This window comes from Salvelinus fontinalis, chromosome 20 (genome assembly GCF_029448725.1).
Source record: "Salvelinus fontinalis isolate EN_2023a chromosome 20, ASM2944872v1, whole genome shotgun sequence".
In the NCBI taxonomy this organism is placed as follows: Eukaryota; Metazoa; Chordata; class Actinopteri; order Salmoniformes; family Salmonidae; genus Salvelinus; species Salvelinus fontinalis.
Genome location: NC_074684.1, coordinates 43,085,223 through 43,229,401, shown reverse-complemented (window position 1 = coordinate 43,229,401; position 144,179 = coordinate 43,085,223). Strand labels below are relative to the sequence as shown.

Here is a 144,179-nt window from a genome sequence, read left to right as displayed (position 1 = left end):
ACTCGCCCACTAGCCCTGGCTAGTAAATTAAGTTGGCCCGATGGCCCTGGCTAGTAAATTAAGCTGGCCCACTCGCCCGCAAGCCCTGGCTAGTAAATTAAGCTGGCCAACTAGCCCGCTAGCCCTGGCTAGTAAATTAAGTTGGCCCGCTGGCCCTGGCTAGTAAATTAAGCTGGGCCACTCGCCCGCTAGCCCTGGCTAGTAAATTAAGCTGGCCCGCTAGCCCTGGCTAGTAAATTAAGCTGGCCCACTAGCCCGCTAGCCCTGGCTAGTAAATTAAGCTGGCCCACTAGCCCTGGCTAGTAAATTAAGCTGGCCCACTAGCCCTGGCTAGTAAATTAAGTTGGCCCACTAGCCCTGGCTAGTAAATTAAGCTGGCCCACTAGCCCTGGCTAGTAAATTAAGTTGGCCCGTTGGCCCTGGCTAGGAAATTAAGCTGGCCCACTCGCCCGCTAGCCCTGGCTAGTAAATTAAGCTGGCCCACTCGCACGCTAGCCCTGGCTAGTAAATTAAATTGACCCGCTGGCCCTGGCTAGTACATTAAGCTGGCCCGCTAGCCCTGGCTAGTAAATTAAGCTGGCCCGCTAGCCCTGGCTAGTACATTAAGCTGGCCCACTAGCCCTGGCTAGTAAATTAAGCTGGCCCACTAGCCCTGGCTAGTAAATTAAGCTGGCCCACTAGCCCTGGCTAGTAAATTAAGCTGGCCCGCTAGCCCTGGCTAGTAAATTAAGCTGGCCCACTCGCCCACTAGCCCTGGCTAGTAAATTAAGTTGGCCCGCTGGCCCTGGCTAGGAAATTAAGCTGATCCACTCGCCCGCTAGCCCTGGCTAGTAAATTAAGTTGGCCCGCTGGCCCTGGCTAGTAAATTAAGCTGGCCCACTCGCCCGCTAGCCCTGGCTAGTAAATTTAGTTGGGCCCGCTGGCCCTGGCTATTAAATTAAGCTGGCCCACTAGCCCTGGCTAGTACATTAAGCTAGCCCACTAGCCCTGGCTAGTAAATTAAGTTGGCCCGCTGGCCCTGGCTAGTAAATTAAGTTGGCCCACTAGCCCTGGCTAGTAAATTAAGCTGGCCCACTAGCCCTGGCTAGTAAATTAAGCTGGCCCATTAGCCCTGGCTAGTAAATTAAGCTGGCCCACTAGCCCTGGCTAGTAAATTAAGTTGGCCCGCTGGCCCTGGCTAGGAAATTAAGCTGGCCCACTCGCCCGCTAGCCCTGGCTAGTAAATTAAGTTGGCCCGCTGGCCCTGGCTAGGAAATTAAGCTGGCCCACTCGCCCGCTAGCCCTGGCTAGTAAATTAAGTTGGCCCGCTGGCCCTGGCTAGTAAATTAAGCTGGGCCACTCGCCCGCTAGCCCTTGCTAGTAAATTAAGCTGGCCCACCAGCCCGCTAGCCCTGGCTAGTAAATTAAGCTGGCCCACTCGCCCGCTAGCCCTTGCTAGTAAATTAAGTTGGCCCGCTGGCCCTGGCTAGTAAATTAAGCTGGCCCACTAGCCCTGGCTAGTAAATTAAGCTGGCCCACTAGCAATGGCTAGTAAATTAAGCTGGCCCACTAGCCCTGGCTAGTAAATTAAGCTGGCCCGCTAGCCCTGGCTAGTAAATTAAGTTGGCCCGCTAGCCCTGGCTAGTACATTAAGCTGGCCCACTAGCCCTGGCTAGTAAATTAAGCTGGCCCACTAGCCCTGGCTAGTAAATTAAGCTGGCAAACTCGCCCGCTAGCCCTGGCTAGTAAATTAAGCTGGTCCACTAGCCCTGGCTAGTAAATTAAGTTGGCCCACTAGCCCTGGCTAGTAAATTAAGTTGGCCCACTAGCCCTGGCTAGTAAATTAAGTTGGCCCACTAGCCCTGGCTAGTAAATTAAGCTGGCCCACTAGCCCGCTAGCCCTGGCTAGTAAATTAAGCTGTCCCGCTGGCCCGCTAGCCCTGGCTAGTAAATTAAGCTGGCCTACTAGCCCTGGCTAGTAAATTAAGTTGGCCCGATGGCCCTGGCTAGGAAATTAAGCTGGCCCACTCGCCCGCTAGCCCTGGCTAGTAAATTAAGTTGGCCCGCTGGCCCGCTAGCCCTGGCTAGTAAATTTAGTTGGCCCGCTGGCCCTGGCTAGTAAATTAAGCTGGCCCACTAGCCCGCTAGCCCGCTAGCCCTGGCTAGTAAATTAAGCTGGCCCACTAGCCCGCTAGCCCGCTAGCCCTGGCTAGTAAATTTAGTTGGCCCGCTGGCCCTGGCTAGTACATTAAGCTGGCCCGCTGGCCCACTAGCCCTGGCTAGTACATTAAGCTGGCCCACTCGCCCGCTAGCCCTGGCTAGTAAATTTAGTTGGCCCGCTGGCCCTGGCTAGTAAATTAAGCTGGCCCACTCGCCCACTAGCCCTGGCTAGTAAATTAAGCTGGCCCACTAGCCCTGGCTAGTAAATTAAGCTGGCCCGCTAGCCCTGGCTAGTAAATTAAGTTGGCCCGCTAGCCCTGGCTAGTACATTAAGCTGGCCCACTAGCCCTGGCTAGTAAATTAAGCTGGCCCACTAGCCCTGGCTAGTAAATTATGCTGGCAAACTCGCGCTCTAGCCCTGGCTAGTAAATTAAGCTGGTCCACTAGCCCTGGCTAGTAAATTAAGTTGGCCCACTAGCCCTGGCTAGTAAATTAAGTTGGCCCACTAGCCCTGGCTAGTAAATTAAGTTGGCCCACTAGCCCTGGCTAGTAAATTAAGCTGGCCCACTAGCCCGCTAGCCCTGGCTAGTAAATTAAGCTGGCCCGCTGGCCCGCTAGCCCTGGCTAGTAAATTAAGCTGGCCCACTAGCCCTGGCTAGTAAATTAAGTTGGCCCGATGGCCCTGGCTAGGAAATTAAGCTGGCCCACTCGCCCGCTAGCCCTGACTAGTAAATTTAGTTGGCCCGCTGGCCCTGGCTAGTAAATTAAGCTGGCCCACTAGCCCGCTAGCCCGCTAGCCCTGGCTAGTAAATTAAGCTGGCCCACTAGCCCGCTAGCCCGCTAGCCCTGGCTAGTAAATTAAGTTGGCCCGCTAGCCCTGGCTAGTAAATTAAGCTGGCCCACTAGCCCTGGCTAGTAAATTAGGCTGGCCCACTAGCCGTGGCTAGTAAATTAAGCTGGCCCACTCGCCCACTAGCCCTGGCTAGTAAATTAAGTTGGCCCGATGGCCCTGGCTAGTAAATTAAGCTGGCCCACTCGCCCGCAAGCCCTGGCTAGTAAATTAAGCTGGCCAACTAGCCCGCTAGCCCTGGCTAGTAAATTAAGTTGGCCCGCTGGCCCTGGCTAGTAAATTAAGCTGGGCCACTCGCCCGCTAGCCCTGGCTAGTAAATGAAGCTGGCCCGCTAGCCCTGGCTAGTAAATTAAGCTGGCCCACTAGCCCGCTAGCCCTGGCTAGTAAATTAAGCTGGCCCACTAGCCCTGGCTAGTAAATTAAGCTGGCCCACTAGCCCTGGCTAGTAAATTAAGTTGGCCCACTAGCCCTGGCTAGTAAATTAAGCTGGCCCACTAGCCCTGGCTAGTAAATTAGGTTGGCCCGCTGGCCCTGGCTAGGAAATTAAGCTGGCCCACTCGCCCGCTAGCCCTGGCTAGTAAATTAAGCTGGCCCACTCGCACGCTAGCCCTGGCTAGTAATTTAAATTGGCCCGCTGGCCCTGGCTAGTACATTAAGCTGGCCCGCTAGCCCTGGCTAGTAAATTAAGCTGGCCCGCTAGCCCTGGCTAGTACATTAAGCTGGCCCACTAGCCCTGGCTAGTAAATTAAGCTGGCCCACTAGCCCTGGCTAGTAAATTAAGCTGGCCCACTAGCCCTGGCTAGTAAATTAAGCTGGCCCGCTAGCCCTGGCTAGTAAATTAAGCTGGCCCACTCGCCCACTAGCCCTGGCTAGTAAATTAAGTTGGCCCGCTGGCCCTGGCTAGGAAATTAAGCTGGTCCACTCGCCCGCTAGCCCTGGCTAGTAAATTAAGTTGGCCCGCTGGCCCTGGCTAGTAAATTAAGCTGGCCCACTCGCCCGCTAGCCCTGGCTAGTAAATTTAGTTGGGCCCGCTGGCCCTGGCTATTAAATTAAGCTGGCCCACTAGCCCTGGCTAGTACATTAAGCTGGCCCACTAGCCCTGGCTAGTAAATTAAGTTGGCCCGCTGGCCCTGGCTAGTAAATTAAGTTGGCCCACTAGCCCTGGCTAGTAAATTAAGCTGGCCCACTAGCCCTGGCTAGTAAATTAAGCTGGCCCACTCGCCCACTAGCCCTGGCTAGTAAATTAAGTTGGCCCGCTGGCCCTGGCTAGTAAATTAAGCTGGCCCACTCGCCCGCTAGCCCTGGCTAGTAAATTAAGCTGGCCAACTAGCCCGCTAGCCCTGGCTAGTAAATTAAGTTGGCCCGCTGGCCCTGGCTAGTAAATTAAGCTGGGACACTCGCCCGCTAGCCCTGGCTAGTAAATTAAGTTAGCTCGCTAAGCCTGGCTAGTAAATTAAGCTGGCCCACTAGCCCGCTAGCCCTGGCTAGTAAATTAAGCTGGCCCACTAGCCCTGGCTAGTAAATTAAGCTGGCCCACTAGCCCTGGCTAGTAAATTAAGTTGGCCCACTAGCCCTGGCTAGTAAATTAAGCTGGCCCACTAGCCCTGGCTAGTAAATTAAGTTGGCCCGCTGGCCCTGGCTAGGAAATTAAGCTGGCCCACTCGCCCGCTAGCCCTGGCTAGAAAATTAAGTTGGCCCGCTGGCCCTGGCTAGTAAATTAAGCTGGGCCACTCGCCCGCTAGCCCTGGCTAGTAAATTAAGCTGGCCCACCAGCCCGCTAGCCCTGGCTAGTAAATTAAGCTGGCCCACTCGCCCGCTAGCCCTGGCTAGTAAATTAAGTTGGCCCGCTGGCCCTGGCTAGTAAATTAAGCTGGTCTACTAGCCCTGGCTAGTAAATTAAGCTGGCCCACTAGCCCTGGCTAGTAAATTAAGCTGGCCCACTAGCCCTGGCTAGTAAATTAAGCTGGCCCGCTAGCCCTGGCTAGTAAATTAAGTTGGCCCGCTAGCCCTGGCTAGTACATTAAGCTGGCCCACTAGCCCTGGCTAGTAAATTAAGCTGGCCCACTAGCCCTGGCTAGTAAATTAAGCTGGCAAACTCGCCCGCTAGCCCTGGCTAGTAAATTAAGCTGGTCCACTAGCCCTGGCTAGTAAATTAAGTTGGCCCACTAGCCCTGGCTAGTAAATTAAGTTGGCCCACTAGCCCTGGCTAGTAAATTAAGTTGGCCCACTAGCCCTGGCTAGTAAATTAAGCTGGCCCGCTAGCCCGCTAGCCCTGGCTAGTAAATTAAGCTGGCCCGCTGGCCCGCTAGCCCTGGCTAGTAAATTAAGCTGGCCCACTAGCCCTGGCTAGTAAATTAAGTTGGCCCGATGGCCCTGGCTAGGAAATTAAGCTGGCCCACTCGCCCGCTAGCCCTGGCTAGTAAATTAGGTTGGCCCGCTGGCCCTGGCTAGTAAATTAAGCTGGCCCACTAGCCCGCTAGCCCGCTAGCCCTGGCTAGTAAATTTAGTTGGCCCGCTGGCCCTGGCTAGTACATTAAGCTGGCCCGCTGGCCCACTAGCCCTGGCTAGTACATTATTCTGGCCCACTCGCCCGCTAGCCCTGGCTAGTAAATTTAGTTGGCCCGCTGGCCCTGGCTAGTAAATTAAGCTGGCCCACTCGCCCACTAGCCCTGGCTAGTAAATTAAGCTGGCCCACTAGCCCTGGCTAGTAAATTAAGCTGGCCCGCTAGCCCTGGCTAGTAAATTAAGTTGGCCCGCTAGCCCTGGCTAGTACATTAAGCTGGCCCACTAGCCCTGGCTAGTAAATTAAGCTGGCCCACTAGCCCTGGCTAGTAAATTAAGCTGGCAAACTCGCCCGCTAGCCCTGGCTAGTAAATTAAGCTGGTCCACTAGCCCTGGCTAGTAAATTAAGTTGGCCCACTAGCCCTGGCTAGTAAATTAAGTTGGCCCACTAGCCCTGGCTAGTAAATTAAGTTGGCCCACTAGCCCTGGCTAGTAAATTAAGCTGGCCCACTAGCCCGCTAGCCCTGGCTAGTAAATTAAGCTGGCCCGCTGGCCCGCTAGCCCTGGCTAGTAAATTAAGCTGGCCCACTAGCCCTGGCTAGTAAATTAAGTTGGCCCGATGGCCCTGGCTAGGAAATTAAGCTGGCCCACTCGCCCGCTAGCCCTGGCTAGTAAATTAAGTTGGCCCGCTGGCCCTGGCTAGTAAATTAAGCTGGCCCACTCGCCCGCTAGCCCTGGCTAGTAAATTTAGTTGGCCCGCTGGCCCTGGCTAGTAAATTAAGCTGGCCCACTAGCCCGCTAGCCCGCTAGCCCTGGCTAGTAAATTAAGCTATCCCACTAGCCCGCTAGCCCGCTAGCCCTGGCTAGTAAATTTAGTTGGCCCGCTGGCCCTGGCTAGTACATTAAGCTGGCCCGCTGGCCCACTAGCCCCGGCTAGTACATTAAGCTGGCCCACTCGCCCGCTAGCCCTGGCTAGTAAATTTATTTGGCCCGCTGGCCCTGGCTAGTAAATTAAGCTGGCCCACTCGCCCGCTAGCCCTGACTAGTAAATTTAGTTGGCCCGCTGGCCCTGGCTAGTAAATTAAGCTGGCCCACTAGCCCGCTAGCCCGCTAGCCCTGGCTAGTAAATTAAGCTGGCCCACTAGCCCTCTAGCCCGCTAGCCCTGGCTAGTAAATTAAGTTGGCCCGCTGGCCCTGGCTAGTAAATTAAGTTGGCCCGCTAGCCCTGGCTAGTAAATTAAGCTGGCCCACTAGCCCTGGCTAGTAAATTAAGCTGGCCCACTAGCCGTGGCTAGTAAATTAAGCTGGCCCACTCGCCCACTAGCCCTGGCTAGTAAATTAAGTTGGCCCGATGGCCCTGGCTAGTAAATTAAGCTGGCCCACTCGCCCGCTAGCCCTGGCTAGTAAATTAATCTGGCCCGCTAGCCCTGGCTAGTAAATTAAGCTGGCCCACTAGCCCGGTAGCCCTGGCTAGTAAATTAAGGTGGCCCACTAGCCCTGGCTAGTAAATTAAGCTGGCCCACTAGCCCTGGCTAGTAAATTAAGTTGGCCCACTAGCCCTGGCTAGTAAATTAAGCTGGCCCACTAGCCCTGGCTAGTAAATTAAGTTGGCCCGCTGAACCTGGCTAGGAAATTAAGCTGGCCCACTCGCCCGCTAGCCCTGGCTAGTAAATTAAGTTGGCCCGCTGGCCCTGGCTAGTAAATTAAGCTGGGCCACTCGCCCGCTAGCCCTGGCTAGTAAATTAAGTTGGCCCGCTGGCCCTGGCTAGTAAACTAAGCTGGGCCACTCGCCCGCTAGCCCTAGCTAGTAAATTAAGCTGGCCCACTAGCCCGCTAGCCCTGGCTAGTAAATTAAGCTGGCCCACTCGCCCGCTAGCCCTGGCTAGTAAATTAAGCTGGGACACTCGCCCGCTAGCCCTGGCTAGTAAATTAAGCTGGCCCGCTAGGCCTGGCTAGTAAATTAAGCTGGCCCACTAGCCCGCTAGCCCTGGCTAGTACATTAAGCTGGCCCACTAGCCCTGGCTAGTAAATTAAGCTGGCCCACTAGCCCTGGCTAGTAAATTAAGCTGGCCCACTAGCCCTGGCTAGTAAATTAAGTTGGCCCGCTGGCCCTGGCTAGGAAATTAAGCTGGCCCACTCGCCCGCTAGCCCTGGCTAGTAAATTAAGTTGGCCCGCTGGCCCTGGCTAGTAAATTAAGCTGGGCCACTCGCCCGCTAGCCCTGGCTAGTAAATTAAGCTGGCCCACCAGCCCGCTAGCCCTGGCTAGTAAATTAAGCTGGCCCACTCGCCCGCTAGCCCTGGCTAGTAAATTAAGTTGGCCCGCTGGCCCTGGCTAGTAAATTAAGCTGGCCCACTAGCCCTGGCTAGTAAATTAAGCTGGCCCACTAGCCCTGGCTAGTAAATTAAGCTGGCCCACTAGCCCTGGCTAGTAAATTAAGCTGGCCCGCTAGCCCTGGCTAGTAAATTAAGTTGGCCCGCTGGCCCTGGCTAGTAAATTAAGCTGGGCCACTCGCCCGCTAGCCCTGGCTAGTAAATTAAGCTGGCCCACCAGCCCGCTAGCCCTCGCTAGTAAATTAAGCTGGCCCACTCGCCCGCTAGCCCTGGCTAGTAAATTAAGTTGGCCCGCTGGCCCTGGCTAGTAAATTAAGCTGGCCCACTAGCCCTGGCTAGTAAATTAAGCTGGCCCACTAGCCCTGGCTAGTAAATTAAGCTGGCCCACTAGCCCTGGCTAGTAAATTAAGCTGGCCCGCTAGCCCTGGCTAGTAAATTAAGTTGGCCCGCTAGCCCTGGCTAGTACATTAAGCTGGCCCACTAGCCCTGGCTAGTAAATTAAGCTGGCCCACTAGCCCTGGCTAGTAAATTAAGCTGGCAAACTCGCCCGCTAGCCCTGGCTAGTAAATTAAGCTGGCCAACTAGCCCTGGCTAGTAAATTAAGTTGGCCCACTAGCCCTGGCTAGTAAATTAAGTTGGCCCACTAGCCCTGGCTAGTAAATTAAGTTGGCCCACTAGCCCTGGCTAGTAAATTAAGCTGGCCCACTAGCCCGCTAGCCCCGGCTAGTAAATTAAGCTGGCCTGCTGGCCCGCTAGCCCTGGCTAGTAAATTAAGCTGGCCCACTAGCCCTGGCTAGTAAATTAAGTTGGCCCGATGGCCCTGGCTAGGAAATTAAGCTGGCCCACTCGCCCGCTAGCCCTGGCTAGTAAATTAAGTTGGCCCGCTGGCCCTGGCTAGTAAATTAAGCTGGCCCACTCGCCCGCTAGCCCTGGCTAGTAAATTTAGTTGGCCCGCTGGCCCTGGCTAGTAAATTAAGCTGGCCCACTAGCCCGCTAGCCCGCTAGCCCTGGCTAGTAAATTAAGCTGGCCCACTAGCCCGCTAGCCCGCTAGCCCTGGCTAGTAAATTTAGTTGGCCCGCTGGCCCTGGCTAGTACATTAAGCTGGCCCGCTGGCCCACTAGCCGTGGCTAGTACATTAAGCTGGCCCACTCGCCCGCTAGCCCTGGCTAGTAAATTTAGTTGAACCGCTGGCCCTGGCTAGTAAATTAAGCTGGCCCACTAGCCCGCTAGCCCGCTAGCCCTGGCTAGTAAATTAAGTTGGCCCACTGGCCCTGGCTAGTAAATTAAGTTGGCCCGCTAGCCCTGGCTAGTAAATTAAGCTGGCCCACTAGCCCTGGCTAGTAAATTAAGCTGGCCCACTAGCCCTGGCTAGTAAATTAAGCTGGCCCACTCGCCCACTAGCCCTGGCTAGTAAATTAAGTTGGCCCGATGGCCCTGGCTAGTAAATTAAGCTGGCCCACTCGCCCGCTAGCCCTGGCTAGTAAATTAAGCTGGCCAACTAGCCCGCTAGCCCTGGCTAGTAAATTAAGTTGGCCCGCTGGCCCTGGCTAGTAAATTAAGCTGGGCCACTCGCCCGCTAGCCCTGGCTAGTAAATTAAGCTGGCCCGCTAGCCCTGGCTAGTAAATTAAGCTGGCCCACTAGCCCGCTAGCCCTGGCTAGTAAATTAAGCTGGCCCACTAGCCCTGGCTAGTAAATTAAGCTGGCCCACTAGCCCTGGCTAGTAAATTAAGCTGGCCCACTAGCCCTGGCTAGTAAATTAAGTTGGCCCACTAGCCCTGGCTAGTAAATTAAGCTGGCCCACTAGCCCTGGCTAGTAAATTAAGTTGGCCCGCTGGCCCTGGCTAGGAAATTAAGCTGGCCCACTCGCCCGCTAGCCCTGGCTAGTAAATTAAGTTGGCCCGCTGGCCCTGGCTAGTAAATTAAGCTGGGCCACTCGCCCGCTAGCCCTGGCTAGTAAATTAAGCTGGCCCACTAGCCCGCTAGCCCTGGCTAGTAAATTAAGCTGGCCCACTCGCCCGCTAGCCCTGGCTAGTAAATTAAGCTGGGACACTCGCCCGCTAGCCCTGGCTAGTAAATTAAGCTGGCCCGCTAGGCCTGGCTAGTAAATTAAGCTGGCCCACTAGCCCGCTAGCCCTGGCTAGTAAATTAAGCTGGCCTACTAGCCCTGGCTAGTAATTTAAGCTGGCCCACTAGCCCTGGCTAGTAAATTAAGCTGGCCCACTAGCCCTGGCTAGTAAATTAAGTTGGCCCACTAGCCCTGGCTAGTAAATTAATCTGGCCCACTAGCCCTGGCTATTAAATTAAGTTGGCCCGCTGGCCCTGGCTAGGAAATTAAGCTGGCCCACTCGCCTGCTAGCCCTGGCTAGTAAATTAAGTTGGCCCGCTGGCCCTGACAAGTAAATTAAGCTTGGCCACTCGCCCGCTAGCCCTGGCTAGTAAATTAAGCTGGCCCACCAGCCCGCTAGCCCTGGCTAGTAAATTAAGTTGGCCCGCTGGCCCTGGCTAGGAAATTAAGCTGGCCCACTAGCCCTGGCTAGTAAATTAAGCTGGCCCACTAGCCCTGGCTAGTAAATTAAGCTGGCCCACTAGCCCTGGCTAGTAAATTAAGCTGGCCCGCTAGCCCTGGCTAGTAAATTAAGTTGGCCCGCTAGCCCTGGCTAGTACATTAAGCTGGCCCACTAGCCCTGGCTAGTAAATTAAGCTGGCCCACTAGCCCTGGCTAGTAAATTAAGCTGGCAAACTCGCCCGCTAGCCCTGGCTAGTAAATTAAGCTGGCCTACTAGCCCTGGCTAGTAAATTATGTTGGCCCACTAGCCCTGGCTAGTAAATTAAGTTGGCCCACTAGCCCTGGCTAGTAAATTAAGTTGACCCACTAGCCCTGGCTAGTAAATTAAGCTGGCCCACTAGCCCGCTAGCCCTGGCTAGTAAATTAAGCTGGCCCGCTGGCCCGCTAGCCCTGGCTAGTAAATTAAGCTGGCCCACTAGCCCTGGCTAGTAAATTAAGTTGGCCCGATGGCCCTGGCTAAGAAATTAAGCTGGCCCACTCGCCCGCTAGCCCTGGCTAGTAAATTAAGTTGGCCCGCTGGCCCTGGCTAGTAAATTAAGCTGGCCCACTCGCCCGCTATCCCTGGCTAGTAAATTTAGTTGGCCCGCTGGCCCTGGCTAGTAAATTAAGCTGGCCCACTAGCCCGCTAGCCCGCTAGCCCTGGATAGTAAATTAAGCTGGCCCACTAGCCCGCTAGCCCGCTAGCCCTGGCTAGTAAATTAAGATGGCCCGCTGCCCTGGCAAGTAAATTAAATTGGCCCGCTAGCCCTGGCTAGTAAATTAAGTTGGCCCGCTGGCCCTGGCTAGTACATTAAGCTGGCCCGCTGGCCCACTAGCCCTGGCTAGTACATTAAGCTGGCCCACTCGCCCGCTAGCCCTGGCTAGTAAATTTAGTTGGCCCGCTGGCCCTGGCTAGTAAATTAAGCTGGCCCACTAGCCCGCTAGCCCGCTAGCCCTGGCTAGTAAATTAAGCTGGCCCACTAGCCCGCTAGCCCGCTAGCCCTGGCTAGTAAATTAAGTTGGCCCGCTGGCCCTGGCTAGTAAATTAAGTTGGCCCGCTAGCCCTGGCTAGTAAATTAAGCTGGCCCACTAGCCCTGGCTAGTAAATTAAGCTGGCCCACTAGCCCTGGCTAGTAAATTAAGCTGGCCCACTCGCCTACTAGCCCTGGCTAGTAAATTAAGTTGGCCCGATGGCCCTGGCTAGTAAATTAAGCTGGCCCACTCGCCCGCTAGCCCTGGCTAGTAAATTAAGCTGGCCAACTAGCCCGCTAGCCCTGGCTAGTAAATTAAGTTGGCCCGCTGGCCCTGGCTAGTAAATTAAGCTGGGCCACTCGCCCGCTAGCCCTGGCTAGTAAATTAAGCTGGCCCGCTAGCCCTGGCTAGTAAATTAAGCTGGCCCACTAGCCCGCTAGCCCTGGCTAGTAAATTAAGCTGGCCCACTAGCCCTGGCTAGTAAATTAAGCTGGCCCACTAGCCCTGGCTAGTAAATTAAGCTGGCCCACTAGCCCTGGCTAGTAAATTAAGTTGGCCCACTAGCCCTGGCTAGTAAATTAAGCTGGCCCACTAGCCCTGGCTAGTAAATTAAGTTGGCCCGCTGGCCCTGGCTAGGAAATTAAGCTGGCCCACTCGCCCGCTAGCCCTGGCTAGTAAATTAAGTTGGCCCGCTGGCCCTGGCTAGTAAATTAAGCTGGGCCACTCGCCCGCTAGCCCTGGCTAGTAAATTAAGCTGGCCCACTAGCCCGCTAGCCTTGGCTAGTAAATTAAGCTGGCCCACTCGCCCGCTAGCCCTGGCTAGTAAATTAAGTTGGCCCGCTGGCCCTGGCTAGTAAATTAAGCTGGCCCACTAGCCCTGGCTAGTAAATTAAGCTGGCCCACTAGCCCTGGCTAGTAAATTAAGCTGGCCCACTAGCCCTGGCTAGTAAATTAAGTTGGCCCGCTAGCCCTGGCTAGTACATTAAGCTGGCCCACTAGCCCTGGCTAGTAAATTAAGCTGTCCCACTAGCCCTGGCTAGTAAATTAAGCTGGCCCACTCGCCCGCTAGCCCTGGCTAGAAAATTAAGCTGGCCCACTAGCCCTGGCTAGTAAATTAAGTTGGCCCACTAGCCCTGGCTAGTAAATTAAGTTGGCCCACTAGCCCTGGCTAGTAAATTAAGCTGGCCAACTAGCCCTGGCTAGTAAACTAAGCTGGCCCGCTAGCCCTGGCTAGTAAATTAAGCTGGCCCGCTAGCCCTGGCTAGTAAATTAAGCTGGCCCACTAGCCCTGGCTAGTAAATTAAGTTGGCCCACTAGCCCTGGCTAGTAAATTAAGCTGGCCCACTAGCCCGCTAGCCCTGGCTAGTAAATTAAGCTGGCCCGCTGGCCCGCTAGCCCTGGCTAGTAAATTAAGCTGGCCCACTAGCCCTGGCTAGTAAATTAAGTTGGCCCGATGGCCCTGGCTAGGAAATTAAGCTGGCCCACTCGCCCGCTAGCCCTGGCTAGTAAATTAAGTTGGCCCGCTGGCCCTGGCTAGTAAATTAAGCTGGCCCACTCGCCCGCTAGCCCTGGCTAGTAAATTTAGTTGGCCCGCTGGCCCTGGCTAGTAAATTAAGCTGGCCCACTAGCCCGCTAGCCCGCTAGCCCTGTCTAGTAAATTAAGCTGGCCCACTAGCCCGCTAGCCCGCTAGCCCTGGCTAGTAAATTAAGTTGTCCCGCTGGTCCTGGCTAGTAAATTAAGTTGGCCCGCTAGCCCTGGCTAGTAAATTAAGTTGGCCCGCTGGCCCTGGCTAGTACATTAAGCTGGCCCGCTGGCCCACTAGCCCTGGCTAGTACATTAAGCTGGCCCACTCGCCCGCTAGCCCTGGCTAGTAAATTTAGTTGGCCCGCTGGCCCTGGCTAGTAAATTAAGCTGGCCCACTAGCCCGCTAGCCCGCTAGCCCTGGCTAGTAAATTAAGCTGGCCCACTAGCCCGCTAGCCCGCTAGCCTTGGCTAGTAAATTAAGTTGGCCCGCTGGCCCTGGCTAGTAAATTAAGTTGGCCCGCTAGCCCTGGCTAGTAAATTAAGCTGGCCCACTAGCCCTGGCTAGTAAATTAAGCTGGCCCACTAGCCCTGGCTAGTAAATTAAGCTGGCCCACTCGCCTACTAGCCCTGGCTAGTAAATTAAGTTGGCCCGATGGCCCTGGCTAGTAAATTAAGCTGGCCCACTCGCCCGCTAGCCCTGGCTAGTAAATTAAGCTGGCCAACTAGCCCGCTAGCCCTGGCTAGTAAATTAAGTTGGCCCGCTCGCCCTGGCTAGTAAATTAAGCTGGGCCACTCGCCCGCTAGCCCTGGCTAGTAAATTAAGCTGGCCCGCTAGCCCTGGCTAGTAAATTAAGCTGGCCCACTAGCCCGCTAGCCCTGGCTAGTAAATTAAGCTGGCCCACTAGCCCTGGCTAGTAAATTAAGCTGGCCCACTAGCCCTGGCTAGTAAATTAAGCTGGCCCACTAGCCCTGGCTAGTAAATTAAGTTGGCCCACTAGCCCTGGCTAGTAAATTAAGCTGGCCCACTAGCCCTGGCTAGTAAATTAAGTTGGCCCACTGGCCCTGGCTAGGAAATTAAGCTGGCCCACTCGCCCGCTAGCCCTGGCTAGTAAATTAAGTTGGCCCGCTGGCCCTGGCTAGTAAATTAAGCTGGGCCACTCGCCCGCTAGCCCTGGCTAGTAAATTAAGCTGGCCCACTAGCCCGCTAGCCTTGGCTAGTAAATTAAGCTGGCCCACTCGCCCGCTAGCCCTGGCTAGTAAATTAAGTTGGCCCGCTGGCCCTGGCTAGTAAATTAAGCTGGCCCACTAGCCCTGGCTAGTAAATTAAGCTGGCCCACTAGCCCTGGCTAGTAAATTAAGTTGGCCCGCTAGCCCTGGCTAGTACATTAAGCTGGCCCACTAGCCCTGGCTAGTAAATTAAGCTGTCCCACTAGCCCTGGCTAGTAAATTAAGCTGGCCCACTCGCCCGCTAGCCCTGGCTAGTAAATTAAGCTAGCCCTGGCTAGTAAATTAAGTTGGCCCACTAGCCCTGGCTAGTAAATTAAGTTGGCCCACTAGCCCTGGCTAGTAAATTAAGCTGGCCCACTAGCCCGCTAGCCCTGGCTAGTAAATTAAGCTGGCCCGCTGGCCCGCTAGCCCTGGCTAGTAAATTAAGCTGGCCCACTAGCCCTGGCTAGTAAATTAAGTTGGCCCGCTGGCCCTGGCTAGGAAATTAAGCTGGCCCACTCGCCCGCTAGCCCTGGCTAGTAAATTAAGTTGGCCCGCTGGCCCTGGCTAGTAAATTAAGCTGGCCCACTCGCCCGCTAGCCCTGGCTAGTAAATTTAGTTGGCCCGCTGGCCCTGGCTAGTAAATTAAGCTGTCCCACTAGCCCGCTAGCCCGCTAGCCCTGGCTAGTAAATTTAGTTGGCCCGCTGGCCCTGGCTAGTACATTAAGCTGGCCCGCTAGCCCGCTAGCCCAAGCTAGTAAATTAAGATGGCCCACTCGCCCGCTGGCCCTGGCTAGTACATTAAGCTGGCCCGCTAGCCCGCTAGCCCTGGCTAGTAAATTAAGGTGGCCCGCTAGCCCGCTAGCCCTGGCTAGTAAATTAAGCTGGCCCACTAGCCCTGGCTAGTAAATTAAGTTGGCCCACTAGCCCTGGCTAGTAAATTAAGCTGGCCCACTAGCCCGCTAGCCCTGGCTAGTAAATTAAGCTGGCCCGCTGGCCCGCTAGCCCTGGCTAGTAAATTAAGCTGGCACACTAGCCCTATCTAGTAAATTAAGTTGGCCCGATGGCCCTGGCTAGGAAATTAAGCTGGCCCACTCGCCCGCTAGCCCTGGCCAGTAAATTAAGTTGGCCCGCTGGCCCTGGCTAGTAAATTAAGCTGGCCCACTCGCCCGCTAGCCCTGGCTAGTAAATTTAGTTGGCACGCTGGCCCTGGCTAGTAAATTAAGCTGGCCCACTAGCCCGCTAGCCCGCTAGCCCTGGCTAGTAAATTAAGCTGGCCCACTAGCCCGCTAGCCCTGGCTAGTAAATTAAGTTGGCCCGCTGGCCCTGGCTAGTAAATTAAGTTGGCCCGCTAGCCCTGGCTAGTAAATTAAGTTGGCCCGCTGGCCCTGGCTAGTACATTAAGCTGGCCCGCTGGCCCACTAGCCCTGGCTAGTACATTAAGCTGGCCCACTCGCCCGCTAGCCCTGGCTAGTAAATTTAGTTGGCCCGCTGGCCCTGGCTAGTAAATTAAGCTGGCCCACTAGCCCGCTAGCCCGCTAGCCCTGGCTAGTAAATTAAGCTGGCCCACTAGCCCGCTAGCCCGCTAGCCCTGGCTAGTAAATTAAGTTGGCCCGCTGGCCCTGGCTAGTAAATTAAGTTGGCCCGCTAGCCCTGGCTAGTAAATTAAGCTGGCCCACTAGCCCTGGCTAGTAAATTAAGCTGGCCCACTAGCCCTGGCTAGTAAATTAAGCTGGCCCACTCGCCTACTAGCCCTGGCTAGTAAATTAAGTTGGCCCGATGGCTCTGGCTAGTAAATTAAGCTGGCCCACTCGCCCGCTAGCCCTGGCTAGTAAATTAAGCTGGCCAACTAGCCCGCTAGCCCTGGCTAGTAAATTAAGTTGGCCCGCTGGCCCTGGCTAGTAAATTAAGCTGGGCCACTCGCCCGCTAGCCCTGGCTAGTAAATTAAGCTGGCCCGCTAGCCCTGGCTAGTAAATTAAGCTGGCCCACTAGCCCGCTAGCCCTGGCTAGTAAATTAAGCTGGCCCACTAGCCCTGGCTAGTAAATTAAGCTGGCCCGCTAGCCCTGGCTAGTAAATTAAGCTGGCCCACTAGCCCTGGCTAGTAAATTAAGCTGGCCCACTAGCCCTGGCTAGTAAATTAAGCTGGCCCACTAGCCCTGGCTAGTAAATTTAGTTGGCCCGCTGGCCCTGGCTAGTAAATTAAGCTGGCCCACTAGCCCGCTAGCCCGCTAGCCCTGGCTAGTAAATTAAGCTGGCCCACTAGCCCGCTAGCCCGCTAGCCCTGGCTAGTAAATTAAGTTGGCCCGCTGGCCCTGGCTAGTAAATTAAGTTGGCCCGCTAGCCCTGGCTAGTAAATTAAGCTGGCCCACTAGCCCTGGCTAGTAAATTAAGCTGGCCCACTAGCCCTGGCTAGTAAATTAAGCTGGCCCACTCGCCTACTAGCCCTGGCTAGTAAATTAAGTTGGCCCGATGGCTCTGGCTAGTAAATTAAGCTGGCCCACTCGCCCGCTAGCCCTGGCTAGTAAATTAAGCTGGCCAACTAGCCCGCTAGCCCTGGCTAGTAAATTAAGTTGGCCCGCTGGCCCTGGCTAGTAAATTAAGTTGGCCCGCTAGCCCTGGCTAGTAAATTAAGCTGGCCCACTAGCCCTGGCTAGTAAATTAAGCTGGCCCGCTAGCCCTGGCTAGTAAATTAAGCTGGCCCACTAGCCCGCTAGCCCTGGCTAGTAAATTAAGCTGGCCCACTAGCCCTGGCTAGTAAATTAAGCTGGCCCGCTAGCCCTGGCTAGTAAATTAAGCTGGCCCACTAGCCCTGGCTAGTAAATTAAGCTGGCCCACTAGCCCTGGCTAGTAAATTAAGCTGGCCCACTGGCCCACTAGCCCTGGCTAGTAAATTAAGCTGGCCCACTAGCCCTGGCTAGTACATTAAGCTGGCCCACTAGCCCTGGCTAGTAAATTAAGCTGGCCCACTAGCCCTGGCTAGTAAATTAAGCTGGCCCGCTAGCCCTGGCTAGTAAATTAAGCTGGCCCACTAGCCCTGGCTAGTAAATTAAGTTGGCCCACTAGCCCTGGCTAGTAAATTAAGCTGGCCCACTAGCCCTGGCTAGTAAATTAAGCTGGCCCACTAGCCCTGGCTAGTAAATTAAGCTGGCCCACTAGCCCTGGCTAGTAAATTAAGCTGGCCCACTAGCCCTGGCTAGTAAATTAAGTTGGCCCACTAGCCCTGGCTAGTAAATTAAGCTGGCCCACTATCCCTGGCTAGTAAATTAAGTTGGCCCGCTGGCCCTGGCTAGGAAATTGAGCTGGCCCACTCGCCCGCTAGCCCTGGCTAGTAAATTAAGTTGGCCCGCTGGCCCTGGCTAGTAAATTAAGCTGGGCCACTCGCCCGCTAGCCCTGGCTAGTAAATTAAGCTGGCCCACTAGCCCGCTAGCCTTGGCTAGTAAATTAAGCTGGCCCACTCGCCCGCTAGCCCTGGCTAGTAAATTAAGTTGGCCCGCTGGCCCTGGCTAGTAAATTAAGCTGGCCCACTAGCCCTGGCTAGTAAATTAAGCTGGCCCACTAGCCCTGGCTAGTAAATTTAGTTGGCCCGCTGGCCCTGGCTAGTAAATTAAGCTGGCCCACTAGCCCGCTAGCCCGCTAGCCCTGGCTAGTAAATTAAGCTGGCCCACTAGCCCGCTAGCCCGCTAGCCCTGGCTAGTAAATTAAGTTGGCCCGCTGGCCCTGGCTAGTAAATTAAGTTGGCCCGCTAGCCCTGGCTAGTAAATTAAGCTGGCCCACTAGCCCTGGCTAGTAAATTAAGCTGGCCCACTAGCCCTGGCTAGTAAATTAAGCTGGCCCACTCGCCTACTAGCCCTGGCTAGTAAATTAAGTTGGCCCGATGGCCCTGGCTAGTAAATTAAGCTGGCCCACTCGCCCGCTAGCCCTGGCTAGTAAATTAAGCTGGCCAACTAGCCCGCTAGCCCTGGCTAGTAAATTAAGTTGGCCCGCTGGCCCTGGCTAGTAAATTAAGCTGGGCCACTCGCCCGCTAGCCCTGGCTAGTAAATTAAGCTGGCCCGCTAGCCCTGGCTAGTAAATTAAGCTGGCCCACTAGCCCGCTAGCCCTGGCTAGTAAATTAAGCTGGCCCACTAGCCCTGGCTAGTAAATTAAGCTGGCCCACTAGCCCTGGCTAGTAAATTAAGCTGGCCCACTAGCCCTGGCTAGTAAATTAAGTTGGCCCACTAGCCCTGGCTAGTAAATTAAGCTGGCCCACTAGCCCTGGCTAGTAAATTAAGTTGGCCCGCTGGCCCTGGCTAGGAAATTAAGCTGGCCCACTCGCCCGCTAGCCCTGGCTAGTAAATTAAGTTGGCCCGCTGGCCCTGGCTAGTAAATTAAGCTGGCCCACTAACCCTGGCTAGTAAATTAAGCTGGCCCACTAGCCCTGGCTAGTAAATTAAGTTGGCCCGCTAGCCCTGGCTAGTACATTAAGCTGGCCCACTAGCCCTGGCTAGTAAATTAAGCTGTCCCACTAGCCCTGGCTAGTAAATTAAGCTGGCCCACTCGCCCGAAAGCCCTGGCTAGTAAATTAAGCTGGCCCACTAGCCCTGGCTAGTAAATTAAGTTGGCCCACTAGCCCTGGCTAGTAAATTAAGTTGGCCCACTAGCCCTGGCTAGTAAATTAAGCTGGCCCACTAGCCCGCTAGCCCTGGCTAGTAAATTAAGCTGGCCCGCTGGCCCGCTAGCCCTGGCTAGTAAATTAAGCTGGCCCACTAGCCCTGGCTAGTAAATTAAGTTGGCCCGCTGGCCCTGGCTAGGAAATTAAGCTGGCCCACTCGCCCGCTAGCCCTGGCTAGTAAATTAAGATGGCCCGCTGGCCCTGGCTAGTAAATTAAGCTGGCCCACTCGCCCGCTAGCCCTGGCTAGTAAATTTAGTTGGCCCGCTGGCCCTGGCTAGTAAATTAAGCTGTCCCACTAGCCCGCTAGCCCGCTAGCCCTGGCTAGTAAATTTAGTTGGCCCGCTGGCCCTGGCTAGTACATTAAGCTGGCCCGCTAGCACGCTAGCCCAAGCTAGTAAATTAAGATGGCCCACTAGCCCGCTGGCCCTGGCTAGTACATTAAGCTGGCCCGCTAGCCCGCTAGCCCTGGCTAGTAAATTAAGGTGGCCCGCTAGCCCGCTAGCCCTGGCTAGTAAATTAAGCTGGCCCGCTAGCCCTGGCTAGTAAATTAAGCTGGCCCACTAGCCCTGGCTAGTAAATTAAGTTGGCCCACTAGCCCTGGCTAGTAAATTAAGCTGGCCCACTAGCCCGCTAGCCCTGGCTAGTAAATTAAGCTGGCCCGCTAGCCCTGGCTAGTAAATTAAGCTGGCCCACTAGCCCTATCTAGTAAATTAAGTTGGCCCGATGGCCCTGGCTAGGAAATTAAGCTGGCCCACTCGCCCGCTAGCCCTGGCTAGTAAATTAAGTTGGCCCGCTGGCCCTGGCTAGTAAATTAAGTTGGCCCGCTAGCCCTGGCTAGTAAATTAAGTTGGCCCGCTGGCCCTGGCTAGTACATTAAGCTGGCCCGCTGGCCCACTAGCCCTGGCTAGTACATTAAGCTGGCCCACTCGCCCGCTAGCCCTGGCTAGTAAATTTAGTTGGCCCGCTGGCCCTGGCTAGTAAATTAAGCTGGCCCACTAGCCCGCTAGCCCGCTAGCCCTGGCTAGTAAATTAAGCTGGCCCACTAGCCCGCTAGCCCGCTAGCCCTGGCTAGTAAATTAAGTTGGCCCGCTGGCCCTGGCTAGTAAATTAAGTTGGCCCGCTAGCCCTGGCTAGTAAATTAAGCTGGCCCACTAGCCCTGGCTAGTAAATTAAGCTGGCCCACTAGCCCTGGCTAGTAAATTAAGCTGGCCCACTCGCCTACTAGCCCTGGCTAGTAAATTAAGTTGGCCCGATGGCCCTGGCTAGTAAATTAAGCTGGCCCACTCGCCCGCTAGCCCTGGCTAGTAAATTAAGCTGGCCAACTAGCCCGCTAGCCCTGGCTAGTAAATTAAGTTGGCCCGCTGGCCCTGGCTAGTAAATTAAGCTGGGCCACTCGCCCGCTAGCCCTGGCTAGTAAATTAAGCTGGCACGCTACCCCTGGCTAGTAAATTAAGCTGGCCCACTAGCCCGCTAGCCCTGGCTAGTAAATTAAGCTGGCCCACTAGCCCTGGCTAGTAAATTAAGCTGGCCCGCTAGCCCTGGCTAGTAAATTAAGCTGGCCCACTGGCCCACTAGCCCTGGCTAGTAAATTAAGCTGGCCCACTAGCCCTGGCTAGTACATTAAGCTGGCCCACTAGCCCTGGCTAGTAAATTAAGCTGGCCCACTAGCCCTGGCTAGTAAATTAAGCTGGCCCGCTAGCCCTGGCTAGTAAATTAAGCTGGCCCACTAGCCCTGGCTAGTAAATTAAGTTGGCCCACTAGCCCTGGCTAGTAAATTAAGCTGGCCCACTAGCCCTGGCTAGTAAATTAAGCTGGCCCACTAGCCCTGGCTAGTAAATTAAGCTGGCCCACTAGCCCTGGCTAGTAAATTAAGCTGGCCCACTAGCCCTGGCTAGTAAATTAAGTTGGCCCACTAGCCCTGGCTAGTAAATTAAGCTGGCCCACTAGCCCTGGCTAGTAAATTAAGTTGGCACGCTGGCCCTGGCTAGGAAATTAAGCTGGCCCACTCGCCCGCTAGCCCTGGCTAGTAAATTAAGTTGGCCCGCTGGCCCTGGCTAGTAAATTAAGCTGGGCCACTCGCCCGCTAGCCCTGGCTAGTAAATTAAGCTGGCCCACTAGCCCGCTAGCCTTGGCTAGTAAATTAAGCTGGCCCACTCGCCCGCTAGCCCTGGCTAGTAAATTAAGTTGGCCCGCTGGCCCTGGCTAGTAAATTAAGCTGGCCCACTAGCCCTGGCTAGTAAATTAAGCTGGCCCACTAGCCCTGGCTAGTAAATTAAGCTGGCCCACTAGCCCTGGCTAGTAAATTAAGTTGGCCCGCTAGCCCTGGCTAGTACATTAAGCTGGCCCACTAGCCCTGGCTAGTACATTAAGCTGTCCCACTAGCCCTGGCTAGTAAATTAAGCTGGCCCACTCGCCCGCTAGCCCTGGCTAGTAAATTAAGCTGGCCCACTAGCCCTGGCTAGTAAATTAAGTTGGCCCACTAGCCCTGGCTAGTAAATTAAGTTGGCCCACTAGCCCTGGCTAGTAAATTAAGCTGGCCCACTAGCACGCTAGCCCTGGCTAGTAAATTAAGCTGGCCCGCTGGCCCGCTAGCCCTGGCTAGTAAATTAAGCTGGCCCACTAGCCCTGGCTAGTAAATTAAGTTGGCCCGCTGGCCCTGGCTAGGAAATTAAGCTGGCCCACTCGCCCGCTAGCCCTGGCTAGTAAATTAAGTTGGCCCGCTGGCCCTGGCTAGTAAATTAAGCTGGCCCACTCGCCCGCTAGCCCTGGCTAGTAAATTTAGTTGGCCCGCTGGCCCTGGCTAGTAAATTAAGCTGGCCCACTAGCCCGCTAGCCCGCTAGCCCTGGCTAGTAAATTTAGTTGGCCCGCTGGCCCTGGCTAGTACATTAAGCTGGCCCGCTAGCCCGCTAGCCCAAGCTAGTAAATTAAGCTGGCCCACTCGCCCGCTGGCCCTGGCTAGTACATTAAGCTGGCCCGCTAGCCCTGGCTAGTAAATTAAGGTGGCCCGCTAGCCCGCTAGCCCTTGCTAGTAAATTAAGCTGGCCCGCTAGCCCTGGCTAGTAAATTAAGCTGGCCCACTAGCCCGCTAGCCCGCTAGCCCTGGCTAGTAAATTAAGCTGGCCCACTAGCCCTGGCTAGTACATTAAGCTGGCCCACTAGCCCTGGCTAGTACATTAAGCTGGCCCACTAGCCCTGGCTAGTAAATTAAGCTGGCCTTCTAGCCCTGGCTAGTAAATTAAGTTGGCCCACTAGCCCTGGCTAGTAAATTAAGCTGGCCAACTATCCCTGGCTAGTAAATTAAGCTGGCCCGCTAGCCCTGGCTAGTAAATTAAGCTGGCCCGCTAGCCCTGGCTAGTAAATTAAGCTGGCCCACTAGCCCTGGCTAGTAAATTAAGTTGGCCCACTAGCCCTGGCTAGTAAATTAAGCTGGCCCACTAGCCCGCTAGCCCTGGCTAGTAAATTAAGCTGGCCCGCTGGCCCGCTAGCCCTGGCTAGTAAATTAAGCTGGCCCACTAGCCCTGGCTAGTAAATTAAGTTGGCCCGATGGCCCTGGCTAGGAAATTAAGCTGGCCCACTCGCCCGCTAGCCCTGGCTAGTAAATTAAGTTGGCCCGCTGGCCCTGGCTAGTAAATTAAGCTGGCCCACTCGCCCGCTAGCCCTGGCTAGTAAATTTAGTTGGCCCGCTGGCCCTGGCTCGTAAATTAAGCTGGCCCACTAGCCCGCTAGCCCGCTATCCCTGGCTAGTAAATTAAGCTGGCCCACTAGCCCGCTAGCCCGCTAGCCCTGGCTAGTAAATTAAGTTGGCCCGCTGGCCCTGGCTAGTAAATTAAGCTGGGCCACTCGCCCGCTATCCCTGGCTAGTAAATTAAGCTGGCCCACTAGCCCGCTAGCCTTGGCTAGTAAATTAAGCTGGCCCACTCGCCCGCTAGCCCTGGCTAGTAAATTAAGTTGGCCCGCTGGCCCTGGCTAGTAAATTAACCTGGCCCACTAGCACTGGCTAGTAAATTAAGCTGGCCCACTAGCCCTGGCTAGTAAATTAAGCTGGCCCACTAGCCCTGGCTAGTAAATTAAGTTGGCCCGCTAGCCCTGGCTAGTACATTAAGCTGGCCCACTAGCCCTGGCTAGTAAATTAAGCTGGCCCACTAGCCCTGGCTAGTAAATTAAGCTGGCCCACTCGCCCGCTAGCCCTGGCTAGTAAATTAAGCTGGCCCACTAGCCCTGGCTAGTAAATTAAGTTGGCCCACTAGCCCTGGCTAGTAAATTAAGTTGGCCCACTAGCCCTGGCTAGTAAATTAAGCTGGCCCACTAGCCCGCTAGCCCTGGCTAGTAAATTAAGCTGGCCCGCTGGCCCGCTAGCCCTGGCTAGTAAATTAAGCTGGCCCACTAGCCCTGGCTAGTAAATTAAGTTGGCCCGCTGGCCCTGGCTAGGAAATTAAGCTGGCCCACTCGCCCGCTAGCCCTGGCTAGTAAATTAAGTTGGCCCGCTGGCCCTGGCTAGTAAATTAAGCTGGCCCACTCGCCCGCTAGCCCTGGCTAGTAAATTTAGTTGGCCCGCTGGCCCTGGCTAGTAAATTAAGCTGTCCCACTAGCCCGCTAGCCCGCTAGCCCTGGCTAGTAAATTTAGTTGGCCCGCTGGCCCTGGCTAGTACATTAAGCTGGCCCGCTAGCCCGCTAGCCCAAGCTAGTAAATTAAGCTGGCCCACTCGCCCGCTGGCCCTGGCTAGTACGTTAAGCTGGCCCGCTAGCCCGCTAGCCCTGGCTAGTAAATTAAGGTGGCCCGCTAGCCCGCTAGCCCTGGCTAGTAAATTAAGCTGGCCCACTAGCCCAGGCTAGTAAAGTAAGTTGGCCCACTAGCCCTGGCTAGTAAATTAAGCTGGCCCACTAGCCCGCTAGCCCGCTATCCCTGGCTAGTAAATTAAGCTGGCCCACTAGCCCGCTAGCCCGCTAGCCCTGGCTAGTAAATTAAGTTGGCCCGCTGGCCCTGGCTAGTAAATTAAGTTGGCCCGCTAGCCCTGGCTAGTAAATTAAGTTGGCCCGCTGGCCCTGGCTAGTACATTAAGCTGGCCCGCTGGCCCACTAGCCCTGGCTAGTACATTAAGCTGGCCCACTCGCCCGCTAGCCCTGGCTAGTAAATTTAGTTGGCCCGCTGGCCCTGGCTAGTAAATTAAGCTGGCCCACTAGCCCGCTAGCCCGCTAGCCCTGGCTAGTAAATTAAGCTGGCCCACTAGCCCGCTAGCCCGCTAGCCCTGGCTAGTAAATTAAGTTGGCCCGCTGGCCCTGGCTAGTAAATTAACTTGGCCCGCTAGCCCTGGCTAGTAAATTAAGCTGGCCCACTAGCCCTGGCTAGTAAATTAAGCTGGCCCACTAGCCCTGGCTAGTAAATTAAGCTGGCCCACTCGCCTACTAGCCCTGGCTAGTAAATTAAGTTGGCCCGATGGCCCTGGCTAGTAAATTAAGCTGGCCCACTCGCCCGCTAGCCCTGGCTAGTAAATTAAGCTGGCCAACTAGCCCGCTACCCTGGCTAGTAAATTAAGTTGGCCCGCTGGCCCTGGCTAGTAAATTAAGCTGGGCCACTCGCCCGCTAGCCCTGGCTAGTAAATTAAGCTGGCCCGCTAGCCCTGGCTAGTAAATTAAGCTGGCCCACTAGCCCGCTAGCCCTGGCTAGTAAATTAAGCTGGCCCACTAGCCCTGGCTAGTAAATTAAGCTGGCCCACTAGCCCTGGCTAGTAAATTAAGTTGGCCCACTAGCCCTGGCTAGTAAATTAAGCTGGCCCACTAGCCCTGGCTAGTAAATTAAGTTGGCCCGCTGGCCCTGGCTAGGAAATTAAGCTGGCCCACTCGCCCGCTAGCCCTGGCTAGTAAATTAAGTTGGCCCTCTGGCCCTGGCTAGTAAATTAAGCTGGGCCACTCGCCCGCTAGCCCTGGCTAGTAAATTAAGCTGGCCCACTAGCCCGCTAGCCTTGGCTAGTAAATTAAGCTGGCCCACTCGCCCGCTAGCCCTGGCTAGTAAATTAAGTTGGCCCGCTGGCCCTGGCTAGTAAATTAAGCTGGCCCACTAGCCCTGGCTAGTAAATTAAGCTGGCCCACTAGCCCTGGCTAGTAAATTAAGCTGGCCCACTAGCCCTGGCTAGGAAATTAAGTTGGCCCGCTAGCCCTGGCTAGTACATTAAGCTGGCCCACTAGCCCTGGCTAGTAAATTAAGCTGGCCCACTAGCCCTGGCTAGTAAATTAAGCTGGCCCACTCGCCCGCTAGCCCTGGCTAGTAAATTAAGCTGGCCCACTAGCCCTGGCTAGTAAATTAAGTTGGCCCACTAGCCCTGGCTAGTAAATTATGCTGGCCCGCTAGCCCTGGCTAGTAAATTAAGCTGGCCCACTAGCCCTGGCTAGTAAATTAAGTTGGCCCACTAGCCCTGGCTAGTAAATTAAGCTGGCCCACTAGCCCGCTAGCCCTGGCTAGTAAATTAAGCTGGCCCGCTGGCCCGCTAGCCCTGGCTAGTAAATTAAGCTGGCCCACTAGCCCTGGCTAGTAAATTAAGTTGGCCCGATGGCCCTGGCTAGGAAATTAAGCTGGCCCACTCGCCCGCTAGCCCTGGCTAGTAAATTAAGTTGGCCCACTGGCCCTGGCTAGTAAATTAAGCTGGCCCACTCGCCCGCTAGCCCTGGCTAGTAAATTTAGTTGGCCCGCTGGCCCTGGCTAGTACATTAAGCTGGCCCGCTGGCCCACTAGCCCTGGCTAGTACATTAAGCTGGCCCACTCGCCCGCTAGCCCTGGCTAGTAAATTTAGTTGGCCCGCTGGCCCTGGCTAGTAAATTAAGCTGGCCCACTAGCCCGCTAGCCCGCTAGCTCTGGCTAGTAAATTAAGCTGGCCCACTAGCCCGCTAGCCCGCTAGCCCTGGCTAGTAAATTAAGTTGGCCCGCTGGCCCTGGCTAGTAAATTAACTTGGCCCGCTAGCCCTGGCTAGTAAATTAAGCTGGCCCACTAGCCCTGGCTAGTAAATTAAGCTGGCCCACTAGCCCTGGCTAGTAAATTAAGCTGGCCCACTCGCCTACTAGCCCTGGCTAGTAAATTAAGTTGGCCCGATGGCCCTGGCTAGTAAATTAAGCTGGCCCACTCGCCCGCTAGCCCTGGCTAGTAAATTAAGCTGGCCAACTAGCCCGCTACCCTGGCTAGTAAATTAAGTTGGCCCGCTGGCCCTGGCTAGTAAATTAAGCTGGGCCACTCGCCCGCTAGCCCTGGCTAGTAAATTAAGCTGGCCCGCTAGCCCTGGCTAGTAAATTAAGCTGGCCCACTAGCCCGCTAGCCCTGGCTAGTAAATTAAGCTGGCCCACTAGCCCTGGCTAGTAAATTAAGCTGGCCCACTAGCCCTGGCTAGTAAATTAAGCTGGCCCACTAGCCCTGGCTAGTAAATTAAGTTGGCCCACTAGCCCTGGCTAGTAAATTAAGCTGGCCCACTAGCCCTGGCTAGTAAATTAAGTTGGCCCGCTGGCCCTGGCTAGGAAATTAAGCTGGCCCACTCGCCCGCTAGCCCTGGCTAGTAAATTAAGTTGGCCCGCTGGCCCTGGCTAGTAAATTAAGCTGGGCCACTCGCCCGCTAGCCCTGGCTAGTAAATTAAGCTGGCCCACTAGCCCGCTAGCCTTGGCTAGTAAATTAAGCTGGCCCACTCGCCCGCTAGCCCTGGCTAGTAAATTAAGTTGGCCCGCTGGCCCTGGCTAGTAAATTAAGCTGGCCCACTAGCCCTGGCTAGTAAATTAAGCTGGCCCACTAGCCCTGGCTAGTAAATTAAGCTGGCCCACTAGCCCTGGCTAGTAAATTAAGTTGGCCCGCTAGCCCTGGCTAGTACATTAAGCTGGCCCACTAGCCCTGGCTAGTAAATTAAGCTGGCCCACTAGCCCTGGCTAGTAAATTAAGCTGGCCCACTCGCCCGCTAGCCCTGGCTAGTAAATTAAGCTGGCCCACTAGCCCTGGCTAGTAAATTAAGTTGGCCCACTAGCCCTGGCTAGTAAATTAAGTTGGCCCACTAGCCCTGGCTAGTAAATTAAGCTGGCCCACTAGCCCGCTAGCCCTGGCTAGTAAATTAAGCTGGCCCACTAGCCCTGGCTAGTAAATTAAGCTGGCCAACTATCCCTGGCTAGTAAATTAAGCTGGCCCGCTAGCCCTGGCTAGTAAATTAAGCTGGCCCGCTAGCCCTGGCTAGTAAATTAAGCTGGCCCACTAGCCCTGGCTAGTAAATTAAGTTGGCCCACTAGCCCTGGCTAGTAAATTAAGCTGGCCCACTAGCCCGCTAGCCCTGGCTAGTAAATTAAGCTGGCCCGCTGGCCCGCTAGCCCTGGCTAGTAAATTAAGCTGGCCCACTAGCCCTGGCTAGTAAATTAAGTTGGCCCGATGGCCCTGGCTAGGAAATTAAGCTGGCCCACTCGCCCGCTAGCCCTGGCTAGTAAATTAAGTTGGCCCGCTGGCCCTGGCTAGTAAATTAAGCTGGCCCACTCGCCCGCTAGCCCTGGCTAGTAAATTTAGTTGGCCCGCTGGCCCTGGCTCGTAAATTAAGCTGGCCCACTAGCCCGCTAGCCCGCTATCCCTGGCTAGTAAATTAAGCTGGCCCACTAGCCCGCTAGCCCGCTAGCCCTGGCTAGTAAATTAAGTTGGCCCGCTGGCCCTGGCTAGTAAATTAAGCTGGGCCACTCGCCCGCTATCCCTGGCTAGTAAATTAAGCTGGCCCACTAGCCCGCTAGCCTTGGCTAGTAAATTAAGCTGGCCCACTCGCCCGCTAGCCCTGGCTAGTAAATTAAGTTGGCCCGCTGGCCCTGGCTAGTAAATTAAGCTGGCCCACTAGCACTGGCTAGTAAATTAAGCTGGCCCACTAGCCCTGGCTAGTAAATTAAGCTGGCCCACTAGCCCTGGCTAGTAAATTAAGTTGGCCCGCTAGCCCTGGCTAGTACATTAAGCTGGCCCACTAGCCCTGGCTAGTAAATTAAGCTGGCCCACTAGCCCTGGCTAGTAAATTAAGCTGGCCCACTCGCCCGCTAGCCCTGGCTAGTAAATTAAGCTGGCCCACTAGCCCTGGCTAGTAAATTAAGTTGGCCCACTAGCCCTGGCTAGTAAATTAAGTTGGCCCACTAGCCCTGGCTAGTAAATTAAGCTGGCCCACTAGCCCGCTAGCCCTGGCTAGTAAATTAAGCTGGCCCGCTGGCCCGCTAGCCCTGGCTAGTAAATTAAGCTGGCCCACTAGCCCTGGCTAGTAAATTAAGTTGGCCCGCTGGCCCTGGCTAGGAAATTAAGCTGGCCCACTCGCCCGCTAGCCCTGGCTAGTAAATTAAGTTGGCCCGCTGGCCCTGGCTAGTAAATTAAGCTGGCCCACTCGCCCGCTAGCCCTGGCTAGTAAATTTAGTTGGCCCGCTGGCCCTGGCTAGTAAATTAAGCTGTCCCACTAGCCCGCTAGCCCGCTAGCCCTGGCTAGTAAATTTAGTTGGCCCGCTGGCCCTGGCTAGTACATTAAGCTGGCCCGCTAGCCCGCTAGCCCAAGCTAGTAAATTAAGCTGGCCCACTCGCCCGCTGGCCCTGGCTAGTACGTTAAGCTGGCCCGCTAGCCCGCTAGCCCTGGCTAGTAAATTAAGGTGGCCCGCTAGCCCGCTAGCCCTGGCTAGTAAATTAAGCTGGCCCACTAGCCCAGGCTAGTAAAGTAAGTTGGCCCACTAGCCCTGGCTAGTAAATTAAGCTGGCCCACTAGCCCGCTAGCCCGCTATCCCTGGCTAGTAAATTAAGCTGGCCCACTAGCCCGCTAGCCCGCTAGCCCTGGCTAGTAAATTAAGTTGGCCCGCTGGCCCTGGCTAGTAAATTAAGTTGGCCCGCTAGCCCTGGCTAGTAAATTAAGTTGGCCCGCTGGCCCTGGCTAGTACATTAAGCTGGCCCGCTGGCCCACTAGCCCTGGCTAGTACATTAAGCTGGCCCACTCGCCCGCTAGCCCTGGCTAGTAAATTTAGTTGGCCCGCTGGCCCTGGCTAGTAAATTAAGCTGGCCCACTAGCCCGCTAGCCCGCTAGCCCTGGCTAGTAAATTAAGCTGGCCCACTAGCCCGCTAGCCCGCTAGCCCTGGCTAGTAAATTAAGTTGGCCCGCTGGCCCTGGCTAGTAAATTAACTTGGCCCGCTAGCCCTGGCTAGTAAATTAAGCTGGCCCACTAGCCCTGGCTAGTAAATTAAGCTGGCCCACTAGCCCTGGCTAGTAAATTAAGCTGGCCCACTCGCCTACTAGCCCTGGCTAGTAAATTAAGTTGGCCCGATGGCCCTGGCTAGTAAATTAAGCTGGCCCACTCGCCCGCTAGCCCTGGCTAGTAAATTAAGCTGGCCAACTAGCCCGCTACCCTGGCTAGTAAATTAAGTTGGCCCGCTGGCCCTGGCTAGTAAATTAAGCTGGGCCACTCGCCCGCTAGCCCTGGCTAGTAAATTAAGCTGGCCCGCTAGCCCTGGCTAGTAAATTAAGCTGGCCCACTAGCCCGCTAGCCCTGGCTAGTAAATTAAGCTGGCCCACTAGCCCTGGCTAGTAAATTAAGCTGGCCCACTAGCCCTGGCTAGTAAATTAAGTTGGCCCACTAGCCCTGGCTAGTAAATTAAGCTGGCCCACTAGCCCTGGCTAGTAAATTAAGTTGGCCCGCTGGCCCTGGCTAGGAAATTAAGCTGGCCCACTCGCCCGCTAGCCCTGGCTAGTAAATTAAGTTGGCCCTCTGGCCCTGGCTAGTAAATTAAGCTGGGCCACTCGCCCGCTAGCCCTGGCTAGTAAATTAAGCTGGCCCACTAGCCCGCTAGCCTTGGCTAGTAAATTAAGCTGGCCCACTCGCCCGCTAGCCCTGGCTAGTAAATTAAGTTGGCCCGCTGGCCCTGGCTAGTAAATTAAGCTGGCCCACTAGCCCTGGCTAGTAAATTAAGCTGGCCCACTAGCCCTGGCTAGTAAATTAAGCTGGCCCACTAGCCCTGGCTAGGAAATTAAGTTGGCCCGCTAGCCCTGGCTAGTACATTAAGCTGGCCCACTAGCCCTGGCTAGTAAATTAAGCTGGCCCACTAGCCCTGGCTAGTAAATTAAGCTGGCCCACTCGCCCGCTAGCCCTGGCTAGTAAATTAAGCTGGCCCACTAGCCCTGGCTAGTAAATTAAGTTGGCCCACTAGCCCTGGCTAGTAAATTATGCTGGCCCGCTAGCCCTGGCTAGTAAATTAAGCTGGCCCACTAGCCCTGGCTAGTAAATTAAGTTGGCCCACTAGCCCTGGCTAGTAAATTAAGCTGGCCCACTAGCCCGCTAGCCCTGGCTAGTAAATTAAGCTGGCCCGCTGGCCCGCTAGCCCTGGCTAGTAAATTAAGCTGGCCCACTAGCCCTGGCTAGTAAATTAAGTTGGCCCGATGGCCCTGGCTAGGAAATTAAGCTGGCCCACTCGCCCGCTAGCCCTGGCTAGTAAATTAAGTTGGCCCACTGGCCCTGGCTAGTAAATTAAGCTGGCCCACTCGCCCGCTAGCCCTGGCTAGTAAATTTAGTTGGCCCGCTGGCCCTGGCTAGTACATTAAGCTGGCCCGCTGGCCCACTAGCCCTGGCTAGTACATTAAGCTGGCCCACTCGCCCGCTAGCCCTGGCTAGTAAATTTAGTTGGCCCGCTGGCCCTGGCTAGTAAATTAAGCTGGCCCACTAGCCCGCTAGCCCGCTAGCCCTGGCTAGTAAATTAAGCTGGCCCACTAGCCCGCTAGCCCGCTAGCCCTGGCTAGTAAATTAAGTTGGCCCGCTGGCCCTGGCTAGTAAATTAACTTGGCCCGCTAGCCCTGGCTAGTAAATTAAGCTGGCCCACTAGCCCTGGCTAGTAAATTAAGCTGGCCCACTAGCCCTGGCTAGTAAATTAAGCTGGCCCACTCGCCTACTAGCCCTGGCTAGTAAATTAAGTTGGCCCGATGGCCCTGGCTAGTAAATTAAGCTGGCCCACTCGCCCGCTAGCCCTGGCTAGTAAATTAAGCTGGCCAACTAGCCCGCTACCCTGGCTAGTAAATTAAGTTGGCCCGCTGGCCCTGGCTAGTAAATTAAGCTGGGCCACTCGCCCGCTAGCCCTGGCTAGTAAATTAAGCTGGCCCGCTAGCCCTGGCTAGTAAATTAAGCTGGCCCACTAGCCCGCTAGCCCTGGCTAGTAAATTAAGCTGGCCCACTAGCCCTGGCTAGTAAATTAAGCTGGCCCACTAGCCCTGGCTAGTAAATTAAGCTGGCCCACTAGCCCTGGCTAGTAAATTAAGTTGGCCCACTAGCCCTGGCTAGTAAATTAAGCTGGCCCACTAGCCCTGGCTAGTAAATTAAGTTGGCCCGCTGGCCCTGGCTAGGAAATTAAGCTGGCCCACTCGCCCGCTAGCCCTGGCTAGTAAATTAAGTTGGCCCGCTGGCCCTGGCTAGTAAATTAAGCTGGGCCACTCGCCCGCTAGCCCTGGCTAGTAAATTAAGCTGGCCCACTAGCCCGCTAGCCTTGGCTAGTAAATTAAGCTGGCCCACTCGCCCGCTAGCCCTGGCTAGTAAATTAAGTTGGCCCGCTGGCCCTGGCTAGTAAATTAAGCTGGCCCACTAGCCCTGGCTAGTAAATTAAGCTGGCCCACTAGCCCTGGCTAGTAAATTAAGCTGGCCCACTAGCCCTGGCTAGTAAATTAAGTTGGCCCGCTAGCCCTGGCTAGTACATTAAGCTGGCCCACTAGCCCTGGCTAGTAAATTAAGCTGGCCCACTAGCCCTGGCTAGTAAATTAAGCTGGCCCACTCGCCCGCTAGCCCTGGCTAGTAAATTAAGCTGGCCCACTAGCCCTGGCTAGTAAATTAAGTTGGCCCACTAGCCCTGGCTAGTAAATTAAGTTGGCCCACTAGCCCTGGCTAGTAAATTAAGCTGGCCCACTAGCCCGCTAGCCCTGGCTAGTAAATTAAGCTGGCCCGCTGGCCCGCTAGCCCTGGCTAGTAAATTAAGCTGGCCCACTAGCCCTGGCTAGTAAATTAAGTTGGCCCGCTGGCCCTGGCTAGGAAATTAAGCTGGCCCACTCGCCCGCTAGCCCTGGCTAGTAAATTAAGTTGGCCCGCTGGCCCTGGCTATTAAATTAAGCTGGCCCACTCGCCCGCTAGCCCTGGCTAGTAAATTTAGTTGGCCCGCTGGCCCTGGCTAGTAAATTAAGCTGTCCCACTAGCCCGCTAGCCCGCTAGCCCTGGCTAGTAAATTTAGTTGGCCCGCTGGCCCTGGCTAGTACATTAAGCTGGCCAGCTAGCCCGCTAGCCCAAGCTAGTAAATTAAGCTGGCCCACTCGCCCGCTGGCCCTGGCTAGTACGTTAAGCTGGCCCGCTAGCCCGCTAGCCCTGGCTAGTAAATTAAGGTGGCCCGCTAGCCCGCTAGCCCTGGCTAGTAAATTAAGCTGGCCCACTAGCCCAGGCTAGTAAAGTAAGTTGGCCCACTAGCCCTGGCTAGTAAATTAAGCTTGCCCACTAGCCCTGGCTAGTACATTAAGCTGGCCCACTAGCCCTGGCTAGTAAATTAAGCTGGCCCACTAGCCCTGGCTAGTAAATTAAGCTGGCCCACTAGCCCGCTAGCCCGCTAGCCCTGGCTAGTAAATTAAGCTGGCCCACTAGCCCTGGCTAGTACATTAAGCTGGCCCACTAGCCCTGGATAGTACATTAAGCTGGCCCACTAGCCCTGGCTAGTAAATTAAGCTGGCCCTCTAGCCCTGGCTAGTAAATTAAGTTGGCCCACTAGCCCTGGCTAGTAAATTAAGCTGGCCCACTAGCCCTGGCTAGTACATTAAGCTGGCCCACTAGCCCTGGCTAGTAAATTAAGCTGGCCCACTAGCCCTGGCTAGTAAATTAAGCTGGCCCACTAGCCCGCTAGCCCGCTAGCCCTGGCTAGTAAATTAAGCTGGCCCACTAGCCCGCTAGCCCGCTAGCCCTGGCTAGTACATTAAGCTGGGCCACTCGCCCGCTGGCCCTGGCTAGTACATTAAGCTGGCCCGCTAGCCCGCTAGCCCTGGCTAGTAAATTAAGTTGGCCCGCTAGCCCGCTAGCCCTGGCTAGTAAATAAAGCTAGCCCACTAGCCCTGGCTAGTAAATTAAGCTAGCCCACTAGCCCTGGCTAGTAAATTAAGCTGGCCCGCTGGCCCGCTAGCCCTGGCTAGTAAATTAAGCTGGCCCACTAGCCCTGGCTAGTAAATTAAGTTGGCCCGCTGGCCCTGGCTAGGAAATTAAGCTGGCCCACTCGCCCGCTAGCCCTGGCTAGTAAATTAAGTTGGCCCGCTGGCCCTGGCTAGTAAATTAAGCTGGCCCACTCGCCCGCTAGCCCTGGCTAGTAAATTTAGTTGGCCCGCTGGCCCTGGCTAGTAAATGAAGCTGTCCCACTAGCCCGCTAGCCCGCTAGCCCTGGCTAGTAAATTTAGTTGGCCCGCTGGCCCTGGCTAGTACATTAAGCTGGCCCGCTAGCCCGCTAGCCCAAGCTAGTAAATTAAGCTGGCCCACTCGCCCGCTGGCCCTGGCTAGTACATTAAGCTGGCCCGCTAGCCCGCTAGCCCTGGCTAGTAAATTAAGGTGGCCCGCTAGCCCGCTAGCCCTGGCTAGTAAATTAAGCTGGCCCACTAGCCCAGGCTAGTAAAGTAAGTTGGCCCACTTGCCCTGGCTACTAAATTAAGCTTGCCCACTAGCCCTGGCTAGTACATTAAGCTGGCCCACTAGCCCTGGCTAGTAAATTAAGCTGGCCCACTAGCCCTGGCTAGTAAATTAAGCTGGCCCACTAGCCCGCTAGCCCGCTAGCCCTGGCTAGTAAATTAAGCTGGCCCACTAGCCCTGGCTAGTACATTAAGCTGGCCCACTAGCCCTGGATAGTACATTAAGCTGGCCCACTAGCCCTGGCTAGTAAATTAAGCTGGCCCTCTAGCCCTGGCTAGTAAATTAAGTTGGCCCACTAGCCCTGGCTAGTAAATTAAGCTGGCCCACTAGCCCTGGCTAGTACATTAAGCTGGCCCACTAGCCCTGGCTAGTAAATTAAGCTGGCCCACTAGCCCTGGCTACTAAATTAAGCTGGCCCACTAGCCCGCTAGCCCGCTAGCCCTGGCTAGTAAATTAAGCTGGCCCACTAGCCCGCTAGCCCGCTAGCCCTGGCTAGTACATTAAGCTGGGCCACTCGCCCGCTGGCCCTGGCTAGTACATTAAGCTGGCCCGCTAGCCCTGGCTAGTAATTTAAGTTGGCCCGCTAGCCCGCTAGCCCTGGCTAGTAAATTAAGCTAGCCCACTAGCCCTGGCTAGTAAATTAAGCTAGCCCACTAGCCCTGGCTAGTAAATTAAGCTGGCCCACTAGCCCTGGCTAGTAAATTAAGTTGGCCCACTAGCCCTGGCTAGTAAATTAAGCTGGCCCACTAGCCCTGGCTAGTAAATTAAGCTGGCCCACTAGCCCTGGCTAGTAAATTAAGATGGCCCACTAGCCCTGGCTAGTAAATTAAGCTGGCCCACTAGCCCTGGCTAGGAAATTAAGCTGACCCGCTAGCCCTGGCTAGTAAATTAAGCTGTCCCGCTAGCCCTGGCTAGTAAATTAAGCTGGCCCACTAGCCCTGGCTAGTAAATTAAGCTGGCTCACTAGCCCTGGCTAGTAAATTAAGCTGGCCCGCTAGCCCTGGCTAGTAAATTAAGCTGGCCAACTAGCCCTGGCTAGTAAATTAAGCTGGCCCACTAGCCCTGGCTAGTACATTAAGCTGGCCCACTAGCCCACTGGCCCGCTAGCCCTGGCTAGTAAATTAAGCTGGCCCGCTAGCCCTGGCTAGTAAATTAAGCTGGCCCACTAGCCCTGGCTAGTAAATTAAGCTGGCCCACTAGCCCTGGCTAGTAAATTAAGCTGGCCCACTAGCCCACTAGCCCTGGCTAGGAAATTAAGCTGGCCCACTAGCCCTGGCTAGTAAATTAAGTTGGCCCACTAGCCCTGGCTAGTAAATTAAGCTGGCCCACTAACCCTGGCTAGTAAATTAAGCTGGCCCACTAGCCCTGGCTAGTAAATTAAGCTGGCCCGCTAGCCCTGGCTAGTAAATTAAGCTGGCCCACTAGCCCTGGCTGGTAAATTAAGCTGGCCCACTAGCCCTGGCTAGTAAATTAAGCTGGCCCACTGGCCCACTAGCCCTGGCTAGTAAATTAAGCTGGCCCACTAGCCCTGGCTAGTACATTAAGCTGGCCCACTAGCCCTGGCTAGTAAATTAAGCTGGCCCACTAGCCCTGGCTAGTAAATTAAGCTGGCCCGCTAGCCCTGGCTAGTAAATTAAGCTGGCCCACTAGCCCTGGCTAGTAAATTAAGTTGGCCCACTAGCCCTGGCTAGTAAATTAAGCTGGCCCACTATCCCTGGCTAGTAAATTAAGCTGGCCCACTAGCCCTGGCTAGTAAATTAAGCTGGCCCACTAGCCCTGGCTAGTAAATTAAGCTGGCCCACTAGCCCTGGCTAGTAAATTAAGTGTTGTACTGAGCTGTGTGTTGAACGCTCTGAAATGATGGCAGAAGAAAGAACATATTTTTCTGGAGAACAAAATAAATGACCTTCACTTTCAAACTAAACAGATGCGACATTCTGCATCTCTGACAGGACTTGTCTCTGATAGGACATGTCTCTGATAGGACACTTCTGATAGGACATAACTCTGATAAGACATACCTCTGACAGGACATGCCTCTGATAGGGCATAACTTTGATAGGACGCCTCTGATAGGGCATGCCTCTTTTAGGGCATAACTCTGATAGGACATGCCTCTGATAGGACATAACTCTGATAGGACATGCCTCTGATAGGACATGCCTTTGATAGGACATGCCTCTGATAGGACATGCCTCTGATAGGACATGCCTCTGATAGGACATGCCTTTGATAGGACATACTTCTGATAGGACATACCTCTGATAGGACATACCTCTGATAGGACATGTCTCTGATAAGACATGCCTCTGATAGGACATGTCTCTGATAGGACATACCTCTGATAGGACACGCCTCCGATAGGACACACCTCTGATAGGACACGCCTCCGATAGAACATGCCTCTTGATAGGACATACCTCTGATAGGACATACCTCTGATAGGACATACCTCTTGATAGGACATGTCTCTGATAGGACATACCTCTGATAGGACCAGTCTCTGATAGGACATGCCTCTGTGTCACTGTCACTGTGTTCACAAGCTCTTCTCTAGTCTGTGTGTGTAACCGATGTGAAATGGCTATCTAGTTAGCGGTGGTGCGCTCTAATAGCCTTTCAATCGGTGACGTCACTCGCTCTGAGACCTTGAAGTAGTGGTTCCCCTTGCTCTGCAAGGGCCGCGGCTTTTGTGGAGCGATGGGTAACGATGCTTCCTGGGTGACTGTTGTTGATGTGTGCAGAAGGTCCCTGGTCCGCGCCCGGTTCGGGGCGAGGGGACGGACTAAAGTTATACTGTTACGTGTGTGTGTGTGTGTGTGTGTGTGTGTGTGTGTGTCTGTGTGTGTGTGTGTGTGTGTGTGTGTGTGTGTGTGTGTGTGTGTGTGTGTGTGTGTGTGTGTGTGTGTGTGTGTGTGTGTGTGTGTGTGTGTGTGTGTGTGTGTGTGTGTGTGTGTGTGTGTGTGTTACCCATTGCAGCCCACCAAAATGTGCCATCAGGAGGGTGGGAACATCGTTAAGGGAAGCCGAGTTAACAAGCTACCTTGTGGACGGGGATGGAGGGTGTTGTGGACGGGGACGGAGGGTGTTGTGGACGGGGACGGAGGGTGTTGTGGACGGGGACGGAGAGTGTTGTGGACGGGGACGGAGGGCGTTGTGGACGGGGACGGAGGGCGTTGTGGACGGGGACGGAGGGCGTTGTGGACGGGGACGGAGGGCGTTGTGGACGGGGACGGAGGGCGTTGTGGACGGGGACGGAGGGCGTTGTGGACGGGGACGGAGGGCGTTGTGGACGGGGACGGAGGGCGTTGTGGACGGGGACGGAGGGCGTTGTGGACGGGGACGGAGGGCGTTGTGGACGGGGACGGAGGGCGTTGTGGACGGGGACGGAGGGCGTTGTGGACGGGGACGGAGGGCGTTGTGGACGGGGACGGAGGGCGTTGTGGACGGGGACGGAGGGCGTTGTGGACGGGGACGGAGGGCGTTGTGGACGGGGACGGAGGGTGTTGTGGACGGGGACGGAGGGCGTTGTGGACGGGGACGGGGACGGAGGGCGTTGTGGACGGGGACGGAGGGCGTTTTGGACGGGGACGGAGGATGGGGTGGAAGTATCTGTCTCTGAATCCAAAGGTTGCAAGTTTGAATAAAATAATTGATTGTTGTTTTAGATTTTCTTTTAATAAGCCAATCTAAAACCCTAATTAGGCAAAACCTTAATTTACCCTTTCCTTAACCATTCATAGTAAATGCCTAACCTTAACCATTCAGAGTTAATGCCTAACCTTAACCATTCAGAGTTAATGCCTAACCTTAACCATTCAGAGTTAATACCTAACCTTTACCCTTCAGAGTTAATGACTAACCTTAACCATTCAGAGTTAATGACTAACCTTTACCCTTCAGAGTTAATGTCTAACCTTAACCATTCAGAGTTAATGCCTAACCTTAACCATTCAGAGTTAATGTCTAACCTTAACCATTCAGAGTTAATGTCTAACCTTAACCATTCAGAGTTAATTCCTAACCTTTACCCTTCAGAGTTAATGTCTAAACTACAACTTTGACAAACATGGATAAATGTCTATTTCTGACGTGACACCGTGAGAGCTGGTTGGAGTTAACAACAAGCTCTGCAGGGGGGGGGGGGGGGGGAAAAGAGATCCCATCTTCTCTGATTAATATTTGGATTCTCAAAACAATTTCCAGGACCATTTGGACCATTTTGAGTTGAGATCACACAGTTCGGCACGAAGCAAAGAGCCAAACCTACAAATGAACACATTCCAGGGATTGAGCGTTTGGAGCAACTACAAAAGGAAATGATTTGGGAAAACAATATATATGGAAGCCAAGGACTGTTCCCGTTACTAGACATGAGATTATGGAAGACCCAGAGGAACAATGACCACCATCAGCCACAATGAGGGAATGATAATCAACTCTCAGACACAATGAGGGAATGATAATCAACTCTCAGACACAATGAGGGAATGATAATCAACTCTCAAACACAATGAGGGAATGATAATCAACTCTCAGACACAATGAGGGAATGATCATCAACTCTCAGACACAATGAGGGAATGATAATCAACTCTCAAACACAATGAGGGAATGATAATCAACTCTCAGACACAATGAGGGAATGATCATCAACTCTCAGACACAATGAGGGAATGATAATCAACTCTCAGACACAATGAGGGAATGATAATCAACTCTCAGACACAATGAGGGAATGATCATCAACTCTCAGACACAATGAGGGAAAGATAATCAACTCTCAGACACAATGAGGGAATGATCATCAACTCTCGCATCACTCAAGCAAAGCCAATTTTGTCCACAATTTATTTAACTAGGCAAGTCAGTTAAGATCAAATCAAAGTGTGATGTCAACAAGGTTTAGAGGACTACTGGGAAACTGAAGTCAGAAATGTTGTATAAAACACAGATAACATCTTTTAATGTTGAGAAATGAATGTGGTTCAGCTTTCCTTTCCCAGATAACTGTGTGTGAGAGAGAGAGAGAGAGAGAGAGAGAGAGAGAGAGACAGAGAGACAGAGAGACAGAGAGAGAGAGAGAGAGAGAGAGACAGAGAGACAGAGAGACAGAGAGAGAGAGAGAGAGAGAGAGAGAGACAGAGAGACAGAGAGACAGAGAGAGAGAGAGAGAGAGAGAGAGAGAGAGAGAGAGAGAGAGAGAGAGAGAAACAGAGAGAGAGAGAGAGAGTGAGACAGAGAGAGAGAGAGAGAGAGAGAGAGAGAGAGAGAGAGAGAGAGAGAGAGAGAGAGAGAGAGAGAGAGAGACAGAGAGAGAGAGACAGAGAGAGAGAGACAGAGAGAGAGAGACAGAGAGAGAGAGACAGAGAGAAAAATCTGTTCACAAACACAAACACACCCCACAAAGCCCCAGGACAACAGCACAATTAGACCCAACCAAATCATGAGAAAACAAAAAGATAATTACTTGACACATTGGAAAGAATTAACAAAAAAACAGAGCAAACTAGAATGCTATTTGTCCCTAAACAGAGAGTACACAGTGGCAGAATACCTGACCACTGTGACTGACCCAAACTTAAGGAAAGCTTTGACTATGTACAGACTCAGTGAGCATAGCCTTGCTATTGAGAAAGGCCGCCGTAGGCAGACATGGCTCTCAAGAGAAGACAGGCTATGTGCACACTGCCCACAAAATGAGGTGGAAACCGAGCTGCACTTCCTAACCTCCTGCCCAATGTATGACCATATTAGAGAGACATATTTCCCTCAGATTACACAGACCCACAAAGAATTCGAAAACAAATCCAATTTTGATAAACTCCCATATCCACTGGGTGAAATTCCACAGTGTGCCATCACAGCAGCAAGATTTGTGACCTGTTGCCACAAGAAAAGGGCAACCAGTGAAGAACAAACACCATTGTAAATACAACCCATATTTATGCTTACTTATTTTAACTTGTGTGCTTTAACCATTTGTACATTGTTACAACACTGTATATATTTAATATGACACTCGTAATGTCTTTATTGTTTTGAAACTTCTGTATGTGTAATGTTTACTGTTAATTCGTTTTGTTTGTTTCACTTTTGTGTATTGTCTACCTCATTTGCTTTGGCAATGTTAACACATGTTTCCCATGCCAATAAAGCCCCTTGAATTGAATTGAATTGAAAAATTGAGAGAGAGAGAGAGAGAGTGTGTGTGTGAGACAGAGAGAGAGAGAGAGAGAGAGAGTGTGTGAGAGACAGAGACAAATATGTATTTGCCTGCCATAGCCTGAGGGACACTGAATAGTAACATCTGCATAGTAAGCAGTAACTTACTTATTAGGACTGTTATTGTTATTACTGTTATTGTTATTACTATTATTATTGTTGTTTATCATTCCAAATAGTAGTGGTATGGGTGGTAATGGTAATGATAGCAGTTTAGTGGTGGTGGTGGTAGTAGTGGTAATGATGATACTAGTTGTAGTACTGATGTAATGGTGAAGATGACCGTTATTTAGTTATAACTTAGTTATATTTTCATTATCCATATTTATGTTTTTATATTTATTACATTACATTCTACTATTGACTGTTACCATTTTATTGTTATTATTTTTGTATTTAATTTTGTATTATTATTTACTGCCATTTTATGTAATTATTTGTTATTTTTTATAATTTTATTACAATGTATATTGTAGACACCTGGAAAACATATCTTCGTGCCCATACATATATCTTACCATATTAGGACATTGCTGAATGCTTCATATCACTATGCATATCTGGGGAAAATGTTAATGCTAGTGACATACCATTCCTGCCCAATGACTAGGTCTAGACCACAGTTCTATCTAACCTTTGACCCTAGAGTGGGTATGAGAAATGCAAGTATATTTTAATATACAGTATATCTTAGTAATAAAAATGAAACAATTCTGCTCTGTAAATAAGCAGCTTCAAATAAAACGTTTCTGGTCGGGTGGACGAGGGACGACATGCTGGAAGAATGCATTTCATCGTTGATCACGGGTTGGGGTACCTGAGGGCACGGGAATCCTGACGGGACAGAGGAGGAAGTGGAGCACGGGTTGGGGTACCTGAGGGCACGGGAATCCTGACGGGACAGAGGAGGAAGTGGATCACGGGTTGGGGTAACTGAGGACACGGGAATCCTGACGGGACAGAGGAGGAAGTGGATCACGGGTTGGGGTAACTGAGGACACGGGAATCCTGACGGGACAGAGGAGGAAGTGGATCACGGGTTGGGGTACCTGAGGACACGGGAATCCTGACGGGACAGAGGAGGACGTGGAGCACGGGTTGGGGTAACTGAGGACACGGGAATCCTGACGGGACAGAGGAGGACGCTGGACTTATTTGGCAACTCTCTCTAATGCAATAATAACGTTCCTTGAATTCCTCTTAAGGAGGAAATAGGGTGCGTCCCAAATAGCACCCTATTCCCTTTATAGTGCACTGCTTTAGACCAGGTCTACACCAGGTTCTATAGGGCTCTGGTCTAAAGTAGTGCACTATATAGGGAATAGGGCTCTGGTCTATAGTAGTGCACTATATAGGGAATAGGGCTCTGGTCTATAGTAGTGCACTATAATAGGGAATAGGGCTCTGGTCTATAGTAGTGCACTATATAGGGAATAGGGCTCTGGTCTATAGTAGTGCACTATATAGGGAATTGGGCTCTGGTCTAAAGTAGTGCACTATATAGGGAATTGGGTGTCATTTGGGATTCACCCTTTGGGTTCAGCTGTTGGGGACCAAGTCCCTCCATCCTCCACGGCCCCAGATTCCAGAGAGGAACAGAGTGACTGGGTCTTGCATCATTTCATTACTCATCTTGTCGGGGTCACATGAGCGTGCCAGCAGAAATGTAAAATATGAAGTAAATGCTATTAAATGAAATACTATTTTGAGCAGGGAGAACAACGACAGGACAGGGATAAAGTGGACGTTTCTGGGTCTGATTTGTGTCACACATTTTATTTTTTAATGTGCAATAATTTGTATTTCCCACTAGAGGGAGGGCAGTCTATTTCAGCAGGATAGTAGGCAGCAGGTGATGGTGCCCACATTCATTACCGAATGAAGATGATGGTTATCACATTTTCATCTAACAATGAATAATACGATCAGATCGATAAAATCTCTATTGCAAATTATGAGACAAATGTCCATTTTAATTGATACCATTTTTCCTTGAAAAAGGAAGTAACAAAGTAATTAAACTAAACGTTTGTAATTTAATAGGTAAAAAAAAATATGATACAATATGATGACTTTTTCGGATTACACATGACACATTATGTGGATATGAGAGGTTAATAGGTCGTATCTCAGTGTCTAAATCAAGACAACTATAATTAAAACCTTTTTAAAAAACGATGTAAGTGAGAAGAGGTATTGGTCTGAAGACCCAAAAAAATAAATTAAATTCACACGTGCACCACCACCTACTTCTCCCATGCTCTACCAAGGTTTTACAGCACATAGACCTACTACAGTAGCTATATGTTGGTACTGTACGTCAAACGACGCGTGGTCAGGTTTGACCTACTACAGTAGCTATATGTTGGTACTGTACGTGAAACGACGCGTGGTCAGGTTTGACCTACTACAGTAGCTATATGTTGGTACTGTACGTGAAACGACGCGTGGTCAGGTTTGACCTACTACAGTAGCTATATGTTGGTACTGTACGTGAAACGACGCGTGGACAGGTTTGACCTACTACAGTAGCTATATGTTGGTACTGTACGTGAAACGACGCGTGGACAGGTTTGACCTACTACAGTAGCTATATGTTGGTACTGTACGTGAAACGACGCGTGGACAGGTTTGACCTACTACAGTAGCTATATGTTGGTACTGTACGTGAAACGACGCGTGGACAGGTTTGACCTACTACAGTAGCTATATGTTCGTACTGTACGTGAAACGACGCGTGGACAGGTTTGACCTACTACAGTAGCTATATGTTGGTACTGTACGTGAAACGACGCGTGGACAGGTTTGACCTACTACAGTAGCTATATGTTGGTACTGTACGTGAAACGACGCGTGGACAGGTTTGACCTACTACAGTAGCTATATGTTGGTACTGTACGTGAAACGACGCGTGGACAGGTTTGACCTACTACAGTAGCTATATGTTGGTACTGTACGTGAAACGACGCGTGGACAGGTTTGACCTACTACAGTAGCTATATGTTGGTACTGTACGTGAAACGACGCGTGGTCAGGTTTGACCTACTACAGTAGCTATATGTTGGTACTGTACGTGAAACGACGCGTGGTCAGGTTTGACCTACTACAGTAGCTATATGTTGGTACTGTACGTGAAACGACGCGTGGTCAGGTTTGACCTACTACAGTAGCTATATGTTGGTACTGTACGTGAAACGACGCGTGGACAGGTTTGACCTACTACAGTAGCTATATGTTGGTACTGTACGTGAAACGACGCGTGGACAGGTTTGACCTACTACAGTAGCTATATGTTGGTACTGTACGTGAAACGACGCGTGGACAGGTTTGACCTACTACAGTAGCTATATGTTGGTACTGTACGTCAAACGACGCGTGGACAGGTTTGACCTACTACAGTAGCTATATGTTGGTACTGTACGTGAAACGACGCGTGGACAGGTTTGACCTACTACAGTAGCTATATGTTGGTACTGTACGTCAAACGACGCGTGGACAGGTTTGACCTACTACAGTAGCTATATGTTGGTACTGTACGTCAAACGACGCGTGGACAGGTTTGACCTACTACAGTAGCTATATGTTGGTACTGTACGTGAAACGACGCGTGGACAGGTTTGACCTACTACAGTAGCTATATGTTGGTACTGTACGTCAAACGACGCGTGGACAGGTTTGACCTACTACAGTAGCTATATGTTGGTACTGTACGTGAAACGACGCGTGGACAGGTTTGACCTACTACAGTAGCTATATGTTGGTACTGTACGTCAAACGACGCGTGGACAGGTTTGACCTACTACAGTAGCTATATGTTGGTACTGTACGTCAAACGACGCGTGGACAGGTTTGACCTACTACAGTAGCTATATGTTGGTACTGTACGTCAAACGACGCGTGGACAGGTTTGACCTACTACAGTAGCTATATGTTGGTACTGTACGTCAAACGACGCGTGGACAGGTTTGACCTACTACAGTAGCTATATGTTGGTACTGTACGTCAAACGACGCGTGGACAGGTTTGACCTACTACAGTAGCTATATGTTGGTACTGTACGTCAAACGACGCGTGGACAGGTTTGACCTACTACAGTAGCTATATGTTGGTACTGTACGTCAAACGACGCGTGGACAGGTTTGACCTACTACAGTAGCTATATGTTGGTACTGTACGTCAAACGACGCGTGGACAGGTTTGACCTACTACAGTAGCTATATGTTGGTACTGTACGTCAAACGACGCGTGGACAGGTTTGACCTACTACAGTAGCTATATGTTGGTACTGTACGTCAAACGACGCGTGGACAGGTTTGACCTACTACAGTAGCTATATGTTGGTACTGTACGTCAAACGACGCGTGGACAGGTTTGACCTACTACAGTAGCTATATGTTGGTACTGTACGTCAAACGACGCGTGGACAGGTTTGACCTACTACAGTAGCTATATGTTGGTACTGTACGTCAAACGACGCGTGGTCAGGTTTGACCTACTACAGTAGCTATATGTTGGTACTGTACGTCAAACGACGCGTGGACAGGTTTGACCTACTACAGTAGCTATATGTTGGTACTGTACGTCAAACGACGCGTGGACAGGTTTGACCTACTACAGTAGCTATATGTTGGTACTGTACGTCAAACGACGCGTGGACAGGTTTGACCTACTACAGTAGCTATATGTTGGTACTGTACGTCAAACGACGCGTGGACAGGTTTGACCTACTACAGTAGCTATATGTTGGTACTGTACGTCAAACGACGCGTGGACAGGTTTGACCTACTACAGTAGCTATATGTTGGTACTGTACGTCAAACGACGCGTGGACAGGTTTGACCTACTACAGTAGCTATATGTTGGTACTGTACGTCAAACGACGCGTGGACAGGTTTGACCTACTACAGTAGCTATATGTTGGTACTGTACGTCAAACGACGCGTGGTCAGGTTTGACCTACTACAGTAGCTATATGTTGGTACTGTACGTCAAACGACGCGTGGTCAGGTTTGACCTACTACAGTAGCTATATGTTGGTACTGTACGTCAAACGACGCGTGGACAGGTTTGACCTACTACAGTAGCTATATGTTGGTACTGTACGTCAAACGACGCGTGGACAGGTTTGACCTACTACAGTAGCTATATGTTGGTACTGTACGTCAAACGACGCGTGGACAGGTTTGACCTACTACAGTAGCTATATGTTGGTACTGTACGTCAAACGACGCGTGGACAGGTTTGACCTACTACAGTAGCTATATGTTGGTACTGTACGTCAAACGACGCGTGGACAGGTTTGACCTACTACAGTAGCTATATGTTGGTACTGTACGTCAAACGACGCGTGGACAGGTTTGACCTACTACAGTAGCTATATGTTGGTACTGTACGTCAAACGACGCGTGGTCAGGTTTGACCTACTACAGTAGCTATATGTTGGTACTGTACGTCAAACGACGCGTGGTCAGGTTTGACCTACTACAGTAGCTATATGTTGGTACTGTACGTCAAACGACGCGTGGACAGGTTTGACCTACTACAGTAGCTATATGTTGGTACTGTACGTCAAACGACGCGTGGTCAGGTTTGACCTACTACAGTAGCTATATGTTGGTACTGTACGTCAAACGACGCGTGGACAGGTTTGACCTACTACAGTAGCTATATGTTGGTACTGTACGTCAAACGACGCGTGGACAGGTTTGACCTACTACAGTAGCTATATGTTGGTACTGTACGTCAAACGACGCGTGGACAGGTTTGACCTACTACAGTAGCTATATGTTGGTACTGTACGTCAAACGACGCGTGGTCAGGTTTGACCTACTACAGTAGCTATATGTTGGTACTGTACGTCAAACGACGCGTGGTCAGGTTTGACCTACTACAGTAGCTATATGTTGGTACTGTACGTCAAACGACGCGTGGACAGGTTTGACCTACTACAGTAGCTATATGTTGGTACTGTACGTCAAACGACGCGTGGACAGGTTTGACCTACTACAGTAGCTATATGTTGGTACTGTACGTCAAACGACGCGTGGTCAGGTTTGACCTACTACAGTAGCTATATGTTGGTACTGTACGTCAAACGACGCGTGGACAGGTTTGACCTACTACAGTAGCTATATGTTGGTACTGTACGTCAAACGACGCGTGGACAGGTTTGACCTACTACAGTAGCTATATGTTGGTACTGTACGTCAAACGACGCGTGGACAGGTTTGACCTACTACAGTAGCTATATGTTGGTACTGTACGTCAAACGACGCGTGGTCAGGTTTGACCTACTACAGTAGCTATATGTTGGTACTGTACGTCAAACGACGCGTGGTCAGGTTTGACCTACTACAGTAGCTATATGTTGGTACTGTACGTCAAACGACGCGTGGACAGGTTTGACCTACTACAGTAGCTATATGTTGGTACTGTACGTCAAACGACGCGTGGTCAGGTTTGACCTACTACAGTAGCTATATGTTGGTACTGTACGTCAAACGACGCGTGGACAGGTTTGACCTACTACAGTAGCTATATGTTGGTACTGTACGTCAAACGACGCGTGGTCAGGTTTGACCTACTACAGTAGCTATATGTTGGTACTGTACGTCAAACGACGCGTGGACAGGTTTGACCTACTACAGTAGCTATATGTTGGTACTGTACGTCAAACGACGCGTGGACAGGTTTGACCTACTACAGTAGCTATATGTTGGTACTGTACGTCAAACGACGCGTGGACAGGTTTGACCTACTACAGTAGCTATATGTTGGTACTGTACGTCAAACGACGCGTGGACAGGTTTGACCTACTACAGTAGCTATATGTTGGTACTGTACGTCAAACGACGCGTGGACAGGTTTGACCTACTACAGTAGCTATATGTTGGTACTGTACGTCAAACGACGCGTGGACAGGTTTGACCTACTACAGTAGCTATATGTTGGTACTGTACGTCAAACGACGCGTGGACAGGTTTGACCTACTACAGTAGCTATATGTTGGTACTGTACGTCAAACGACGCGTGGACAGGTTTGACCTACTACAGTAGCTATATGTTGGTACTGTACGTCAAACGACGCGTGGACAGGTTTGACCTACTACAGTAGCTATATGTTGGTACTGTACGTCAAACGACGCGTGGACAGGTTTGACCTACTACAGTAGCTATATGTTGGTACTGTACGTCAAACGACGCGTGGACAGGTTTGACCTACTACAGTAGCTATATGTTGGTACTGTACGTCAAACGACGCGTGGACAGGTTTGACCTACTACAGTAGCTATATGTTGGTACTGTACGTCAAACGACGCGTGGACAGGTTTGACCTACTACAGTAGCTATATGTTGGTACTGTACGTCAAACGACGCGTGGACAGGTTTGACCTACTACAGTAGCTATATGTTGGTACTGTACGTCAAACGACGCGTGGTCAGGTTTGACCTACTACAGTAGCTATATGTTGGTACTGTACGTCAAACGACGCGTGGACAGGTTTGACCTACTACAGTAGCTATATGTTGGTACTGTACGTCAAACGACGCGTGGACAGGTTTGACCTACTACAGTAGCTATATGTTGGTACTGTACGTCAAACGACGCGTGGACAGGTTTGACCTACTACAGTAGCTATATGTTGGTACTGTACGTCAAACGACGCGTGGACAGGTTTGACCTACTACAGTAGCTATATGTTGGTACTGTACGTCAAACGACGCGTGGACAGGTTTGACCTACTACAGTAGCTATATGTTGGTACTGTACGTCAAACGACGCGTGGACAGGTTTGACCTACTACAGTAGCTATATGTTGGTACTGTACGTCAAACGACGCGTGGACAGGTTTGACCTACTACAGTAGCTATATGTTGGTACTGTACGTCAAACGACGCGTGGACAGGTTTGACCTACTACAGTAGCTATATGTTGGTACTGTACGTCAAACGACGCGTGGACAGGTTTGACCTACTACAGTAGCTATATGTTGGTACTGTACGTCAAACGACGCGTGGACAGGTTTGACCTACTACAGTAGCTATATGTTGGTACTGTACGTCAAACGACGCGTGGACAGGTTTGACCTACTACAGTAGCTATATGTTGGTACTGTACGTCAAACGACGCGTGGACAGGTTTGACCTACTACAGTAGCTATATGTTGGTACTGTACGTCAAACGACGCGTGGACAGGTTTGACCTACTACAGTAGCTATATGTTGGTACTGTACGTCAAACGACGCGTGGACAGGTTTGACCTACTACAGTAGCTATATGTTGGTACTGTACGTCAAACGACGCGTGGACAGGTTTGACCTACTACAGTAGCTATATGTTGGTACTGTACGTCAAACGACGCGTGGTCAGGTTTGACCTACTACAGTAGCTATATGTTGGTACTGTACGTCAAACGACGCGTGGTCAGGTTTGACCTACTACAGTAGCTATATGTTGGTACTGTACGTCAAACGACGCGTGGACAGGTTTGACCTACTACAGTAGCTATATGTTGGTACTGTACGTCAAACGACGCGTGGACAGGTTTGACCTACTACAGTAGCTATATGTTGGTACTGTACGTCAAACGACGCGTGGACAGGTTTGACCTACTACAGTAGCTATATGTTGGTACTGTACGTCAAACGACGCGTGGACAGGTTTGACCTACTACAGTAGCTATATGTTGGTACTGTACGTCAAACGACGCGTGGTCAGGTTTGACCTACTACAGTAGCTATATGTTGGTACTGTACGTCAAACGACGCGTGGTCAGGTTTGACCTACTACAGTAGCTATATGTTGGTACTGTACGTCAAACGACGCGTGGACAGGTTTGACCTACTACAGTAGCTATATGTTGGTACTGTACGTCAAACGACGCGTGGACAGGTTTGACCTACTACAGTAGCTATATGTTGGTACTGTACGTCAAACGACGCGTGGTCAGGTTTGACCTACTACAGTAGCTATATGTTGGTACTGTACGTCAAACGACGCGTGGACAGGTTTGACCTACTACAGTAGCTATATGTTGGTACTGTACGTCAAACGACGCGTGGACAGGTTTGACCTACTACAGTAGCTATATGTTGGTACTGTACGTCAAACGACGCGTGGACAGGTTTGACCTACTACAGTAGCTATATGTTGGTACTGTACGTCAAACGACGCGTGGTCAGGTTTGACCTACTACAGTAGCTATATGTTGGTACTGTACGTCAAACGACGCGTGGTCAGGTTTGACCTACTACAGTAGCTATATGTTGGTACTGTACGTCAAACGACGCGTGGACAGGTTTGACCTACTACAGTAGCTATATGTTGGTACTGTACGTCAAACGACGCGTGGACAGGTTTGACCTACTACAGTAGCTATATGTTGGTACTGTACGTCAAACGACGCGTGGTCAGGTTTGACCTACTACAGTAGCTATATGTTGGTACTGTACGTCAAACGACGCGTGGACAGGTTTGACCTACTACAGTAGCTATATGTTGGTACTGTACGTCAAACGACGCGTGGACAGGTTTGACCTACTACAGTAGCTATATGTTGGTACTGTACGTCAAACGACGCGTGGACAGGTTTGACCTACTACAGTAGCTATATGTTGGTACTGTACGTCAAACGACGCGTGGTCAGGTTTGACCTACTACAGTAGCTATATGTTGGTACTGTACGTCAAACGACGCGTGGTCAGGTTTGACCTACTACAGTAGCTATATGTTGGTACTGTACGTCAAACGACGCGTGGACAGGTTTGACCTACTACAGTAGCTATATGTTGGTACTGTACGTGAAACGACGCGTGGTCAGGTTTGACCTACTACAGTAGCTATATGTTGGTACTGTACGTGAAACGACGCGTGGTCAGGTTTGACCTACTACAGTAGCTATATGTTGGTACTGTACGTCAAACGACGCGTGGTCAGGTTTGACCTACTACAGTAGCTATATGTTGGTACTGTACGTCAAACGACGCGTGGACAGGTTTGACCTACTACAGTAGCTATATGTTGGTACTGTACGTCAAACGACGCGTGGACAGGTTTGACCTACTACAGTAGCTATATGTTGGTACTGTACGTCAAACGACGCGTGGACAGGTTTGACCTACTACAGTAGCTATATGTTGGTACTGTACGTCAAACGACGCGTGGACAGGTTTGACCTACTACAGTAGCTATATGTTGGTACTGTACGTCAAACGACGCGTGGTCAGGTTTGACCTACTACAGTAGCTATATGTTGGTACTGTACGTCAAACGACGCGTGGACAGGTTTGACCTACTACAGTAGCTATATGTTGGTACTGTACGTCAAACGACGCGTGGACAGGTTTGACCTACTACAGTAGCTATATGTTGGTACTGTACGTCAAACGACGCGTGGACAGGTTTGACCTACTACAGTAGCTATATGTTGGTACTGTACGTCAAACGACGCGTGGACAGGTTTGACCTACTACAGTAGCTATATGTTGGTACTGTACGTCAAACGACGCGTGGACAGGTTTGACCTACTACAGTAGCTATATGTTGGTACTGTACGTCAAACGACGCGTGGACAGGTTTGACCTACTACAGTAGCTATATGTTGGTACTGTACGTCAAACGACGCGTGGACAGGTTTGACCTACTACAGTAGCTATATGTTGGTACTGTACGTCAAACGACGCGTGGTCAGGTTTGACCTACTACAGTAGCTATATGTTGGTACTGTACGTCAAACGACGCGTGGTCAGGTTTGACCTACTACAGTAGCTATATGTTGGTACTGTACGTGAAACGACGCGTGGTCAGGTTTGACCTACTACAGTAGCTATATGTTGGTACTGTACGTGAAACGACGCGTGGTCAGGTTTGACCTACTACAGTAGCTATATGTTGGTACTGTACGTCAAACGACGCGTGGACAGGTTTGACCTACTACAGTAGCTATATGTTGGTACTGTACGTCAAACGACGCGTGGTCAGGTTTGACCTACTACAGTAGCTATATGTTGGTACTGTACGTCAAACGACGCGTGGACAGGTTTGACCTACTACAGTAGCTATATGTTGGTACTGTACGTCAAACGACGCGTGGACAGGTTTGACCTACTACAGTAGCTATATGTTGGTACTGTACGTCAAACGACGCGTGGTCAGGTTTGACCTACTACAGTAGCTATATGTTGGTACTGTACGTCAAACGACGCGTGGTCAGGTTTGACCTACTACAGTAGCTATATGTTGGTACTGTACGTCAAACGACGCGTGGACAGGTTTGACCTACTACAGTAGCTATATGTTGGTACTGTACGTCAAACGACGCGTGGACAGGTTTGACCTACTACAGTAGCTATATGTTGGTACTGTACGTGAAACGACGCGTGGACAGGTTTGACCTACTACAGTAGCTATATGTTGGTACTGTACGTCAAACGACGCGTGGACAGGTTTGACCTACTACAGTAGCTATATGTTGGTACTGTACGTCAAACGACGCGTGGACAGGTTTGACCTACTACAGTAGCTATATGTTGGTACTGTATGTCAAACGACGCGTGGACAGGTTTGACCTACTACAGTAGCTATATGTTGGTACTGTACGTGAAACGACGCGTGGTCAGGTTTGACCTACTACAGTAGCTATATGTTGGTACTGTACGTGAAACGACGCGTGGACAGGTTTGACCTACTACAGTAGCTATATGTTGGTACTGTACGTGAAACGACGCGTGGTCAGGTTTGACCTACTACAGTAGCTATATGTTGGTACTGTACGTCAAACGACGCGTGGTCAGGTTTGACCTACTACAGTAGCTATATGTTGGTACTGTACGTCAAACGACATGTGGACAGGTTTGACCTACTACAGTAGCTATATGTTGGTACTGTACGTCAAACGACGCGTGGTCAGGTTTGACCTACTACAGTAGCTATATGTTGGTACTGTACGTCAAACGACACGTGGTCAGGTTTGACCTACTACAGTAGCTATATGTTGGTACTGTACGTCAAACGACGCGTGGTCAGGTTTGACCTACTACAGTAGCTATATGTTGGTACTGTACGTCAAACGACGCGTGGACAGGTTTGACCTACTACAGTAGCTATATGTTGGTACTGTACGTCAAACGACGCGTGGTCAGGTTTGACCTACTACAGTAGCTATATGTTGGTACTGTACGTCAAACGACGCGTGGACAGGTTTGACCTACTACAGTAGCTATATGTTGGTACTGTACGTCAAACGACGCGTGGACAGGTGTCTTGCGATTCAAACCTTCTCAAACAGCCCGATTCACACCCATAGAGGCACATTCACAATACATGTGATTTGGATTCCTCACCCCAGAAAGACATTATCTCATTACACTACCCTGCAAATGCAAATGTTATATTAAATGAAAGCAAGCTTTGGTTTTTATACTTACAAAGACCATTGGGCTTGGTTGAGCTGTTTGGTCTTGTAATAATCTGTTGCAGGTATGTCATTTCCTTCCACCTTTGTTTTAGCAATACATGGTATTGAATAAAAATGGTACAAAAACCTCCTAATAACATCCTTGGTTGGTCAGTAGGTTCCCAACATAACAACAACTGATGGTGTTGAACACAGTAGATCAGATAGAGCCTGTCTTTACTCCTGATTTCTGTCACTGTCAGCTTTACCCGTGTAATATTCAAATAAGATCAAAAACACTTGTTTCAAACATGGTCCTGTTATATTAATTGATGTGCTGATCAACAGACAGTTCATTACCTCTGACAAAATAATATATCACTTAAAGTTATGTACTTGAATTTATATATATATATATACAGTACCAGTCAAAAGTTTGGACACACCTTGACTATTTTCTACATTGTAGAATAATAGTGAAGACATCAAAACTATGAAATAACACATATGGAATCATGTAGTAACCCAAAAAAGTGTTCAACAAAATCTAAATCTATGTTATATTTTAGATTTTTCAAAGTGGCCACCCTTTGCCTTGATGACAGCTTTGCACAATCTTGGCATTCTCTCAACCAGCTTCACCTGGAATGTTTTTCCAACGGTCTTGAAGGAGTTCCCACATATGCTGAGCACTTGTTGGCTGCTTTTCCTTCATTCTGTGGTCCAACTCATTCCAAACCATCTCAATTGGGTTGAGGTCGGTTGATTTGTGGAGGCCAGGTCATCTGATGCAGCACTCCATCACTCTCCTCCTTGGTCAAACAGCCCTTACACAGCCTGGAGATCATTGTCCTGTTGAAAAACTAATGATAGTCCCACTAAGCACGAACCAGATGGGATGTCGTATTGCTGCATAATGCTGTGGTAGCCAAGCTGGTTAAGTGTGCCTTGAATTCTAAATAAAATCTAAATGAAAAAATCACGACAGTGTCACCAGCAAAGCACCCGCACACCATCACACCTCCTCCTCCATGCTTCACGGTGGGAACCACACATGCGGATATCATTGGTTCACCTACTCTCACAAAGACACGGTTGGTACCAAAAATCTCAAATTTGGACCCATCAGATCAAAGGACAGATATCCATGTCATTTTGTCTTAGCGAGATTTGAATTAATTTTAACACTGAGCTTCAACCGATGCCAATATATAAACGTCTATAATATAATAATCATTGGATAACCTGCGGTCCCTCCTCTATCAAGACGTCACAGCATTCGGTATAAAAAAAAGAAGTGAGCTCATAGCTGCAGCAAGGCACAGTCGCGTGCGGGTCAGAGGGAAGCACGAAGTTGTTTTAAAGACAAATAAAAAAAGGAAGGATGCAGAATTTGTGGGGCGAGTTGGGCGACATAATTGAAAGAAAATAGTGAAATACAAGAATGATAAACAAAAGTAAAGTGCCTATATGCGTTCAGTTACTATAACGACGATTACTGCGCTGGGGAGAGTTTAGGTTTGGCGCGCGCTGGGGAATTTATTCCTTTGGAAAGGCTGGGCGAATGATGTCTGATGGGCGAATATACACCTGGATTTATCTGGATTACAAACCAACAGAAAGGGTTTTCCTCGGGAGAGAGCGTATGTGTATGAGGGAGACTAATAAAACTACAGAGAAAAGTTAGTTAGGAGACTGCTATTAATTTGATTATGAAAAGTTTTGAACATATTTTTTACGCGCAGGAACCTTGGGAAATAGTCACATGTGAATCCGTCATTAATCTGTTATTATTCGAGGTGCTTCCTAAACCAATCAGAGAGAAACAGAAACATGTATCTGGGTAAAACTCTTCTGTTTGTCCTACTCTTAAACTGCGCCACCACGAGTCTGTCTTTCTCAACATGCGCTACCGTAGATATAGACCATGTGAAGCGGAAAAGGGTCGAGGCGATACGGGGACAGATACTGAGTAAGCTCCGGACGACCAGCCCGCCACACTCACTGGGACCCAGTCAGGTCCCCTACCAGATCCAGGCCTTGTATAACAGTACCCGGGAGCTGCTTGAGGAGTTGGGGAGAGACCGGCAGCAAAGTTGTGGCCAAGACAACACGGAGACCGAATATTATGCCAAAGAGATATACAAGTTCAACATGGTCCAAGGGCCGCCTGACAACAGTAAGTCATGGTGTGTTTTTAAAAATTCGTTTTCATACTCTTTTGGTTGATATGTTATATTGGAAAATAGTTTTTGATGGCAGTTAAGGTGCTCCGTTACGCGCAAGATCAATGAATGTAGAGTGTGCCAAATGCGTAATTTTGGAAACGGTGTAATTTCAAGAGGGAGGGCTTTGCCAGAGTGAAATCCCCCCCCCCCAAAATGGATTTAATCTATTTGTTGTGCCAATGAAGGGTCGTTTGTGGGATTTTGAGATGTGTGTTGATAGGCTAACAGTGTGGGCAAACATAGTGGAATATCTCAGAAATTAAATCTGTTGACATGGCCATAGTTAGGCTCTCCTTAGATGCGGTAACTTAAGTTAAGTTCTGTTATTGTCAGTTAAGTTCTGTTATTGTCAGTTAAGTTATGTTATTGTCAGTTAAGTTATGTTATTGTCAGTTAAGTTCTGTTATTGTCAGTTAAGTTCTGTTATTGTCAGTTAAGTTATGTTATTGTCAGTTAAGTTCTGTTATTGTCAGTTAAGTTCTGTTATTGTCAGTTAAGTTCTGTTATTGTCAGTTAAGTTATGTTATTGTCAGTTAAATTCTGTTTTTGGCCTTATTCAGGAATGTATCTCCCATTCATATTGTCTTCCGCATTTCATGGACTTCAATGAGTGAATGAGTGTCTGTCTGTCCGTCCGTCCGTCCGTCCGTCCTCTCGGGTACTGTAAATCTCCAAAAGTCCCCACAAGGATAGTACAACAATGAACATTCTCACATGAGGACATTTCCCACGTCCCGATGAGGACAGGTTTAAGGGAAAAAATATATTTTTAATGGAAATACATTTCAGGTCCCCACAATTATAGTACAACATATGGTGTGTGTGTGTGTGTGTGTGTGTGTGTGTGTGTGTGTGTGTGTGTGTGTGTGTGTGTGTGTGTGTGTGTGTGTGTGTGTGTGTGTGTGTGTGTGTGTGTGTGTGTGTAGTAGCAGATATCTCAGAGTTGTGGATGTTGAAATACATGACTAGTATTTCGTCTCGCTCCTCCCACTACTCCTCTTACCACCCCTCCTCATCTCTCCCCTCCCTCCTTTCCTCCATGGACCCAGTCCCTCTCGCCAGATGTGTCCGTTTCCATTCCAACCAGGCCCAAATGAGAGGGACATCTGCCCAGGCGGATAGGAACGAGGCTGTGGAAGGGGAAGCCTTGCCGAGGGGGATAGGGAAAGTTAACATGGAGGGACAGGAACAGTTAACATGGAGACAGGAACAGTTAACATGGAGGGACAGGAACAGTTAATATGGAGGGACAGGAACAGTTAACATGGAGACAGGAACAGTTACCATGGAGGGACAGGAACAGTTAACATGGAGACAGGAACAGTTAACATGGAGGGACAGGAACAGATAACATGGAGACAGGAACAGTTAACATGGAGGGACAGGAACAGTTAACATGGAGGGACAGGAACAGTTAACATGGAGACAGGAACAGTTAACATGGAGGGACAGGAACAGTTAGCATGGAGAGACAGGAACAGTTAACATGGAGACAGGAACAGTTAACATGGAGGGACAGGAACAGTTAACATGGAGGGACAGGAACAGTTAACATGGAGGGACAGGAACAGTTAACATGGAGACAGGAACAGTTAACATGGAGACAGGAACAGTTAACATGGAGGGACAGGAACAGTTAACATGGAGGGACAGGAACAGTTAACATGGAGACAGGAACAGTTAACATGGAGGGACAGGAACAGTTAACATGGAGACAGGAACAGTTAACATGGAGACAGGAACAGTTAACATGGAGACAGGAACAGTTAACATGGAGACAGGAACAGTTAACATGGAGGGACAGGAACAGTTAACATGGAGACAGGAACAGTTAACATGGAGACAGGAACAGTTAACATGGAGGGACAGGAACAGTTAACATGGAGGGACAGGAACAGTTAACATGGAGACAGGAACAGTTAACATGGAGACAGGAACAGTTAACATGGAGACAGGAACAGTTAACGTGGAGACAGGAACAGTTAACATGGAGACAGGAACAGTTAACATGGAGACAGAAACAGTTAACATGGAGGGACAGGAACAGTTAACATGGAGACAGGAACAGTTAACATGGAGACAGGAACAGTTAACATGGAGACAGGAACAGTTAACATAGAGACAGGAACAGTTAACATAGAGACAGGAACAGTTAACATGGAGACAGGAACAGTTAACATGGAGACAGGAACAGTTAACATGGAGACAGGAACAGTTAACATGGAGACAGGAACAGTTAACATGGAGACAGGAACAGTTAACATGGAGACAGGAACAGTTAACATAGAGACAGGAACAGTTAACATGGAGACAGGAACAGTTAACATGGAGACAGGAACAGTTAACATGGAGACAGGAACAGTTAACATGGAGACAGGAACAGTTAACATGGAGGGACAGGAACAGTTAACATGGAGGGACAGGAACAGTTAACATGGAGACAGGAACAGTTAACATGGAGACAGGAACAGTTAACATGGAGACAGGAACAGTTAACATGGAGACAGGAACAGTTAACATGGAGACAGGAACAGTTAACATGGAGGGACAGGAACAGTTAACATGGAGGGACAGGAACAGATAACATGGAGACAGGAACAGTTAACATGGAGGGACAGGAACAGTTAACATAGAGACAGGAACAGTTAACATGGAGGGACAGGAACAGTTAACATGGAGACAGGAACAGTTAACATGGAGACAGGAACAGTTAACATGGAGGGACAGGAACAGTTAACATGGAGACAGGAACAGTTAACATGGAGACAGGAACAGTTAACATGGAGACAGGAACAGTTAACATGGAGACAGGAACAGTTAACATGGAGACAGGAACAGTTAACATGGAGGGACAGGAACAGTTAACATGGAGGGACAGGAACAGTTAACATGGAGGGACAGGAACAGTTAACATGGAGGGACAGGAACAGTTAACATGGAGGGACAGGAACAGTTAACATGGAGGGACAGGAACAGTTAACATGGAGGGACAGGAACAGTTAACATGGAGACAGGAACAGTTAACATGGAGGGACAGGAACAGTTAACATGGAGACAGGAACAGTTAACATGGAGACAGGAACAGTTAACATGGAGACAGGAACAGTTAACATGGAGACAGGAACAGTTAACATGGAGGGACAGGAACAGTTAACATGGAGGGACAGGAACAGTTAACATGGAGGGACAGGAACAGTTAACATGGAGACAGGAACAGTTAACATGGAGACAGGAACAGTTAACATGGAGACAGGAACAGTTAACATGGAGACAGGAACAGTTAACATGGAGACAGGAACAGTTAACATGGAGACAGGAACAGTTAACATGGAGGGACAGGAACAGTTAACATGGAGGGACAGGAACAGTTAACATGGAGGGACAGGAACAGTTAACATGGAGACAGGAACAGTTAACATGGAGACAGGAACAGTTAACATGGAGACAGGAACAGTTAACATGGAGACAGGAACAGTTAACATGGAGACAGGAACAGTTAACATGGAGGGACAGGAACAGTTAACATGGAGACAGGAACAGTTAACATGGAGACAGGAACAGTTAACATGGAGACAGGAACAGTTAACATGGAGACAGGAACAGTTAACATGGAGACAGGAACAGTTAACATGGAGACAGGAACAGTTAACATGGAGACAGGAACAGATAACATGGAGACAGGAACAGATAACATGGAGGGACAGGAACAGTTAACATGGAGGGACAGGAACAGTTAACATGGAGACAGGAACAGTTAACATGGAGACAGGAACAGTTAACATGGAGACAGGAACAGTTAACATGGAGGGACAGGAACAGTTAACATGGAGGGACAGGAACAGTTAACATGGAGGGACAGGAACAGTTAACATGGAGGGACAGGAACAGTTAACATGGAGGGACAGGAACAGTTAACATGGAGGGACAGGAACAGTTAACATGGAGGGACAGGAACAGTTAACATGGAGGGACAGGAACAGTTAACATGGAGGGACAGGAACAGTTAACATGGAGACAGGAACAGTTAACATGGAGACAGGAACAGTTAACATGGAGACAGGAACAGTTAACATGGAGACAGGAACAGTTAACATGGAGACAGGAACAGTTAACATGGAGACAGGAACAGTTAACATGGAGGGACAGGAACAGTTAACATGGAGGGACAGGAACAGTTAACATGGAGACATGAACAGTTAACATGGAGACAGGAACAGTTAACATGGAGACAGGAACAGTTAACATGGAGGGACAGGAACAGTTAACATGGAGACAGGAACAGTTAACATGGAGACAGGAACAGTTAACATGGAGGGACAGGAACAGTTAACATGGAGACAGGAACAGTTAACATGGAGGGACAGGAACAGTTAACATGGAGACGGGAACAGTTAACATGGAGACAGGAACAGTTAACATGGAGACAGGAACAGTTAACATGGAGACAGGAACAGTTAACATGGAGACAGGAACAGTTAATATGGAGGGACAGGAACAGTTAACATGGAGACAGGAACAGTTAACATGGAGACAGGAACAGTTAACATGGAGGGACAGGAACAGTTAACATGGAGACAGGAACAGTTAACATGGAGACAGGAACAGTTAACATGGAGACAGGAACAGTTAACGTGGAGACAGGAACAGTTAACATGGAGACAGGAACAGTTAACATGGAGACAGAAACAGTTAACATGGAGGGACAGGAACAGTTAACATGGAGACAGGAACAGTTAACATGGAGACAGGAACAGTTAACATGGAGACAGGAACAGTTAACATAGAGACAGGAACATTTAACATAGAGACAGGAACAGTTAACATGGAGACAGGAACAGTTAACATGGAGACAGGAACAGTTAACATGGAGACAGGAACAGTTAACATGGAGACAGGAACAGTTAACATGGAGACAGGAACAGTTAACATGGAGACAGGAACAGTTAACATAGAGACAGGAACAGTTAACATGGAGACAGGAACAGTTAACATGGAGACAGGAACAGTTAACATGGAGACAGGAACAGTTAACATGGAGACAGGAACAGTTAACATGGAGGGACAGGAACAGTTAACATGGAGGGACAGGAACAGTTAACATGGAGACAGGAACAGTTAACATGGAGACAGGAACAGTTAACATGGAGACAGGAACAGTTAACATGGAGACAGAAAGAGTTAACATGGAGGGACAGGAACAGTTAACATGGAGACAGGAACAGTTAACATGGAGGGACAGGAACAGTTAACATGGAGGGACAGGAACAGATAACATGGAGACAGGAACAGTTAACATGGAGGGACAGGAACAGTTAACATAGAGACAGGAACAGTTAACATGGAGGGACAGGAACAGTTAACATGGAGACAGGAACAGTTAACATGGAGACAGGAACAGTTAACATGGAGGGACAGGAACAGTTAACATGGAGACAGGAACAGTTAACATGGAGACAGGAACAGTTAACATGGAGACAGGAACAGTTAACATGGAGACAGGAACAGTTAACATGGAGACAGGAACAGTTAACATGGAGGGACAGGAACAGTTAACATGGAGGGACAGGAACAGTTAACATGGAGGGACAGGAACAGTTAACATGGAGGGACAGGAACAGTTAACATCGAGGGACAGGAACAGTTAACATGGAGGGACAGGAACAGTTAACATGGAGGGACAGGAACAGTTAACATGGAGACAGGAACAGTTAACATGGAGGGACAGGAACAGTTAACATGGAGACAGGAACAGTTAACATGGAGACAGGAACAGTTAACATGGAGACAGGAACAGTTAACATGGAGACAGGAACAGTTAACATGGAGGGACAGGAACAGTTAACATGGAGGGACAGGAACAGTTAACATGGAGGGACAGGAACAGTTAACATGGAGACAGGAACAGTTAACATGGATACAGGAACAGTTAACATGGAGACAGGAACAGTTAACATGGAGACAGGAACAGTTAACATGGAGACAGGAACAGTTAACATGGAGGGACAGGAACAGTTAACATGGAGGGACAGGAACAGTTAACATGGAGACAGGAACAGTTAACATGGAGACAGGAACAGTTAACATGGAGACAGGAACAGTTAACATGGAGACAGGAACAGTTAACATGGAGACAGGAACAGTTAACATGGAGGGACAGGAACAGTTAACATGGAGACAGGAACAGTTAACATGGAGACAGGAACAGTTAACATGGAGACAGGAACAGTTAACATGGAGACAGGAACAGTTAACATGGAGACAGGAACAGTTAACATGGAGACAGGAACAGTTAACATGGAGACAGGAACAGATAACATGGAGACAGGAACAGATAACATGGAGGGACAGGAACAGTTAACATGGAGGGACAGGAACAGTTAACATGGAGGGACAGGAACAGTTAACATGGAGGGACAGGAACAGTTAACATGGAGACAGGAACAGTTAACATGGAGACAGGAACAGTTAACATGGAGACAGGAACAGTTAACATGGAGGGACAGGAACAGTTAACATGGAGGGACAGGAACAGTTAACATGGAGGGACAGGAACAGTTAACATGGAGGGACAGGAACAGTTAACATGGAGGGACAGGAACAGTTAACATGGAGGGACAGGAACAGTTAACATGGAGGGACAGGAACAGTTAACATGGAGGGACAGGAACAGTTAACATGGAGGGACAGGAACAGTTAACATGGAGGGACAGGAACAGTTAACATGGAGACAGGAACAGTTAACATGGAGACAGGAACAGTTAACATGGAGACAGGAACAGTTAACATGGAGACAGGAACAGTTAACATGGAGACAGGAACAGTTAACATGGAGACAGGAACAGTTAACATGGAGACAGGAACAGATAACATGGAGACAGGAACAGATAACATGGAGGGACAGGAACAGTTAACATGGAGGGACAGGAACAGTTAACATGGAGGGACAGGAACAGTTAACATGGAGACAGGAACAGTTAACATGGAGACAGGAACAGTTAACATGGAGACAGGAACAGTTAACATGGAGGGACAGGAACAGTTAACATGGAGGGACAGGAACAGTTAACATGGAGGGACAGGAACAGTTAACATGGAGGGACAGGAACAGTTAACATGGAGGGACAGGAACAGTTAACATGGAGGGACAGGAACAGTTAACATGGAGGGACAGGAACAGTTAACATGGAGACAGGAACAGTTAACATGGAGACAGGAACAGTTAACATGGAGACAGGAACAGTTAACATGGAGACAGGAACAGTTAACATGGAGACAGGAACAGTTAACATGGAGACAGGAACAGATAACATGGAGACAGGAACAGATAACATGGAGGGACAGGAACAGTTAACATGGAGGGACAGGAACAGTTAACATGGAGGGACAGGAACAGTTAACATGGAGACAGGAACAGTTAACATGGAGACAGGAACAGTTAACATGGAGACAGGAACAGTTAACATGGAGGGACAGGAACAGTTAACATGGAGGGACAGGAACAGTTAACATGGAGGGACAGGAACAGTTAACATGGAGGGACAGGAACAGTTAACATGGAGGGACAGGAACAGTTAACATGGAGGGACAGGAACAGTTAACATGGAGGGACAGGAACAGTTAACATGGAGGGACAGGAACAGTTAGCATGGAGGGACAGGAACAGTTAACATGGAGACAGGAACAGTTAACATGGAGACAGGAACAGTTAACATGGAGACAGGAACAGTTAACATGGAGACAGGAACAGTTAACATGGAGACAGGAACAGTTAACATGGAGACAGGAACAGTTAACATGGAGGGACAGGAACAGTTAACATGGAGGGACAGGAACAGTTAACATGGAGACATGAACAGTTAACATGGAGACAGGAACAGTTAACATGGAGACAGGAACAGTTAACATGGAGGGACAGGAACAGTTAACATGGAGACAGGAACAGTTAACATGGAGACAGGAACAGTTAACATGGAGACAGGAACAGTTAACATGGAGGGACAGGAACAGTTAACATGGAGGGACAGGAACAGTTAACATGGAGACAGGAACAGTTAACATGGAGGGACAGGAACAGTTAACATGGAGACAGGAACAGTTAACATGGAGACAGGAACAGTTAACATGGAGACAGGAACAGTTAACATGGAGACAGGAACAGTTAACATGGAGACAGGAACAGTTAACATGGAGGGACAGGAACAGTTAACATGGAGACAGGAACAGTTAACATGGAGACAGGAACAGTTAACATGGAGGGACAGGAACAGTTAACATGGAGACAGGAACAGTTAACATGGAGACAGGAACAGTTAACATGGAGACAGGAACAGTTAACGTGGAGACAAGAACAGTTAACATGGAGACAGGAACAGTTAACATGGAGACAGAAACAGTTAACATGGAGGGACAGGAACAGTTAACATGGAGACAGGAACAGTTAACATGGAGACAGGAACAGTTAACATGGAGACAGGAACAGTTAACATAGAGACAGGAACAGTTAACATAGAGACAGGAACAGTTAACATGGAGACAGGAACAGTTAACATGGAGACAGGAACAGTTAACATGGAGACAGGAACAGTTAACATGGAGACAGGAACAGTTAACATGGAGACAGGAACAGTTAACATGGAGACAGGAACAGTTAACATAGAGACAGGAACAGTTAACATGGAGACAGGAACAGTTAACATGGAGACAGGAACAGTTAACATGGAGACAGGAACAGTTAACATGGAGACAGGAACAGTTAACATGGAGGGACAGGAACAGTTAACATGGAGGGACAGGAACAGTTAACATGGAGACAGGAACAGTTAACATGGAGACAGGAACAGTTAACATGGAGACAGGAACAGTTAACATGGAGACAGGAACAGTTAACATGGAGGGACAGGAACAGTTAACATGGAGACAGGAACAGTTAACATGGAGGGACAGGAACAGTTAACATGGAGGGACAGGAACAGATAACATGGAGACAGGAACAGTTAACATGGAGGGACAGGAACAGTTAACATAGAGACAGGAACAGTTAACATGGAGGGACAGGAACAGTTAACATGGAGACAGGAACAGTTAACATGGAGACAGGAACAGTTAACATGGAGGGACAGGAACAGTTAACATGGAGACAGGAACAGTTAACATGGAGACAGGAACAGTTAACATGGAGACAGGAACAGTTAACATGGAGACAGGAACAGTTAACATGGAGACAGGAACAGTTAACATGGAGGGACAGGAACAGTTAACATGGAGGGACAGGAACAGTTAACATGGAGGGACAGGAACAGTTAACATGGAGGGACAGGAACAGTTAACATGGAGGGACAGGAACAGTTAACATCGAGGGACAGGAACAGTTAACATGGAGGGACAGGAACAGTTAACATGGAGGGACAGGAACAGTTAACATGGAGACAGGAACAGTTAACATGGAGGGACAGGAACAGTTAACATGGAGACAGGAACAGTTAACATGGAGACAGGAACAGTTAACATGGAGACAGGAACAGTTAACATGGAGACAGGAACAGTTAACATGGAGGGACAGGAACAGTTAACATGGAGGGACAGGAACAGTTAACATGGAGGGACAGGAACAGTTAACATGGAGACAGGAACAGTTAACATGGATACAGGAACAGTTAACTTGGAGACAGGAACAGTTAACATGGAGACAGGAACAGTTAACATGGAGACAGGAACAGTTAACATGGAGACAGAAACAGTTAACATGGAGGGACAGGAACAGTTAACATGGAGACAGGAACAGTTAACATGGAGACAGGAACAGTTAACATGGAGACAGGAACAGTTAACATGGAGACAGGAACAGTTAACATGGAGACAGGAACAGTTAACATGGAGGGACAGGAACAGTTAACATGGAGGGACAGGAACAGTTAACATGGAGACAGGAACAGTTAACATGGAGACAGGAACAGTTAACATGGAGACAGGAACAGTTAACATGGAGACAGGAACAGTTAACATGGAGACAGGAACAGTTAACATGGAGGGACAGGAACAGTTAACATGGAGACAGGAACAGTTAACATGGAGGGACAGGAACAGTTAACATGGAGACAGGAACAGTTAACATGGAGACAGGAACAGTTAACATGGAGACAGGAACAGTTAACATGGAGACAGGAACAGTTAACATGGAGACAGGAACAGTTAACATGGAGACAGGAACAGTTAACATGGAGACAGGAACAGTTAACATGGAGACAGGAACAGTTAACATGGAGGGACAGGAACAGTTAACATGGAGACAGGAACAGTTAACATGGAGGGACAGGAACAGTTAACATGGAGGGACAGGAACAGATAACATGGAGACAGGAACAGTTAACATGGAGGGACAGGAACAGTTAACATAGAGACAGGAACAGTTAACATGGAGGGACAGGAACAGTTAACATGGAGACAGGAACAGTTAACATGGAGACAGGAACAGTTAACATGGAGGGACAGGAACAGTTAACATGGAGACAGGAACAGTTAACATGGAGACAGGAACAGTTAACATGGAGACAGGAACAGTTAACATGGAGACAGGAACAGTTAACATGGAGACAGGAACAGTTAACATGGAGGGACAGGAACAGTTAACATGGAGGGACAGGAACAATTAACATGGAGGGACAGGAACAGTTAACATGGAGGGACAGGAACAGTTAACATGGAGGGACAGGAACAGTTAACATCGAGGGACAGGAACAGTTAACATGGAGACAGGAACAGTTAACATGGAGACAGGAACAGTTAACATGGAGACAGGAACAGTTAACATGGAGGGACAGGAACAGTTAACATGGAGACAGGAACAGTTAACATGGAGACAGGAACAGTTAACATGGAGGGACAGGAACAGTTAACATGGAGGGACAGGAACAGATAACATGGAGACAGGAACAGTTAACATGGAGGGACAGGAACAGTTAACATAGAGACAGGAACAGTTAACATGGAGGGACAGGAACAGTTAACATGGAGACAGGAACAGTTAACATGGAGACAGGAACAGTTAACATGGAGGGACAGGAACAGTTAACATGGAGACAGGAACAGTTAACATGGAGACAGGAACAGTTAACATGGAGACAGGAACAGTTAACATGGAGACAGGAACAGTTAACATGGAGACAGGAACAGTTAACATGGAGGGACAGGAACAGTTAACATGGAGGGACAGGAACAATTAACATGGAGGGACAGGAACAGTTAACATGGAGGGACAGGAACAGTTAACATGGAGGGACAGGAACAGTTAACATCGAGGGACAGGAACAGTTAACATGGAGGGACAGGAACAGTTAACATGGAGGGACAGGAACAGTTAACATGGAGACAGGAACAGTTAACATGGAGGGACAGGAACAGTTAACATGGAGACAGGAACAGTTAACATGGAGACAGGAACAGTTAACATGGAGACAGGAACAGTTAACATGGAGACAGGAACAGTTAACATGGAGGGACAGGAACAGTTAACATGGAGGGACAGGAACAGTTAACATGGAGGGACAGGAACAGTTAACATGGAGACAGGAACAGTTAACATGGATACAGGAACAGTTAACTTGGAGACAGGAACAGTTAACATGGAGACAGGAACAGTTAACATGGAGACAGGAACAGTTAACATGGAGACAGGAACAGTTAACATGGAGGGACAGGAACAGTTAACATGGAGGGACAGGAACAGTTAACATGGAGACAGGAACAGTTAACATGGAGACAGGAACAGTTAACATGGAGACAGGAACAGTTAACATGGAGACAGGAACAGTTAACATGGAGACAGGAACAGTTAACATGGAGGGACAGGAACAGTTAACATGGAGACAGGAACAGTTAACATGGAGACAGGAACAGTTAACATGGAGACAGGAACAGTTAACATGGAGACAGGAACAGTTAACATGGAGACAGGAACAGTTAACATGGAGACAGGAACAGTTAACATGGAGACAGGAACAGATAACATGGAGACAGGAACAGATAACATGGAGGGACAGGAACAGTTAACATGGAGGGACAGGAACAGTTAACATGGAGGGACAGGAACAGTTAACATGGAGGGACAGGAACAGTTAACATGGAGACAGGAACAGTTAACATGGAGACAGGAACAGTTAACATGGAGACAGGAACAGTTAACATGGAGGGACAGGAACAGTTAACATGGAGGGACAGGAACAGTTAACATGGAGGGACAGGAACAGTTAACATGGAGGGACAGGAACAGTTAACATGGAGGGACAGGAACAGTTAACATGGAGGGACAGGAACAGTTAACATGGAGGGACAGGAACAGTTAACATGGAGGGACAGGAACAGTTAACATGGAGGGACAGGAACAGTTAACATGGAGACAGGAACAGTTAACATGGAGACAGGAACAGTTAACATGGAGACAGGAACAGTTAACATGGAGGGACAGGAACAGTTAACATGGAGGGACAGGAACAGTTAACATGGAGACATGAACAGTTAACATGGAGACAGGAACAGTTAACATGGAGACAGGAACAGTTAACATGGAGGGACAGGAACAGTTAACATGGAGACAGGAACAGTTAACATGGAGACAGGAACAGTTAACATGGAGACAGGAACAGTTAACATGGAGACAGGAACAGTTAACATGGAGGGACAGGAACAGTTAACATGGAGGGACAGGAACAGTTAACATGGAGGGACAGGAACAGTTAACATGGAGACAGGAACAGTTAACATGGAGACAGGAACAGTTAACATGGAGACAGGAACAGTTAACATGGAGACAGGAACAGTTAACATGGAGGGACAGGAACAGTTAACATGGAGGGACAGGAACAGTTAACATGGAGACAGGAACAGTTAACATGGAGACAGGAACAGTTAACATGGAGACAGGAACAGTTAACATGGAGGAACAGGAACAGTTAACATGGAGACAGGAACAGTTAACATGGAGGAACAGGAACAGTTAACATGGAGACAGGAACAGTTAACATGGAGACAGGAACAGTTAACATGGAGACAGGAACAGGTAACATGGAGACAGGAACAGTTAACATGGAGACAGGAACAGTTAACATGGAGACAGGAACAGTTAACATGGAGGGACAGGAACAGTTAACATGGAGACAGGAACAGTTAACATGGAGACAGGAACAGTTAACATGGAGACAGGAACAGTTAACATAGAGACAGGAACAGTTAACATGGAGGGACAGGAACAGTTGACATGGAGGGACAGGAACAGTTAACATGGAGACAGGAACAGTTAACATGGAGACAGGAACAGTTAACATGGAGACAGGAACAGTTAACATGGAGACAGGAGCAGTTAACATGGAGGGACAGGAGCAGTTAACATGGAGAGACAGGAACAGTTAACATGGAGACAGGAACAGTTAACATAGAGACAGGAACAGTTAACATGGAGGGACAGGAACAGTTAACATGGAGACAGGAACAGTTAACATGGAGGGACAGGAACAGTTAACATGGAGACAGGAACAGTTAACATGGAGACAGGAACAGTTAACATGGAGGGACAGGAACAGTTAACATGGAGGGACAGGAACAGTTAACATGGAGGGACAGGAACAGTTAACATGGAGGGACAGGAACAGTTAACATGGAGACAGGAACAGTTAACATGGAGACAGGAACAGTTAACATGGAGACAGGAACAGTTAACATGGAGACAGGAACAGTTAACATGGAGGGACAGGAACAGTTAACATGGAGGGACAGGAACAGTTAACATGGAGGGACAGGAACAGTTAACATGGAGGGACAGGAACAGTTAACATGGAGACAGGAACAGTTAACATGGAGACAGGAACAGTTAACATGGAGACAGGAACAGTTAACATGGAGGGACAGGAACAGTTAACATGGAGGGACAGGAACAGTTAACATGGAGACAGGAACAGTTAACATGGAGACAGGAACAGTTAACATGGAGACAGGAACAGTTAACATGGAGGAACAGGAACAGTTAACATGGAGACAGGAACAGTTAACATGGAGGAACAGGAACAGTTAACATGGAGACAGGAACAGTTAACATGGAGACAGGAACAGTTAACATGGAGACAGGAACAGTTAACATGGAGACAGGAACAGTTAACATGGAGACAGGAACAGTTAACATGGAGGGACAGGAACAGTTAACATGGAGACAGGAACAGTTAACATGGAGACAGGAACAGTTAACATGGAGACAGGAACAGTTAACATAGAGACAGGAACAGTTAACATGGAGGGACAGGAACAGTTGACATGGAGGGACAGGAACAGTTAACATGGAGACAGGAACAGTTAACATGGAGACAGGAACAGTTAACATGGAGACAGGAACAGTTAACATGGAGACAGGAACAGTTAACATGGAGACAGGAGCAGTTAACATGGAGGGACAGGAGCAGTTAACATGGAGAGACAGGAACAGTTAACATGGAGACAGGAACAGTTAACATAGAGACAGGAACAGTTAACATGGAGGGACAGGAACAGTTAACATGGAGACAGGAACAGTTAACATGGAGGGACAGGAACAGTTAACATGGAGACAGGAACAGTTAACATGGAGACAGGAACAGTTAACATGGAGACAGGAACAGTTAACATGGAGGGACAGGAACAGTTAACATGGAGACAGGAACAGTTAACATGGAGACAGGAACAGTTAACATGGAGACAGGAGCAGTTAACATGGAGGGACAGGAGCAGTTAACATGGAGAGACAGGAACAGTTAACATGGAGACAGGAACAGTTAACATAGAGACAGGAACAGTTAACATGGAGGGACAGGAACAGTTAACATGGAGACAGGAACAGTTAACATGGAGGGACAGGAACAGTTAACATGGAGACAGGAACAGTTAACATGGAGACAGGAACAGTTAACATGGAGACAGGAACAGTTAACATGGAGGGACAGGAACAGTTAACATGGAGGGACAGGAACAGTTAACATGGAGGGACAGGAACAGTTAACATGGAGGGACAGGAACAGTTAACATGGAGACAGGAACAGTTAACATGGAGACAGGAACAGTTAACATGGAGACAGGAACAGTTAACATGGAGACAGGAACAGTTAACATGGAGACAGGAACAGTTAACATGGAGGGACAGGAACAGTTAACATGGAGGGACAGGAACAGTTAACATGGAGGGACAGGAACAGTTAACATGGAGACAGGAACAGTTAACATGGAGACAGGAACAGTTAACATGGAGACAGGAACAGTTAACATGGAGGGACAGGAACAGTTAACATGGAGGGACAGGAACAGTTAACATGGAGACAGGAACAGTTAACATGGAGACAGGAACAGTTAACATGGAGACAGGAACAGTTAACATGGAGGAACAGGAACAGTTAACATGGAGACAGGAACAGTTAACATGGAGGAACAGGAACAGTTAACATGGAGACAGGAACAGTTAACATGGAGACAGGAACAGTTAACATGGAGACAGGAACAGGTAACATGGAGACAGGAACAGGTAACATGGAGACAGGAACAGTTAACATGGAGACAGGAACAGTTAACATGGAGACAGGAACAGTTAACATGGAGGGACAGGAACAGTTAACATGGAGACAGGAACAGTTAACATGGAGACAGGAACAGTTAACATGGAGACAGGAACAGTTAACATAGAGACAGGAACAGTTAACATGGAGGGACAGGAACAGTTGACATGGAGGGACAGGAACAGTTAACATGGAGACAGGAACAGTTAACATGGAGACAGGAACAGTTAACATGGAGACAGGAACAGTTAACATGGAGACAGGAACAGTTAACATGGAGACAGGAGCAGTTAACATGGAGGGACAGGAGCAGTTAACATGGAGAGACAGGAACAGTTAACATGGAGGGACAGGAACAGTTAACATGGAGACAGGAACAGTTAACATGGAGGGACAGGAACAGTTAACATGGAGACAGGAACAGTTAACATGGAGGGACAGGAACAGTTAACATGGAGACAGGAACAGTTAACATGGAGACAGGAACAGTTAACATGGAGACAGGAACAGTTAACATGGAGGGACAGGAACAGTTAACATGGAGACAGGAACAGTTAACATGGAGACAGGAACAGTTAACATGGAGACAGGAACAGTTAACATGGAGGGGCAGGAACAGTTAACATGGAGACAGGAACAGTTAACATGGAGACAGGAACAGTTAACATGGAGACAGGAACAGTTAACATGGAGACAGGAACAGTTAACATGGAGACAGGAACAGTTAACATGGAGACAGGAACAGTTAACATGGAGACAGGAACAGTTAACATGGAGGGACAGGAACAGTTAACATGGAGACAGGAACAGTTAACATGGAGGGACAGGAACAGTTAACATGGAGGGACAGGAACAGATAACATGGAGACAGGAACAGTTAACATGGAGGGACGGGAACAGTTAACATGGAGGGACAGGAACAGTTAACATGGAGGGACAGGAACAGTTAACATGGAGGGACAGGAACAGTTAACATGGAGGGACAGGAACAGTTAACATGGAGACAGGAACAGTTAACATGGAGGGACAGGAACAGTTAACATGGAGACAGGAACAGTTAACATGGAGACAGGAACAGTTAACATGGAGGGACAGGAACAGTTAACATGGAGGGACAGGAACAGTTAACATGGAGACAGGAACAGTTAACATGGAGACAGGAACAGTTAACATGGAGACAGGAACAGTTAACATGGAGACAGGAACAGTTAACATGGAGACAGGAACAGTTAACATGGAGACAGGAACAGTTAACATGGAGACAGGAACAGTTAACATGGAGACAGGAACAGTTAACATGGAGACAGGAACAGTTAACATGGAGACAGGAACAGTTAACATGGAGACAGGAACAGTTAACATGGAGACAGGAACAGTTAACATGGAGACAGGAACAGTTAACATGGAGACAGGAACAGTTAACATGGAGGGACAGGAACAGTTAACATGGAGGGACAGGAACAGTTAACATGGAGACAGGAACAGTTAACATGGAGACAGGAACAGTTAACATAGAGACAGGAACAGTTAACATAGAGGGACAGGAACAGTTAACATGGAGACAGGAGCAGTTAACATGGAGGGACAGGAACAGTTAACATAGAGACAGGAACAGTTAACATGGAGACAGGAACAGTTAACATAGAGACAGGAACAGTTAACATAGAGACAGGAACAGTTAACATGGAGGGACAGGAACAGTTAACATGGAGACAGGAACAGTTAACATGGAGACAGGAACAGTTAACATGAAGACAGGAACAGTTAACATGGAGGGACAGGAACAGTTAACATAGAGACAGGAACAGTTAACATGGAGACAGGAACAGTTAACATGGAGACAGGAACAGTTAACATGGAGACAGGAACAGTTAACATGGAGACAGGAACAGTTAACATGGAGACAGGAACAGTTAACATGGAGACAGGAGCAGTTAACATGGAGGGACAGGAACAGTTAACATAGAGACAGGAACAGTTAACATGGAGACAGGAACAGTTAACATAGAGACAGGAACAGTTAACATGGAGACAGGAACAGTTAACATGGAGGGACAGGAACAGTTAACATGGAGACAGGAACAGTTAACATGGAGGGACAGGAACAGTTAACATGGAGACAGGAACAGTTAACATGGAGACATGAACAGTTAACATGGAGACAGGAACAGTTAACATGGAGGGACAGGAACAGTTAACATGGAGGGACAGGAACAGTTAACATAGAGACAGGAACAGTTAACATGGAGACAGGAACAGTTAACATGGAGACAGGAACAGTTAACATGGAGGGACAGGAGCAGTTAACATGGAGAGACAGGAACAGTTAACATGGAGACAGGAACAGTTAACATAGAGACAGGAACAGTTAACATGGAGGGACAGGAACAGTTAACATGGAGACAGGAACAGTTAACATGGAGGGACAGGAACAGTTAACATGGAGACAGGAACAGTTAACATGGAGACAGGAACAGTTAACATGGAGACAGGAACAGTTAACATGGAGGGACAGGAACAGTTAACATGGAGACAGGAACAGTTAACATGGAGACAGGAACAGTTAACATGGAGACAGGAACAGTTAACATGGAGGGGCAGGAACAGTTAACATGGAGACAGGAACAGTTAACATGGAGACAGGAACAGTTAACATGGAGACAGGAACAGTTAACATGGAGACAGGAACAGTTAACATGGAGACAGGAACAGTTAACATGGAGACAGGAACAGTTAACATGGAGACAGGAACAGTTAACATGGAGACAGGAACAGTTAACATAGAGACAGGAACAGTTAACATGGAGGGACAGGAACAGTTAACATGGAGGGACAGGAACAGTTAACATGGAGACAGGAACAGTTAACATGGAGACAGGAACAGTTAACATGGAGGGACAGGAACAGTTAACATGGAGACAGGAACAGTTAACATGGAGGGACAGGAACAGTTAACATGGAGGGACAGGAACAGATAACATGGAGACAGGAACAGTTAACATGGAGGGACAGGAACAGTTAACATGGAGGGACAGGAACAGTTAACATGGAGGGACAGGAACAGTTAACATGGAGGGACAGGAACAGTTAACATGGAGGGACAGGAACAGTTAACATGGAGACAGGAACAGTTAACATGGAGGGACAGGAACAGTTAACATGGAGACAGGAACAGTTAACATGGAGACAGGAACAGTTAACATGGAGACAGGAACAGTTAACATGGAGGGACAGGAACAGTTAACATGGAGGGACAGGAACAGTTAACATGGAGACAGGAACAGTTAACATGGAGACAGGAACAGTTAACATGGAGACAGGAACAGTTAACATGGAGACAGGAACAGTTAACATGGAGACAGGAACAGTTAACATGGAGACAGGAACAGTTAACATGGAGACAGGAACAGTTAACATGGAGACAGGAACAGTTAACATGGAGACAGGAACAGTTAACATGGAGACAGGAACAGTTAACATGGAGACAGGAACAGTTAACATGGAGGGACAGGAACAGTTAACATGGAGGGACAGGAACAGTTAACATGGAGACAGGAACAGTTAACATGGAGACAGGAACAGTTAACATGGAGACAGGAACAGTTAACATGGAGACAGGAACAGTTAACATAGAGACAGGAACAGTTAACATAGAGGGACAGGAACAGTTAACATGGAGACAGGAGCAGTTAACATGGAGGGACAGGAACAGTAAACATAGAGACAGGAACAGTTAACATGGAGACAGGAACAGTTAACATAGAGACAGGAACAGTTAACATAGAGACAGGAACAGTTAACATGGAGGGACAGGAACAGTTAACATGGAGACAGGAACAGTTAACATGGAGACAGGAACAGTTAACATGGAGACAGGAACAGTTAACATGGAGACAGGAACAGTTAACATGGAGACAGGAACAGTTAACATGGAGGGACAGGAACAGTTAACATGGAGGGACAGGAACAGTTAACATGGAGGGACAGGAACAGTTAACATGGAGGGACAGGAACAGTTAACATGGAGGGACAGGAACAGTTAACATGGAGGGACAGGAACAGTTAACATGGAGACAGGAACAGTTAACATGGAGACAGGAACAGTTAACATGGAGACAGGAACAGTTAACATGGAGACAGGAACAGTTAACATGGAGACAGGAACAGTTAACATGGAGACAGGAACAGTTAACATGGAGACAGGAACAGTTAACATGGAGACAGGAACAGTTAACATGGAGACAGGAACAGTTAACATGGAGACAGGAACAGTTAACATGGAGACAGGAACAGTTAACATGGAGGGACAGGAACAGTTAACATGGAGGGACAGGAACAGTTAACATGGAGACAGGAACAGTTAACATGGAGACAGGAACAGTTAACATGGAGACAGGAACAGTTAACATGGAGGAACAGGAACAGTTAACATGGAGACAGGAACAGTTAACATGGAGGAACAGGAACAGTTAACATGGAGACAGGAACAGTTAACATGGAGACAGGAACAGTTAACATGGAGACAGGAACAGGTAACATGGAGACAGGAACAGTTAACATGGAGACAGGAACAGTTAACATGGAGACAGGAACAGTTAACATGGAGGGACAGGAACAGTTAACATGGAGACAGGAACAGTTAACATGGAGACAGGAACAGTTAACATGGAGACAGGAACAGTTAACATGGAGACAGGAACAGTTAACATAGAGACAGGAACAGTTAACATGGAGGGAGAGGAACAGTTGACATGGAGGGACAGGAACAGTTAACATGGAGACAGGAACAGTTAACATGGAGACAGGAACAGTTAACATGGAGACAGGAACAGTTAACATGGAGACAGGAGCAGTTAACATGGAGGGACAGGAGCAGTTAACATGGAGAGACAGGAACAGTTAACATGGAGACAGGAACAGTTAACATAGAGACAGGAACAGTTAACATGGAGGGACAGGAACAGTTAACATGGAGACAGGAACAGTTAACATGGAGGGACAGGAACAGTTAACATGGAGACAGGAACAGTTAACATGGAGACAGGAACAGTTAACATGGAGACAGGAACAGTTAACATGGAGGGACAGGAACAGTTAACATGGAGACAGGAAGAGTTAACATGGAGACAGGAACAGTTAACATGGAGACAGGAACAGTTAACATGGAGGGGCAGGAACAGTTAACATGGAGACAGGAACAGTTAACATGGAGACAGGAACAGTTAACATGGAGACAGGAACAGTTAACATGGAGACAGGAACAGTTAACATGGAGACAGGAACAGTTAACATGGAGACAGGAACAGTTAACATGGAGACAGGAACAGTTAACATGGAGGGACAGGAACAGTTAACATGGAGACAGGAACAGTTAACATGGAGGGACAGGAACAGATAACATGGAGACAGGAACAGTTAACATGGAGGGACGGGAACAGTTAACATGGAGGGACAGGAACAGTTAACATGGAGGGACAGGAACAGTTAACATGGAGGGACAGGAACAGTTAACATGGAGGGACAGGAACAGTTAACATGGAGACAGGAACAGTTAACATGGAGGGACAGGAACAGTTAACATGGAGACAGGAACAGTTAACATGGAGACAGGAACAGTTAACATGGAGACAGGAACAGTTAACATGGAGGGACAGGAACAGTTAACATGGAGGGACAGGAACAGTTAACATGGAGACAGGAACAGTTAACATGGAGACAGGAACAGTTAACATGGAGACAGGAACAGTTAACATGGAGACAGGAACAGTTAACATGGAGACAGGAACAGTTAACATGGAGACAGGAACAGTTAACATGGAGACAGGAACAGTTAACATGGAGACAGGAACAGTTAACATGGAGACAGGAACAGTTAACATGGAGACAGGAACAGTTAACATGGAGACAGGAACAGTTAACATGGAGACAGGAACAGTTAACATGGAGGGACAGGAACAGTTAACATGGAGGGACAGGAACAGTTAACATGGAGACAGGAACAGTTAACATGGAGACAGGAACAGTTAACATAGAGACAGGAACAGTTAACATAGAGGGACAGGAACAGTTAACATGGAGACAGGAGCAGTTAACATGGAGGGACAGGAACAGTTAACATAGAGACAGGAACAGTTAACATGGAGACAGGAACAGTTAACATAGAGACAGGAACAGTTAACATAGAGACAGGAACAGTTAACATAGAGACAGGAACAGTTAACATGGAGACAGGAACAGTTAACATGGAGACAGGAACAGTTAACATGGAGACAGGAACAGTTAACATGGAGACAGGAACAGTTAACATGGAGGGACAGGAACAGTTAACATAGAGACAGGAACAGTTAACATGGAGACAGGAACAGTTAACATGGAGACATGAACAGTTAACATGGAGACAGGAACAGTTAACATGGAGACAGGAACAGTTAACATGGAGACAGGAACAGTTAACATGGAGACAGGAGCAGTTAACATGGAGGGACAGGAACAGTTAACATAGAGACAGGAACAGTTAACATGGAGACAGGAACAGTTAACATAGAGACAGGAACAGTTAACATGGAGACAGGAACAGTTAACATGGAGGGACAGGAACAGTTAACATGGAGACAGGAACAGTTAACATGGAGGGACAGGAACAGTTAACATGGAGACAGGAACAGTTAACATGGAGACATGAACAGTTAACATGGAGACAGGAACAGTTAACATGGAGGGACAGGAACAGTTAACATGGAGGGACAGGAACAGTTAACATAGAGACAGGAACAGTTAACATGGAGACAGGAACAGTTAACATGGAGACAGGAACAGTTAACATGGAGACAGGAACAGTTAACATGGAGACAGGAACAGTTAACATGGAGACAGGAACAGTTAACATGGAGACAGGAACAGTTAACATGGAGACAGGAACAGTTAACATGGAGACAGGAACAGTTAACATGGAGACAGGAACAGTTAACATGGAGACAGGAACAGTTAACATGGAGACAGGAACAGTTAACATGGAGGGACAGGAACAGTTAACATGGAGGGACAGGAACAGTTAACATGGAGACATGAACAGTTAACATGGAGACAGGAACAGTTAACATAGAGACAGGAACAGTTAACATAGAGGGACAGGAACAGTTAACATGGAGACAGGAGCAGTTAACATGGAGGGACAGGAACAGTTAACATAGAGACAGGAACAGTTAACATGGAGACAGGAACAGTTAACATAGAGACAGGAACAGTTAACATAGAGACAGGAACAGTTAACATAGAGACAGGAACAGTTAACATGGAGACAGGAACAGTTAACATGGAGACAGGAACAGTTAACATGGAGACAGGAACAGTTAACATGGAGACAGGAACAGTTAACATGGAGGGACAGGAACAGTTAACATAGAGACAGGAACAGTTAACATGGAGACAGGAACAGTTAACATGGAGACAGGAACAGTTAACATGGAGACAGGAACAGTTAACATGGAGACAGGAACAGTTAACATGGAGACAGGAACAGTTAACATGGAGACAGGAGCAGTTAACATGGAGGGACAGGAACAGTTAACATAGAGACAGGAACAGTTAACATGGAGACAGGAACAGTTAACATGGAGACAGGAACAGTTAACATGGAGACAGGAACAGTTAACATGGAGGGACAGGAACAGTTAACATGGAGACAGGAACAGTTAACATGGAGGGACAGGAACAGTTAACATGGAGACAGGAACAGTTAACATGGAGACATGAACAGTTAACATGGAGACAGGAACAGTTAACATGGAGGGACAGGAACAGTTAACATGGAGGGACAGGAACAGTTAACATAGAGACAGGAACAGTTAACATGGAGACAGGAACAGTTAACATGGAGACAGGAACAGTTAACATGGAGGGACAGGAGCAGTTAACATGGAGAGACAGGAACAGTTAACATGGAGACAGGAACAGTTAACATGGAGGGACAGGAACAGTTAACATGGAGACAGGAACAGTTAACATGGAGACAGGAACAGTTAACATGGAGACAGGAACAGTTAACATGGAGGGACAGGAACAGTTAACATGGAGACAGGAACAGTTAACATGGAGACAGGAACAGTTAACATGGAGACAGGAACAGTTAACATGGAGGGGCAGGAACAGTTAACATGGAGACAGGAACAGTTAACATGGAGACAGGAACAGTTAACATGGAGACAGGAACAGTTAACATGGAGACAGGAACAGTTAACATGGAGACAGGAACAGTTAACATGGAGACAGGAACAGTTAACATGGAGACAGGAACAGTTAACATGGAGACAGGAACAGTTAACATAGAGACAGGAACAGTTAACATGGAGCGACAGGAACAGTTAACATGGAGGGACAGGAACAGTTAACATGGAGACAGGAACAGTTAACATGGAGACAGGAACAGTTAACATGGAGGGACAGGAACAGTTAACATGGAGACAGGAACAGTTAACATGGAGGGACAGGAACAGTTAACATGGAGGGACAGGAACAGATAACATGGAGACAGGAACAGTTAACATGGAGGGACAGGAACAGTTAACATGGAGGGACAGGAACAGTTAACATGGAGGGACAGGAACAGTTAACATGGAGGGACAGGAACAGTTAACATGGAGGGACAGGAACAGTTAACATGGAGACAGGAACAGTTAACATGGAGGGACAGGAACAGTTAACATGGAGACAGGAACAGTTAACATGGAGACAGGAACAGTTAACATGGAGACAGGAACAGTTAACATGGAGGGACAGGAACAGTTAACATGGAGGGACAGGAACAGTTAACATGGAGACAGGAACAGTTAACATGGAGACAGGAACAGTTAACATGGAGACAGGAACAGTTAACATGGAGACAGGAACAGTTAACATGGAGACAGGAACAGTTAACATGGAGACAGGAACAGTTAACATGGAGACAGGAACAGTTAACATGGAGACAGGAACAGTTAACATGGAGACAGGAACAGTTAACATGGAGACAGGAACAGTTAACATGGAGACAGGAACAGTTAACATGGAGGGACAGGAACAGTTAACATGGAGGGACAGGAACAGTTAACATGGAGACAGGAACAGTTAACATGGAGACAGGAACAGTTAACATGGAGACAGGAACAGTTAACATGGAGACAGGAACAGTTAACATGGAGACAGGAACAGTTAACATAGAGACAGGAACAGTTAACATAGAGGGACAGGAACAGTTAACATGGAGACAGGAGCAGTTAACATGGAGGGACAGGAACAGTTAACATAGAGACAGGAACAGTTAACATGGAGACAGGAACAGTTAACATAGAGACAGGAACAGTTAACATAGAGACAGGAACAGTTAACATGGAGGGACAGGAACAGTTAACATGGAGACAGGAACAGTTAACATGGAGACAGGAACAGTTAACATGGAGACAGGAACAGTTAACATGGAGGGACAGGAACAGTTAACATAGAGACAGGAACAGTTAACATGGAGACAGGAACAGTTAACATGGAGACAGGAACAGTTAACATGGAGACAGGAACAGTTAACATGGAGACAGGAACAGTTAACATGGAGACAGGAACAGTTAACATGGAGGGACAGGAACAGTTAACATAGAGACAGGAACAGTTAACATGGAGACAGGAACAGTTAACATGGAGACAGGAACAGTTAACATGGAGACAGGAACAGTTAACATGGAGACAGGAACAGTTAACATGGAGACAGGAGCAGTTAACATGGAGGGACAGGAACAGTTAACATAGAGACAGGAACAGTTAACATGGAGACAGGAACAGTTAACATGGAGGGACAGGAACAGTTAACATGGAGACAGGAACAGTTAACATGGAGGGACAGGAACAGTTAACATGGAGACAGGAACAGTTAACATGGAGACATGAACAGTTAACATGGAGACAGGAACAGTTAACATGGAGGGACAGGAACAGTTAACATGGAGGGACAGGAACAGTTAACATAGAGACAGGAACAGTTAACATGGAGACAGGAACAGTTAACATGGAGACAGGAACAGTTAACATGGAGACAGGAACAGTTAACATAGAGACAGGAACAGTTAACATGGAGGGACAGGAACAGTTAACATGGAGGGACAGGAACAGTTAACATGGAGGGACAGGAACAGTTAACATGGAGACAGGAACAGTTAACATGGAGACAGGAACAGTTAACATGGAGACAGGAACAGTTAACATGGAGACAGGAACAGTTAACATGGAGGGACAGGAACAGTTAACATGGAGGGACAGGAACAGTTAACATGGAGACAGGAACAGTTAACATGGAGGGACAGGAACAGTTAACATGGAGGGACAGGAACAGTTAACATGGAGGGACAGGAACAGTTAACATGGAGACAGGAACAGTTAACATGGAGACAGGAACAGTTAACATGGAGACAGGAACAGTTAACATGGAGACAGGAACAGTTAACATGGAGACAGGAACAGTTAACATGGAGACAGGAACAGTTAACATGGAGACAGGAACAGTTAACATGGAGACAGGAACAGTTAACATGGAGACAGGAGCAGTTAACATGGAGGGACAGGAACAGTTAACATAGAGACAGGAACAGTTAACATGGAGACAGGAACAGTTAACATAGAGACAGGAACAGTTAACATGGAGACAGGAACAGTTAACATGGAGGGACAGGAACAGTTAACATGGAGACAGGAACAGTTAACATGGAGGGACAGGAACAGTTAACATGGAGACAGGAACAGTTAACATGGAGACATGAACAGTTAACATGGAGACAGGAACAGTTAACATGGAGGGACAGGAACAGTTAACATGGAGGGACAGGAACAGTTAACATAGAGACAGGAACAGTTAACATGGAGACAGGAACAGTTAACATGGAGACAGGAACAGTTAACATGGAGGGACAGGAGCAGTTAACATGGAGAGACAGGAACAGTTAACATGGAGACAGGAACAGTTAACATAGAGACAGGAACAGTTAACATGGAGGGACAGGAACAGTTAACATGGAGACAGGAACAGTTAACATGGAGGGACAGGAACAGTTAACATGGAGACAGGAACAGTTAACATGGAGACAGGAACAGTTAACATGGAGACAGGAACAGTTAACATGGAGGGACAGGAACAGTTAACATGGAGACAGGAACAGTTAACATGGAGACAGGAACAGTTAACATGGAGACAGGAACAGTTAACATGGAGGGGCAGGAACAGTTAACATGGAGACAGGAACAGTTAACATGGAGACAGGAACAGTTAACATGGAGACAGGAACAGTTAACATGGAGACAGGAACAGTTAACATGGAGACAGGAACAGTTAACATGGAGACAGGAACAGTTAACATGGAGACAGGAACAGTTAACATGGAGACAGGAACAGTTAACATAGAGACAGGAACAGTTAACATGGAGGGACAGGAACAGTTAACATGGAGGGACAGGAACAGTTAACATGGAGACAGGAACAGTTAACATGGAGACAGGAACAGTTAACATGGAGGGACAGGAACAGTTAACATGGAGACAGGAACAGTTAACATGGAGGGACAGGAACAGTTAACATGGAGGGACAGGAACAGATAACATGGAGACAGGAACAGTTAACATGGAGGGACAGGAACAGTTAACATGGAGGGACAGGAACAGTTAACATGGAGGGACAGGAACAGTTAACATGGAGGGACAGGAACAGTTAACATGGAGGGACAGGAACAGTTAACATGGAGGGACAGGAACAGTTAACATGGAGACAGGAACAGTTAACATGGAGGGACAGGAACAGTTAACATGGAGACAGGAACAGTTAACATGGAGACAGGAACAGTTAACATGGAGGGACAGGAACAGTTAACATGGAGGGACAGGAACAGTTAACATGGAGACAGGAACAGTTAACATGGAGACAGGAACAGTTAACATGGAGACAGGAACAGTTAACATGGAGACAGGAACAGTTAACATGGAGACAGGAACAGTTAACATGGAGACAGGAACAGTTAACATGGAGACAGGAACAGTTAACATGGAGACAGGAACAGTTAACATGGAGACAGGAACAGTTAACATAGAGACAGGAACAGTTAACATAGAGACAGGAACAGTTAACATGGAGACAGGAACAGTTAACATGGAGGGACAGGAACAGTTAACATGGAGGGACAGGAACAGTTAACATGGAGACAGGAACAGTTAACATGGAGACAGGAACAGTTAACATGGAGACAGGAACAGTTAACATGGAGACAGGAACAGTTAACATGGAGACAGGAACAGTTAACATAGAGACAGGAACAGTTAACATAGAGGGACAGGAACAGTTAACATGGAGACAGGAGCAGTTAACATGGAGGGACAGGAACAGTTAACATAGAGACAGGAACAGTTAACATGGAGACAGGAACAGTTAACATAGAGACAGGAACAGTTAACATAGAGACAGGAACAGTTAACATGGAGGGACAGGAACAGTTAACATGGAGACAGGAACAGTTAACATGGAGACAGGAACAGTTAACATGGAGACAGGAACAGTTAACATGGAGGGACAGGAACAGTTAACATAGAGACAGGAACAGTTAACATGGAGACAGGAACAGTTAACATGGAGACAGGAACAGTTAACATGGAGACAGGAACAGTTAACATGGAGACAGGAACAGTTAACATGGAGGGACAGGAACAGTTAACATAGAGACAGGAACAGTTAACATGGAGACAGGAACAGTTAACATGGAGACAGGAACAGTTAACATGGAGACAGGAACAGTTAACATGGAGACAGGAACAGTTAACATGGAGACAGGAGCAGTTAACATGGAGGGACAGGAACAGTTAACATAGAGACAGGAACAGTTAACATGGAGACAGGAACAGTTAACATGGAGGGACAGGAACAGTTAACATGGAGACAGGAACAGTTAACATGGAGGGACAGGAACAGTTAACATGGAGACAGGAACAGTTAACATGGAGACATGAACAGTTAACATGGAGACAGGAACAGTTAACATGGAGGGACAGGAACAGTTAACATGGAGGGACAGGAACAGTTAACATAGAGACAGGAACAGTTAACATGGAGACAGGAACAGTTAACATGGAGACAGGAACAGTTAACATGGAGACAGGAACAGTTAACATAGAGACAGGAACAGTTAACATGGAGGGACAGGAACAGTTAACATGGAGGGACAGGAACAGTTAACATGGAGGGACAGGAACAGTTAACATGGAGACAGGAACAGTTAACATGGAGACAGGAACAGTTAACATGGAGACAGGAACAGTTAACATGGAGACAGGAACAGTTAACATGGAGGGACAGGAACAGTTAACATGGAGGGACAGGAACAGTTAACATGGAGACAGGAACAGTTAACATGGAGGGACAGGAACAGTTAACATGGAGGGACAGGAACAGTTAACATGGAGGGACAGGAACAGTTAACATGGAGACAGGAACAGTTAACATGGAGACAGGAACAGTTAACATGGAGACAGGAACAGTTAACATGGAGACAGGAACAGTTAACATGGAGACAGGAACAGTTAACATAGAGACAGGAACAGTTAACATAGAGGGACAGGAACAGTTAACATGGAGACAGGAGCAGTTAACATTGAGGGACAGGAACAGTTAACATAGAGACAGGAACAGTTAACATGGAGACAGGAACAGTTAACATAGAGACAGGAACAGTTAACATAGAGACAGGAACAGTTAACATGGAGGGACAGGAACAGTTAACATGGAGACAGGAACAGTTAACATGGAGACAGGAACAGTTAACATGGAGACAGGAACAGTTAACATGGAGGGACAGGAACAGTTAACATAGAGACAGGAACAGTTAACATGGAGACAGGAACAGTTAAGATGGAGACAGGAACAGTTAACATGGAGACAGGAACAGTTAACATAGAGACAGGAACAGTTAACATGGAGACAGGAGCAGTTAACATGGAGGGACAGGAACAGTTAACATAGAGACAGGAACAGTTAACATGGAGACAGCAACAGTTAACATAGAGACAGGAACAGTTAACATGGAGACAGGAACAGTTAACATGGAGGGACAGGAACAGTTAACATGGAGGGACAGGAACAGTTAACATGGAGAGACAGGAACAGTTAACATGGAGACAGGAACAGTTAACATGGAGACAGGAACAGTTAATATGGAGACAGGAACAGTTAACATGGAGGGACAGGAACAGTTAACATGGAGACAGGAACAGTTAACATGGAGGGACAGGAACAGTTAACATGGAGGGACAGGAACAGATAACATGGAGACAGGAACAGTTAACATGGAGGGACAGGAACAGTTAACATAGAGACAGGAACAGTTAACATGGAGGGACAGGAACAGTTAACATGGAGACAGGAACAGTTAACATGGAGACAGGAACAGTTAACATGGAGACAGGAACAGTTAACATGGAGACAGGAACAGTTAACATGGAGACAGGAATAGTTAACATGGAGACAGGAACAGTTAACATGGAGACAGGAACAGTTAACATGGAGGGACAGGAACAGTTAACATGGAGACAGGAACAGTTAACATGGAGGGACAGGAACAGTTAACATGGAGACAGGAACAGTTAACATGGAGACAGGAACAGTTAACATGGAGACAGGAACAGTTAACATGGAGACAGGAACAGTTAACATGGAGACAGGAACAGTTAACATGGAGACAGGAACAGTTAACATGGAGACAGGAACAGTTAACATGGAGACAGGAACAGTTAACATGGAGGGACAGGAACAGTTAACATGGAGACAGGAACAGTTAACATGGAGACAGGAACATTTAACAGGGAGGGACAGGAACATTTAACAGGGAGGGACAGGAACAGTTAACATGGAGACAGGAACAGTTAACATGGAGACAGGAACAGTTAACATGGAGACAGGAACAGTTAACATGGAGACAGGAACAGTTAACATGGAGACAGGAACAGTTAACATGGAGACAGGAACAGTTAACATGGAGGGACAGGAACAGTTAACATGGAGGGACAGGAACAGTTAACATGGAGGGACAGGAACAGTTAACATGGAGGGACAGGAACAGTTAACATGGAGGGACAGGAACAGTTAACATGGAGACAGGAACAGTTAACATGGAGACAGGAACAGTTAACATGGAGACAGGAACAGTTAACATGGAGACAGGAACAGTTAACATGGAGACAGGAACAGTTAACATGGAGGGACAGGAACAGTTAACATGGAGGGACAGGAACAGTTAACATGGAGGGACAGGAACAGTTAACATGGAGGGACAGGAACATTTAACATGGAGGGACAGGAACAGTTAACATAGAGACAGGAACAGTTAACATGGAGACAGGAACAGTTAACATAGAGACAGGAACAGTTAACATGGAGACAGGAACAGTTAACATGGAGGGACAGGAACAGTTAACATGGAGACAGGAACAGTTAACATGGAGGGACAGGAACAGTTAACATGGAGACAGGAACAGTTAACATGGAGACATGAACAGTTAACATGGAGACAGGAACAGTTAACATGGAGGGACAGGAACAGTTAACATGGAGGGACAGGAACAGTTAACATAGAGACAGGAACAGTTAACATGGAGACAGGAACAGTTAACATGGAGACAGGAACAGTTAACATGGAGACAGGAACAGTTAACATAGAGACAGGAACAGTTAACATGGAGGGACAGGAACAGTTAACATGGAGGGACAGGAACAGTTAACATGGAGGGACAGGAACAGTTAACATGGAGACAGGAACAGTTAACATGGAGACAGGAACAGTTAACATGGAGACAGGAACAGTTAACATGGAGACAGGAACAGTTAACATGGAGGGACAGGAACAGTTAACATGGAGACAGGAACAGTTAACATGGAGGGACAGGAACAGTTAACATGTTGGGACAGGAACAGTTAACATGGAGGGACAGGAACAGTTAACATGGAGACAGGAACAGTTAACATGGAGACAGGAACAGTTAACATGGAGACAGGAACAGTTAACATGGAGACAGGAACAGTTAACATGGAGACAGGAACAGTTAACATAGAGACAGGAACAGTTAACATAGAGGGACAGGAACAGTTAACATGGAGACAGGAGCAGTTAACATGGAGGGACAGGAACAGTTAACATAGAGACAGGAACAGTTAACATGGAGACAGGAACAGTTAACATGGAGGGACAGGAACAGTTAACATGGAGACAGGAACAGTTAACATGGAGGGACAGGAACAGTTAACATGGAGACAGGAACAGTTAACATGGAGACATGAACAGTTAACATGGAGACAGGAACAGTTAACATGGAGGGACAGGAACAGTTAACATGGAGACAGGAACAGTTAACATAGAGACAGGAACAGTTAACATGGAGACAGGAACAGTTAACATGGAGGGACAGGAACAGTTAACATGGAGGGACAGGAACAGTTAACATGGAGACAGGAACAGTTAACATGGAGACAGGAACAGTTAACATGGAGACAGGAACAGTTAACATGGAGGGACAGGAACAGTTAACATAGAGACAGGAACAGTTAACATGGAGACAGGAACAGTTAACATGGAGACAGGAACAGTTAACATGGAGACAGGAACAGTTAACATGGAGACAGGAACAGTTAACATGGAGACAGGAACAGTTAACATGGAGGGACAGGAACAGTTAACATAGAGACAGGAACAGTTAACATGGAGACAGGAACAGTTAACATGGAGACAGGAACAGTTAACATGGAGACAGGAACAGTTAACATGGAGACAGGAACAGTTAACATGGAGACAGGAGCAGTTAACATGGAGGGACAGGAACAGTTAACATAGAGACAGGAACAGTTAACATGGAGACAGGAACAGTTAACATGGAGGGACAGGAACAGTTAACATGGAGACAGGAACAGTTAACATGGAGGGACAGGAACAGTTAACATGGAGACAGGAACAGTTAACATGGAGACATGAACAGTTAACATGGAGACAGGAACAGTTAACATGGAGGGACAGGAACAGTTAACATGGAGGGACAGGAACAGTTAACATAGAGACAGGAACAGTTAACATGGAGACAGGAACAGTTAACATGGAGACAGGAACAGTTAACATGGAGACAGGAACAGTTAACATAGAGACAGGAACAGTTAACATGGAGGGACAGGAACAGTTAACATGGAGGGACAGGAACAGTTAACATGGAGGGACAGGAACAGTTAACATGGAGACAGGAACAGTTAACATGGAGACAGGAACAGTTAACATGGAGACAGGAACAGTTAACATGGAGACAGGAACAGTTAACATGGAGGGACAGGAACAGTTAACATGGAGGGACAGGAACAGTTAACATGGAGACAGGAACAGTTAACATGGAGGGACAGGAACAGTTAACATGGAGACAGGAACAGTTAACATGGAGACAGGAACAGTTAACATGGAGACAGGAACAGTTAACATGGAGACAGGAACAGTTAACATGGAGACAGGAACAGTTAACATGGAGACAGGAACAGTTAACATGGAGACAGGAACAGTTAACATGGAGACAGGAACAGTTAACATGGAGACAGGAACAGTTAACATGGAGACAGGAACAGTTAACATGGAGACAGGAACAGTTAACATGGAGACAGGAACAGTTAACATGGAGACAGGAACAGTTAACATGGAGGGACAGGAACAGTTAACATGGAGGGACAGGAACAGTTAACATGGAGACAGGAACAGTTAACATGGAGACAGGAACAGTTAACATGGAGGGACAGGAACAGTTAACATGGAGACAGGAACAGTTAACATGGAGACAGGAACAGTTAACATGGAGACAGGAACAGTTAACATGGAGACAGGAACAGTTAACATGGAGACAGGAACAGTTAACATGGAGGGACAGGAACAGTTAACATGGAGACAGGAACAGTTAACATGGAGGGACAGGAACAGTTAACATGGAGGGACAGGAACAGTTAACATGGAGACAGGAACAGTTAACATGGAGGGACAGGAACAGTTAACATGGAGACAGGAACAGTTAACATGGAGGGACAGGAACAGTTAACATGGAGACAGGAACAGTTAGCCGATGGAAGGACCTCCTCCACCCCTTAACCTGGGTTACAAGGATTACAGATCAGAGATCCACTCCCCATCACACACACTCCTCACTGCTTTTGACCAGACTCTATAGGCCCTGTTCAAAAAAAATTGGCGTTTGGAACGCCTTGAGTAGAGGCTGGGTGTTCAGTTCAGTTTTTCCATTCTGGCTTGGTGTTACAAGTGACAGGAAAAGTTGGCTGATGGAATGGAAGTCCCTCCTCTTTTGCCAGGCTTAGGGTGTGTTCCAAAATGGCACCCTGTTCCCTTTGTAAAGCGCTACTACCCATAGGGCCCTGGTCAAAAGTAGTGCACTATAAAGGGAATAGGGTGCCATTTTGGACCTAGTCAAAGTGATCTCTTAGCCCCTTCCCCACCACACTCTGGACACCCCAGGGGAGATTTGGCTGTTGGCTGGGGTATACAGTTTCTCCACTGGGCTGGGGTTAAATTGTACACTCTGATCTGGCCCATTGGCCCCCTGGTCGCCTGTCCCCTTGGCCCCCTGGCCCCCTTGGCCCCCTGTCCCTCTGGCCCCCTGTCCCCCTTGGCCCCCTGGCCCCCTGTCCCCCTTGGCCCCCTGGCCCCCCTGTCCCTCTGGCCCCCTGTCCCCCTTGGCCCCCTGTCCCCCTTGGCCCCCTGGCCCCCTTGGCCCCCTGTCCCCCTTGGCCCCCTGTCCCTCTGGCCCCCTGTCCCCCTCTGGCCCCCTGTCCCCCTTGGCCCCCTGTCCCCCTCTGGCCCCCTTTCCCCCTTGACCCCTGTCCCTCTGGCTTCCTGTCCCTCTGGCCCCCTGTCCCTCTGGCTTCCTGTCCCTCTGGCCCCCTGTCCCCCTTGACCCCCTGTCCCTCTGGCCCCCTGTCCCCCTTGGCTTCCTGTCCCTCTGGCTTCCTGTCCCTCTGGCCCCCTGTCCCCCTTGGCCCCCTGTCCCCCCTGTCCCCCTTGACCCCCTGTCCCTCTGGCTTCCTGTCCCCCTGTCTCCCTTGGCCCCCTGTCCCCCTGTCTCCCTTGGCCCCCTGTCCCCCTCTGGCCCCCTGTCCCCCTCTGGCCCCCTGTCCCCCTTGGCCCTCTGGCTCCCTGTCCCCCTTGGCCCTCTGGCCCCCTGTCCCCCTTGGCCCTCTGGCCCCCTGTCCCCCTTGGCCCTCTGGCCCCCTGTCCCCCTGTCCCCCTCTGGCCCCCTGTCCCCCTTGGCCCTCTGCCCCCCTGTCCCCCTCTGGCCCCCTGTCCCCCCTGTCCCCCTGTCCCCCCTGTCCCTCTGGCCCCCTGTTCCCCTTGGCCCTCTGGCCCCCTGTCCCCCTCTGGCCCCCTGTTCCCCTTGGCCCTCTGGCCCCCTGTCCCCCCTGTCCCTCTGGCCCCCTGTTCCCCTTGGCCCTCTGGCCCCCTGTCCCCCTCTGGCCCCCTGTCCCCCTCTGGCCCCCTGTTCCCCTTGGCCCTCTGGCCCCCTGTCCCCCCTGTCCCTCTGGCCCCCTGTTCCCCTTGGCCCTCTGGCCCCCTGTCCCCTTGGCCCCCTGTCCCCTTGGCCCCCTGTCCCTCTGGCCCCCTGTCCCCCTTGGCCTCCTGTCCCCCTCTGGCCCCCTGTCCCCCTCTGGCCCCCTGTCCCCCTCTGGCCCCCTGTCCCCCTTGGCCCCCTGTTCCCCTTGGCCCCCTGTTCCCCTTGGCCCTCTGGCCCCCTGTTCCCCCTGTCCCTCTGGCCCGCTGTTCCCCTTGGCCCTCTGGCCCCCTGTTCCCCTTGGCCCTCTGGCCCCCTGTTCCCCTTGGCCCTCTGGCCCCCTGTCCCTCTGGCCCCCTGTCCCCCTCTGGCCCCCTGTTCCCCTTGGCCCTCTGGCCCCCTGTTCCCCCTGTCCCTCTGGCCCCCTGGCCCTCTGTCCCTCTGGCCCCCTGTTCCCCTGTCCCTCTGGCCCCCTGGCCCCCTGTCCCTCTGGCCCTCTGGCCCTCTGGCCCCCTGTCCCCCTCTGGCCCCCTGTTCCCCTTGGCCCTCTGGCCCCCTGTTCCCCTTGGCCCTCTGGCCCCCTGTTCCCCCTGTCCCTCTGGCCCCCTGTTCCCCTTGGCCCTCTGGCCCCCTGTTCCCCTTGGCCCTCTGGCCCCCTGTCCCCCTTGGCCCTCTGGCCCCCTGTCCCCCTTGGCCCTCTGGCCCCCTGTTCCCCTTGGCCCTCTGGCCCCCTGTCCCCCTTGGCCCTCTGGCTCCCTGTCCCCCTCTGGCCCCCTGTCCCCCTCTGGCCCCCTGTCCCCCTTGGCCCTCTGCCCCCCTGTCCCCCTCTGGCCCCCTGTCCCCCTCTGGCCCCCTGTTCCCCTTGGCCCTCTGGCCCCCTGTCCCCCCTGTCCCTCTGGCCCCCTGTTCCCCTTGGCCCTCTGGCCCCCTGTCCCTCTGGCCCCCTGTTCCCCTTGGCCCTCTGGCCCCCTGTCCCCCTCTGGCCCCCTGTTCCCCTTGGCCCTCTGGCCCCCTGTCCCCTTGGCCCCCTGTCCCCTTGGCCCCCTGTCCCCTTGGCCCCCTGTCCCCCTTGGCCCCCTGTCCCCCTCTGGCCCCCTGTCCCCCTTGGCCCCCTGTCCCCCTCTGGCCCCTGTCCCCCTCTGGCCCCCTGTCCCCCTCTGGCCCCCTGTCCCCCTTGGCCCCCTGTTCCCCTTGGCCCTCTGGCCCCCTGTTCCCCCTGTCCCGCTGTTCCCTCTGGCCCTCTGGCCCCCTGTTCCCCTTGGCCCTCTGGCCCCCTGTTCCCCGTGGCCCTCTGGCCCCCTGTTCCCCCTGTCCCTCTGGCCCCCTGTCCCCCTCTGGCCCCCTGTTCCCCTTGGCCCTCTGGCCCCCTGTTCCCCCTGTCCCTCTGGCCCCCTGGCCCCCTGGCCCTCTGGCCCCCTGGCCCCCTGGCCCTCTGTCCCTCTGGCCCCCTGTTCCCCTGTCCCTCTGGCCCCCTGGCCCCCTGTCCCTCTGGCCCTCTGGCCCCCTGTCCCCCTCTGGCCCCCTGTCCCCCTTGGCCTCCTGTCCCCCTCTGGCCCCCTGTCCCCCTCTGGCCCCCTGTCCCCCTCTGGCCCCCTGTCCCCCTCTGGCCCCCTGTCCCCCTTGGCCCCCTGTTCCCCTTGGCCCTCTGGCCCCCTGTTCCCCCTGTCCCTCTGGCCCGCTGTTCCCTCTGGCCCTCTGGCCCCCTGTTCCCCTTGGCCCTCTGGCCCCCTGTTCCCCTTGGCCCTCTGGCCCCCTGTTCCCCCTGTCCCTCTGGCCCCCTGTCCCCCTCTGGCCCCCTGTTCCCCTTGGCCCTCTGGCCCCCTGTTCCCCCTGTCCCTCTGGCCCCCTGGCCCCCTGGCCCTCTGGCCCCCTGGCCCCCTGGCCCTCTGTCCCTCTGGCCCCCTGGCCCCCTGGCCCCCTGTCCCTCTGGCCCTCTGTTCCCCTTGGCCCTCTGGCCCCCTGTTCCCCTTGGCCCTCTGGCCCCCTGTTCCCCCTGTCCCTCTGGCCCCCTGTTCCCCTTGGCCCTCTGGCCCCCTGTTCCCCTTGGCCCTCTGGCCCCCTGTCCCCCTTGGCCCTCTGGCCCCCTGTCCCCCTTGGCCCTCTGGCCCCCTGTTCCCCTTGGCCCTCTGGCCCCCTGTCCCCCTTGGCCCTCTGGCCCCCTGTCCCCCTTGGCCCCCTGTCCCCCTTGGCCCCCTGTCCCCCTTGGCCCCCTGTCCCTCTGGCCCCCTGTCCCCCTTGGCCCCCTGTCCCCCTTGGCCCCCTGTCCCTCTGGCCCCCTGTTCCCCTTGGCCCTCTGGCCCCCTGTCCCTCTGGCCCCCTGGCCCTCTGGCCCTCTGGCCCCCTGTTCCCCTTGGCCCTCTGGCCCCCTGTCCCCCTTGGCCCTCTGGCCCCCTGTTCCCCTTGGCCCTCTGGTCCCCTGTCCCCCTTGGCCCTCTGGCCCCCTGTTCCCCTTGGCCCTCTGGCCCCCTGTCCCCCTTGGCCCCCTGTCCCCCTTGGCCCCCTGTCCCTCTGGCCCCCTGTCCCCCTTGGCCCCCTGTCCCTCTGGCCCCCTGTTCCCCTTGGCCCCCTGTTCCCCTTGGCCCTCTGGCCCCCTGTCCCTCTGGCCCTCTGGCCCCCTGTTCCCCTTGGCCCTCTGGCCCCCTGTCCCCCTTGGCCCTCTGGCCCCCTGTCCCCCTTGGCGCCCTGTCCCCCTGGCCCCCTTGGCCCCCTTGGCCCCCTGGCCCCCTGTCCCCCTTGGCCCCCTGTCCCCCTGGCCCCCTGTCCCCCTTGGCCCCCTGGCACTCTTGTCCCCCTCTGTCCCTCTGGCCCCCTGTCCCGTGCATTCCACCTCAGTAGAGAGATGTGACGCAAACAGATCCTCCTCAGGTGAGAAATTACCATTACATCACACAGACACAGACACAGACACACATCTTTAGTAGCCGAGGTGTTTCCCAGAGCCTTCATTCGTTGCGTGGCTCTGAATAAAAACCCTAGATCCAGCCCAAGTGCATCGATAGAGATAGTCAAGATGTCTGTCTGACTGTGACTGTCGATAACATCAGAACGAAGTTGACTACAAATACAAAGTTGCAAAGGTATTTGCACTTGCACTTAAACTGAAGTGAAGGATAAAATTATGCTTCAAATCGAAATCAAATATATTTATATAGCCCTTCTTACATCAGCTGATATCTCATAGTGCTGTACAGAAACCCAGCCTAAAACCCCAAACAGCAAGCAATGCAGGTGTAGAAGCACGGTGGCTAGGAAAAACTCCCTAGAAAGGCCAAAAACCTAAGAAGAAACCTAGAGAGGAACCAGGCTCTGAGGGGTGGCCAGTCCTCTTCTAGCTGTGCCATGTGGAGATTCTAACAGAACATGGCCAAGATGTTCAAATGTTCATAAATGACCAGCATGGTCAAATAATAATAATCACAGTGGTTGTCGAGGGTGCAACAGGTCAGCACCTCAGGAGTAAATGTCAGTTGGCTTTTCATAGCCGATCATTAAGAGTATCTCTACCGCTCCTGCTGTCTCTAAAGAGTTGAAAACAGCAGGTCTGGGACAGGTAGCACGTCCGGTGAACAGGTCAGGGTTCCATAGCCGCAGGCAGAACAGTTGAAACGGGAGCAGCAGCACGGCCAGGTGGACTGGGGACAGCAAGGAGTCATCATGCCAGGTAGTCCTAGGGCTCAGGTTCTCCGAGAGAGAGAAAGAAAGAAAGAGAGAATTAGAGAGAGCATACTTAAATTCACACAGGACACCGGATAAGACAGGAGAAATACTCCAGATATAACAGACTAACCCTAGCCCCCCGACACATAAACAACTGCAACATAAATACTGGAGGCTGGGACAGGAGGGGTCAGGAGACACTGTGGCCCCATCCGATGATACCCCCGGACAGGGCCAAACAGGAAGGATATAACCCCATCCACTTTGTCAAAGCACAGCCCCCACACCACTAGAGGGAAATCTTCAACCACCAACTTACCACCCTGTGACAAGGCCGAGTACAGCCCGCAAAGATCTCCGCCATGGCACAACCCAAGGGGGGGCGCCAACTCAGACAGGAAGACCACGTCAGTGACTCAACCCACTCAAGTGACGCACCCCTCCTAGGGACGGCATGGAAGAGCACCAGTAAGCCAGTGACTCAGCCCCTGTAATAGGGTTTGAGGCAGAGAATCCCAGTGGAGAGAGGGGAACCGGCCAGGCAGAGACAGCAAGGGCGGTTTGTTGCTCCAGTGACTTTCCATTCACCTTCAAACTCCCTGGCCAGACTACATTCAATCATAGGACCTACTGAGGAGATGAGTCTTCAATAAAGACTTAAAGGTTGAGACCGAGTCTGCGTCTCTCACATGGGTAGGCAGACCATTCCATAAAAATGGAGCTCTATAAGAGAAAACCCTGCCACCAGCTGTTTGCTTAGAAATTCTAAGGACAATTAGGAGGCCTGCGTCTTGTGACCGTAGCGTACGTGTAGGTATGTAAGGCAGGACCAAATCGGAAAGATAGGTAGGAGCAAGCCCATGTAATGCTTTGTAGGTTAGCAGTAAAACCTTGAAATCAGCCCTTGCCTTAACGGGAAGCCAGTGTAGGGAAGCTAGCACTGGAGTAATATGATCAAATTTTTTGGTTCTAGTCAGGATTCTAGCAGCCATGTTTAGCACTAACTGAAGTGTATTTAGTGATTTATCCAGGTAGTCGGAAAGTAGAGCATTGCAGTAGTCTAATCTAGAAGGGACAATAGCATGGATACATTTTTCTGCATAATTTTTGGACATTTTTGCAATGTTAAGTAGATGGAAAAAAGCTGTCCTGGAAACAGTCTTGATATGTTCGTCAAAAGAGAGATCAGGGTCCAGAGTAACGCCGAGGTCCTTCACAGTTATATTTGAGACGACTGTACAACCATCAAGATTAATTGTCAGATTCAACAGAAGATCCCTTTGTTTCTTGGGACCTAGAACAAGCATCTCTGTTTTGTCCGAGTTTAAAAGTAGAAAGTTTGCCACCATCCACTTCCTTATGTCTGAAACACAGGCTTCCAGCGAGGGCACTTTTGGGGCTTCACCATGTTTCATTGAAATGTACAGCTGTGTGTCATCCGCATAGCAGTGAAAGTTAACATTATGTTTTCGAATGACATCCCCAAGAGGTAAAATATATAGTGAAAACCGAGATGACTGCATTAAAAGATTATATATGCAAAAGTATGTGGACACCCTTTCAAATTAGTGGATTTGGCTATTTCAGCCACACCCGTTGCTGACAGGTGTATAAAATCGAGCACAATGCCATGCAATCTCCACAGACAAAACATTGGCAGTAGAATGGCCTTACTGAAGAGCTCAGTGACTTTCAACGTGGCACCGTCATAGGATGTTACCTTTCCAACAAGTCAGTTTGTCAAATGTCTGCCCTGTTAGAGCTGCCCAAGTCAACTGTAAGTGCTGTTATTGTGAAGTGGAAACGCCTAGGAGCAACAACGGCTTAGCCGCAAAGTGGTAGTCCACACAGTCCCACAGAACGGGACCACCGAGTGCGGATAGCGAGTAAAACTCGTCTGTCCTCGATTGCAACATTCACTACTGAGTTCCAAACTGCCTCTGGAAGCAACGTCAGCAAAATAACTATACGTCGTCAGCTTCATGAAATGGGTTTCCGTGGCCGAGCAGCCGCACATAAGCCTAAGATCACCATGTGCAATGCCAAGCATCAGCTGGACTGGTTTCAAGCTCGCCGCCCTTAGACTCTGGAGCAGTAGAAACACGTTTTCTGGGGTAATGAATCACGCTTCACCATCTGAAAGTCGGATGGACAAATCTGGGTTTGGAGGATGCCAGGAGAACACTACCTGCCCCAATGCATAGTGTCAACTGTAAAGTTTGGTGGAGGAGGAATAATGGTCTGGGGCTGTTTTTCATGATTCGGGCCCCTTAGTTCAAGTGAAGGGAAATCTTAACGCTACAGCATAAAATTACATTCTAGATGATTCTGAAAGTAGTGTGGAAACCTACCAAAAAACAATAAGGGAACAACAAATTCAATCCCTTTTAGACAACTTCCTGGACAAAATGTTTCACTGTGATAATAAAGGTGTAAACTTGGCAGTAGAAAACCTAAACAGTATATTTGACCTCTCAGCTTCCATATCAAATCTAAAAATGTCAAGCAGACAACCGAAGAAAGTGAACAACAATGACAAATGGTTTAATGAAGAATGCAAAAACCTATGAAAGAAATTGAGAAACCTATCCAACCAAAAAGATAGAGACCCAGAAAACCTGAGCCTACGCTTTCACTATGGTGAATCACTAAAACAATTTCAGAAATACTGTACAGAAAAAGAAGGAACAGCACGTCAGAAATCAGCTCAATGTAATTGAAGAATCCATAGACTCTAACCAATTCTGGGAAAATTGGAAAACACTAAACAAACAACAACACAAAGAGTTATTTATCCAAAACAGAGATGAGGGGTAAACCACTTCTCCAATCTTTTTGGCTCGATAACAAAGAACAAACAGCAAAAACATATACATGATCAAATACAAATCTTAGAATCAGCTATTAAAGACGACCAGAACCCACTGGATTCTCCAATTACGGCAGGTAGCCTAGTGTTTAGAGCATTGGACTAGTAACCGGAAGGTTGCAAGATTGAATCCCCGAGCTGACAAGGAAACAATCTGTTGTTTGCCCCTGTACAAGGCATTTAACCCACTGTTCCTAGGTCGTCATTGAAAATAAGAATTTCTCCTTAACTGACTTGCCTAGTTAAATAAAGGTAAAATATATCCATATATTGTAAATTACATTGAATGACCTACTGAACAAAATACAAACCCAAAAAGGCCTGTGGTGTTGAAATAATAAAATATACAGACCACAAATTCCAATTGGCTATACTTAAACTCTTTAACATCGTCCTTAGCTCTGGCATCTTCCCCAATATTTGGAACCAAGGACTGATCACCCCTATCCACAAAAGTGGAGACATATTTGACCCCAATAACTACCGTGGGATATGTGTCAACAGCAACCTTGTAAATCCTCTACATTATCATTAACAGCAGACTCGTACATTTCCTCAATGAAAACAATGTACTGAGCAAATGTCCAATTGCATTTTTACCAAATTACCGTACGACAGACCACGTATTCACCCTGAACACCCTAACTGACAAGCAAACCATGAACCACCAAGACTCTTCCTAGAGCTGGCCGCATGGCCAAACAGCAATCGGGGGAGAAGGGCCTTGGTCAAGGAGGAGACCAAGAACCCAATGGACAGTCTGACAGAGCTCCAGAGTTCCTCTGTGGAGATGGGAGAACCTTCCAGAAGGACAACTATCTCTGCAGCACTCCACTAATCAGGCCTTTTATTGTAAAGTCGCCAGACGGAAGCCACTCCTCAGTAAAAGGCTCATGACAGCTCACTTGTTGTTTACCAAAAAGGTACCTAAAGACTCTCAGACCATGAGAAACAAGATTCTCTGGTCTGATGAAACCGAGATTGAACGACAACTATCTAAAAGGAAGTGATTCCCAAACCTTCCATAACAAAGCCATCACCTACAGAAAGATGAACCTGGAGAAGAGTCCCCTAAGCAAGCTGGTCCTAGGGCTCTGTTCACAAACAGACCCCACAGAGCCATCACCTACAGAGAGATGAACCTGGAGAAGAGTCCCCTAAGCAAGCTGGTCCTAGGGCTCTGGTCACAAACACAAACACACCCCACAGAGCCCCAGGACAACAACACAATTAGATCCAACCAAATCATGAGAAAACAAAAAGATAATTACCTGACACATTGGAAAGAATTAACAAAAAAACAGAGCAAACTAGAATGCTATTTGTCCCTAAACAGAGAGTACACAGTGGCAGAATACCTGTGACTGACCCAAAATTAAGGAAAGCTTTGACTATGTACAGAATCAGTGAGCATGGACTTGCTATTGAGAGAGAGAGCGAGAGAGAGCGAGAGAGAGAGAGGCTTAATGGCTTAATGTTTTTAAGTGTGTAAGAATTGGATGAAGGCCTTGTGTGTTGACGCCAAGCCCATTGAATCATGGTCCCTTTGAAATCAACAGGTGTTACAGTAAAAGGCCTTCCCCTTTCTCTCTCTCTTCCCCTCCCGCTCTCTCGCTCTTTCTCTCCCCCCTCCCAGCACCCTTTGATCATACAAAGTGCTCCTGACACAAAGCAACACACAGCAGTGACCGTGGCTTACTGTACCTCGTACTACCATTCACTTACCTGCATTTGTTCAATAGAAACTCTCATTGTTGTCCTAAAAACATATATTTTTTATTATACGGTGTGCACTAATTAGTAAGCCCTTGGTAAAATATCTTTGATTAGTTCACCCCTCAAAAAATATTTCTCATTAGTACAGGCCTGGTTAAATATCTCTAGTTAGTACAGGCCTGGTTAAATATCTCTAAATAGTACAGGCCTGGTTAAATATCTCTAAATAGTACAGGCCTGGTTAAATATCTCTAGTTAGTACAGGCCTGGTTAAATATCTCTAGTTAGTACAGGCCTGGTTAAATATCTCTAGTTAGTACAGGCCTGGTTAAATATCTCTAGTTAGTACAGGCCTGGTTAAATATCTCTAGTTAGTACAGGCCTGGTTAAATATCTCTAGTTAGTACAGGCCTGGTTAAATATCTCTAGTTAGTACAGGCCTGGTTAAATATCTCTAGTTAGTACAGGCCTGGTTAAATATCTCTAGTTAGTACAGGCCTGGTTAAATATCTCTAAATAGTACAGGCCTGGTTAAATATCTCTAATGTAAACAAGCTGATGTATTTTTAGGAGAAACGGTATGTCTTGTTTACAAAGCCTCCTCCAGAATAACCATCACATGATAGTTTCACAGGGTTCAAAGGTTCAACAATCTAAACCACGTTCCTTTGCAGCCATCTTGTTTATCCCGAAGAAACTATTATCCCCTGTAGTGTGTATAAAAGTAGGGCTGTGACGGTAGCAGTATCGTAATGTTTTCTGTCCCATGGTAAAGAAAACTAAAAGGACAATGCAGCCAGAACTCTTTGGTCCTTTAAAAACCTGCTGTATTTAAAACATTGTGAGTTGTAGCTTGGAAAATAAATACATGAGACTCTGGATGACAACATAATCATATTTGTTTCCAACATCAGGGCTGTTTTCCTAAAGAAGCTAAACCCGCTTCGTGTTCTGTTTCCCTTGCCACACAATACTAACGAGTGTCGCGATACTATCGTCCCGAACCCTATAAGGTGACACTAGTCCTCTGTGTGGTTCAGTATAGGACCCCTCCCCATTACATTTTTACTGAATATTCCTTCTGAATACTTTCAGAAGCTCTAGTGAAACTCTTTCACGTTGGTAAAAAAAATTTTTTTAACTACAGTTGAGATGCAAGATTCCCATAATGTCATACTTGGTGTAGTTGTTAATAGTCTCATCATAGGACTAATGACTTTTGCATACGGTGCTCTGTGGAAAGAGCCAAGGAGCAGGCACGGTATGTACGGTGGGATACGTTTCCCGTCGCTGCAGACTCCACCTTTCCCTTAGCTGGCCAGGCTACACACTTTTACAGTTCCACTTAACACATATTTTTTAAAATGATTCTCCAACTCCAGGAGGGCTGTTTATGGCACTGCTGGAGGAGCTAAGAGGAGTCATGGCTGATGTGCTAGCATCGATTGTAGACCGAAAGAGAGTGCGCACACTACGATGAAGTCACAGTGTTATGATTTAACCTCCCGTTGCAAGGTGGACTCAAACTTCCTCATAGAAATCACATCTCTGAACTTCTCTGGCCTTGATCAAGGTGCTTTCAACTTTTAAATACCATTCGTTTTATCCAGACCAGACCTTTACTACTCAGACCTTTACTACTCCAGACCTTTACTACTCAGACCTTTACTACTCCAGACCTTTACTACTCCAGACCTTTACTACTCCAGACCTTTACTACTCCAGACCTTCACTACTCCAGACCTTTACTACTCAGACCTTTACTACTCAGACCTTTACTACTCCAGACCTTTACTACTCCAGACCTTTACTACTCCAGACCTTTACTACTCCAGACCTTTACTACTCAGACCTTTACTACTCCAGACCTTTACTACTCAGACCTTTACTACTCCAGACCTTTACTACTCAGACCTTTACTACTCCAGACCTTTACTACTCCAGACCTTTACTACTCCAGACCTTTACTACTCCAGACCTTTACTACTCCAGACCTTTACTACTCAGACCTTTACTACTCCAGACCTTTACTACTCAGACCTTTACTACTCCAGAACTTTACTACTCAGACCTTTACTACTCCAGACATTACTACTCAGACCTTTACTAGTCAGACCTTTACTACTCCAGACATTACTACTCAGACCAGACCTTTACTACTCCAGACCTTTACTACTCAGACCTTTACTACTCAGACCTTTACTACTCAGACCTTTACAACTCCAGACCTTTACTACTCCAGACATTACTACTCAGACCAGACCTTTACTACTCAGACCTTTACTACTCAGACCTTTACTACTCCAGACCTTTACTACTCAGACCTTTACTACTCCAGACCTTTACTACTCCAGACCTTTACTACTCCAGACCTTTACTACTCCAGACCTTTACTACTCAGACCTTTACTACTCCAGACCTTTACTACTCAGATCTTTACTGCTCAGACCTTTACTGCTCAGACCTTTACTACTTAGACCTTTACTACTCCAGACCTTTACTACTCCAGACCTTTACTACTCCAGATCTTTACTACTCCAGACCTTTACTACTCCAGACCTTTACTACTCAGACCTTTACTACTCCAGACCTTTACTACTCAGACCTTTACTACTCCAGACCTTTACTACTCCAGACCTTTACTACTCAGGCCTTGACTACTCCAGACCTTTACTACTCCAGACCTTTACTACTCCAGACCTTTACTACTCCAGACCTTTACTACTCAGACCTTTACTACTCCAGACCTTTACTACTCCAGACCTTTACTACTCCAGACCTTTACTACTCAGGCCTTTACTACTCCAGACCTTTACTACTCAGACCTTTACTACTCCAGACCTTTACTACTCCAGACCTTTACTACTCAGACCTTTACTACTCCAGAACTTTACTACTCAGACCTTTACTACTCCAGACCTTTACTACTCAGACCTTCACTACCCCAGACCTTTACTACTCAGACCTTTACTACTCAGACCTTTACTACTCAGACCTTTACTACTCCAGACCTTTACTACTCCAGACCTTTACTACTCAGACCTTCACTACTCCAGACCTTTACTACTAAGACCTTTACTACTCAGACCTTTACTACTCAGACCTTTACTACTCCAGACCTTTACTACTCCAGACGTTTACTACTCCAGACCTTTACTACTCAGACCTTTACTACTCAGACCTTTACTACTCCAGACCTTTACTACTCAGACCTTTACTACTCAGACATTTACTACTCCAGACCTTTACAACTCCAGACCTTTACTACTCCAGACCTTTACTACTCCAGACCTTTACTACTCCAGACCTTTACTACTCAGACCTTTACTACTCCAGACCTTTACTACTCCAGACCTTTACTACTCCAGACCTTTACTACTCAGACCTTTACTACTCCAGACCTTTACTACTCCAGACCTTTACTACTCTAGACCTTTACTACTCAGACCTTTACTCCTCCAGACCTTTACTACTCCAGACCTTTACTACTCCAGACCTTTACTACTCAGTCCTTTACTACTCCAGACCTTTACTACTCCAGACCTTTACTCCTCCAGACCTTTACTACTCAGTCCTTTACTACTCAGACCTTTACTACTCCAGACCTTTACTACTCAGTCCTTTACTACTCCAGACCTTTACTACTCCAGACCTTTACTACTCAGACCTTTACTACTCCAGACCTTTACTTTTCCAGACCTTTACTACTCAGACCTTTACTACTCAGACCTTTACTACTCAGACCTTTACTACTCAGACCTTTACTACTCCTGACCTTTACTACTCCAGACCTTTACTACTCAGACCTTTACTACTCCAGACCTTTACTACTCCGGACCTTTACTACTCCGGGCCTTTACTACTCCAGACCTTTACTACTCCAGACCTTTACTACTCCAGACCATTACTACTCAGACCTTTACTACTCAGACCTTTACTACTCAGACCTTTACTACTCCAGACCTTTACTACTCCAGACCTTTACTACTCCAGACCTTTACTACTCAAGACCTTTACTACTCAGACCTTTACTACTCCGACCAGACCTTTACTACTCCAGACCTTTACTACTCAGACCTTTACTACTCCAGACCTTTACTACTCAGACCTTTACTACCCCAGACCTTTACTACTCAGACCTTTACTACTCAGACCAGACCTTTACTACTCCAGACCTTTACTACTCCAGACCTTTACTACTCCAGAACTTTACTACTCAGCCCTTTACTACTCAGACCTTTACTACTCCTGACCTTTACTACTCCAGACCTTTACTACTCAGACCTTTACTACTCCAGATCTTTACTACTCCAGACCTTTACTACTCCAGACCTTTACTACTCAGACCTTTACTACTCAGACCTTTACTACTCCAGACCTTTACTACTCCAGACCTTTACTACTCCAGACCTTTACTACTCAGACCTTTACTACTCAGACCTTTACTACTCCAGACCTTTACTACTCCAGACCTTTACTACTCAGACCTTTACTACTCAGAACTTTACTACTCAGAACTTTACTACTCAGACCTTTACTACTCCAGACCTTTACTACTCCAGACCTTTACTACTCAGACCAGACCTTTACTACTCAGACCAGACCTTTACTACTCAGACCTAAACTACTCCAGACCTTTACTACTCAGACCAGACCTTTACTACTCCAGACCTTTACTACTCCAGACCTTTACTACTCAGACCTTTACTACTCAGACCTTTACTACTCCAGACCTTTACCACTCAGACCTTTACTACTCCAGACCTTTACTACTCCAGACCTTTACTACTCCAGACCTTTACTACTCAGACCTTTACTACTCCTGACATTTACTACTCAGACCTTTACTACTCAGACCAGACCTTTACTACTCCAGACCTTTACTACTCAGACCTTTACTACTCCAGACCTTTACTACTCAGACCTTTACTACTCCAGACCTTTACTACTCAGACCTTTACTACTCAGACCAGACCTTTACTACTCAGACCTTTACTACTCCAGACCTTTACTACTCAGACCTTTACTACTCCAGACCTTTACTACTCAGACCTTTACTACTCCAGACCTTTACTACTCAGACCTTTACTACTCAGACCAGACCTTTACTACTCCAGACCTTTACTACTCAGACTTTTACTACTCCAGACCTTTACTACTCAGACCTTTACTACTCCAGACCTTTACTACTCAGACCTTTACTACTCAGACCAGACCTTTACTACTCAGACCTTTACTACTCCAGACCTTTACTACTCAGACCTTTACTACTCAGACCTTTACTACTCAGACCTTTACTACTCCAGACCTTTACTACTCCAGACCTTTACTACTCCAGACCTTTACTACTCCAGACCTTTACTACTCCAGACCTTTACTACTCCAGACCTTCACTACTCCAGACCTTTACTACTCCAGACCTTTATTACTCAGACCTTTATTACTCAGACCAGACTTTTACTACTCAGACCTTTACTACTCCAGACCTTTACTACTCCAGACCTTTACTACTCCAGACCTTTACTACTCAGACCTTTACTACTCCAGACCTTTACTACTCAGACCTTTACTGCTCCAGACATTTACTACTCCAGACCTTTACTACTCCAGACCTTTACTACTCCAGACCTTTACTACTCCAGACCTTTACTACTCCAGACCTTTACTACTCAGACCTTTACTACTCCAGACCTTTACTACTCCAGACCTTTACTACTCCAGACCTTTACTACTCCAGACCTTTACTACTCCAGACCTTTACTACTCAGACCTTTACTACTCAGACCTTTACTACTCCAGACCAGACCTTTACTACTCAGACCTTTACTACTCCAGACCTTTACTACTCAGACCTTTACTACTCAGACCTTTAGTACTCCAGACCTTTACTACTCAGACCATTACTACTCAGACCAGACTTTTACTACTCAGAACTACACTACTCCAGACCTTTACTTCTCCAGACCTTTACTACTCAGACCTTTACTACTCCAGACCTTTACTACTCCAGACCTTTACTACTCCAAACCTTTACTACTCCAGACCTTTACTACTTAGACCTTTACTACTCCAGACCTTTACTACTCAGACCTTTACTACTCCAGACCTTTACTACTTAGACCTTTACTACTCCAGACCTTTACTACTCCAGACCTTTACTACTCCAGACCTTTACTACTTAGACCTTTACTACTCAGACCATTACTACTCCAGACCTTTACTACTCCAGACCTTTACTACTCAGACCTTTACTACTCCAGACCTTTACTACTCCAGACCTTTACTACTCCAGACCTTTACTACTCCAGACCTTTACTACTCAGACCTTTACTACTCCAGACCTTTACTACTCCAGACCTTTACTACTCCAGACCTTTACTACTCAGACCTTTACTACTCCAGACCTTTACTACTCCAGACCTTTACTACTCCAGACCTTTACTACTCCAGACCTTTACTACTCAGACCTTTACTAGTCAGACCTTTACTACTCAGACCTTTACTGCTCAGACCTTTACTACTCCAGACCTTTACTACTCAGACCTTTACTACTCAGACCATTACTACTCAGACCATTACTACTCAGACCAGACTTTTACCACTCAGAACTTTACTACTCCAGACCTTTACTACTCCAGACCTTTACTACTCCAGACCTTTACTACTCCAGACCTTTACTACTCCAGACCTTTACTACTCAGACCTTTACTACTCCAGACCTTTACTACTCCAGACCTTTACTACTCCAGACCTTTACTACTCCAGACCTTTACTACTCCAGACCTTTACTACTCAGACCTTTACTACTCAGACCTTTACTACTCCAGACCTTTACTACTCCAGACCTTTACTACTCCAGACCTTTACTACTCCAGACCTTTACTACTCCAAACCTTTACTACTCAGGCCTTTACTACTCCAGACCTTTACTACTCCAGACCTTTACTACTCCAGACCTTTACTACTTAGACCTTTACTACTTAGACCTTTACTACTCCAGACCTTTACTACTCCAGACCTTTACTACTCCAAACCTTTACTACTCCAGACCTTTACTACTCAGACCTTTACTACTCCAGTCCTTTACTACTCCAGTCCTTTACTACTCCAGACCTTTACTGCTCAGACCTTTACTACTCCAGACCTTTACTGCTCAGACCTTTACTACTCCAGACCTTTACTACTCCAGACCTTTACTGCTCAGACCTTTACTACTCCAGACCTTTACTACTCCAGACCTTTACTGCTCAGACCTTTACTACTCCAGACCTTTACTACTCCAGACCTTTACTACTCCAGACCTTTACTAGTCAGACCTTTACTACTCAGACCTTTACTACTCCAGACCTTTACTGATCAGACCTTTACTACTCAGACCTTTACTACTCCAGTCCTTTACTACTCCAGTCCTTTACTACTCCAGACCTTTACTGATCAGACCTTTACTACTCCAGACCTTTACTACTCAGACCTTTAGTACTCCAGACCTTTACTACTCCAGACCTTTACTACTCAGTCCTTTACTACTCCAGACCTTTACTACTCCAGACCTTTACTACTCCAGACCTTTACTACTCAGACCTTTAGTACTCCAGACCTTTACTACTCCAGACCTTTACTACTCAGTCCTTTACTACTCCAGACCTTTACTACTCTAGACCTTTACTACTCCAGACCTTTACTACTCAGACCTTTACTACTCAGACCTTTACTACTCCAGTCCTTTACTACTCCAGACCTTTACTAGTCAGACCTTTACTACTCAGACCTTTACTACTCAGACCTTTACTACTCAGACCTTTACTACTCCAGTCCTTTACTACTCCAGACCTTTACTAGTCAGACCTTTACTACTCAGACCTTTACTACTCCAGACCTTTACTACTCCAGACCTTTACTACTCCAGACCTTTACTACTCTAGACCTTTACTACTCAGACCTTTACTACTCCAGACCTTTACTACTCCAGACCTTTACTACTCCAGACCTTTACTACTCTAGACCTTTACTACTCAGACCTTTACTACTCCAGACCTTTACTACTCAGACCTTTACTACTCCAGACCTTTACTACTCCAGATCTTTACTACTCCAGACCTTTACTACTCAGACCTTTACTACTCCAGACCTTTACTACTCAGACCTTTACTACTCAGACCTTTACTACTCAGACCTTTACTACTCAGACCTTTACTACTCCAGACCTTTACTTCTCCAGACCTTTACTACTCCAGACCTTTACTACTCCAGACCTTTACTATTCAGACCTTTACTACTCCAGACCTTTACAACTCAGACCTTTACTACTCAGACCTTTACTACTCCAGACCTTTACTACTCAGACCTTTACTACTCAGACCTTTACTACTCAGACCTTTACTACTCAGACCTTTACTACTCCAGACCTTTACTACTCCAGACCTTTACTAGTCAGACCTTTACTAGTCAGACCTTTACTACTCCAGACCTTTACTACTCAGACCTTTACTACTCCAGACCTTTACTACTCCAGACCTTTACTACTCAGACCTTTACTACTCAGACCTTTACTACTCCAGACCTTTACTACTCCAGACCTTTACTACTCTAGACATTACTACTCAGACCAGACCTTTACTACTCCAGACCTTTACTACTCCAGACCTTTACTACTCCAGACCTTTACTACTCAGACCTTTACTACTCTAGACCAGAGCTTTAATGCTTACTACTTCGCCAGATCAGAGTAACTGTGAGTCACACCAGGAAAGGAGTTTTAGAAGGAGGTTAGAGACTGAGAGGACTGGCTTCCTGTTTTTGCTTGGAAGAGTATTGCCCATAGCCGTAGCTTGGCAAGAGAGGAACTACTGCGGTCAGGCCCTGGCAAATGGACAGACAGCACTCTGAGGAATGCCAGTCGTCATAAGGTTACAGCCACCACCACTTTGTAGGTTTGCCTCAAATGGGACCCTATGCCCTCTATAGTACACAATGTAGTGGTCTAAAGTAGTACACTATCGCTCTGCTCTAAAGTAGTACATTATACAGCGAATCTGCTGCCATTTAGGACAAAGCCTAGGTCTCACACTCTCTCCCGCTCTCGCCCTCGCCCTCTCTCTCCCGCTCTCGCCCTCTCTCTGGTTACAGGTTCTTAAGAAGTAACTCTTTCAATGGAACCACCGTTGACTTCAGGCCAGTGTCATCGCTCCCTTTCTTCCTGAAGTCCCTCTCTCAGAGGAACCACCGTTGACTCCAGGCCAGTGTCATCGCTCCCTTTCTTCCTGAAGTCCCTCTTTCAGAGGAACCACCGTTGACTCCAGGCCAGTGTCATCGCTCCCTTTCTTCCTGAAGAAGTCTCTCAGAGGAACCACCGTTGACTCCAAGCCAGTGTCATCGCTCCCTTTGTCACGACTTCTACCGAAGTCGATGCCTCTCCTTGTTCGGGCGGTGCTCGGCGGTCGATGTCACCGGTCTTCTAGCCATCATTGATCCATTTTTCATTTTCCATTGGTTTTGTCTTGTCTTCCTACACACCTGGTTTCAATCCCATTCATTACCTGTTGTGTATTTAACCCTCTGTTTCCCCTCATGTCTTTGTCAGAGATGGTTTGTTGTTCGTGCTGTTTGTATTGGTGCGCGACGGGTCCTCGTACCCACTTTGTTTTTATAGTTTTGGAGTTATGTTTTGTTTTAAGTCATTAAACAACTCCATTCCACTCAGTTTGACTCTCCTGCGCCTGACTTCCCTGCCACCTATACACACGACTCTGACACCCTTTCTTCCTGAAGAAGTCTGTTTTTCAGAGGAACCACCGTTGACTCCGAGCCAGTGTCATCGCTCCCTTTCTTCCTGACCTCTTTAATGTAGTGTGGGAAAACACGTTAGCTCCTGACCGTTCCCGCTGAAAGGCCCTAGGTTGACACTTGACCTTTGCCAGATCTGCACGTACACGTCTAAACTCAAATCCCTGACAGGTGCAAATGAAGCAGGAAGAAGAGGAGGGTAAAGAAAGGCAAATGGCTGTGTTCTGGGAGACAGAAGACAGACATGGGGCTCCTTTTATAGAATGGAACGTCTATCTGTTATATAGCAGGGATCGAGGAGTGGAGGGTAGGAGTTGTGAAGAAGTCATTGCGTGATTGGGGCAGAGGGGCTGTGAGTGCAGGCTCTGGGTTGGGTCTGGGCTTGTCTAGGGATGGGCTGGTGTGGTTGGGTCTGGGCTGGTCTAGGGATGGGCTGGGTCTGGGCTGGTGTGGTTGGGTCTGGGCTGGTGTGGTTGGGTCTGAGAAGGTCTGGGCTGATGTGGTGTGGTCTGGGAAAGGCTGGTCTGGTGTGGTTGGGTCTGAGAAGGGCTGGTCTGGTGTGGTTGGGTCTGAGAAGGGCTGGTCTGGTGTGGTTGGGTCTGAGAAGGTCTGGGCTGGTGTGGTTGGGTCTGAGAAGGGCTGGTCTGGTGTGGTTGGGTCTGAGAAGGTCTGGGCTGGTGTGGTGTGGTCTGGGAAAGGCTGGTCTGGTGTGGTTGGGTCTGGGAAGGGCTGGTCTGGTGTGGTTGGGTCTGAGAAGGGCTGGTCTGGTGTGGTTGGGTCTGAGAAGGGCTGGTCTGGTGTGGTTGGGTCTGAGAAGGTCTGGTGTGGTTGGGTCTGAGAAAGGCAGGTCTGGTGTGGTTGGGTCTGAGAAGGTCTGGGCTGGTGTGGTGTGGTCTGGGAAAGGCTGGTCTGGTGTGGTTGGGTCTAAGAAGGGCTGGTCTGGTGTGGTTGGGTCTGAGAAGGTCTGGGCTGGTGTGGTTGGGTCTGAGAAGGGCTGGTCTGGTGTGGTTGGGTCTGGGAAGGGCTGGTCTGGTGTGGTTGGGTCTGAGAAGGGCTGGTCTGGTGTGGTTGGGTCTGAGAAAGGCTGGTCTGGTGTGGTTGGTTCTGAGAAGGTCTGGGCTGGTGTGGTTGGGTCTGAGAAGGGCTGGTCTGGTGTGGTTGGGTCTGAGAAAGGCTGGTCTGGTGTGGTTGGGTTTGGGAAGGGCTGGTCTGGGCTGGTGGGGTTGGGTCTGGGAAGGGCTGGTCTGGTGTGGTTGGGTCTGGGAAGGTCTGGTGTGGTTGGGTCTGGGAAGGGCTGGTGTGGTTGGGTCTGGGCTGGTGTGGTTGAGTCTGGGCTGGTGTGGTTGGGTCTGGGCTGGTGTGGTTGAGTCTGGGCTGGTGTGGTTGAGTCTGAGAAGGTCTGGTCTGGAGCTGATCTGGATTGGTGTGAGCTGGGCTGGGCTGGGCTGGTGTTGTCTGGGCTGGGGCTGGTCTTGGTCTGGCCCAGTATTCATACATTCACAGTAAGAGTGCTGATATAGGATTTGTTTTCCCTTTTAGATCATAATGAATAAATCAGCACTCCTATTCATTAATATGAGTGAAGGTCTGTTCTAGGGGTCACCCCCACCACACTGAGGACAGCAGGGTTTTTGATACACCAAATACCAGAGAGGTGAAGTCACTCCAAGCCAAACAGGGACGCTAGTTCACTTAGAAAATAAATGTTCCCTTTTTCCTCTCCGGCTGCTAACTCAGTCAAGAGGCAGAAAATAGCCCGGTGACTTCAGCTGATAACGGAAGCACGTTATCACATTCCATGCCAGTTGCCGTGGAAAGACAGACGCTCCAGGACATTGACTGCAGTACATGGTTAAGGAGTACTGTCTGTGTCCCTAATGGCATCCTATTACTTATACAGGGCACTACTTAGGGCCCATACAGGGCACTACTTAGGGCCCATACAGGGCACTACTTAGGGGCCATACAGGGCACTACTTAGGGCCCATACAGGGCACTACTTAGGGCCCATACAGGGCACTACTTAGGGGCCCATACAGGGCACTACTTAGGGCCCATACAGGGCACTATTTAGGGCCCATACAGGGCACTACTTAGGGGCCATACAGGGCACTACTTAGGGCCCATACAGGGCACTACTTAGGGCCCATACAGGGCACTACTTAGGGGCCCATACAGGGCACTACTTAGGGGCCCATACAGGGCACTACTTAGGGGCCCATACAGGGCACTACTTAGGGGCCCATACAGGGCACTACTTAGGGCCCATACAGGGCACTATTTAGGGGCCCATACAGGGCACTATTTAGGGGCCCATACAGGGCACTACTTAGGGCCCATACAGACAGCACTCTGATGAACTACGATAAGGAGGAAATGTGGTGTCTACTGGTCTGAAGAGATGAGCTACGATAAGGAGGAAATGTGGTGTCTACTGGTCTGAAGAGATGAACTACGATAAGGAGGAAATGTGGTGTCTACTGGTCTGAAGAGATGAGCTACGATAAGGAGGAAATGTGGTGTCTACTGGTCTGAAGAGATGAACTATGATAAGGAGGAAATGTGGTGTTTACTGGTCTGAAGAGATGAGCTACGATAAGGAGGAAATGTGGTGTCTACTGGTCTGAAGAGATGAGCTACGATAAGGAGGAAATGTGGTGTTTACTGGTCTGAAGAGATGAGCTACGATAAGGAGGAAATGTGGTGTTTACTGGTCTGAAGAGATGAGCTACGATAAGGAGGAAATGTGGTGTCTACTGGTCTGAAGAGATGAGCTACGATAAGGAGGAAATGTGGTGTCTACTGGTCTGAAGAGATGAGCTACGATAAGGAGGAAATGTGGTGTCTACTGGTCTGAAGAGATGAGCTACGATAAGGAGGAAATGTGGTGTCTACTGGTCTGAAGAGATGAACTACGATAAGGAGGAAATGTGGTGTCTACTGGTCTGAAGAGATGAGCTACGATAAGGAGGAAATGTGGTGTCTACTGGTCTGAAGAGATGAGCTACGATAAGGAGGAAATGTGGTGTCTACTGGTCTGAAGAGATGAACTACTTTGAGGAGGAAATGTGGTGTCTACTGGTCTGAAGAGATGAGCTACGATAAGGAGGAAATGTGGTGTTTACTGGTCTGAAGAGATGAGCTACGATAAGGAGGAAATGTGGTGTCTACTGGTCTGAAGAGATGAACTACGATAAGGAGGAAATGTGGTGTCTACTGGTCTGAAGAGATGAACTACGATAAGGAGGAAATGTGGTGTCTCCTGGTCTGAAGAGATGAACTACGATAAGGAGGAAATGTGGTGTCTACTGGTCTGAAGAGATGAGCTACGATAAGGAGGAAATGTGGTGTCTACTGGTCTGAAGAGATGAGCTACGATAAGGAGGAAATGTGGTGTCTACTGGTCTGAAGAGATGAACTACTTTGAGGAGGAAATGTGGTGTCTACTGGTCTGAAGAGATGAGCTACGATAAGGAGGAAATGTGGTGTTTACTGGTCTGAAGAGATGAGCTACGATAAGGAGGAAATGTGGTGTCTACTGGTCTGAAGAGATGAACTACGATAAGGAGGAAATGTGGTGTCTACTGGTCTGAAGAGATGAACTACGATAAGGAGGAAATGTGGTGTCTCCTGGTCTGAAGAGATGAACTACGATAAGGAGGAAATGTGGTGTCTACTGGTCTGAAGAGATGAACTACGATAAGGAGGAAATGTGGTGTCTACTGGTCTGAAGAGATGAGCTACGATAAGGAGGAAATGTGGTGTCTCCTGGTCTGAAGAGATGAGCTACGATACGGAGGAAATGTGGTGTCTCCTGGTCTGAAGAGATGAGCTACGATAAGGAGGAAATGTGGTGTCTACTGGTCTGAAGAGATGAGCTACGATAAGGAGGAAATGTGGTGTCTACTGGTCTGAAGAGATGAGCTACGATAAGGAGGAAATGTGGTGTCTACTGGTCTGAAGAGATGAGCTACGATAAGGAGGAAATGTGGTGTTTACTGGTCTGAAGAGATGAGCTACGATAAGGAGGAAATGTGGTGTTTACTGGTCTGAAGAGATGAGCTACGATAAGGAGGAAATGTGGTGTCTACTGGTCTGAAGAGATGAGCTACGATAAGGAGGAAATGTGGTGTCTACTGGTCTGAAGAGATGAGCTACGATAAGGAGGAAATGTGGTGTCTCCTGGTCTGAAGAGATGAGCTACGATAAGGAGGAAATGTGGTGTCTACTGGTCTGAAGAGATGAACTACGATAAGGAGGAAATGTGGTGTCTCCTGGTCTGAAGAGATGAGCTACGATAAGGAGGAAATGTGGTGTCTCCTGGTCTGAAGAGATGAGCTACGATAAGGAGGAAATGTGGTGTCTACTGGTCTGAAGAGATGAACTACGATACGGAGGAAATGTGGTGTCTACTGGTCTGAAGAGATGAGCTACGATAAGGAGGAAATGTGGTGTCTCCTGGTCTGAATAGATGAGCTACTTTGAGGAGGAAATGTGGTGTCTACTGGTCTGAAGAGATGAGCTACGATAAGGAGGAAATGTGGTGTCTCCTGGTCTGAAGAGATGAGCTACTTTGAGCAGGAAGCATCTACAAAATCCACTATTTCTGTTGATTTATCAGGGTGGTTCAATGTAAAACTGACATCCACATTCTGTCTCTTATCCTATGAGCACAAGAATTTGAAAAGATGTTGAAAATACATATTTTTTGGTTGAAAAGATGCTGAAAAGTAGCATTTTCAACCAGTTTTGCTCACTGGCTAGGAAGTTTTCTACCACATAATTTTCATGAGGGTATCAATTGCTTGTCTGAAAAAGGTTTTCGGGACATTCATTCACTCCAAAGCTGACATTTCTTTGCGATGACAACTTCTGTGGAAAAAAACCCATCTGAAGTCCATTGGTTAAGCTTTGTGCTATTTCACATCACCCTTTTTCAAACCTCTCCTCTGGGACCCCCAGTGTTTCAGAACCAGAACACATTAAAGCCCCTGGACTATTTGAATAAGGTGGGCTAGTTCACGGCTACAACATATCTGTGAAACGTCTGGAGGTCCCAGAGGAGAGGTTTGAAAAATATCTAACAGTAATTTATCTGCATGTTTGTTTGAAAGTGACGTTACTGAGCTGGTTCTTTTACTATTTACAGACGACCCAAAAGCACTACCTCAAAAGTGTTCAAGCATTACTATCCTCCTCTCTGTCTCCTCACTCTGTCTCCTCACTCTGTTTCCTCTCTCTGTCTCCTCTCTGTCCCCTCTATCTCATCTCTGTCCTCTCTGTGTCTCCTCTCTGTGTCTCCTCTCTGTGTCTCCTCTCTGTCCCCTCTATCTCATCTCTGTCCTCTCTCTGTCCCCTCTCTGTCTCCTCACTCTGTCTCCTCTCTGTCTCCTCTCTGTCTCCTCTCTGTCCCCTCTCTGTCTCCTCTGTCCCCTCTCTGTCTCCTCACTCTGTCTCCTCTCTGTCCCCTCTCTGTCCCCTCTCTGTCCCCTCTCTGTCTCCTCTCTGTCTCCTCTCTGTCCCCTCTCTGTCTCCTCTCTGTCCCCTCTCTGTCCCCTCTCTGTCTCCTCTCTGTCCCCTCTCTGTCCCCTCTCTGTCCCCTCTCTGTCCCCTCTGTCCCCTCTCTGTCCCCTCTCTGTCTCCTCTCTGTCTCCTCTCTGTCTCCTCTGTCCCCTCTCTGTCTCATCTGTCCCCTCTCTGTCCCCTCTCTGTCTCCTCACTCTGTCTCCTCTCTGTCTCCTCTGTCCCCTCTCTGTCTCCTCTGTCCCCGCTCTGTCTCCTCTCTCTGTCCCCTCTCTGTCCCCTCTCTGTCTCCTCTGTCTCTTCTCTCTGTCCCCTCTCTATCTCCCCTCTCTATCTCCTCTCTCTATCTCCTCTCTGTCTCCTCTCTCTATCTCCTCCCTATGTATCTCCTCACTCTGTCTCCTCTCTGACACCTCTCTCTGTCCCCTCTCTATCTCCTCTCTCTGTCTCTTCTCTCTGTCCCCTCTCTATCTCCTCTCTCTGTCTCTTCTCTCTATCTCCTCTCTCTGTCTCTTCTCTCTATCTCCTCTCTCTGTCTCCTCTCTGTCTTCTCCCTGTCTCCTCTCTGTCTTCTCCCTGTCTCCTCTCTCTATCTCCTCCCTCTGTATCTCCTCTCTCTGTCTCCTCTCTGTCCCCTCTCTATCTCCTCTCTCTGTCTCTTCTCTCTGTCCCCTCTCTATCTCCTCTCTCTGTCTCTTCTCTCTGTCTCCTCTCTTTCTCTTACAGATGACCTGCTCGACTGTCCTAAGGGTATTACTTTCAAAAATGTTCAAGCATTACTGAACTCTTTCCTCTCTGTCTCCTCTGTCCTCTGTCTCTTACAGACTATATGCCCTACTTTCCCAAGCTTCCAAAATGTTCAAGCATTACTGAACTCTGTTCTCTCTGTCTCCTCTGTCCTCTGTCTCTTACAGACTATATGCCCTACTTTCCCAAGCTTCCAAAGTGTTCAAAGATTACTGAGCTGTCTCCTCTTTCTCCTCTGTCCGTTACAGACAACCTGCCCTACTGCCCCAAAGGCATTACCTCCAAAGTGTTCAAACATTACTGAGCTCTGTCTTCCTCTGCTTGTCTTTTGCAGAGAAACTTCCCTAGTATCTCATGTATGTCTCCAACAACCTTCCCTACTGTCTCCTCTCTGTCTCCAACAACCTGCCCTACTGTCTCCTCTCTGTCTCCAACAACCTGCCCTACTGTCTCCTCTCTGTCTCCAACAACCTGCCCTACTGTCTCCTCTCTGTCTCCAACAACCTGCCCTACTGTCTGTCTCCTCTCTGTCTCCAACAACCTGCCCTACTGTCTGTCTCCTCTCTGTCTCCAACAACCTGCCCTACTGTCTCCTCTCTGTCTCCAACAACCTGCCCTACTGTCTCCTCTCTGTCTCCAACAACCTGCCCTACTGTCTCCTCTCTGTCTCCAACAACCTGCCCTACTGTCTCCTCTCTGTCTCCAACAACCTGCCCTACTGTCTCCTGTCTGTCTCCAACAACCTGCCCTACTGTCTGTCTCCAACAACCTGCCCTACTGTCTCCTGTCTGTCTCCAACAACCTGCCCTACTGTCTGTCTCCAACAACCTGCCCTACTGTCTCCTGTCTGTCTCCAACAACCTGCCCTACTGTCTCCTGTCTGTCTCCAACAACCTGCCCTACTGTCTCCTGTCTGTCTCCAACAACCTGCCCTACTGTCTGTCTCCTCTCTGTCTCCAACAACCTGCCCTACTGTCTCCTGTCTGTCTCCAACAACCTGCCCTACTGTCTCCTCTCTGTCTCCAACAACCTGCCCTACTGTCTCCTCTCTGTCTCCAACAACCTGCCCTACTGTCTCCTCTCTGTCTCCAACAACCTGCCCTACTGTCTCCTCTCTGTCTCCAACAACCTGCCCTACTGTCTCCTCTCTGTCTCCAACAACCTGCCCTACTGTCTCATGTCTGTCTCCAACAACCTGCCCTACTGTCTGTCTCCTCTCTGTCTCCAACAACCTGCCCTACTGTCTCCTGTCTGTCTCCAACAACCTGCCCTACTGTCTCCTCTCTGTCTCCAACAACCTGCCCTACTGTCTCCTCTCGGTCTCCAACAACCTGCCCTACTGTCTCCTCTCTGTCTCCAACAACCTGCCCTACTGTCTCCTCTCTGTTTCAAACAACCTTCCCTACTGTCTCCTGTCTGTCTCCAACAACCTACCCTACTGTCTCCTCTCTGTCTCCAACAACCTGCCCTACTGTCTCCTCTCTGTCTCCAACAACCTGCCCTACTGTCTCCTCTCTGTCTCCAACAACCTGCCCTACTGTCTCCTATCTGTCTCCAACAACCTGCCCTACTGTCTCCTGTCTGTCTCCAACAACCTGCCCTACTGTCTCCTGTCTGTCTCCAACAACCTGCCCTACTGTCTCCTGTCTGTCTCCAACAACCTGCCCTACTGTCTCCTCTCTGTCTCCAACAACCTTCCCTACTGTCTCCTCTCTGTCTCCAACAACCTTCCCTACTGTCTCCTCTCTGTCTCCAACAACCTTCCCTACTCTCCCAATGTCATCATCTCCAACCAGTTAAGCTTCGTAGTAACTGAATCTAAAGATCATTGTTACTGACTGTGGCCTCCTCTCTCTGTGCTACAGATGACCTTCCATACTGTCCTAAAGGAATCACTTCCAAAGTGTTCCGTTTCAACATCTCAGTGATGGAGAGGAATTCCACCAACCTGTTCCGAGCCGAGTTCCGAGCTCTGAGGGTTCCAAACTCTGCTGCCAATAGGAACGAACAGAGGGTCGAGCTCTACCAGGTGTGTAGAGGTACCGTCCATCTCTCCATGTCCTTCAGAGATCTTCAACTCAACCTGACAACGTTAAGTCTATCCCCCCTAGTTTCATTTCTAGGTGGGAGGTGGGGGGGGGGGGGGCCCCCAAAGCAACTTCCAGGTCCTTAGGCATCAACATTGGGCCCTATTCCTTCATTCTGTATTATTTTTTTTATCTATATTTAACAAGGCAAGTCAGTTTAAGAACATATTCTTATTTACAATGACGGCCTACACCGGCCAAACCCGGACGACGCTGGGCCAATTGTGCGACGCCCTGTGGGACTCTCAATCACGGCCCGGGTTGTGATACAGCCTGGATTTGAACCAGGGTGTCTGTAGCGACGCCTCTAGCACTGAGATGCAGTGCCTTAGACCGCTACGCCACTCGGGAGTCCTGACTTTTGACCAGATCCCTATGGGCTTTGAGGTAGTGCACTGTAAAGGGAGTAGGGTTCCGTTTGGAACGCAGTCATTGTCAAAAAGCACATCAACAAATCGACAGTGTTTGTTGTTACGGATCATGATCTGTAGTAGACTTTAACCAGAACTGTGGCTAACTGAGCAAGTTTCAGTTCACTTAGATAGCTTTACCATCCTAACACAGACATGACATCTAGTCGCTTATTATTCCACAAGACCCATTTCTCAAACTTCCCAGTTTCGACTGTAGAAGGGCAAGAGAGCCTCAGCCAGTAAAATCCAGCTGTGGTTTGGGTGTGGGTAGCCAGCTGCCAGACCCTAACTCTCGTCAGGTCTGGAGAATGTGTTCAGAGCTCTCAGCAGGGTAACTCTGGTGTGTCTTGGGGAATGTATTCAGAGCTCTCGGCAGGGTAACTGGTGTGTCTTGGGGAATGTATTCAGAGCTCTCGGCAGGGTAACTAGTGTGTCTTGGGGAATGTATTCAGAGCTCTCGGCAGGGTAACTGGTGTGTCTTGGGGAATGTATTCAGAGCTCTCGGCAGGGTAACTGGTGTGTCTTGGGGAATGTATTCAGAGCTCTCGGCAGGGTAACTCTGGTGTGTCTTGGGGAATGTATTCAAAGCTCTCGGCAGGGTAGCTCTGGTGTGTCTTGGATAATGTATTCAGAGCTCTCGGCAGGGTAACTCTGGTGTGTCTTGTAGAATGTATTCAGAGCTCTCGGCAGGGTAACTCTGGTGTGTCCTGGGAGAATGTATTCAGAGCTCTGGGCAGGGTAACTCTGGTGTGTCCTGGAGAATGTATTCAAAGCTCTGGGCAGGGTAACTCTGGTGTGTCTTGGAGAATGTATTCAGAGCTCTCGGCAGGGTAACTCTGGTGTGTCCTGGGAGAATGTATTCAGAGCTCTCGGTAGGGTAACACTGGTGTGTCTTGGAGAATGTATTCAGAGGTCTGGGCAGGGTAACTCTGGTCTGTCCTGGAGAATGTATTCAGAGCTCTGGGCAGGGTAACTCTGGTGTGTCTTGGGAGAATGTATTCAGAGCTCTCGGCAGGGTAACTCTGGTGTGTCCTTGATAATGTATTCAGAGCTCTCGGCAGGGTAACTCTGGTGTGTCTTGGGAGAATGTATTCAGAGCTCTCGGCAGGGTAACACTGGTGTGTCTTGGGAGAATGTATTCAGAGCTCTCGGCAGGGTAACACTGGTGTGTCTTGGGAGAATGTATTCAGAGCTCTCGGCAGGGTAACACTGGTGTGTCTTGGGAGAATGTATTCAGAGCTCTTGGCAGGGTAACTCTGGTGTGTCTTGGAGAATGTATTCAGAGCTCTGGACAGGGTAACTCTGGTGTGTCCTGGAGAATGTGTTCAGAGCTCTCGGCAGGGTAACTCTGGTGTGTCTTGGAGAATGTATTCAGAGCTCTCGGCAGGGTAACTCTGGTGTGTCCTGGAGAATGTATTCAGAGCTCTGGACAGGGTAACTCTGGTGTGTCTTGGGAGATTGTATTCAGAGCTCTCGGCAGGGTAACTCTGGTGTGTCCTGGAGAATGTATTCAGAGCTCTGGGCAGGGTAACTCTGGTGTGTCTTGGAGAATGTATTCAGAGCTCTCGGCAGGGTAACTCTGGTGTGTCTTGGAGAATGTATTCAGAGCTCTCGGCAGGGTAACTCTGGTGTATCTTGGAGAATGTATTCAGAGCTCTCGGCAGGGTAACTCTGGTGTGTCTTGGGGAATGTATTCAGAGCTCTCGGCAGGGTAGCTCTGGTGTGTCTTGGATAATGTATTCAGAGCTCTCGGCAGGGTAACTCTGGTGTGTCTTGGAGAATGTATTCAGAGCTCTCGGCAGGGTAACTCTGGTGTGTCCTGGGAGAATGTATTCAGAGCTCTCGGCAGGGTAACTCTGGTGTGTCCTGGAGAATGTATTCAAAGCTCTGGGCAGGGTAACTCTGGTGTGTCTTGGAGAATGTATTCAGAGCTCTCGGCAGGGTAACTCTGGTGTGTCCTGGGAGAATGTATTCAGAGCTCTCGGTAGGGTAACACTGGTGTGTCTTGGAGAATGTATTCAGAGGTCTGGGCAGGGTAACTCTGGTCTGTCCTGGAGAATGTATTCAGAGCTCTGGGCAGGGTAACTCTGGTGTGTCTTGGGAGAATGTATTCAGAGCTCTCGGCAGGGTAACTCTGGTGTGTCCTTGATAATGTATTCAGAGCTCTCGGCAGGGTAACTCTGGTGTGTCTTGGGAGAATGTATTCAGAGCTCTCGGCAGGGTAACACTGGTGTGTCTTGGGAGAATGTATTCAGAGCTCTCGGCAGGGTAACACTGGTGTGTCTTGGGAGAATGTATTCAGAGCTCTCGGCAGGGTAACACTGGTGTGTCTTGGGAGAATGTATTCAGAGCTCTTGGCAGGGTAACTCTGGTGTGTCTTGGAGAATGTATTCAGAGCTCTGGACAGGGTAACTCTGGTGTGTCCTGGAGAATGTGTTCAGAGCTCTCGGCAGGGTAACTCTGGTGTGTCTTGGAGAATGTATTCAGAGCTCTCGGCAGGGTAACTCTGGTGTGTCCTGGAGAATGTATTCAGAGCTCTGGACAGGGTAACTCTGGTGTGTCTTGGAGAATGTATTCAGAGGTCTGGGCAGGGTAACTCTGGTGTGTCCTGGAGAATGTATTCAGAGCTCTCGGTAGGGTAACTCTGGTGTGTCTTGGAAAATGTGTTCAGAGCTCTCGGCAGGGTAACTCTGGTGTGTCCTGGATAATGTATTCAGAGCTCTCGGCAGGGTAACTCTGGTGTGTCCTGGATAATGTATTCAGAGCTCTCGGCAGGGTAACTCTGGTGTGTCTCGGAGAATGTATTCGGAGCTCTCGGCAGGTTAACTCTGGTGTGTCTTGTAGAATGTATTCAGAGCTTTAGGCAGTGTACTGTCAGCAGACCAGCACCACACATGAGTTCAGTTAGTAGTCGTTCCCTTTCAAATACTGTGAGAGTTTCATTGAGCCTGTATGGATGCCGATTCACTTTAATTGAAAACTGAATTGACCTCAAACCTTCTACAATCATCAGCCTCAAAAGCATCTGCTCTAGAATCTATGACATTTGGTGCCATGCAGTAATGACATAAAGCAGAGGTATTAACATCTTACCACGGCGGGCCAGACTACTGCTGCTTTTCTGTTCTACCTGATCATTAATTACACCCACCTGGTGTCCCAGGTCTAAATCGGTCCCTGATTAGAGGGGAATCACCCACCTGGTGTCCCATGTCTAAATCAGTCCCTGATTAGAGGGGAATCACCCACCTGGTGTCCCAGGTCTAAATCGGTCCCTGATTAGAGGGGAATCACCCACCTGGTGTCCCAGGTCTAAATCAGTCCCTGACTAGAGGGGAATCACCCACCTGGTGTCCCATGTCTAAATCAGTCCCTGATTAGAGGGGAATCACCCACCTGGTGTCCCATGTCTAAATCAGTCCCTGATTAGAGGGGAATCACCCACCTGGTGTCCCAGGTCTAAATCAGTCTCTGATTAGAGAGGAATCACCCACCTGGTGTCCCAGGTCTAAACCAGTCCCTGATTAGAGGAGAATCACCCACCTGGTGTCCCAGGTCTAAATCAGTCCCTGATTAGAGGGGAATCACCCACCTGGTGTCCCAGGTCTAAATCGGTCCCTGATTAGAGGGGAATCACCCACCTGGTGTCCCAGGTCTAAATCGGTCCCTGATTAGAGGGGAATCACCCACCTGGTGTCCCAGGTCTAAATCGGTCCCTGATTGAAGGGGAATCACCCACCTGGTGTCCCAGGTCTAAATCGGTCCCTGATTAGAGGGGAATCCCCCACCTGGTGTCCCAGGTCTAAATCAGTCCCTGATTTTAAGGGGACAAATGAAAAAAAGCACTGGAATTGGTTTCGAAATTGGAATTTGAGGGTTATAAAGATTATCCTTATTGTGTGATTTTTTTTCAATAGCGAATGCTTCTCACATCTCCAGGCTTCTGATAAATAGAGACGGCTGTCTCCTCAAGTTTCAACAGCACCTGTTACATTTCTACATCAGTGTAGTGGATCATTGTATTGTTCATATGCAGTAACTCCCCCCCCCCCCCCCCCCCCCAAACCTTGGTTTTCAGATCCTGAGGCCAGATGAGCACATAGCTAAGCAGCGCTACATCGGAGCCAAGAATGTGCTGACCAAGGGAACGTCCGAATGGGTCTCCTTCGACGTGACAGAGTCAGTACGGGAGTGGCTGATGTACAGAGGTGACCCCACTTGATTCATTGATTGGTTGTTCTATTGTCTTTCAAGAGAAAATGATTTCCACTGTTACGAGTTTTGTATAGACTCCAGTTACATACTAACACAGCAACAACATCAAACAAAAGTAAACGATCCAAAAACACCACAAGCGGACGTTTTCCCGTTTTTGAGTTGGTGTGTGGAGATGACCTCATCTTTCCCATGATGCCTGTCTCCTGTCAGAGACAAACCTGGGTCTGGAGATCAGCGTACACTGCCCATGCCACACCTTCAACCCCAACGGTGACATCATCGACAATGTGAACGAGGTGTTGGAGGTCAAGTTCAAAGGTCAGTAGGCATAACATTCTCTTCCTCGTGTGGTCTTTTCAAACCCGGGAAAACCTCAAGACCCGTTTTTTTTTTGTCGCCACCCAATAGCTGGCGATGTACTGCTAGAATTGTTTAACATACTGAGAAGTAGTATTCAGATCTGGATCTGTCTCCCTTAGACAACTGAACTGTTAACTGTGAACTGTGAACTGTGAACTATGAACTGGCAATAAAAAGTGTACATACATAAAATAAAATTTTAAAACATACAAGTCACAACATAATTTGCAAGCTTGCTCACAGAAGCAAAGGAACTAAAGTTACGAACAAAGGACCTGGGTTAGAGTCAGGGCACGGAACATAATACTGTCTGACCTCTCTGCTGTAGGGTCGTTGGGACCTGGGTTAGAGTCAGGGCACGGAACATAATACTGTCTGACCTCTCTGCTGTAGGGTCGTTGGGACCGGGGTTAGAGTCAGGGCACGGAACATAATACTGTCTGACCTCTCTGCTGTAGGGTCGTTGGGACCGGGGTTAGAGTCAGGGCACGGAACATAATACTGTCTGACCTCTGACCTCTCTGCTGTAGGGTCGTTGGGACCTGGGTTAGAGTCAGGGCACGGAACATAATACTGTCTGACCTCTCTGCTGTAGGGTCGTTGGGACCGGGGTTAGAGTCAGGGCACGGAACATAATACTGTCTGACCTCTCTGCTGTAGGGTCGTTGGGACCGGGGTTAGAGTCAGGGCACAGAACATAATACTGTCTGACCTCTCTGCTGTAGGGTCGTTGGGACCGGGGTTAGAGTCAGGGCACGGAACATAATACTGTCTGACCTCTGACCTCTCTGCTGTAGGGTCGTTGGGACCTGGGTTAGAGTCAGGGCACGGAACATAATACTGTCTGACCTCTCTGCTGTAGGGTCGTTGGGACCTGGGTTAGAGTCAGGGCACGGAACATAATACTGTCTGACCTCTGACCTCTCTGCTGTAGGGTCGTTGGGACCGGGGTTAGAGTCAGGGCACGGAACATAATACTGTCTGACCTCTCTGCTGTAGGGTCGTTGGGACCGGGGTTAGAGTCAGGGCACGGAACATAATACTGTCTGACCTCTGACCTCTCTGCTGTAGGGTCGTTGGGACCGGGGTTAGAGTCAGGGCACGGAACATAATACTGTCTGACCTCTCTGCTGTAGGGTCGTTGGGACCGGGGTTAGAGTCAGGGCACGGAACATAATACTGTCTGACCTCTGACCTCTGCTGTAGGGTCGTTGGGACCTGGGTTAGAGTCAGGGCACGGAACATAATACTGTCTGACCTCTCTGCTGTAGGGTCGTTGGGACCTGGGTTAGAGTCAGGGCACGGAACATAATACTGTCTGACCTCTCTGCTGTAGGGTCGTTGGGACCGGGGTTAGAGTCAGGGCACGGAACATAATACTGTCTGACCTCTGACCTCTCTGCTGTAGGGTCGTTGGGACCGGGGTTAGAGTCAGGGCACGGAACATAATACTGTCTGACCTCTCTGCTGTAGGGTCGTTGGGACCGGGGTTAGAGTCAGGGCACGGAACATAATACTGTCTGACCTCTGACCTCTCTGCTGTAGGGTCGTTGGGACCTGGGTTAGAGTCAGGGCACGGAACATAAAACTGTCTGACCTCTCTGCTGTAGGGTCGTTGGGACCGGGGTTAGAGTCAGGGCACGGAACATAATACTGTCTGACCTCTCTGCTGTAGGGTCGTTGGGACCTGGGTTAGAGTCAGGGCACGGAACATAATACTGTCTGACCTCTCTGCTGTAGGGTCGTTGGGACCGGGGTTAGAGTCAGGGCACGGAACATAATACTGTCTGACCTCTCTGCTGTAGGGTCGTTGGGACCGGGGTTAGAGTCAGGGCACGGAACATAATACTGTCTGACCTCTGACCTCTCTGCTGTAGGGTCGTTGGGACCGGGGTTAGAGTCAGGGCACGGAACATAATACTGTCTGACCTCTCTGCTGTAGGGTCGTTGGGACCGGGGTTAGAGTCAGGGCACGGAACATAATACTGTCTGACCTCTCTGCTGTAGGGTCGTTGGGACCTGGGTTAGAGTCAGGGCACGGAACATAATACTGTCTGACCTCTGACCTCTGCTGTAGGGTCGTTGGGACCGGGGTTAGAGTCAGGGCACGGAACATAATACTGTCTGACCTCTCTGCTGTAGGGTCGTTGGGACCTGGGTTAGAGTCAGGGCACGGAACATAATACTGTCTGACCTCTGACCTCTGCTGTAGGGTCGTTGGGACCTGGGTTAGAGTCAGGGCACGGAACATAATACTGTCTGACCTCTCTGCTGTAGGGTCGTTGGGACCGGGGTTAGAGTCAGGGCACGGAACATAATACTGTCTGACCTCTCTGCTGTAGGGTCGTTGGGACCGGGGTTAGAGTCAGGGCACGGAACATAATACTGTCTGACCTCTCTGCTGTAGGGTCGTTGGGACCGGGGTTAGAGTCAGGGCACGGAACATAATACTGTCTGACCTCTGACCTCTCTGCTGTAGGGTCGTTGGGACCGGGGTTAGAGTCAGGGCACGGAACATAATACTGTCTGACCTCTCTGCTGTAGGGTCGTTGGGACCTGGGTTAGAGTCAGGGCACGGAACATAATACTGTCTGACCTCTCTGCTGTAGGGTCGTTGGGACCTGGGTTAGAGTCAGGGCACAGAACATAATACTGTCTGACCTCTGACCTCTCTGCTGTAGGGTCGTTGGGACCTGGGTTAGAGTCAGGGCACGGAACATAATACTGTCTGACCTCTCTGCTGTAGGGTCGTTGGGACCTGGGTTAGAGTCAGGGCACGGAACATAATACTGTCTGACCTCTCTGCTGTAGGGTCGTTGGGACCTGGGTTAGAGTCAGGGCACGGAACATAATACTGTCTGACCTCTCTGCTGTAGGGTCGTTGGGACCTGGGTTAGAGTCAGGGCACGGAACATAATACTGTCTGACCTCTCTGCTGTAGGGTCGTTGGGACCGGGGTTAGAGTCAGGGCACGGAACATAATACTGTCTGACCTCTGACCTCTCTGCTGTAGGGTCGTTGGGACCGGGGTTAGAGTCAGGGCACGGAACATAATACTGTCTGACCTCTGACCTCTCTGCTGTAGGGTCGTTGGGACCGGGGTTAGAGTCAGGGCACGGAACATAATACTGTCTGACCTCTGACCTCTGCTGTAGGGTCGTTGGGACCTGGGTTAGAGTCAGGGCACGGAACATAATACTGTCTGACCTCTCTGCTGTAGGGTCGTTGGGACCTGGGTTAGAGTCAGGGCACGGAACATAATACTGTCTGACCTCTCTGCTGTAGGGTCGTTGGGACCGGGGTTAGAGTCAGGGCACGGAACATAATACTGTCTGACCTCTCTGCTGTAGGGTCGTTGGGACCGGGGTTAGAGTCAGGGCACGGAACATAATACTGTCTGACCTCTGACCTCTCTGCTGTAGGGTCGTTGGGACCTGGGTTAGAGTCAGGGCACGGAACATAATACTGTCTGACCTCTCTGCTGTAGGGTCGTTGGGACCTGGGTTAGAGTCAGGGCACGGAACATAATACTGTCTGACCTCTCTGCTGTAGGGTCGTTGGGACCGGGGTTAGAGTCAGGGCACGGAACATAATACTGTCTGACCTCTCTGCTGTAGGGTCGTTGGGACCTGGGTTAGAGTCAGGGCACGGAACATAATACTGTCTGACCTCTGACCTCTCTGCTGTAGGGTCGTTGGGACCTGGGTTAGAGTCAGGGCACGGAACATAATACTGTCTGACCTCTCTGCTGTAGGGTCGTTGGGACCGGGGTTAGAGTCAGGGCACGGAACATAATACTGTCTGACCTCTGACCTCTCTGCTGTAGGGTCGTTGGGACAGGGGTTAGAGTCAGGGCACGGAACATAATACTGTCTGACCTCTCTGCTGTAGGGTCGTTGGGACCGGGGTTAGAGTCAGGGCACGGAACATAATACTGTCTGACCTCTGACCTCTGCTGTAGGGTCGTTGGGACCTGGGTTAGAGTCAGGGCACGGAACATAATACTGTCTGACCTCTCTGCTGTAGGGTCGTTGGGACCGGGGTTAGAGTCAGGGCACGGAACATAATACTGTCTGACCTCTGACCTCTCTGCTGTAGGGTCGTTGGGACCTGGGTTAGAGTCAGGGCACGGAACATAATACTGTCTGACCTCTCTGCTGTAGGGTCGTTGGGACCTGGGTTAGAGTCAGGGCACGGAACATAATACTGTCTGACCTCTGACCTCTCTGCTGTAGGGTCGTTGGGACCGGGGTTAGAGTCAGGGCACGGAACATAATACTGTCTGACCTCTCTGCTGTAGGGTCGTTGGGACCGGGGTTAGAGTCAGGGCACGGAACATAATACTGTCTGACCTCTCTGCTGTAGGGTCGTTGGGACCGGGGTTAGAGTCAGGGCACGGAACATAATACTGTCTGACCTCTGACCTCTCTGCTGTAGGGTCGTTGGGACCTGGGTTAGAGTCAGGGCACGGAACATAATACTGTCTGACCTCTCTGCTGTAGGGTCGTTGGGACCGGGGTTAGAGTCAGGGCACGGAACATAATACTGTCTGACCTCTGACCTCTCTGCTGTAGGGTCGTTGGGACCGGGGTTAGAGTCAGGGCACGGAACATAATACTGTCTGACCTCTCTGCTGTAGGGTCGTTGGGACCGGGGTTAGAGTCAGGGCACGGAACATAATACTGTCTGACCTCTGACCTCTGCTGTAGGGTCGTTGGGACCTGGGTTAGAGTCAGGGCACGGAACATAATACTGTCTGACCTCTCTGCTGTAGGGTCGTTGGGACCGGGGTTAGAGTCAGGGCACGGAACATAATACTGTCTGACCTCTGACCTCTCTGCTGTAGGGTCGTTGGGACCGGGGTTAGAGTCAGGGCACGGAACATAATACTGTCTGACCTCTGACCTCTCTGCTGTAGGGTCGTTGGGACCGGGGTTAGAGTCAGGGCACGGAACATAATACTGTCTGACCTCTGACCTCTGCTGTAGGGTCGTTGGGACCTGGGTTAGAGTCAGGGCACGGAACATAATACTGTCTGACCTCTCTGCTGTAGGGTCGTTGGGACCGGGGTTAGAGTCAGGGCACGGAACATAATACTGTCTGACCTCTGACCTCTCTGCTGTAGGGTCGTTGGGACCTGGGTTAGAGTCAGGGCACGGAACATAATACTGTCTGACCTCTCTGCTGTAGGGTCGTTGGGACCGGGGTTAGAGTCAGGGCACGGAACATAATACTGTCTGACCTCTGACCTCTCTGCTGTAGGGTCGTTGGGACCGGGGTTAGAGTCAGGGCACGGAACATAATACTGTCTGACCTCTGACCTCTCTGCTGTAGGGTCGTTGGGACCTGGGTTAGAGTCAGGGCACGGAACATAATACTGTCTGACCTCTCTGCTGTAGGGTCGTTGGGACCTGGGTTAGAGTCAGGGCACGGAACATAATACTGTCTGACCTCTCTGCTGTAGGGTCGTTGGGACCGGGGTTAGAGTCAGGGCACGGAACATAATACTGTCTGACCTCTGACCTCTCTGCTGTAGGGTCGTTGGGACCGGGGTTAGAGTCAGGGCACGGAACATAATACTGTCTGACCTCTGACCTCTCTGCTGTAGGGTCGTTGGGACCGGGGTTAGAGTCAGGGCACGGAACATAATACTGTCTGACCTCTCTGCTGTAGGGTCGTTGGGACCGGGGTTAGAGTCAGGGCACGGCACATAATACTGTCTGACCTCTGACCTCTCTGCTGTAGGGTCGTTGGGACCGGGGTTAGAGTCAGGGCACGGAACATAATACTGTCTGACCTCTCTGCTGTAGGGTCGTTGGGACCTGGGTTAGAGTCAGGGCACGGAACATAATACTGTCTGACCTCTCTGCTGTAGGGTCGTTGGGACCGGGGTTAGAGTCAGGGCACGGAACATAATACTGTCTGACCTCTCTGCTGTAGGGTCGTTGGGACCGGGGTTAGAGTCAGGGCACGGAACATAATACTGTCTGACCTCTCTGCTGTAGGGTCGTTGGGACCGGGGTTAGAGTCAGGGCACGGAACATAATACTGTCTGACCTCTGACCTCTCTGCTGTAGGGTCGTTGGGACCGGGGTTAGAGTCAGGGCACGGAACATAATACTGTCTGACCTCTCTGCTGTAGGGTCGTTGGGACCGGGGTTAGAGTCAGGGCACGGAACATAATACTGTCTGACCTCTCTGCTGTAGGGTCGTTGGGACCGGGGTTAGAGTCAGGGCACGGAACATAATACTGTCTGACCTCTCTGCTGTAGGGTCGTTGGGACCTGGGTTAGAGTCAGGGCACGGAACATAATACTGTCTGACCTCTGACCTCTGCTGTAGGGTCGTTGGGACCGGGGTTAGAGTCAGGGCACGGAACATAATACTGTCTGACCTCTCTGCTGTAGGGTCGTTGGGACCGGGGTTAGAGTCAGGGCACGGAACATAATACTGTCTGACCTCTCTGCTGTAGGGTCGTTGGGACCGGGGTTAGAGTCAGGGCACGGAACATAATACTGTCTGACCTCTGACCTCTGCTGTAGGGTCGTTGGGACCTGGGTTAGAGTCAGGGCACGGAACATAATACTGTCTGACCTCTCTGCTGTAGGGTCGTTGGGACCTGGGTTAGAGTCAGGGCACGGAACATAATACTGTCTGACCTCTCTGCTGTAGGGTCGTTGGGACCGGGGTTAGAGTCAGGGCACGGAACATAATACTGTCTGACCTCTCTGCTGTAGGGTCGTTGGGACCGGGGTTAGAGTCAGGGCACAGAACATAATACTGTCTGACCTCTGACCTCTCTGCTGTAGGGTCGTTGGGACCTGGGTTAGAGTCAGGGCACGGAACATAATACTGTCTGACCTCTCTGCTGTAGGGTCGTTGGGACCTGGGTTAGAGTCAGGGCACGGAACATAATACTGTCTGACCTCTGACCTCTCTGCTGTAGGGTCGTTGGGACCGGGGTTAGAGTCAGGGCACGGAACATAATACTGTCTGACCTCTCTGCTGTAGGGTCGTTGGGACCGGGGTTAGAGTCAGGGCACAGAACATAATACTGTCTGACCTCTCTGCTGTAGGGTCGTTGGGACCGGGGTTAGAGTCAGGGCACGGAACATAATACTGTCTGACCTCTGACCTCTCTGCTGTAGGGTCGTTGGGACCGGGGTTAGAGTCAGGGCACGGAACATAATACTGTCTGACCTCTGACCTCTCTGCTGTAGGGTCGTTGGGACCGGGGTTAGAGTCAGGGCAGGCAACATAATACTGTCTGACCTCTGACCTCTCTGCTGTAGGGTCGTTGGGACCGGGGTTAGAGTCAGGGCACGGAACATAATACTGTCTGACCTCTGACCTCTCTGCTGTAGGGTCGTTGGGACCGGGGTAAGAGTCAGGGCACGGAACATAATACTGTCTGACCTCTGACCTCTCTGCTGTAGGGTCGTTGGGACCGGGGTTAGAGTCAGGGCACGGAACATAATACTGTCTGACCTCTGACCTCTCTGCTGTAGGGTCTTTGGGACCGGGGTTAGAGTCAGGGCACGGAACATAATACTGTCTGACCTCTGACCTCTCTGCTGTAGGGTCGTTGGGACCGGGGTTAGAGTCAGGGCACGGAACATAATACTGTCTGACCTCTGACCTCTCTGCTGTAGGGTCGTTGGGACCGGGGTTAGAGTCAGGGCACGGAACATAATACTGTCTGACCTCTGACCTCTCTGCTGTAGGGTCGTTGGGACCGGGGTTAGAGTCAGGGCACGGAACATAATACTGTCTGACCTCTGACCTCTCTGCTGTAGGGTCGTTGGGACCGGGGTTAGAGTCAGGGCACGGAACATAATACTGTCTGACCTCTCTGCTGTAGGGTCGTTGGGACCTGGGTTAGAGTCAGGGCACGGAACATAATACTGTCTGACCTCTCTGCTGTAGGGTCGTTGGGACCGGGGTTAGAGTCAGGGCACGGAACATAATACTGTCTGACCTCTCTGCTGTAGGGTCGTTGGGACCGGGGTTAGAGTCAGGGCACGGAACATAATACTGTCTGACCTCTCTGCTGTAGGGTCGTTGGGACCGGGGTTAGAGTCAGGGCACGGAACATAATACTGTCTGACCTCTCTGCTGTAGGGTCGTTGGGACCTGGGTTAGAGTCAGGGCACGGAACATAATACTGTCTGACCTCTCTGCTGTAGGGTCGTTGGGACCTGGGTTAGAGTCAGGGCACGGAACATAATACTGTCTGACCTCTCTGCTGTAGGGTCGTTGGGACCTGGGTTAGAGTCAGGGCACGGAACATAATACTGTCTGACCTCTCTGCTGTAGGGTCGTTGGGACCTGGGTTAGAGTCAGGGCACGGAACATAATACTGTCTGACCTCTCTGCTGTAGGGTCGTTGGGACCTGGGTTAGAGTCAGGGCACGGAACATAATACTGTCTGACCTCTCTGCTGTAGGGTCGTTGGGACCTGGGTTAGAGTCAGGGCACGGAACATAATACTGTCTGACCTCTCTGCTGTAGGGTCGTTGGGACCGGGGTTAGAGTCAGGGCACGGAACATAATACTGTCTGACCTCTGACCTCTCTGCTGTAGGGTCGTTGGGACCGGGGTTAGAGTCAGGGCACGGAACATAATACTGTCTGACCTCTCTGCTGTAGGGTCGTTGGGACCTGGGTTAGAGTCAGGGCACGGAACATAATACTGTCTGACCTCTGACCTCTCTGCTGTAGGGTCGTTGGGACCGGGGTTAGAGTCAGGGCACGGAACATAATACTGTCTGACCTCTCTGCTGTAGGGTCGTTGGGACCGGGGTTAGAGTCAGGGCACGGAACATAATACTGTCTGACCTCTGACCTCTCTGCTGTAGGGTCGTTGGGACCGGGGTTAGAGTCAGGGCACGGAACATAATACTGTCTGACCTCTCTGCTGTAGGGTCGTTGGGACCGGGGTTAGAGTCAGGGCACGGAACATAATACTGTCTGACCTCTCTGCTGTAGGGTCGTTGGGACCGGGGTTAGAGTCAGGGCACGGAACATAATACTGTCTGACCTCTCTGCTGTAGGGTCGTTGGGACCGGGGTTAGAGTCAGGGCACGGAACATAATACTGTCTGACCTCTCTGCTGTAGGGTCGTTGGGACCGGGGTTAGAGTCAGGGCACGGAACATAATACTGTCTGACCTCTGACCTCTCTGCTGTAGGGTCGTTGGGACCGGGGTTAGAGTCAGGGCACGGAACATAATACTGTCTGACCTCTGACCTCTCTGCTGTAGGGTCGTTGGGACCGGGGTTAGAGTCAGGGCACGGAACATAATACTGTCTGACCTCTGACCTCTCTGCTGTAGGGTCGTTGGGACCGGGGTTAGAGTCAGGGCACGGAACATAATACTGTCTGACCTCTCTGCTGTAGGGTCGTTGGGACCGGGGTTAGAGTCAGGGCACGGAACATAATACTGTCTGACCTCTCTGCTGTAGGGTCGTTGGGACCTGGGTTAGAGTCAGGGCACGGAACATAATACTGTCTGACCTCTGACCTCTCTGCTGTAGGGGTAGAAGGGGAGTATGAAGAGCAGGGTCGTTGGGACCTGGGCAGGTTGAAGAAACAGAAGGAGCAGTACCTGCCTCACCTCATCCTCATGATGATCCCTCCTCACCGTCTGGAGCCACAGCCACGCAGACGCAAACGCGCCCTGGACACCGAATACTGCTTCTCGTAAGGACTCAAACTGTTGTCACTTCTGTTTCCACCGATCGTCATGGAGATATCCAGTCCTGAAAGGTGTCCCGCCCTGACCTTGACCTTTGTTACGTCTCTATTTTTGTTTGGTCAGGGCGTGAGTTGGGGTGGGCATTCTAATGTTTGTGTTCTATGTTGTCTATTTCTGTGTGTTTGGCCGGGTGTGGTTCTCAATCAGAGGCAGCTGTCTATCGTTGTCTCTGATTGAGAACCATACTTAGGTAGCCTTTTTTCCCACCTGTTTGTTGTGGGTAGTTGTTTTCTGTTTTGTGTTGTTGCACCAGACAGAACTGTTTGGTTTCGTTCACTCTCTTTGTTGTTTTTGTTTTGTTTCAGTGTTCAGGTTATTTTATTATATTAAAATGAACACTTACCACGCTGCGTTTTGGTCACCTCCCTTAGACGATTGTTACAAAAGGCTCCTTTGAATTTGCAGGGTTTGTAAACCACAAGTCAGCAATTACATTTCTGCTGTAACATAAACAGCAGTTGGAGAAGAAGGATCAATGAGCCAGCAACCCCTCCCCCCCCCTCCCCATGTGCTCCATGTCAAACCATTCAACATGTGTTGGTTGGTCAAGATGAGATAAACTTGAATATAAACTGGGTGGTTCGAATCCTGAGTGCTGATTGGCTGACAGCCGTGGTATATTAGACCGTATACCACGGGTATGTCAAAACATTTATTTTTATTGCTCTAATTACGTTTGTAACCAGTTCATAACAGCAGTAAGACACCTCGGGGGGGGTGTGGTATATGGCCAATATACCACGGCTAAGGGCTGTATCCAGGCACTCCGCGTTGCGTTGTGTGTAAGAACAGCTCTTAGTCGTGGTATATTGGCCGTATACCACACCCCCCCCCCCCTCGGGTCTTACTGCTTAAATAACTAACTGCAGCTTTATCTGACTTGAACTAAAAAAAAAATTGTGTTAATAAGAAAATCCTTGAGTTCAAACTAATCAGTTATGAAAGCTGACTAGCTAACACTTTGTTGTGTAAGTGAGTATGAGTGATTCACTATAGTTTGTTGTGCCCCTTTCCCAGCACCGTTGAGGAGAACTGCTGTGTCCGTCGTCTCTACATCGACTTCCGTCGGGACCTGGACTGGAAGTGGATCCACGAACCTAAAGGATACTTCGCTAACTACTGTTCTGGACCCTGCCCCTACCTGAGGAGCTCCGATACCACACACACACAGGTGAGGAGCTCCGATACCACACACACACAGGTGAGGAGCTCCGATACCACACACACACAGGTGAGGGCAATCTGACACCACACACACAGGTGAGGGGAATCTGACACCACACACACAGGTGAGGGGAATCTGACACCACACACAGGTGAGGGCAATCTGACACCACACACACAGGTGAGGGCAATCTGACACCACACACACAGGTGAGGGCAATCTGACACCACACACAGGTGAGGCCAATCTGACACCACACATACACACAGGTGAGGCCAATCTGACACCACACATACACACAGGTGAGGGCAATCTGACACACCACACACAGGTGAGGCCAATCTGACACCACACACACAGGTGAGGGCAATCTGACACACCACACACAGGTGAGGCCAATCTGACACCACACACACAGGTGAGGGCAATCTGACACCACACACACACAGGTGAGGGCAATCTGACACACCACACACAGGTGAGGCCAATCTGACACCACACACACAGGTGAGGGCAATCTGACACCACACACACACAGGTGAGGGCAATCTGACACCACACACAGGTGAGGGCAATCTGACACATCACACACAGGTGAGGCCCATCTGACACCACACATACACACAGGTGAGGGCAATCTGACACCACACATACACACAGGTGAGGGCAATCTGACACCACACACATGTGAGGGTAATCTGACACCACACACAGGTAAGGGCAATCTGACACCCCACACAGGTGAGGGCAATCTGACACACCACACACAGGTGAGGCCAATCTGACACCACACACACAGGTGAGGGCAATCTGACACCACACACACAGGTGAGGGCAATCTGTCACCACACACAGGTGAGGGCAATCTGTCACCACACACAGGTGAGGGCAATCTGACACCACACACACAGGTGAGGGCAATCTGACACCACACACAGGTGAGGGCAATCTGACACCCCACACAGGTGAGGGCAATCTGACACCCCACACAGGTGAGGCCAATCTGACACCACACATACACACAGGTGAGGCCAATCTGACACCACACATACACACAGGTGAGGCCAATCTGACACCACACACAGGTGAGGGCAGTTTAGGTTATTTGCACCATGGCCATAATGACCAAAAAGTCCAGGCTTGCAGGGTAGGAAGCAGAGGTCCCTCTGCTGCTCAATAGCTACTGTTAAATTAGATCCAGCAACATGATCAATAACACCATACACAGAAATCAATAATAACAACAAATCTGATCGGCCAAAACCGCTTGTTAGGGCTCATGTGTTTACTTGTGTATATTTCTGTAGTTGGACAGGACAGTTGCACATGAATCCACATTCAACTTCCACATCAGAAACACCTAAATATCTCTGTCTTGTCTCTCCATAGCTGCTGAGCCTGTACAACACCCTGAACCCAGAGGCCTCAGCCTCTCCCTGCTGCGTTCCCCAGGACCTGGAGCCTCTTACCATTCTCTACTACTCTGGACGTACCCCTAAAGTAGAGCAGCTATCCAACATGATCGTCAAGTCTTGCAAATGCAGCTGAGAAGGTTCGGGAGTAGGCCCGAAGCCAGGGAGTAGGGTGGTGGGGGTTGTCCCACGGAAGGTGACCTGTATTGGGGCACTAGAGCCAGCCAGCCTGCCTAGCTGTAGAGGACTATCCACCATCCATGTTATTTTGTATTCGGACTGTGTTGCCTGCCACGTGTCCTAGCTCTTAACACCACTTCAACTGAAGGACCCTATCCTCGTGTGAGACATATAATATGTCAGACTTTGGGATTATAACTTCTAATCTTCATCATCGTTTTTTGATTTGTTCTGGGGGGGGGGGGGGGGGGGGGTTGAGAGAGAGACGCCAAATAGTTTCATTTTGACATTTTAACAAACTGGGTTTTCTTCACCTTCCTACAAAACAGCGGGAATTATTCATAACAGGAGAAAGGACAGACTAGCTGACGTATCCAAAGACATAGCTGCAGTCAGGCAGAGGGGAAGGAGAAAGGACACACTATGAGACGGAGAGAGAGAGAAGAGAGAATGCCTGCAGGATTTGCAATGGAAAGTAAAGTGAGCAGAAGAGATAGAAGCCAAGATTATTATTTTTTTATTTTATCCGACCAAAAAGCAGCGACCATTTTTTTTGTCGTCTTTCGAATGCAAACGGAGTAGAGGGAGGAAGGACCTTTACAGATGGAGGAAGATATTATTCTGTGGCTACTAGCCATCTAGCACTCTTCCAAAAACCCACCCCGCGACTCCCTTTGAAGACTTTCTCGACATGTTTCAATTTTCAAAAACAAATCGGACCCAAACACAATGTGCTGGAAAATAATATTGATCTGTAAAACTTCTTATGTACGATTTTTATTTGTTCTTCTTCTTCTTCTTGAAATTGACAGATGTTCTCTGGTTATGCAACGTGTTGTCATATGTTGATTGATTTTTATTGTCGATATATCTGTCTATTACCATTAGATTCCCTTTTATATTAAACCGTTAAACTCGTCACATGGTTTTACTGATGATTTAGAGGACACACTATGTTGTCATGCTGGAACGTCTTTAAACCCAGGTGTTCTGCCGTTTGAGAAGATGAAAAGGTGAAAATCCGGTCATGATAACTGGCACAGTCGAAAACATCTTGGGTAAATCCCCAAATAAATGACGTTCACAGGGGTGGATCCCAAAATAAATGACGTTCACAGGGGTGGATCCCCAAATAAATGACGTTCACAGGGGTGGATCCCAAAATAAATGACGTTCACAGGGGTAAATCCCCAAAATAAATGACGTTCACAGGGGTAAATCCCAAAATAAATGACGTTCACAGGGGTAAATCCCCAAATAAATGACGTTCACAGGGGTAAATCCCCAAATAAATGACGTTCACAGGGGTAAATCCCAAAATAAATGACGATCACAGGGGTAAATCCCCAAAATAAATGACGATCACAGGGGTAAATCCCAAAATAAATAACGTTCACAGGGGTGGATCCCAAAATAAATGACGTTCACAGGGGTGGATCCCAAAATAAATGAGTAAAGTGATCAAAACAGATGACAGTGCCTTCAGAAAGTATTCATACCCCTGCAGCCTGAATTGAAAATGTATTAAATTTAGATTTTTTTTTGTTACTGGCATACACACAATACCTGATAGTGTCAAAGTGTAATTTTTACAAAATGTATAAAAAAATGAAAAGCTGAAATGTCTTGAGTCAATAAGTATTCAACCCCTTTGTTTATGGCAAACCTGAATAAGTGCAGGAGTAAAAAATGTGCTCAACAAGTCACATAATAAGTTGCATGTTTTAATGACTACCCCAACACATTACAATTATCTGTAAAAGTTTCTCAGTCGAGCGGGCTGAATTTCAAACACAGATTCAACCACCAAGACCAAAGACAGTTGCAGACTGATAGTAGAGAACTGAGGATGGATCAACAACATTGTAGTAATTCCACCGTACTAATGTAATTGACAGAGGGGAAAAATGAAGGAAGTATATTCCAAAATGTGCATCCTGTTTGCAAACAAGACACTAACGTAATACTGCAACAACAACAAAAATGTGGCAAAGCAATTCAACTTTTATTGTCCTGAATACAAAGTGTTGTGTTTGGGTCAAATCCAATACAACACATTACTGAGTACCCCTCTCCATATGTTCGAGCATAGTGTTGGCTGCATCATGTTATGGGTATGCTTGTCATCATAAAGGAGTGGGGAGTTTTTCAGGAAAAAAATAAGTGGAAAAGAGGTAAAAATCCTTGAGGGAAACCTGGTTCAGTCTGCTTTCCACCAGACACTGGCAGATTAATTCAAATTTCAACAGGACAATAACCTAAAAAGCAAGGTCAAATCTACACTGGAGTCGCTTACCAAGAAGACAGGGAATGTTCCTGAGAGGCCAAGTTACAGTTTTGACCTAAATCTACTTTAAAAAATCTATGGCAAGACTTGAAAATGGTTATATAATAATGATCAACAACCAGTTAGACAGAGCTTGAAGAATTTTGAAAAGAATAATGGGCAAATGTTGCACAATTCAGGTGTGGAAAGCTCTTAGAGACTCACAGGTGTAATCGCTGAAAAGGGTGATTGATTTAAGGGTGTGAATACTTATGTAAATGTGATATTTCTGTATTTAAACTTCAATAATTAGCTAGGAATTGTTTTTAACCGTGTGCATGTTTTTCTCTGACAAAACATCCAAAGAGGGGTTTGGCAAATTGGAAAACTCTTCCCGCGGTGAATATCCTTGAAAGGTATTGAAAGGTGGCCATCAAGGAGGGTAGGACTCATTTACGTTTGCCTAACGAATTGACACACCTCGACCACTTATTCGTTTCCGGGATACGGAGGAGAGAGGACGGAGGAGAGAGGACTGAGGAGAGGGGACGGAGGAGAGAGGACGGAGGAGAGAGGACGGAGGAGAGAGGACGGAGGAGAGAGGACTGAGGAGAGGGGACGGAGGAGAGAGGACTGAGGAGAGGGGACGGAGGAGAGAGGACGGAGGAGAGAGGACGGAGGAGAGAGGACTGAGGAGAGGGGACGGAGGAGAGAGGACTGAGGAGAGAGGACGGAGGAGAGAGGATGGAGGAGAGAGGACGAAGGAGAGAGGACTGAGGAGATAGGACTAAGGAGAGGGAACGGAGGAGAGAGGATGGACGAGGAAATTCCAAGAGCAGTCTGGGCTTCCAGTGTTAGTGTCAGAATGATAATTGGATGTTCATCATTGATGAGTGATGCCTCACCTTCGTCTTTAAATTCTTGTCTGTCACGTGAACTAATTGAGATGGTGGTTGCCTCTAAAGAATGAATATATGTTTTACACAGCTCCTTCTAGAGAATAGACATGTTTAACAGCTCCTTCTAGAGAATAGACATGTTTTACACAGCTCCTTCTAGAGAATAGACATGTTTTACAGCTCCTTCTAGAGAATAACCATGTTTAACAGCTCCTTCTAGAGAATAGACATGTTTAACAGCTCCTTCTAGAGAATAGACATGTTTTACAGCTCCTTCTAGAGAATAGACATGTTTTACAGCTCCTTCTAGAGAACAGACATGTTTAACAGCTCCTTCTAGAGAACAGACATGTTTAACAGCTCCTTCTAGAGAATAGACATGTTTAACAGCTCCTTCTAGAGAATAGACATGTTTAACAGCTCCTTCTAGAGAACAGACATGTTTAACCACAGCTCCTTCTAGAGAACAGACATGTTTAACCACAGCTCCTTCTAGAGAATAGACATGTTTAACAGCTCCTTCTAGAGAATAGACATGTTTAACAGCTCCTTCTAGAGAATAGACATGTTTAACAGCTTCTTCTAGAGAATAGACATGTTTAACCACAGCTCCTTCTAGAGAATAACCATGTTTAACAGCTCCTTCTAGAGAACAGACATGTTTTACAGCTCCTTCTAGAGAATAGACATGTTTTACAGCTCCTTCTAGAGAACAGACATGTTTTACACAGCTCCTTCTAGAGAATAGACATGTTTAACAGCTCCTTCTAGAGAATAGACATGTTTTACAGCTCCTTCTAGAGAATAGACATGTTTAACAGCTCCTTCTAGAGAATAGACATGTTTTACACAGCTCCTTCTAGAGAATAGACATGTTTTACAGCTCCTTCTAGAGAATAGACATGTTTAACAGCTCCTTCTAGAGAATAGACATGTTTAACAGCTCCTTCTAGAGAATAGACATGTTTAACAGCTCCTTCTAGAGAATAGACATGTTTAACAGCTCCTTCTAGAGAATAGACATGTTTTACACAGCTCCTTCTAGAGAATAGACATGTTTAACACAGCTCCTTCTAGAGAATAGACATGTTTAACAGCTCCTTCTAGAGAACAGACATGTTTAACAGCTCCTTCTAGAGAATAGACATGTTTTACACAGCTCCTTCTAGAGAATAGACATGTTTAACAGCTCCTTCTAGAGAATAGACATGTTTAACAGCTCCTTCTAGAGAATAGACATGTTTAACAGCTCCTTCTAGAGAATAGACATGTTTTACAGCTCCTTCTAGAGAATATACATGTTTAACAGCTCCTTCTAGAGAATAGACATGTTTAACAGCTCCTTCTAGAGAATAGACATGTTTAACAGCTTCTTCTAGAGAATAGACATGTTTAACCACAGCTCCTTCTAGAGAATAGACATGTTTAACAGCTCCTTCTAGAGAATAGACATGTTTAACCACAGCTCCTTCTAGAGAATAGACATGTATTACAGCTCCTTCTAGAGAATAGACATGTTTAACAGCTCCTTCTAGAGAATAGACATGTTTTACAGCTCCTTCTAGAGAATAGACATGTTTTACAGCTCCTTCTAGAGAACAGACATGTTTTACACAGCTCCTTCTAGAGAATAGACATGTTTAACAGCTCCTTCTAGAGAATAGACATGTTTTACAGCTCCTTCTAGAGAATAGACATGTTTAACAGCTCCTTCTAGAGAATAGACATGTTTTACAGCTCCTTCTAGAGAATAGACATGTTTAACAGCTCCTTCTAGAGAATAGACATGTTTAACAGCTCCTTCTAGAGAATAGACATGTTTAACAGCTCCTTCTAGAGAATAGACATGTTTAACAGCTCCTTCTAGAGAATAGACATGTTTTACACAGCTCCTTCTAGAGAATAGACATGTTTAACACAGCTCCTTCTAGAGAATAGACATGTTTAACAGCTCCTTCTAGAGAACAGACATGTTTAACACAGCTCCTTCTAGAGAATAGACATGTTTTACACAGCTCCTTCTAGAGAATAGACATGTTTAACAGCTCCTTCTAGAGAATAGACATGTTTAACAGCTCCTTCTAGAGAATAGACATGTTTAACAGCTCCTTCTAGAGAATAGACATGTTTAACAGCTCCTTCTAGAGAATAGACATGTTTTACACAGCTCCTTCTAGAGAATAGACATGTTTTACAGCTCCTTCTAGAGAATAGACATGTTTAACAGCTCCTTCTAGAGAATAGACATGTTTTACACAGCTCCTTCTAGAGAATAGACATGTTTTACAGCTCCTTCTAGAGAATAGACATGTTTAACAGCTCCTTCTAGAGAATAGACATGTTTTACACAGCTCCTTCTAGAGAATAGACATGTTTAACACAGCTCCTTCTAGAGAATAGACATGTTTAACAGCTCCTTCTAGAGAACAGACATGTTTAACAGCTCCTTCTAGAGAATAGACATGTTTAACAGCTCCTTCTAGAGAATAGACATGTTTAACCACAGCTCCTTCTAGAGAATAGACATGTTTAACACAGCTCCTTCTAGAGAATAGACATGTTTTACACAGCTCCTTCTAGAGAATAGACATGTTTAACCACAGCTCCTTCTAGAGAATAGACATGTTTAACCACAGCTCCTTCTAGAGAATAGACATGTTTTACAGCTCCTTCTAGAGAATAGACATGTTTAACAGCTCCTTCTAGAGAATAGACATGTTTAACAGCTCCTTCTAGAGAATAGACATGTTTAACAGCTCCTTCTAGAGAATAGACATGTTTAACAGCTCCTTCTAGAGAATATACATGTTTAACAGCTCCTTCTAGAGAATAGACATGTTTTACACAGCTCCTTCTAGAGAACAGACATGTTGTAAGTCGCTCTGGATAAGAGCGTCTGCTAAATGACTTAAATGTAATGTAATGTAATGTTTTACAGCTCCTTCTAGAGAATAGACATGTTTAACACAGCTCCTTCTAGAGAATAGACATGTTTTACACAGCTCCTTCTAGAGAACAGACATGTTTTACAGCTCCTTCTAGAGAATAGACATGTTTAACACAGCTCCTTCTAGAGAATAGACATGTTTTACAGCTCCTTCTAGAGAACAGACATGTTTAACAGCTCCTTCTAGAGAATAGACATGTTTAACCACAGCTCCTTCTAGAGAATAGACATGTTTAACCACAGCTCCTTCTAGAGAATAGACATGTTTTACAGCTCCTTCTAGAGAATAGACATGTTTAACAGCTCCTTCTAGAGAATAGACATGTTTTACAGCTCCTTCTAGAGAATAGACATGTTTAACACAGCTCCTTCTAGAGAATAGACATGTTTAACCACAGCTCCTTCTAGAGAACAGACATGTTTAACAGCTCCTTCTAGAGAATAGACATGTTTAACACAGCTCCTTCTAGAGAATAGACATGTTTAACACAGCTCCTTCTAGAGAATAGACATGTTTAACACAGCTCCTTCTAGAGAATAGACATGTTTAACACAGCTCCTTCTAGAGAATAGACATGTTTAACAGCTCCTTCTAGAGAATAACCATGTATTACAGCTCCTTCTAGAGAATAGACATGTTTAACAGCTCCTTCTAGAGAATAGACATGTTTAACAGCTCCTTCTAGAGAATAGACATGTTTAACAGCTCCTTCTAGAGAATAGACATGTTTTACAGCTCCTTCTAGAGAATAACCATGTTTAACAGCTCCTTCTAGAGAATAGACATGTTTTACAGCTCCTTCTAGAGAATAGACATGTTTTACAGCTCCTTCTAGAGAATAACCATGTTTAACAGCTCCTTCTAGAGAATAGACATGTTTTACAGCTCCTTCTAGAGAACAGACATGTTTTACACAGCTCCTTCTAGAGAATAGACATGTTTAACCACAGCTCCTTCTAGAGAACAGACATGTTTTACACAGCTCCTTCTAGAGAATAGACATGTTTAACCACAGCTCCTTCTAGAGAATAGACATGTTTAACAGCTCCTTCTAGAGAATAGACATGTTTAACCACAGCTCCTTCTAGAGAATAGACATGTTTAACCACAGCTCCTTCTAGAGAATAGACATGTTTAACACAGCTCCTTCTAGAGAATAGACATGTTTAACAGCTCCTTCTAGAGAATAGACATGTTTTACACAGCTCCTTCTAGAGAATAGACATGTTTAACAGCTCCTTCTAGAGAATAGACATGTTTAACAGCTCCTTCTAGAGAATAGACATGTTTAACACAGCTCCTTCTAGAGAATAGACATGTTTAACACAGCTCCTTCTAGAGAATAGACATGTTTAACACAGCTCCTTCTAGAGAATAGACATGTTTTACACAGCTCCTTCTAGAGAACAGACATGTTTAACACAGCTCCTTCTAGAGAACAGACATGTTTAACAGCTCCTTCTAGAGAATAGACATGTTTAACAGCTCCTTCTAGAGAATAGACATGTTTAACACAGCTCCTTCTAGAGAATACACATGTTGCACAGCTCCTTCTAGAGAATAGACATGTTTAACACAGCTCCTTCTAGAGAATAGACATGTTTAACAGCTCCTTCTAGAGAATAGACATGTTTAACAGCTCCTTCTAGAGAATAGACATGTTTAACAGCTCCTTCTAGAGAATAGACATGTTTAACCACAGCTCCTTCTAGAGAATAGACATGTTTTACACAGCTCCTTCTAGAGAATAGACATGTTTAACAGCTCCTTCTAGAGAATAGACATGTTTAACAGCTCCTTCTAGAGAATAGACATGTTTTACAGCTCCTTCTAGAGAATAGACATGTTTAACAGCTCCTTCTAGAGAATAGACATGTTTTACACAGCTCCTTCTAGAGAATAGACATGTTTTACAGCTCCTTCTAGAGAATAGACATGTTTTACAGCTCCTTCTAGAGAACAGACATGTTTAACCACAGCTCCTTCTAGAGAATAGACATGTTTTACAGCTCCTTCTAGAGAATAGACATGTTTAACAGCTCCTTCTAGAGAATAGACATGTTTAACCACAGCTCCTTCTAGAGAATAGACATGTTTAACCACAGCTCCTTCTAGAGAATAGACATGTTTAACAGCTCCTTCTAGAGAATAGACATGTTTAACCACAGCTCCTTCTAGAGAATAGACATGTTTAACACAGCTCCTTCTAGAGAATAGACATGTTTAACCACAGCTCCTTCTAGAGAATAGACATGTTTAACACAGCTCCTTCTAGAGAATAGACATGTTTAACAGCTCCTTCTAGAGAATAGACATGTTTTACACAGCTCCTTCTAGAGAATAGACATGTTTAACAGCTCCTTCTAGAGAATAGACATGTTTAACAGCTCCTTCTAGAGAATAGACATGTTTAACACAGCTCCTTCTAGAGAATAGACATGTTTTACACAGCTCCTTCTAGAGAACAGACATGTTTAACACAGCTCCTTCTAGAGAATAGACATGTTTAACAGCTCCTTCTAGAGAATAGACATGTTTAACAGCTCCTTCTAGAGAATAGACATGTTTAACAGCTCCTTCTAGAGAATAGACATGTTTAACCACAGCTCCTTCTAGAGAATAGACATGTTTAACACAGCTCCTTCTAGAGAATAGACATGTTTAACACAGCTCCTTCTAGAGAATAGACATGTTTAACAGCTCCTTCTAGAGAATAGACATGTTTTACACAGCTCCTTCTAGAGAATAGACATGTTTAACAGCTCCTTCTAGAGAATAGACATGTTGCACAGCTCCTGTGTGCTGCTGCTGTCTAGTCTTAACTTTCATTGCCGTTGACATTCCACTCTCCTGACCTTCCAAACAGCACGTTACATTTGTGAACCCACACACTGCACTCTTTCATTACTCCCCTATCTCTTCTCCCCCTCTATTCTCCCTCTTCCCCCCCCCCCCCCTCTCTCCACTCTCTCTCTCTCCCCCCTCTCTCCACTCTCCCCCTCTCTCTCTTTCCCCCTCTCTCTCCACTCTCCCCCTCTCTCTCTTTCCCCCTCTCTCTCCACTCCCCCCCTCTCTCTCTCTCCCGGCACCCCTCTCTCTCTTCCCTCTCTCCACTCTCACTCTTTCGCCCTTTCTTTCCCCCTCTCTCACCCCTCTCTCTCTCTGCCCCCTCTCTCTCTGCCCCCTCTTTCTCCCTTCTCTCTCTATCGCCCCTCTTGCTTTCTCCCCTCTCTCTCTCTCTCTCTCTATGGTTAGCAAAAATTGCGGTGAATGGTATAACTTTTTAGGATGTCAAAATAATTTAAATGTATTTCTGGTTGTTTGTAATTTTGTCTTGTCTTTTAATCATTATATGTGTTATTGTTTTTACCATCGAGGATCATTTCGGAAACACGTGTTTTAATGAGTACTGTCAAGTGATATCCTCTGTGTACACATTGTACATTTTAATGTATATGTTTGTTACCCAAAATAAATTAAATTCAACTGCCCCGCTCTCCTCTCCTCTATCTTTTATTTTTATTATTTTATTTCACCTTTATTTAGCCAGGTAGGCCAGTTGAGAACAAGTTCTCATTTACAATTGCGTCCTAGCCAAGATAAAGCAAAGCAGTGCGACACAAACAACACAGAGTTACACATGGAATAAACAAACGTACAGTCAATAATACAGTAGAAAAAAGAAAGTCTATATACAGTGTGTGCAAATGGCATGAGGAGGTAGCCAATAACTAGGCCATAGTAGCGAAGTAATTACAATTTAGCAGATTAACACTGGAGTGATAGATGAGCAGATGATGTGCAAGTAGTGATACTGGTGTGCAAAAGAGCAGAAAAGTAAATAAAAACAATATGGGAATGAGATAGGTAGATTGGGTGGGCTATTTACAGATGGACTATGTATAGCTGCAGCGATCAGTTAGCTGCTCAGATAGCAGATGTTTAAAGTTGGTGAGGGAGATAAAAGTCTCCAACTTCAGCGATTTTTGCAATTCGTTCCAGTCACTGGCAGCAGAGAACTGGAAGAAAAGGCGGCCAAAAGAGGTGTTGGCTTTGGGGATGACCAGTGAGATGTACCTGCTGGAGCGTGTGCTACGGGTGGGTGCTGCTAGGGTGACCAGTAAGCTGAGATAAGGCGGAGCTTTACCTAGCATAGACTTATAGATGACCTGGAGCCAGTGGGTCTGGCGACGAATATGTAGCGAGGGCCAGATGACATCGCCGAAGTCAAGGATCGGTAGGATGTCAGTTTTACTAGGGTAAGTTTGGTGGCGTGAGTGAAGGAGGGTTTCCCTTCTATCTCTCCCCCACTCTATCATCTCTCTATCTCCTCCCTCTCTCCCCTCTCATCTCCCTCTCTCTCTCCCCCCTTTCTCTCTCTCCCCCTCTCTCTCTCTCTCTCTCTCTCTCTCTCCCCCTCTCTTCTCCCTCTCTCTCTCCCCCCTTTCTCTCTCTCCCCCTCTCTTCTCCCTCTCTCTCTCCCCCCTTTCTCTCTCTCCCCCTCTCTTCTCCCTCTCTCTCTCCCCCCTTTCTCTCTCTCCCCCTCTCTTTCCCCCCTTTCTCTCTCTCCCCCTCTCTCTCTCTCTCTCTCTCTCTCTCTCTCCCCCTCTCTTCTCCCTCTCTCTCTCCCCCCTTTCTCTCTCTCCCCCTCTCTTCTCCCTCTCTCTCTCCCCCCTTTCTCTCTCTCCCCCTCTCTTCTCCCTCTCTCTCTCCCCCCTTTCTCTCTCTCCCCCTCTCTTCTCCCTCTCTCTCTCCCCCCTTTCTCTCTCTCCCCCTCTCTTCTCCCTCTCTCTCTCCCCCCTTTCTCTCTCTCCTCCCTCTCATCTCCCTCTCTCTCTCCCCCC

General features: G+C 48.7%; 1 protein-coding gene across 1 annotated transcript; it reads left to right on the top strand.

Annotated features, from left to right (window-relative positions):
- The first annotated feature begins 53,315 nt into the window (after positions 1-53,315).
- LOC129817848 (transforming growth factor beta-3 proprotein-like) lies at positions 53,316-133,433 on the top strand. Its single transcript, XM_055873438.1, has 7 exons — positions 53,316-54,164; positions 115,497-115,660; positions 120,210-120,339; positions 120,560-120,667; positions 130,245-130,410; positions 131,483-131,636; positions 133,020-133,433. Exons 1-7 carry the CDS (start codon positions 53,819-53,821, stop codon positions 133,176-133,178), a joined length of 1,227 nt encoding a protein of 408 aa, XP_055729413.1. The 5' UTR covers positions 53,316-53,818; the 3' UTR covers positions 133,179-133,433.
- Positions 133,434-144,179: the final 10,746 nt, after the last annotated feature.

Bases quoted from the DNA above. Each gene is read 5' to 3' on its own strand.
- LOC129817848 (XM_055873438.1), top strand. From the start codon at position 53,819: ATGTATCTGGGTAAAACTCTTCTGTTTGTCCTACTCTTAAACTGCGCC. The intron at 120,668-130,244 runs GTCAGTAGGCAT...TCTCTGCTGTAG, and splicing joins GTTGGAGGTCAAGTTCAAAG to GGGTAGAAGGGGAGTATGAA. The intron at 131,637-133,019 runs GTGAGGAGCTCC...GTCTCTCCATAG, and splicing joins CCGATACCACACACACACAG to CTGCTGAGCCTGTACAACAC.